At 38.8% G+C, this 135,911-nt stretch overlaps 2 protein-coding genes and 2 pseudogenes across 4 annotated transcripts; 3 read left to right on the forward strand and 1 right to left on the reverse strand.

Annotated features, from left to right (window-relative positions):
* Positions 1-6,797: 6,797 nt before the first annotated feature.
* HSP90B1 (heat shock protein 90 beta family member 1) lies at positions 6,798-22,907 on the reverse strand. Its single transcript, XM_003772592.3, has 18 exons — positions 22,624-22,907; positions 20,359-20,461; positions 19,516-19,657; positions 18,938-19,054; positions 18,048-18,379; positions 16,378-16,489; positions 15,889-16,002; positions 15,318-15,434; positions 14,215-14,352; positions 14,019-14,096; positions 13,855-13,920; positions 12,643-12,912; positions 11,782-12,027; positions 10,785-10,921; positions 10,348-10,426; positions 10,106-10,261; positions 7,953-8,075; positions 6,798-7,165 (listed from the first exon to the last, which is right to left on the reverse strand). The coding sequence occupies exons 1-18, from the start codon at positions 22,673-22,675 to the stop codon at positions 7,136-7,138; spliced, it is 2,412 nt and encodes an 803-aa protein (XP_003772640.1). The 5' UTR covers positions 22,676-22,907; the 3' UTR covers positions 6,798-7,135.
* A 563-nt stretch (positions 22,908-23,470) lies between these two features.
* LOC100920137 (putative tetratricopeptide repeat protein 41) lies at positions 23,471-104,959 on the forward strand. Of its 3 annotated transcripts, none has more exons than XM_031940419.1 (17): positions 23,471-24,333; positions 38,575-38,645; positions 46,006-46,982; positions 49,600-49,780; positions 59,815-60,029; positions 71,729-71,889; positions 74,415-74,859; positions 77,359-77,598; positions 80,947-81,145; positions 85,273-85,451; positions 89,408-89,547; positions 94,231-94,399; positions 100,366-100,513; positions 101,768-101,917; positions 102,744-102,877; positions 103,558-103,687; positions 103,773-104,959. In XM_031940419.1, the coding sequence occupies exons 3-17, from the start codon at positions 46,196-46,198 to the stop codon at positions 104,437-104,439; spliced, it is 3,945 nt and encodes a 1,314-aa protein (XP_031796279.1). In that variant the 5' UTR covers positions 23,471-24,333; positions 38,575-38,645; positions 46,006-46,195; the 3' UTR covers positions 104,440-104,959. The 3 variants fall into 3 exon arrangements, with proteins under 3 accessions (XP_031796279.1, XP_031796278.1, XP_031796280.1); XM_031940418.1 differs by lacking the exon at positions 23,471-24,333 and adding an exon at positions 36,950-36,976; XM_031940420.1 differs by lacking the exon at positions 23,471-24,333 and adding an exon at positions 36,950-36,976 and having other exon boundaries at positions 85,273-85,388.
* Positions 30,998-31,892, forward strand: LOC111721246 (annotated as a pseudogene).
* On the forward strand, positions 51,455-52,447 carry LOC111721057 (annotated as a pseudogene).
* Positions 104,960-135,911: the final 30,952 nt, after the last annotated feature.

The following is a 135,911-nucleotide window of genomic DNA, read 5'->3' on the forward strand; positions in this document are numbered from 1 at the left end:
CAAAATTGGAGTGATAATGGCTTCTACCTTTGTGAAAAATTAATATGGAGGAGTGCTTTGAAAACTTTCAAGTACTAAATAAGTGTTGGCTATTTGTCAGTCAATAAATATTACTATATGACTACTCTGTGTGAAGCATTGGGGATACAAAAAAAAACAAAACAACAACCTTGCAAAAGGCAGTCCTTACTCCCAAGAAGCTTAAGTGTAATAATGGAGAAGCTAAGTAACCTATTATGTACCAAAAAACTATAGACCAGTGGTTCTCAAACTTTTGTTTTCAGTATCTTTATCCTATTAAAAATTATTGAGGATCTCTCCAAAGTGTTTTTGTTTATCTGGATTATATTTATAGACATTTACCATATTGAAAATAAAAACTATTTTTGAATTTGTAGACCCTCTAAAAGGGTTTCAGAGATCCCCAGGATTCTCTAGACCATACTTTGAGAACCACTGCTATAGACAATGAATTGGAGATAATCAAGAGAAACATTCACTCTTAGTCAATCAAGACCCAAACAATGGCCAACTGGAGCTTGGCCTGGCATTTATGGTTGGCCAATTGAGGAGAGCTAGAGTGATTTGAGTGTTAAGGTATGATCCTTAAGAAAGAAATCTAGCCAGTAAACCTCGAGGAGGCAGGACTTTAGCTGGGAGTTGAAGGAAGGCAGAGATGAAGAGGGAGAGGGGGACTACCAGAGAAAATGCCTGGAACCTAAAGGTGCGGTGTCTTGTTTGAGGAAGCCATCAAGAGAATGTGTAGAGGATTCAGCTGTGAGAAGGCTGGAAAGGGAGGAGGAGGCTACAGTATGAAAGGTTTTGAATGCCCCAAAGAGAATTTTGCATTTGATCCTAGAGGCAACAGGAAGTCACTGGGGAGGTAAGGGGTGATAGACATCATTGGAAAATCACTTTAGTGGTCTGATGGATGATAAGAGTGCTGGACTTTAAATTCAGGTGAGCTCAGATCAGCGCTGGGTAAGTAGGGATCTCCAGAAGGTCTTTTTTCTCAGAACTATCTCAGGGCTACACTCTACCAAGAAGAAATTCTCTTGGGTTAAATAGCTGCTATTTTAAAATTCCCCTTGGGTGAATTATTTTAATCAGAAAATTATAACAATACCAAGGTCACAGGGGAAGTGGTTAGATAGCAGGTTCCTGTGAGAGCCTTTAGTGAGATGTGGGTTCATTCAGTCTACTCTTGTGGTGGGGACACCTTAAAAACTTCTTCATTGTCCTATAAATAGCAGCAGAACATTCTGATTAATTCACCCATTTCCCTGGTCAGAGAATGTCACTAGGTTCTGTGTTTTAAGGGAAGCACTGCCATGTCTTGAGGGGGAATGAGCGATGGAAATGGAGGCAGAATATCTACGGTAGGTTCAAACCTTAACTCCAACAATAACCAGGGAACTTTGTGATTTTCTGGGTCTCAGTTTCCCTATTTGTAAAATGAAAGGATTGATCTGGTTGACCTTGAAAGAGTTTTCTGGCTCTAGAACGATATTTCGGGAACTTGGGATATTTATTAGGGAATTCCTAGGGGGAGGTAGGAAAGTTATCTTCAGATATTTGAAGGATTATACAGAGGGCTGAACAAAGCTGCCATTAAATAGGGAAGAACATTTTGGCTCAAGCTTGGAGTTCACTTAATAGAGAGTTGTCCCCAAATGGAATTAAACAAGCTGAAGCTAGATGGTCATTGGAGATCTTGTACAGGTTAATGATGCTTTGGGTAGAGAAAGAGAAGATGGATCACAAGTCTGGACCAGAAGCAGAGACCATATAGACTAACCCCTTTAATTTACAGATAAAGAAATTGAAGGTCAGAAAGCAGAACTTCCCCAACATCACTTAGGTAGAAAGTATCAGAAGAAGGTTTTGAACTCAGAACCTTGGACTCACCCCAAGGTTTTTTCCCACTCTATTAGAACCTAGTAACTAGGCTTGTCTTCCCATGACTTCTATGGAAGATTCCTTACAATTCTTATTAATGATTTAATTAGTTAGCTATGCAACTGAGAGGTGTTGATATTTATGATATTAGGGCTAATTTTAAAGAAAATGAAATTCAGTTTTGGTTATTTTTTTCCTATTTATTTAACCCATAATTGTTATGATGAATAATTATATTTATATATAAAATGTGTAAGAGAGCTTTTTTCCACCAGTGTTCTACTTGGAGTCTCCTGAAGCTTTCCCCATGAAGGGAAAGTTCCAGGAAGTCCCCCTTATGTGACTGGAGATTGTTAGAGTACAGATGAACCATATCTTGGTCCTCTGAGACTCAGTCTGACTAAAAGGGAAAGGGTTTATTGTAGAGTTGGCCACAGTGGGAGGATTTATTTTTCCGGGACAGCAGTATTTAAGGAACATCTTTCCTAAGTTATAGAAGGGCTGCTGGGTCAGTTTGGAGGGGTGAAGGGGTAGGGGAAGTGGGAGGGAGGTCTTAGCCCCTCTGTCTTGAAAATAGTAAAAGCCCTTGGAGGTTTTTATGGTGCAAGGGATATAGTGATGTCTCTAGGATCATCTGTCTGTTACCTCAGTTTCCCTTTTAGGGAAAGGAAGGAATTGGACTAGCCAGCCTTTTAGCTTTTAAACCTAGGAACTTATAAGTCACTTTATGTCCAAGGGTCTCATCTGTAAAGTGGGGGTAACAGTACCCACATCACAGGGTTCTTGTGAGGATCAAATTAGATATTTGTAAAGAGGTTAGCACAGGACCTGATGCATAATAGTCCTCTATAAATAGTGTTGCTGCAGTTATTATTATTATATATGTATTCTTTTCATTTGGGATGAAAATAAGATTCATCCCAATTGGGCCAGTTGTTACTGTTGACATAATATAAGTATGGGGTCTTATAACTCAATATCATTCAATAAGTGCTTATTAAGTGCCTATTAATATGCTGGCTAGTGTACTAAATGGTGGGGATACAGAAAAGAAACAAAAACCATTCCCTCAAGCAACTCCCATTTATTTTAAATTTATTTATTTATTTATTTATTTATTTTATTATTATTATTATATTTATTTATTATTATATTATTATATATTATAATAATATAATTTTATATTATTATAAATTATTAATTTATTTATTTATTTAATATTTTCCTCTGTTACATTTAAAACCATTTTTTTACATTTGTTTTTAAAACTTTTAAATTCTAGGTTATCTCCCTTATCCCCACCCCAGCCTTCAGTTGAGAAATCACTTGTGAAGCCATACAAAACATTTCCATAAAATTCATGTTGTGAAAGAAAACATAGATCTTCCACTTTTAAAAAAACAAGCAAAAAAACTAAAAACAAAACCCTGAAGAAAAATAAAGTTGAGAGAGAGACAGAGAGAGAGAGAGAGTGTGAGTGTGAGTGTGAGTGTGTGCTTCAATATGTATTTGGACACTTTCAGTTTCTTCTCTGGGTATGGATAACATTTTTCATCATAAATCCTTTAGAGTAGTAGTCATAGATCATTGTCCTCCTGAGAATAACAAATTCATTTCCAGCTGGTTACCCAGGAACATTGCTATTACTTTGTATTTGCTTGAGTTTATGGAGGACTTTCCAGATTTTTTCTGAGAACATCCTGTTCATTATTTCCCATAGAACAATAATATTCCATGACAATCACAATGTATTCAGTCATTCTCCAATTGATGGAAATCCTCTCAATTTCTAATTTTTTTGCCCTGAGGAGCTTCCATTTTAATGTGCATAAATAAGTATGTGTCTGCATCAGATACATAAAGTCAATCTAAGCCAGATGGGATATTAGCCGTCATTTAGCTCAATCCTTTCATTTTACAAATGGGGAAACTGAGGGTTAAGGAGATTAAGTGATTTGTCCAGTGTCACACATCAAGAGGAATTCAAATTATTATTATTTTTTTTTTTCCTGATTCCAGATACAGTGCTCTATCCAGGACATGGGGCAGCTAGGGGATGCTATTAGTCCACAAAAGGCTGCAAAACCAGCGTCAGACACCTTCTACCTGTGTGACCTTGGGCAAATCACTTCACCCTGCCTGCCTCAGTTTCCTCATCTGTAAAATGAATTGGAGAAGGAAACGGCCAAACCAGTGCAGTATTTCTGCCAAAAACCACCCAGATAGGGTTATGAAGTGTCAGAGACAGCTGAAATGACAGAACAACAAAAAAAATATGGCACATACAAAAGAACCCTGGAAGGGAAAGCACCAGCAACTGGTGAGACAGGTGCTTTATAATGGCACTAAGCAGCAGACCAGACTATTAAATTTAATCAATATTAATAAGCACCTACTACAGCCCATACCGAGTACATTGTTAATTAGTTGTCAAAAAGTAGACTTGAGTGCCTGGGGAAAGACTGGGTGTCCTTCACTCTCTCGGGGCTCAAAGTATAGATCATTACTTGTATGTATTTATTGGACTAACAGTCTCTTCCATTTTCCCCCAGCTTTATTGAGGTACTTTGCTTTTATATTAAGAACATTTAGAATTTATTCCCAAGAGGTCTCTTATAACAAAATAAAACAATACTAATAATATGGTGACTTTATCTGAAAATACATACAACACTCCTCTTATATTGATATTAAAAAAATTAACAGAAATCTATTTAAGTTTCTCCTGTCTCCTATCCTTACTGGGGAAAAAGTTCCTTTTACTAAATATTCGTAGTTAAGCCAAGCAAATTCCTTCTATAGTTGTATACAACTTAAATCCATCACGTGGACTCCATAGTTTATCATCAGCCCTCTGGAATCGTGGTTTCATGGTGGCCATTCTTGTTATAGCTTTTAGCGTTTTATGTCTTTTGTCAATTGCTTTCCTGGTCTGGTTCATTGCAATTCTCATCAGGTTATAAAGGTTCTGAAAATTGTTCATTTTTATATTGTAATATGTCTTGATTCTGCTGTGTTATTCTGCATTAATTTGTCTTCCTAGGTCTTTATAAAATCAGAAATTAATTTTTTTTTTATAACACAATGGTATGTTATCACATTCTTCTGGCCACAAACCATTTTTAGTCATTGCTTAATAAATGGGTTCCCAATTTTTTAGACCACAACAGACTGCTATATTTTTGTACATCTAGGGCCTTTTCTTCTTTCTTAGGAAATAGGCTTAGTAGAGTGGTCTGTTATTTCAACATCTTTTTGCAAATGATTTAAAAATGCTTTCCAGAATGGTCATACATATTCACAGATCCATTAGGTTTTATCATTGTGCTTGCTTTCCTAAAGCCCTTCCAATATATATCATCTTCTTTATCTTTTGCCACTTTGGTGGGTTTGAGATAGAATCTTAAGATTTAATTTGCATTTCTCTGACATATAGTGATTTAGAACATCTTTTCAATATGGCTTTGGTTAGCATGTTTTCTTCCGCTGAGAATTCCCCAATATTATTAGATCATTCATCAATTGAGGAAAAAGCTCATTCTTTTCCTATCAAGAGAAATTAGCTGCAAAGTTTTCTCCCAGTTGCTTCCCCTTTAAACTTTCTGCAAATAGTCTTTTCCATGTTTCTCGACTTTTAACATTTAGGTCATATACTCAGTTTATCTTTTTTTAATGCATTGGTTCTAAATCTGATTTTTTTTTTTTTTTTACACATACTACCATCCAAGTTTTGGGGCTATTTTCCCCAAACCTATGTTTTTATGTTTATCAAATACTAAAAGTCCTTGATATATTAAGAAAGCTAAGGCTAAGGTTAACACTACTTTACCTAACACATTTGCCCATTTCCGATTTTTTGTTCCCCTAGAAATCACCAAGCCAAACTTAACATGTCTCCCAGCCAATGGAATACCATTTTTACCGTTTTTAACCTTGTTTTAAAGGGCATCTCACCTGTCAACTAGAGAATGGCTGAATAGACTACAGTATGTGAAAATAATCAATTATTGTTCTATAAAAAATGAACAGGCTCATTTTAGAAGGGCTTGTAAAGATTTAAGCGAATTAACACTGATCAAAACAAGAACCAGGAAAACATTGTATACCAAAGCTAAGATTTGTGTGATGATCTACTATGGTGGACTTGCTTCATCTCAGCAGTTCAGTGATCCAAAGCAATCCCAAAATACTTTGGATGGAAAATGTCACCCAAACAGAACTGGGGAGACAAAATAAATCAACACATGCTATGTATTTTTTTCTTCTGGTTTGTTTTTCCCTTTTGTTCTGATTTTTTCTAATGATTCATAAGGAAATATGTAAAAAAAAATGAATGTACACATACAACAAAAATGTTTCTGTATGTAGCTGGAGAAAATAATGTACACAATTTTAAAAAGAGGACATCTTTTTTTAAAAGCAAAACTTTTTAAAAGGTAGGTTGCGCAAGTGTGTGGGGGCTGAAAAATTATGATTTGTCAGTGTTTTATTTGTATACCTATTTTATAAATCTGGGGTCACATAAAATTCTTTAGCAGAAAAGGGTCTCAAGGGGAAAAAGTTGAAGAAGCTCTGTTTTAAAGGACCCCTGAAGTCTTTGTCACAACTCAATTTGTTTCTTCCCTATTTCTACTCCAAATCAAAATGTGTTGGCCTTTGGATTTTCTTTTTTTTTTTTTTTACAGTATAATCCTTTTCCATCTTATTTAATTTTTTATTTTATTTTAATTTTTTGAGCTCCCAGTACTAATAAGTGCCTAATATATACAGATATTAATTGAACTAAATATACTACCTTGGTTAATATGAACTTGCATCAAGATTTTTTAAAATGACAAGAATTTTCAAAAATTCAGCTGTCTTTATAAAGCGAGTTGATAAGTAAAAAAAACACATGATATTTGGGAATTTTTTTATTTTTGTACACATGACAAGATTTTACACCAAATAGTTAAATAGTACAAATTTACATTCATGAGGAATGTTAAAAAAAAATTTCAACTAAAAAAACCCCAAAAACAAAAACAAACAAAAACCGGCTTCTCGTGACCCACAATCCTGACATTTTTACAGTGGGGGGGCGGGGGGGGAAAAAAAAAAAAAAAAAAAAGGCAAAAAAAAAAAAAAAAAAAAAAACAAAAAAACCCACAAAAAATATCCCAAGCCTCCCCAAACAGAACAATTTAAATTCACATTTTCTCTCTACACTGGACACAGTGGATTCCAATGGTGAGAGTTACAATTCATCTTTTCCACTTGGAGATTTCTGTAAAGACAAAACACACAAAATAGTAAATGTCATACCCAGATCAGGTAGCTACATAAATAATAGCTTTCCAATATTTTAAAACACGACTCATTTTTGTTTTTCTAGACATGGTTTCAGCACATTGGCTAGAATCATATAGAATCATATAGGTGTTTTTTTCTCCTTGGGGTAAAAATACTGAGAGTTTATCAGTGTTATATATATTTAAGAGAAAGTTGGCAGCTGTGAAATGATAGCCCCAAGAAAATTCTCCCCCCTCACCCTCACTGTCCACATTATCGTTGCTCCAACTCTCTATTACCTTTAGGACAAAACAAACTCAAGTGAGGACTTCTCACAGTCCCTTCCGGCTGGTCTAGTCTCCTCTGCCCAGCATCTAGCCCTTCACCTGATAATTTGGCCTAAGTGACCTTCTGTCGCCTGCCCCCAGTATCTTCCATTGCAGGTCCAGTCTTGGGCCACACATCCCTCTCAATGAAGCCTTTCCCTGACAGTGCAGACCTGAGCGAGCACAGCCCTGCCGGTCCCCCTTCCTGGGTTCACTTCCCCCTTCTGCTTCCTCCATCTGGAGGGCATTCCTTCTTAGCATCCCTGGTAGTCCTTTAGCCTCAGACCAAGGGTCCCCTTTCTTTATGAGGCTTCTCCCCAGCTGAACACTCCTGGCATAGGCCTCTCAGTCTGAGGCCCACCTACAGAAAGGCCCTGCCATCAGGTCTCAGTCAGGACTGATGGTGCCCCCCCCCCCCCCCCCCCCCCCCCCCTCAACTCCGCCCCCCCCACCTACTTTCTTTGCTTCTTCCTCTTCCTCAGCATCCATATCAACTTCTTCTTCATCTTCTGGTTTTGAATCTTCTGACGTGTCTTCTGTTGTATCATCTTCCAGGTCTTCTTCAGGCTCTTCTTCCACCTTGGGGACAAATTTAGAGTAACATCAGCAGGTATCAATAACTCAAACCCTTCTTCACTTGCTCTGCTACCCAGTGCCCTTTTGGCTTCCATGTGCTGGGCCTGGAGCCAGGGAGTCCTGAATTCAAATCCAGCTCGAAGCATTTAGTACAAGGACTAGCATGTAAGGCACTACTAGGTATAAACAGTATATTTGGATGACCAACTTTAGAAGTGGAACAGCAGCAAGAAGAGCTAGAACTGCTCCACTATTCCTGACTAAATTCCACTTTGTCCACATGCTCCCTAAAGGACAGAACCAGAGCCCAACCTGAGTACAGTGGAGACACCACAACTTGGGGTCTGTGAAAAAGGTTTTGCTTTTTGTTTTTTAAGAAAATATTTTGATGAGTACATCCCTTTGTAATACTATGTGTTTTATGCACATAAAATCCCGATTCTGATAGATTTTCACCAGACTAACCACCAAAGGTGTGTCTGACTCCAGAAAGGCAAGCAGAGTATACAATACTCCTACCCACGAGCTTTACTCCTAGAAAGCCCAAACCGGCATGAGCACAAAATACCAAAGTCTTAAGTGTAAAACAATAAAACAAACCCTAGAAACTAAAAAAAAAAAAATTAAGTCCTTGGAAATAGCTTTTTTGTTTTTAAACCTCATCTCCTCTTGAGTTTTCATTTCTGATTCTAGAAAAATGGAAGTCCACTTTATTAAGTGGAGCATTGAGCAGCAGTAAAGTTCCTTCTTAAGAGATGTTTACAGTAGAGGGGAGGAAGCACGAAGCCCTGAGCATTTCCAAGAGTGTATTGGCAAGTTCTCCTGAAATCGTGTGGCCTGTATCACTCTGGCTTGGAATAAAAGCCGAGGCGAGGCAGAATCTTCAGATGTTAAATTGTACTCGGCAAAATGGCTTTCTACAGGTTGAGAAACCGAGGAGTTACAGAAATTCTACCAAAGAAAAGGAGGTAAAGTGGATGGAGAATCTCCCTTACTGATCTCCATTAAAAAAGAATATGCAACGATTGCAATTCCCTTTCTGACCAGAATGACTACCATATACACACACAAAATATCTGTACCAGACAATTTTTGGATAATGAAATTAAAGCCATTTATAGTTATATGAAAAAATGCTCTCAATCACTATTGATTAGAGAAATGCAAATTAAAATAACTCTGAGGTACCACCCTCATACTTGTCAGATTGGTTAAGATGACAGGAAAAGAGAATGATAAATGGTGGAAGGGAATATGGGAATTGGGACACATGCATTGTTGGTAGAGTTGTGAACTATTCCAACCATTCTGGAGAACAATTTGGAACTATGCCCAAAGGGCTATCAAACTGTGCATACCCTTTGACCCACCAGTGTCTCTACTAGGTTGGCATGCCAAAGAAATCATAAAGGAGGGAAAAGGACCCACATGTACAAAAATGTTTATGGCAGCCCTTTTCGTAGTAGCAAGAAACTGGAAACTGAGTGGATGCTGATCAGGTGGGGAATGGCTGAATAAGTTATAGAATATGAATGTTATGAAATATTATTTTTCTATAAGAAATGAGGAACAAGCTGATTATAAAAAGGCTGGAGAGATTTATATGAACTGATGCTGAGTGAAACAAGGCGAATAAGAAATACACAGTATGCAATAAAAGCAAGAATGTGCTATCATCAACTATGAAAGATTTGATTCTTCTCAGTGGTTCAGTGATTTAAAGCAATCTCAATAGACTTTGGACAGAAAATGCCATCTGTATCCAGAAAAAGAACTATGGAGATTGAATGTAAATCAAAATATGCTAGATTCACTTCATTTCTTTGTTTCTGTTTTTTTTTTTTTTTTTTTAAATCTCTCCCATGATTTTTGCTTTTGCTGATTTTTCTCTCAACATTATTCATAAAGCAATGTGTATTAAAAATAAACATACTACAAAAACTCAAACTACCTGTCAAAAATCTCAGTGTACTAAGGAAGGAGAGTTGAAATTCAGCTAACTTAAGAGAGAAGGAAGGAAGAAAAAGACAAACCTTTGCATCAGGATCGATGTTCAAACTTAAACGAAGCATCCTTTCGATTCTGTCGCCATATTCTTTAGTGTTGGGTAGAAGGTATCCTGATCTCAGTGTTGCTGTTTCAAACAGGACTACAGCAAGGTCTAAAACTGTTTTGTCCTCTTCATCTTCCTGATGTAGAAAGAAACAATTTTCATTACCATTAATAAGAAAACACTAATGAACACTGAGGAAGACAAAGTCTTAACAATACTTACTTTAACTCGTCGAAGCATGTCCTTGATAAGTGGATGTCTAGGATTTATTTCAAGAGTTTTCTTCTGACTGGCATAGTAACTGTCAAAGATAAAGGAAATGATTATATAAACCCCCTTCTTACTTCATTCAGGGCCCATTAAATTATGAATTTTTCTTTTACTACTCTCCAGTGTTATCTCTAGAAAAGGGAAATCACACCTTATTATCTTGGTGGGGGCAAACAAAGGCAGGAAGAAAAACCAAATCTGCCTTTATTTCTAACATTAGGGAATCAAAAGAGGCAGGTGGCTGTTCCCAAACTTCCAAAAGTCTCACTAGGTGCCCAGTACAGCAGCAATAAACTTATTGGCTCCCCCCCAGCACAAATGTGCCCTGCCCACCTAACCTAACTTTAACAGCCTGAGAAACCCCAGAAATCTCTGTGGAGGATACTTACTTTGCAGAAATATCCATTCCTGTCTGGTAAGCCTGAGCTTTCATGATTCTTTCCATGTTGCCAGACCAGCCATACTGGCTGGCCACAAGAGCACATGGAGACTCTGTCAAGCGCTGGGAAATCACAGCCTTCTCAATCTTAAGGGAAAAAAAGTTGCCAAATGTGAGAATCTCAAAGGTGACAATTTACTTTTTTTTTTTTTTAAATTTTATTATTATTTTTTTATTATAATAACTTTTTATTGATAGAACCCATGCCAAGGTAATTTTTTACAACATTATCCCTTGCACTCATTTTTGTTCCGATTTTTTCCTTCTTTCCCTCCCCCCCTCCCCCCCCAGATGGAAAGCAGTCCTATATATGTTAAATATGAGGTGACAATTTACTAAACAGTATGTCTAATCAGTTTGAAACAAAATGGGATTCCATCATGAACCAAATACCAATTAGTGGAACTTTGTGGACGGCAAGCTAGAGTAATTCAATACCAGGCATTAAGATGTGAGTACATACAATTGCCTGTACTGGGAGTTCCCTATATCAATACAATCACAGATCCAGACAATGGACAAGGTGCCAAAACTGACAATCCCTGTGTGAAGGGACCAGGTGACTGGGAGATGCTCTCCCCCCATCCCCCACCCTCAAGAGGGATGAGGCAAAGGGGCAGTTCTAGATAAAAAAGTTCTGGAATCATTTTGGGAAGGATAAAATTTTTATAAGTAATTTTTTTTCCCCCTGAGGCAATTGGGGTTAAGTGACTTGCCCAGAGTCACACAGCCACGCCAGATTTGAACTCATGTTCTCCTGACTTCAGGGATGGTACTCTATCCATTGTACCACCTAGCTGCCCCCAAAATTAATTTTAGAATTAAATCTGGGTGGGTGATGAGAGAAGGGAGCTTAGGAAAGGCACATGGCAGAGCGTAACCTTGAAGGGACACCTGGCAGACACACAACCATCACACCACCACAGCCCTTATTTTCAAGAGATTACCTTGTCCTTAAGAGCTTTGTCCTTCATCCACTCAAGCAGGGGCTCATACTCCTTCTCCACAGCAGCTCGGTTTTCCTTGGTTTTCTCACTTTCGTCAAATTTCACTCCTTCCTTGGCAACATTCTGGAATCTCTTTCCATCAAACTCTGGAAGAGCCTGGATGCAGTACTCATCAACGGGCTCTGTCAGATAAATCACTTCATAACCCTTCTTCAGAAGCCTCTCAACAAATGGGGATGATTCTGCCTGTAAAGCCAATGGACTTCAGATGAAAGCAGCAGTTCCCCCAAAATTTTGGTCTCCAGACCCATTTATACAAATTACTGAGAACATCAAAGAATTTTGGTTATATAGATTTTATTTGTTAATGCTTACTGTAGGAGATCTAAAAATTAATCAATTTTGAAATGCTAATTCACTAAAAATAATAATTATTACATGTTAACATATTTTGACAGGAAAATCCACACTCTATTTTCCAACGTGAAACAAAAATTTTTAAAAATGGCATTGCTTTTATGTATTTTTTTGTCCATCTCTAATGTTTGGTTTAATAGAAAACAGATGGATTCTCATCTAACCTTGGGCATTCAATCAACAGTGATTTTTTTGGGATTTAAATAAATGAAGAAAATCTGACCTCACACAGATAAATAGTTGTTTAAGGGAGAGACACTTTAGCAGGCAAAGGACATCTTAGGTATTATGATAATAGCCTTTTGACTTCGGGACCTCTAAGAATCCACAGAACTGTTGCTTTAGAGTGTATACTGTACTGTTTTCTCCCCCCCTCTCCCCCAATAAATCTACAGCTATGTTAACTATCATGAACCTGAATTCTCCATCTCCACACATGCTTACCTCCTTTCTGTTGGCACCGGCCATGAAATAGATTTTATCCTGTTTCTCTTTCATCCTTTCCACATATTGGTCCAGACTGGTCAGGTCACTTTCATGAAAAGAGGATTGGAATCTAAGCAGTTTAGCAAGCCGAGTACGGTTGGAATGGTCTTCAATCACCCCAAGTTTGATGTTTGTGCCAAATTCTTTCCAAAAAGTTTTGTTATATTTCTCTTCAGCAATCTTCTTAATCATATCAAGGGTTTTCCGGACCAGTTTCTTTCTAATAACCTAGAATATCCAAGGCACAAGAGACAGGTTGGTAGAGATGATAGAGATTCCTTCACTTTAATGAGATTCCAGGTAGGACACAGGATTTAAACTCTGAGTTTACAAGGCAGTTTTCATCTTGAGCTACTTATAGTCTTGGTATCCTAGAACCCCTTCCTTAGAAAGTTTCATCCTTAGGGTGAAAACTATGAATGCTTTTCTTTCCTCAGAATTATTTAAATTTAAATGCATGGAATAAAATACAAGGGACCAAAAAGAAAAACAAATTCCATTGAAACTATTAGAAAATGTGCCTTATCCTACTCCCAAATTCACAGATCTCTAGTTGAGAACCCTCTGTTAAAAGAGGGTCCCAGTTGTAGACTATAGGAAGATGGCCACCTTAAACTGAGGAGTGTGTTCCAGATGGAACAAGAACTTCTTCCTTCTCTGCTGCCAGTTTAGGGTTTACTTCTTTCTGCTCCCCTCCCACCTACCCCAAAAGAAATTATAATCTCACTTTATAATTTGTATTATAAATGTAGTAAGATCCTTTAATATTTAGTAAGACCCCAGTTATTAACTTTCCCTGCAAAATTTAGGTTTAAAAAACCCATCCTGCTCTTTATAAATTCTCCAATTATGGTCTTTATGGGCAGCCCAACATTTCAGGATTCCTATTATTACAGATAGTTAAAAAAATCCAAATGAAAATTGTCTAATTAGTAAAAATGAATTTAAAAATACACTTAAAACTTTTCCTTATTCAAACTTATTTGGGAAATCATGAAGAAAAGGTTATCATGGGATTGTACAGTGCCCTAAGACATAATGGGCATACAAGAAGGAATAAAAGCCTCAGATTAAAAAACTCAAGGCCTCACTGGTGGTCATGAGACCAGTCACCGAGATTCATAAGATGCATGGTTGTATAGATGATTCAGTGAAGCTTCAAATGCTCACCTTAAGCAATTTATGTTGTTGAAGAGTTTCACGGGATACATTCAGAGGAAGGTCATCAGAATCCACCTAAGTAAGAAAGTTAATCAGTGATCAAGCTACTCAACATAAATAACTAGCTAAAAGCTTCATGAGGACAAGAAATAAAAACATCTTAATATACTTACAACACCCTTAATAAAATTAAGGTACTTGGGCATCATATCATGGAAATCATCTGTGATGAATACTCTGCGTACATACAGCTACAAGGGAGCCAAAACAAAATTATAATCAGAAAATTGCAATTCATATACAATTTTCAACTTGAAGACATCCTAAAATAAAACAAAAAACCAACAATCCCACCCCCTCCACACATACCTTAATGTAGTCACTCTTCTTTGATCCATATTCATCAAACAAGCCACGGGGAGCAGAAGTGGGAACAAACAGTATTGACTTGAATGTCACTTCTCCTTCAGCAGTGAAGTGGATAAAAGTCATGGGGTCATCACTTTCCTGTGGAAAGAGATTTTACTGTATCAGCATACCCAAGGTAACAATCTGAAAGCTAAATCTTTTCCCCTGCGTAATAAGGGAAAGAGGCTAAGTGTTATTTCTAAATTCAGAACAACAAATGATAAATAGTAAATGCTTCTGTGAACAGTTTCCAAAGGTTTTGCTATATACTATTAAAATGATTCCCTTTCTCTTGTAAACATGAGGAAGCATATAGATAAATTCTAGCTATGTAGAAGAGATAAGAAAAATGTAAATAGATAACCAAAGCCTTTTCTAAAAGTAAAAAAGGAAGGAGAGATTTTTGTGAAGGTATGAAGAAATAAAAAGATGAAGATCATCAAAATGGGGAAGGATCTCATAAAAAATGAGATCAAGGAAAGAATTTTAAAAAACCTTCATTTTTTTTTTTTTGGTGGAGGGGGGGGGAGTTAAAGCAATTGGGATTAAGTGACTTACCCAGGGTCACACAGCTAGGAAGTGTTAAATGTCTGAGGTCAGATTTGAATTCAGGTCCTCCTGACTTCAGGGCTAGTGCTCTATCTACTATGCCACCTAGCTGCCCCAAAACCTTCATTTTAAAAAATTATCATGAAGATCTTTTCCTTTATTTTGTTAAATGCCAACCAATAAGACCTATATTATTTAGGATTACTATGACAGGAACAGAAAGATGAGCTATAAAATTATATGGACAGTATTATTTTAAGGACAAATTCTATGAGAACAATTGAAGTGATACAAAATATGTAAGTCAAGTTAGAGAAAGAATAATGAGAAATTCATTACAATTTTTTAGAATATAACTCATTATACAGCATGAATAGATGGTCCAGAAAAATACTTCTTAAGAGTCAATTACCCTTAGTAACAAAAATTTCAGTGTCATAATGCTGTATCAAATAATCCTTTCTTCTTTCAAATCTGCTTTACAATCCAAATCGTATACTTTTAGACTCACTTACCTTTGAAAATGATTTGTAGAATGCTTTGTATTCATCTTCTTCTACTTCTTTTGATGGTCTCTGCCATATTGGTTTGATGTCATTCATTAGCTCCCAATCCCAAACAGTTTTCTCAACCTAAATTTGTAGACATGATAGAAATACCTTCCACATTAATGAGCTAGGTAAACCTGGGCTAATTCATTTAAGTTCTTCAAACATGTTTTTTTTGCCTTTAAAATGAAGAAAATGTGCTCCACCTCCACCTCCCCCTCCCAGGGTTGTTATAAAAGCTCTCTTCTCATCATAACTTACATAGAAGTGACTGAACTAATGATTTTAACTACAGTCATTTGTAACTTCCTTTAAACTCTCATTTGATAGAACTATGCCATTGAATGACCTGACAAAGTCAAGTGGAGAAGCATCAACTAGGCCTCAAGTGTCTAGAGCCACATAGCACAGAAAGTATCCCTCCCTCCATCCAGAGCAGGTTGTTGATGTTATACCTGGAAGACTTCTGAAACCTAAGCCTTAAAGCCTATGGAGTCTTATTTCTCTGCTACCAGAGTTCCTAGAAGGTCAGACTTGCCTTTTTAGTCTTGGGTTTCTTCTCCTCCTCATCTTCCACTGCGGCTTCATCATCTACTTCATCTTTTTCCTTAGCTGGTTCTTCCTCTTCAATGGGCTCTTCTACCGTCTCTGTCTGTAGAGAATCAAAGGCAGAGCTCAAGCAGTGTTTTCTAAACTATATCCTTGTGGGACCTAAAGATTAGTTTCTGTCAGTTTTCTGACAATGTTCATTTCCCAGCCAAGTTCAGTCCAGATTACTCCTTAACACTAAAATAACGCTGCTCTAACCCCTTCCCCTTTTTTCAAGCAGAAGCAGTTCACAGGTTAATTTAAAACATATTTGTATTCAGAAATAGTTATCAAGACTAGGTTTGTGAGGACTTTGTCTGTGAGGACTAGATTAGGAGGGAACAATGGTGAATCCCTGCCCACAGAGCAGATCACAGTACATTGGGTGTTGGGAGAGGAAATTTGATGCATGAGTTCTTACAGCAAAAATTGTATTTACCTTGCTGCTCCACAGGTATATGGGAAAGTTTATAAATTGTGAATATTTCTTGACAAGGTTTTTAATGGTATCCAGTTCAAGATAATCGGATGCCTCTTCCTTTAAAGCCAGACTTCAAAGGAGAAAGAAAAAAAAAAGTTCATTCAAACAAAAGATAAAATCAGTAGAATCAGTTAATTTAGTTGTGCTTTTCAGTTTTTTCAAGTTGTGTGGCAATGCAAATGCCTTCCCAAACCTTTGACTTCTGGTACAAAGACAAAGTGTTCCCTAGGTTAGAGATAGAGGGAGGTAAGGGAAAACCCAAACTCTGACTAGATGCTAAATTTCATAATAAGTACACTGATTCCTTGGGAGTTTTAGTAAGGAAGCCTTATCTACTATGATCAAGGATTCCAAATGTTTTCTGAAGATAGGATAGTTGTCAGCTGTTATTAATGAAATCACTGGCCTTCAGCTTTTAGTAGTAAGAGTCACCATTTAATAGTAGTAGTAGTGCCTTCCCTACCACTCAAACACAGGCCAAGGAGTGTTACAATTATTACAAGACTAGAGATGAAGTCATTTCCTCTCAAAAAAGGCAAAAAGAGATCTAGTATTTATAATGTCTACAGATTAATCCACGTTGTTATTTTCTTTCTGCCAAGGATTGCCACATGTTAGGAGAAATAAAAGCTAGAAACTAACTACCCTCAAATTACCCAAGTTTTTTTTAAAGCAGCATTCGTTGTGAGTCTAGACAAAAAAATGAAAACATTTCCTGCTTTCAAGAAGCTTACATTCTTTGAAGGTTAACATGTACTGATGTACAAAACAAATGTAAGGTGAGGTATCTTGGGAATGGAGCTTTGAGAATTCACTAACAGCTCACAGATAAGCTGAACTTCTTCAAATAGTTTCTCTTGTACTAGTCTTTAATCGAAAACTCTACCAACTGTCAACATGTGATAAGCTGGAGGAGCCAGATTTTTGTTGCAGTAAAGGACCATACCAAAACCCAAAACAACAAAATACCATTGCATGTTTATTTAAATTTTTCAAATACTGTTTTCGTAGAGGTTTATGCCATATTTATCCTTCCCCTTCTGGCTCTCTTCTGTCTCTAGAAAGTCTAACAAAAATCTACTGTACCGTGACCACTCACTATTTCACTTCCCTGTCCCACCAACCTAGGATGCCCTTAGACACAGTTCAAGAATCATCCTTTGCACAAAGCTGTTCTTGATTTCCCCTGAGATTTTCTTTTCAATTACCTTGCACTTAATGACTCTGTGAACATTTATGTGTACATGTGCTTGTCTCCTCCATTAGACAGTAAGCTAATGTGAGCAGGGATTGAAACATTCCTTATACTTGGATCTCCAACACCCAGCACAGTGTACCTAACACGGTTATCACTTAACAAATGCTTGTTAGCAAACAAAGGACCGAGGCTATTAAAATTAAATCTAGTGACTTGTGATTGAGGATTATTATCAAATCTGGCAGATGAAGACATAAACCTCAATCTTTTAAGAGCATAATAAAGTAGCCCACATCAATTCCACATTTTAATTTATAAAGCATTATTTCCAGAACCCATGAGGTAGGAACTGCAAGTTTTTAATGCCCAAATACCATAAGTACAGACTATTATGAGCAGATATAACAAAAGAGGAATCATGATAACTTACGTTATGGTGGTACCTCTTCCCAAGGTGTCTCCTCTTGGGTCAGCGATGACAGAAAATTCATTGGAGTCAGATTCCCAAATGTGTTGGGAATCATTATTATGTTTCGATGTGACAATAACCCTATCTGCTACAAGGAAGGCAGAATAGAAACCTACACCAAACTGGCCAATCAACTCTGAAGTTGACTGGCCATCCCTCTGTGCCTCAGTCATTTTGTTTAAGAATTCACTTGTACCAGACTTCGCTATGGTACCAAGGTTTTTAACTAATTCTTCCCTGGTCATGCCAACACCAGTGTCTGTAACATGCAGCAGGTTCTTCTCCTTATCACACTACAATCAAAAGAAGGACAACATATTGAAAACTTTAAGACTATGAACACTCAAAGCAAAGTGTACAACCTAACCCTGGGCTAGTACTCTCTACCATAGTCAGCTGAAATGAAAATCTGAATCTAAGGATAAAAATTTTTTGTACTTTAGAAAATGGTTAGTAAAAAATACTTTGAGGTGGGCAAATGCTTTCCTTCAAAAACAGAACAAAACAGCCTCCTCAAGTCCCCACAACCAAATATGCTAGTATTTGATATACTAAGTATATTACTAATGTATTTAGTTTAATCTGATGATTCAGGTTTTTATTATACTTGAAAGGCACCATCCATTAATTATCACAGTATGTACATAAAAATGCCACATGTACACCCCCATTATACTATCCCTTCCTAAGTGATGGCACAAACTCCAAGAGTCAAGATGGGAGAAAACAAAGTATATTGGGATGGAAGGAAAGATTCTGCAACATTAATGATTCTCTAAATACTGACTGTCATTTTCTAATTTCTAGCAATTCTTTTGGTTTTCAGTGTCTGGTTTTCATTTCAAGCTTACCTTAATTTTGACAGTAAGTTCTTCATTTCCAGAAAGAGCATTTTCATCAGTCAGTGAAATAAGCCTTATTTTATCCAAAGCATCAGAAGCATTTGAAATCAGTTCTCTCAGGAAAATCTACAATCATATGAAAGAGAGGGCCCAGATAAAATACACATTTAACATCAGACTTAAGACTCATTTTATTTTTGTCTGAAGATCCTAAAAAGCTATTACCTTCTAACTACTTTTATTGAAATCTCATTATCAAGTAAACTGGATCACTTCATTTTCTCAATACCTGATTTGACAAATCAGTCCACTTATCTGTTGCCTATTTTTTTTTTTTCTGTGACAGGCTGAGTTTAAACATGATTGATTCTAACCAGACTTAAAATTACTAGTTCAAGGTAAGAAAATGAGCTATTGTTGGAAAAGGGTAGGAAAGTTACCACGGTTTTAAAATTATTTTACTACATTTGTGTACTGTGGAGATAGGGAAAGAAACCCTTAAAATCCTAGGAGATATCTTGGCAGAATTAAAAGTTTTAATCTTGCACCATGTACTTCATACAAAGGGCAATGTATACAGTTCTTACCTCCTTATTTTTGTACAAAGAATTGATAATAAGCTTCATCATTCTATTTACTTCAGCTTGGAAAGCAAATTTCTCAGACTTTTCTCTAAGTTCTTTTATTTGGGATGCATTTAATCCATCTAATTGAATAGCTTCTTCTTCTCTATGGACAGAGGAAAAAAAAATGTTATGCTACAACAAATGTTAACAAGTAAGTACAAGGATCATAGTGTTCAATATAACGGGAACACAGCCAGTGTTTGTAATCTGCTGACCCCTTTTCTTCACCCATAAATAAGGCTAACGTTGCAGCCTTTCAACAAACATTTCTTTCATCTATTATTATTTTATCTATAGAACCTAAATATACTCTTAGGTTCTACATATTTCCAACCTGTGCTTTCTACAAATACAAATATAAAATATTATTTAACATTATATACCCACATCCAACTAATAAGCAAGGACTAATAAGGCACTTAGCGTCTGATTTAATTTATCCCTGATACTTCTTTCCTTGCCCCATAGTCATCAAATTTCTACATTTGATATTTACTTCTGATATCCAGGGGTCAATTATACTTGGGATGAATTCTGTTCTGAGATCTTGCAAACTTGTTGCTCATCCTGGTCTTCAGTTCTATCAGACCAGTTAAAAGGGACCCAAGAGATAAATTCTTAACAATGAAAATAAAAATAAAACCTAACTTGCTTCCGTCTAGATAGAGAACAAAATAACTTGAATTTTATTCAGACATCTGACAACCAATTTCAGATGCCTTTTCTTTTTTGAGATCAGATTAACACAAACAATATCAGGTCTCATGTGGTAATTTAACCTGACAGTTTCAAATCAGCACCAACCTCTGGACCACTTCATCATCAGTCCGAGAACCTTCTCTGCTTTTACCCAGATCTTCTTCCACTGTAGCTTCTACATCCAGTTGGTCATCTGCTTTAACTGATCCTAAGGGAAAAGGACATTCCTGTGTGAGACAGACGCCTTCCCAGTCACATGGAGCAGATGAACAGGGGATCCAGGGCAGTACAGGAAGGGAAGGGGTGGAGCCCCAAAGCCTCATGAGCAGAGTCAGCTTTCGATTCAAGGCTTGGGGTAGAATAAAAGGCTGACTAGTTCCTCAGCCCCAGTCCACTTCCACAGAAACAGATTTATTAGCTTTCTACTTGGAAAGCTCTGGGTTCAAATGCCAGGCAGAATCCTTAGTATCATCTCTGACCTCCTCCGAGTCTTCCCCCAATCTCTAAATGAGACAATCCTTTGGGAGCACACATCAGAGCTGGTGAGACCCAAAGGGCCAATGCTGATGCAAGCCCCTTGACAAGACTTCCAAGGGGGGGGTAGTTTGACTTGTCACTACAGAAGAATGGCTCTTCTTCAGTTGGGGTCTTCAGAGAGTTGCCAGAGAGGCTAAGCAGAGAAACCTTATAAAAGGTCCTCAGGGGCCAGATGGTCCAGGGAGGGTAAGGGGGAGCGCTTGCTTGTAGGCCAACTAGCCCAACACCCTTGTTTTAAGGAGAAGCAAACTGAGACCCAGGGAGATTGGAGCAATGTGATTAAGGGATATGTCAAAAAAGGATCCCAATCCTATTCCTTTGACTCCAAAGCTAGTGCCATTTCCTCTGTACCTGGCCTAAACACAAACCCAGGTCAGTCTTCAATACATAATGCTATGTGTGCTGCCCTAGTCCCAATTTAGCGGGAAACTGAAGGCAAAGACGCTGACTTAAAAGCTGGCCCTTCACTCATCACTCTGTGAGCCCTCAGCATCATTAAGCACAAGACTTTGCATCTCCCCTTCTCGATCCTGGGCAATCTCTCTTGCTGTCGGTACCCCACACCTGGAATTCTCCCCCTTCTTCAAATCCCATCTTCTACAATTAATCTTTCTCTACCTCCCCTTGATTCCAGAGTCTTCATTTAGTGAATAACATTCTGACACTATCATATAATATTAGAATGTTAACATAAATTAGAAGAGCATCCTAATAGTATTAAGAGAATAAAACATCCTATTATTGTCCTATATGATTCCCCTTGGAACACAGCTATTTGCATGTTGACTCCCCGTTATGTTTTTTTTCTCTCTCCCTTTCTTAGGATCCTCATTACTTAGCCCAGGGCATGGTACACAGTAGGTGCTCAACAAATGCTAGTTGACCAAATAGAGACTGAAGACAGGGTTTCTGCTTGGGATGATTTTTTTTTTTTGGGGGGGGGGGGGAGGCACCGGTGAACGAAGGCAGGGTTAGGGGGCTTTAATTAAAAAACAAAAAAAACACACATTCCCAACCGGCGTCTGGCACATAGTAAGTACTTAATAAAGATCGGATATCCCTCTGCAGGAGGCAGTGTTCGCAATTTGGATAATCTGGTCTCTCTTTTTTTTTTTTTTTTGGGGGGGGGGCAGTTTTAAATCCTGGCCTATCCCAGTGTCTTTCACACAGCAGGTGCTTAATAAATGCACGTAACTGACTACTTAGTATTTCCATGTTAACAAATAAGTAAGCTGAGACTGGGGATTGGGAGGAGGGAGAGAAGGCCGGCGGGGTTAGCCTAACTCCAGACTCCAACGTCTGCCCTCTGGCCACCACCTGATGCTGCCTCTTTAAACACCACGGCGAGGCAACGCCCTCTCGAGGATGCCTCTCTCCACGTGGTTATTCTCGTTTTACAGATGAGGAAACTGAGGCCCCCCCTTTGCTGCCCCCCTTCTCCGAGTGGGCATCCTGATTTTACGGATGAGGAGCCTGAGCCCCCCCTTTTCTGATGGTCATTCCCGTTTTACGGATAGGGAAACGAGGGCTCCCTTTGCTCCCCCACCCTCTGCTTTCTCTCTCAGCCCCCCCTCCCCCCATATTACACATCAGGAGACTGAGGCCCTTTTAGCTGCCGGCGCTCTCGGTCACTCCCATTTTATGGATGGGGAGACTGAGGCCGCCCTGGCGGCCGCCTGCTCTCTCCGTGGTCAGCCCCCACCTTACGGGGAGTCTGGGATGAGGGAGGCCTATCGAGGCGGGCCGCGCCCCGGGCGCGGTCCCGGGGGATGAGCGGGGGGCGGCGTCGGGGACCGTTCCCAAAGGCCGGGCCGCCGCCTGGCCCTCACTCACCGCAGGCCAGCAGCAGGACGCAGCAGAGGCCCAGCAGCCACAAGGCCTTCATCGCGGCGGCGGCGGCGGCGGCGCGCGGTCAACTCCGGCACGGGGCTTCGGGCTCCGTTCACGGCCTCGTCCTCCGTCCGCCTCCCGGCGGGGCTCGGCTCCTCACACCCCGGGCTGCGGCAGCGGCGTCGGTACAGAGGGCAGCGACAGCAGCGCGATCCGCCCACCACCCCCCAAGCCGGGCCGCTCGCTTTTCACCCCCACTCCCTGAGGGCGGGGGACGGGAAACACGAACCGGCCAATGGCGCCGCACCACGCACCCCGCGCGGCCAATGGGAAACAGTCGTGGGGGGGAGGCGGCGATCCGCCAATGTCAGCCCTCCAGGTGAGGGGCCCGAGGACCGAAGCGTGGCTCCGGCTGATTGGCCTACGCGAGCTACGTGGAGCTCGGCCAATCACCAGCCTCCGCGGGACCCTTGCTCGGGCGGTGCCGACGTCGGAGGAAGGTCTACCAATGGGCGCGAGCTCAGACGGTCCCCTCCCCCCGTTCCTTGGGGTGAAGTTGCGCTCCGGAAGCACTTCTCATCCTTCCTCCGTAGCGTTCACTCTGTTACTAGGGGGAACTGTTTCCATGGCAACACGTTCTTCATTTTTCTTCCCCCGAAGAATACGTTGAGAGTCGTATTAGACTCCCAGTTCGGCAAGTCCCGAGTAAGCCTTCCCCCAGTTGCCGCAGGCTACTCCGGCGGGTGGCTTCACGGGAAATAGGAATTTCTGAAGTTTGAAAAGCTAGTGCCCTCAAGAGAGGAGCGGGGCTGGGTGTCGGGGAGTGGCGCGGGGCGGGGCGGGGCGAGGCCAGGCATCCCGCGAGAAACTACATATCCCAGCATGCAATGTCCCCAGAACTACCCCTCCCTACGTGCATGCCGGAAAAAGCCCTGGACTTGCTTCCTGGGTTCGCCATGTGCGTACTGTAACTTCTCGTGGCCTTGACTTCAGCTCCTCCAAGCCTGACCCCCTCCAAGAAGTGACTTTGCCCTCAGAAGCACAGCTTGGAGGGGGGCGGGGAAAGATGACGCTGGCTTCCCCTCCCCCTCGTTTGCATCCTTCCCCGCCCCAAGCCTGATTTTCGATGTAAAGGTGGGCGGGGCCTCGCACTCCGTTTGTCGTTTGACAGATGAGGAAACTGAGCCTTACAGAGGGCAAGTTACGGGGCTGGAAGGGTCTCATATTCAGCACTCCTCATCTGACGTATAAGGGAAACTGAGGCTCAGCGGCGTAGCTCTACCTCGGAGGTCTTAATCCAGCGCCCCTCATTTGACCGGGAAAACGGAGGCTCCCTGTTAGCAGCGTAGGGGTCATTAACCCAACCCCCTCATTTGATTGACAAAGAAAAGTGAGCGTCCCAATTCGCAGCCCAGACCTGAGGGCTGGAAGAGACCGCCCCCCGCTTGACAGATAGGGGAAACTGAGGCTCCCCGCAGTGACGGGCAGGTGCCGAGGTCACGGAGCGCCTCTTAGGGGGCAGCCCGGTAACCCCCATCTCATTTCCTCCCACAGCACGTAGAGAGCCTCTGCTGTCAAAGCTGCTTCATGCTCCCCTGGCCGGAAGTCTGTGACACCGTCCCTAAATTGGTTTTGAAGGAGAGGGCTTGCGGCCTTCCCTCCCATCTCAGGGAAATCCTGTGCTTGTGAACGGTCTCAGGCTCACCACCTGAGGTACAAAGACCTTTCCGGGAAGGGAACCGTGCCTTAAGTAAATAGGCTGTGACTGGGCCCTGGGATGTTCCGTGCCCCTCCTCTGCTGTCCAGTTAGGGGGAGGGGAGTGCCCCGGGGGGGCGGGGCTTCCAGCGGCGCCTGGTAGCTGCCCCGTTATGGTTACGGCCTTGTGGCGCACACACACCCAGGGACAGTGCGAATTAGATGCCACAGAGCGAGAAAGGATGCACCTGCGGAACATTTGAAAGCAAAACCTGGGACCAGGCAAATGAGGTAGTGTTAACTGCTCTGTAACGGGTAACTGAAACGCTGCACATTTTCAGTGAAGCGCAAAAAAAAAAAAAGAGCAGTGCTGCTAATTGCAATTTTCAGTCATCTTTTCTGGATAAATTAGGGGAAAACATCTTCGGTCTCTCTTTGGAAGCATTTTATAAATTCCCAATCTTCAGTAGCAAATCAATTGATTAGTCGATGTTTATAAACACCCTCTATATTCAGGCGCAATAAGAGGCAAAAGAATCCCTGCCCTCAAAGAATTTACAATCTAACGGGAGAGACAGTATGCAAATGATCAAAACAAACTATAAAACAGGATAAATAGATAAATAGAACTTTAACATACATTTATTCTTACACACTCCTATTTCTAGTACTGCCTCCCTCCCTCTCTGTCTTCTTCTCTCCCCTTTTTATTAATTGAAATAATTGAAAGAACTTTAACATACATTTATTCTTACACACTCCTATTTCTAGTACTGCCTCCCTCCCTCTCTGTCTTCTTCTCTCCCCTTTTTATTAATGCCTTCGTTTGATTTTTGCAAGCTAAAGTGGGGGGAAATATGCTTTTTTAGCGTTTGTCTTTCGATCTTTGTCACTTCCCTTATTAGAATGCCGGTGTCTCACCTGCTTGTACAACTTCCTGTTTGTTGGCTTATTGTGGTAAACTGTTTACATCTGCTTGAGAATAGCTTTGTTGTTATTAGAGAGCAAATTGAGTTTTAAAAAGTCACAATCTCTTTAAAGCCTCTGTGCTTTTTCCTTTGCTGGTTACATTTTTTTCAGCCTTTTAAAAGAATTAGTTTTATTCATGTTTTAAAAATCTTCCATTCATTTCTGAACAACTAGACTTCTTTCTCTTATAATAAGATTTTTTTTTAAAAAGAAAGAATAAGCAACAAGAATACAGCTCAGCAGAATCAACATATGAACTATGAGTGAATATGCAAAATGAGGATTAAATTTTAATAATTTTGATATGGTTCATCTGGAATGCAAACAATGACATTTTTGTAGCTTTGGTGGGAGAGGACTGTTAAATAAGCAAATGGATTTTAGGGATTAGTTCAAAAAAGCAACTAGCAGAGCAGAAGTTCATATTCTAGGGCATATCCACTGAAGATTTTGAAGATTTCAAGTTACTTTCCTGTGCTAGTCCAGTTAAAGGCTGATCAATCTGCATAAAAATGCACATGTACAGGAGTTGATAAGAAGAACCAAATTTCTTCATGAATGGAGCTCAGAAGGAGAGATCCATGTGTTTTTTGAAATTTCTAACCCTTAAGTTAGGATTCTTGTTTGCCATATAAGGGGATGAAGGAAGAAGAGAATTTTCTTTATTCCAATGTTCGGACCTTGTGATGGTTAAATTTCACAATCTTTTCTCCTTTTCAAAAGCCTTCTTGGAAAGGCTCCCTTCTCTCCCTCTCCCAGTTTTTTTTTTTTTTTTTCCTCTCATATTTTTTCCTCTCTGCCCAGCCACTAGCCTCACAGAGCTAAGTGGGGTGGAAGATGGAAAATAGAGATAAGGTCAGTATTTCCTTGGTCATTTTTTCTGGACAACAGTTGGTCTGTCTACACATCAATGTAGCATTATTTCTCCATTCCAGATTTACACTGAGATGACTTTTGGTGGGGGTTAGAAGATTAACTGGCTAAGGGGAAGCAGAAATTGAAATTAAACAAATCCTTGGCTCTCTTGACTTCTGAAAGGGTGAGGTATTTTTTTGAAGATGTAGAAATAAGATCCATATGGTTTCTTTTTAAAAACATATATTTATTTAGTTGAGGCATTTGGAGTTAAGTGATTTGCTGAGAGTCACACAGATAGGAAATGTTAAGTGTCTAAAGTGGAATTTGAATTGGGGTCCTCCTGACTTTAGGGCTGGTGCTCTATCCACTGGGCCACATAACTGCTCCTGGGTCCATATGATTTCAACTCCCTTTCCTACCACTTCCTACATTTATTGTTATATAATCATATATATAAAATACAAATATAAATTATTATATATAAATATATATTATATATATAATGTTATATAATGATGATCCATAATTCAGTGTCTGGTGCAAGCACTAAGGACCAGTAAATAGCCAATACAGTTAAGTGCCTAGATTGCCACTTGTGCCCCCATGTTGGCACCCAGGTTCCCAACAAGTTTAGAGGAAGTCAGAAAATAAGACTTAATATTTGGCTAAAGTCTGCATATGTAACATATGCCAGATACTCTGCTGAGCTACAGAGAAAGACAAAAGTAGTTTCTGCTATCCAGGAGCTCACTTTCCAATGGGTACAATGGTGTTTAAATAACATCTACAAATCTGACAGAAGGAAGTCTAGAGGGGGATGCTATTGGCATCTGGGGGGACTATTGCAGGGGAAATTTGAGCAGAGACTTGAGGGGATCCAAGGGAATGAAGGGAAGGGAAAGGGCCAGAGCATGCCAGACATCAGGGGCAGCAGAAGTGGGCAGAGCCCTTGGCTTTGTGACCACCCTGTGTGCTCTTGCTGGCTTAGATCCAGTCTTGTAGATTTTTCCCAACTGTCTCTGTTCTCTGGGGAGGATGCCTTGTGCTTTCCACTGCTTTACTGGAGGCTTCCTTTCCTGTATCTCCCCTTGCTGTCATTTTCATTGAAGTTCTTGATCATTTTTCAGTTTGATGCAAAGTTCAGGGTTTTGCTGGAATAGGGGTGTAGGGGTGTGGGCTTTGGTCAGGTAGACATCTTCATCAGCTCTCATAAGAGTAGAGCTGGAAAAGGCACCTGAGCTATTCTGAAACAGACCGTTCTCTTCAGTACTTGTAGTTGTAGTCAGATAGAAAAGGCAGAGTTATCTTGTGAACAATCAACTAATCCCCAAGCAGAGAGGGCCAGAAGTCTCAAAAGGTTAGTCTGTGAAGAAGCCTGAAAATCTGCCACCTCCGTGACCCAGGTTACCTCCAAAGAGAGGTGGCCAGCTTTCTGGTTCTGGGTCCTAGTGACCTGGCTTCAAATGGCAAGGGTTTGTCAACCCTGTGATAGTATCTTTTATTGAAACCAACAGAAAGACTCCACAAACCACAAAAATCACTCCTCACCTCTCTGTATTTATTCTTACTGGGTATTATATTCATGTTCCTCTTTGCACAAAAATCAGATAACCTGCTGTGGCGTTATAAGGATATCCTGTGGTGTTATCAATTCAATAAGAATTGATGATGACATCATTTTAATATATTCTTTGGCCACTAAACGATTCCATGCTTCGGACTGTTGTGGAAAGCAGTGCTGTAAGTGTTGTAATGAGAGCATTTACCAGTTAAGCACTTCACAGATGTGATCTCGTTTTATTCTCCCCTCTGCCCTGGGAGGGAGGTGCTGCTGTCCTCCTGATCTTACATGAAGAAACTGAGGTAGACAGAAGCCCAAGATTTATACAGCTGGGAAGTGTCTGGAACAGGATTTGAAGTCGACTCTTCCTGCTTCCAGGCCCAGTCTTTTACCCACTGCCCCACTTAGCTGCCTGTATACACAAGTGTTGTAACTCATCTCCACACACAAATGCATAGATCTGTGTCTCTATATATTTACATTTATATTTGTGTTTAAACTTAAAGGTGTCAGGAGCATTTAGGTGGCAGAGTAGATGGAACATTGGTCTGGATGGTCTGGAATCAGGAAGACTTGAGGTACAAATTCAGCCTTGGATATTTTTATTAGCTGTGGGACCCTGGGCAAATCACTTCACCCATCTGTAAAATGAGCTGGAGAAGGCAATGGCAAACCATTCCAATATCTTTTCTGAAAAAACCCCAAGTGGGGAAAAAAACTGAACAAAAAGTGCCTAGGGTATGGTTTTGGTTTTTTCCTTCAAGCCTTGTGGACCTTCTAGAAAAGAAACTTATTGTATCATATCTATATTGCATGAGGTTTAAATCTCTTGGGCAGCATAGCATGGCTCTTCGGTCCTTTCAGTGCTTTGGAAAGTTTGTGATTATTTCCCATTGCAAAGCCAGAACTTGACTCAGAAACTTTCAACCTTTCAGACTCATGTAGATGCAGATAGTGATGGAAATATCCATTTTTAGAAGCTCTCAGGGCTGGCAGAAGAGACAAGAGGGCAGGGGCACAGACTCATCTTGGCAAGCACATGTCTTTAGTGCCAGTTGGCTGCTATTGCCATTGGGGGTGGAGGGTGGGGGAGAAGGTAAGAAGAAGGGGAGAGTAATCTCCCTCATCCCTTTGCTGGAAATCCCAGAGAAAGAGAGTGCTAAGTGTATCTTTTTTTTTTTTTTTTCCTGAGGCAATTGGGGCTAAGTGACTTAACCCAGGGTTACTCAGCCAGGAAGTGTCTGAGATCAGATTTGAACTCAGGTCCTCCTGACTTCAGGGCCGGTGCTCTATCCACTGCACCATCTAGCTGCCCTAGTGATAAATGTATCTTAAAAGAAGCAGAGTTTGGCTGCCTAGGCAGGTACTTACTAAAAGGCTATCATAAGGGAAGAATTCTGTAAAACCTTTGACATGCTGTAGAAGTGGGGCAGCTAGATGGTCTGGTGGATAGAGCACTGGCCCTGGAGTCAGGAGGACATGCTATATATAGCCCATTGTCTTGAGATGCATCTCTCAGCTTTTGAGAAGCTTTTTCTAGCTGGACCATTTAACTGTAGCCCAGGTCCCATTGTTATCTGGAAGCAATTACCTGAATTGCAGATATCAATGCTTGCCATACACTGTGAACAGGTGGGGACCTGTTTCAATTAATGACCCACCCCCTGAAAGTTAATGACAGAATTCTAGCCTGATACCTTTGTCTGGTGAGATCAATCATTGTAGTTCAAGGTATGAGCCAAGTGTGAATAAGTCCTACACATTCACTTCAGTCATTTAGAGACTTTAGTCTAGTTTATAGGGGAGAGTTCGTGATTAATTTAGATCTCCATGAAAGCCATTGAACTAAACACACAGAACTAAAACACACTAAAAACTAAACTAAACTACTAAACTAAAAACTACACAGAACTAAAACTAAACTAAACTAAAGCTACTAACTAAAAACTAAACTAAACTAAAAACATACACAGAATGTTTGTATTATTTGAGGAAACTTGGTCATGTCCTTGTGGCATGAGGATAAACTGGCAAGCCAGTTCAAAAGCCTTCTATTTAGGATTTGGTAGTTATTTGACTGGTAACCAAGCCCCAGAGGAGGAACTGCTTGGGGAAGAGGAAGGAGAAGAGCTTCCTTCCCTTGGAGGTGAAGGGCCAGACGATTCGGATCTTTGATGTCAGGGTCCTGGCAGCATTTCTGGAATCAAAGCGTTGCCATTAGGAGTCAAGAACTAATTAGACCCATAAGACAAAAGCAGCTTTAACATTCTAGAAAGAACCTAACAGAAAAACTACATGATGCCTAAGGGGAAATTTCTGAGTGCCCCAAAAGGGAAGAAAGGGCTTCTAGCAGCCAGGAGCTGGGAGGTCCCTGACGTCCCATGTGTCCTCAGTGCTTGAGTCCACTTTTCTCTGAACTGTATGATACACTTTTGAGGAGATAGTTTTGTATTATGTATATCACCTGTTTCTAAGACTTAGATGAACTAGTGCTGAGTGAATTGAGCAGAAGCAGGAGAGTTCTGTACACAGTAACAGGATTATGAGATAATCAACCGTGATTGATTTAGCCTTTCTCAGTAATGTGATTCAAGACAGTTCCAATAGATTTGAATGCAAAATGCCATTCACATCCACAGAGAGAACTATGGAGACTGAATGCAGATGAAAACATAACTATTTTCACCTTGTTTTGTGTTTGTCTTTTCTTTCTCCTGATTTTCCCCTTTTATTCTCATTTTTCTTTTCCAACGTGAGTAATAGGGAGATATGCTTAAATCATTGTTCATGAATAACCTATATCAGATTGTTTGCTATCTTGGGTAAGGGAAGGAAGGAAAAAAATTGGGAACTCAAAATCTTATAAAGGTAAATGTTGAAAACTATCTTTACATGGAATCACAAAATTAAATACTATTGAGAACAAAAAAAAATACTTGTTTCTAAATGCCAGTTAATTCTGTCTAGCTAATTACTATCTATTAATATTCATGTGGGCAAGCACAGAGGTAAGGGCTCTGAGCCCAGAGTTCTGAGGAGAGGGAGGCATAGGATCACACTCTGGGCACCTAGCATGCCGGTATTCACAGAGGTGATGATTGGATTTCATCTTCACTCATAATAGGATCTGTGGCTGCTACATGCAGATTCTCAAGGTGTGTGGTATGCTGGGAGCCTGGTACCAGTGAGAAACAGCACCAGTGGCTAACTCATTCACCCTGGCCATGCTGTTTCCTGTCAGCATTGACTTAAATAGTCACTAGACGCCAAGATGAAACATTTCATACCATGGGATATTGCTCCATCACACTGGCACAATAAATTACATGAAATTCTTTGGTAATGAGCGGGAGAAGATGGACTAATTTGTGTTTGGGATGCAAAGAAATGGGAATTCCCAAAGTCTGTTAACATACAAGGACCATAGGACTTTCTTTCCATTCATCCTTGTGGCAAATTAGCTCCATCAGTGGGAATGGACAAAATATTACAGACATGGAAGATTGTATTGAAGGAAGATCTACATTCATAAAAAATAGAAAATAAAATACTCACACAGTGAAGAGAAGCATATAGGCATCATAAACAAGATAGACATCTACCAACTTGAAATTGCATCCATTAATGATACTATCACCACTGGGAAGAGAATTTTGTTAGGTTTATTTCAGATTCCACATTTGCTGTGGCTAGAGATGAAATGAAGTAAGTTGTTTGACTATGAATCACTAAAATGTGAATGAATTTCAAGCTTCTGTAAGCCAAGTAAATGACATATGCCAGTTTTGAAATACCGAGCTGTCCTATTATTGTTATAGTAGTCAGGAATGGTTTCATCACAATGTGAAGGTATAGTCCAAAGAAAACTCTTCCATTTTTACTACAGGAAGTAAATCCTAAAGTCAGACCTGCCTTGGAGTGTGATTAGACAGAGTTACGGGTGCCAAAGTTCAACCTCCCCAAACTACAGCACCTTTTTCTATAAATAGAAAAGATAAAAAGGTCAAAACTATCCCTCTCAAATCTGATGATTCAGTAGGAAAATAGTAACTATCCAAGAAATTTGGTTGGATTGATGATAGTGATAAACCAACAAAAGCAGAAAGCATAGTGTCAGTTAAGAAAATAAAATTGGATGGTATGTGAGAAAAGGTGTACAAATCATTGAATAAATCTTTTTTTATATAAAGCTTTTTTAGTTTTCCACATTCACCTTGCTCATATTCCAAATTTTTTCATCCCCTACATGGCAAATAGTCCAACATATGTTAAACATGTGCAATTCTATACAAATTTTCACATTCAGTCTGCTGCACAAGAAAAGCCAGGTCAAAAAGGGAAAAAAATGAGAAAAAAATGCAGACAAACAACAGCCAAAAAATAAAAATACAATGCTGTGATCCACACTCAGTTCCCACAGTTTTCTCTCTGGGTGCAGGTGACTCTCTCTATCACAAGACCATTGAAACTGGCCTGAATCGCCTCTGTCAGAATTGATCATCATATAATCTTGCTGTTGCAGTGTATAATGTTTTCTTGGTTTTACTTACTTCACTTAGCATTAGTTCATATAAGTCTCTCCAGGCTTCTCTGAAATCATCCTGCTAATCATTTCTTATAGAACAATAATATTCCATAACATTCATATACCATAACTTATTCAGCCACTCTCCAGCTAATGGGCACCCACTCAGTTTCCAGTTTCTTGCCACTATCAAGAGGGCTGCTACAAACATTTTTGCTTAAGTGTGTCCTTTTCCCTTTTTTATGATCTCTTTGGGACAGGTCTAGTAGAGACACTGCTGGATTAAAGAGTATACACAGTTTGATAACCCTTTGAGCATAGTTCCAAATTACTCTCCACAATGGATCAGTTTATAACTCCACCAACAACGTATTAGTGTCCCACTTTTCCCACATCCCTTCCAACATTTATCATTACTTTTTCGTGTTATCTTAGCCAATCTGAGAGGTGGCACCCAAGAATTGTCTTTTTTTTTAAATTAAAGTGTTTTAATTTTCAAGAGATATACATGGATAATTTTTCAGTGCTAACCCTTGCAAAACCTTGTGTTCCAGTTTCTTCCCCTTCTCTCACCCTCTCCCCTAGATAGCAAGTAATCCAATATATGTTAAACACGGTAGAAATATATGTTAATCCACTATATGCATACATATTTATACATTTATCTTGCTGCACAAGAAAAATTTAAAAGGAAAAAAATGAAAAAGAAACAGCAAACAGCAACAAGAATGAAAATATTTGTTGTAATCCATACTCATTCCCATAGTCTCTCTCTAGGTGCAGATAGCTCTCTTCGTCACAAGATCATTGGAACTGGTCTGAATCATCTCATTGTTGAAAACGGCCACATTCATCAGAATTGATTATCATATAATCTTTTTGTTGCTGTGTACAGTGATCTCCTGCTTCTCACTTCATTCAGCTTCAGTTCATGTAAGTCTCTCCAGGCCTCTCTGAAATCATCCTACTGATCGTTCAAAGAATTGCCTTAATTTGTGTTTCTCTGATCAATGGAGATTTTAGAGCATTTTTTTCATATGACTAGAAATGGCTTTAATTTTTTCATCTGAAAATTGTCTATTCATATCCTTTGACCATTTATCAACTGGAAAATGGCTTGTCATTGAATAAATCTTTATTCCAATATAATTGTAAGATGACTGGAAAGATCTAGGGACTTGGACAAAGTCCAAAAGGAAGTAGATTTCCCTCAACATAGAGGGGATTCTGATTTCAAGTATAAGTTGGATTGGAAACCTTCTAAGGTCTGATCTAAATCTGATGGTCAATGAAATCTAAATGCGATGCCACAGCTCTTTGTTACCTTGTGACCCTGACTTTCCTTCCAATAATAAGCCTCAGGATGAGTCCCATCTGGGCTCCTTGTTGTACCATCTTTCCCATTAATCTGGCTTTCAGACACATCAATTTTGCTTAGGAAGGAGACTGAAGCTTTTCTTTCCTGTGTTTCCATATAACAGATTGAGAGTTGGAAGAAACCTTTAAAAGTCATCTAGTTTATTACATGAACTAATGCTGAATGAACTGAGCAGAACTAGATCATTGTACACAGTAACAGCAAGATTATATGATGATCAGCCATGAGAGACTTGGTTCTTTTCAGCAATGCAGCGATCCATGGCACTTTCAATAGACTTGGGATGGAAAAAGCCACTTGCATCCAGAGAATTGTGGTGACTGAATGCAGATCAAAGCAGCCTATTTTCACCTTTTTGGTGTGTTTTTTATTTTCTTGTGGTTTTTCCTTTTTGTTCGGATTTTCTTTCCCAACATGAACATGACTAACATGGAAATATGCTAAAATGATTATATATGCATAACCTGTATCATATTACTTGCTGACTTGGGAATGAGGAGTTAGGGAGAAAAAAAATTTGGAACTCAAAATCTTATGAAAATAAATGTTGAAAACTATCTTTACAAGTATTTAGAAAAAGAAAATACTTTTAAAAGAAAAAAGTCAACTAGTCATTTTTTATACACTTGCTGTATGTCACACTAGTAAATAAGTAGCTGAATTAGGATTTGAACTCATTTCCTTTGACCCCAATTACATCAGTTGTTTTCATTGTTCCATGTTACCTTTCTTCCTCCCTGAAAATCACACAAATCCTTTCAAAGTTATTTGAAGGAATTTACAACTAAAGCTGTGGGGAAAAATAGAGGGAAATAAAATAACAAATAGGGAAAATGAACACTTGCCAAATCTTAACAGTCTTAAAGGCATAGCAATCTATGAATAACTTCATCTTAGCTGATTTTATTACATAAAACAACCTTAATTCTTTTCCACATTAAAAATGTAATATCCCCTTGTTGAAGTGACCTCAGATGGCCCGTGTATGTAATATAGTGATGTCCAGTCTGGTATTCAAATTAGGAGAATCAGTGATTTCTGGATGGATCCTGATTATGCCTCATTCTCTCATTGTCCAGAGATCAAACCTTTACTTTCTTTTCTCTTTCTCCTTCTTTCAAGTCTTACACTCTTGAGTCTTTCACATTCAAGGCCCAATTTTCATTTCTAGGCACAGTGCCTAGAATTCAGGCACTGAATTCGTCCTGCCTCTTTCAGAAGGAAGTCCAAAATCCTTTCCTTTTTCTCTTCTCACCAAACAGACCTTAGGTTGAGACAATGAGGTATAACTTGAATTCATAATTCATGTATGTGCCTGATAGGAATTCTAGTACTCTATCATTTTGTAAAGCACAAAGGCCATCTTGGATAATTTCTCTAAGGGGAGATTGAATTTTTAATACGACGGAACTAGGGTTATCTTAGGTAATAAAATCAGCAAAGTTTTTAAGTTATTTGTATCACAAAATCACAGCATTTTTATCAAGTCCAACCTTATTGAACAGAAATGAATTCAGAGAGGTCAAGGCTGAGTTAGTGGTAAGTTAGTACTAATATTCAGGAGTCCTGATTTTTAGCTCACTTCCTTTTTTCAGTATAGCATGTCACCCCTTTTGAAATCATTACACCACCTTGGGATTACATTTTAGAAATATACAGTGCCTGGCACATAGTCAGTCCTTAATAAAAGTTAATTGATTGATTGAATTAATATCTGTAGCATTTTAAGTTATGCAAATAACTTTATTTGATCATGTTTGAATCTCAACAGCCCTGTGAGGCAAGTGTTATAAGTGTGATTAACCAGTTTTTCGTCCTTTATCTTTTCAGCTTAAATACAGTACCAGGCACATCATAAGTGCTCAATAAATGTGACAATCTTAAGCTGAAGAAAATGAGACAGTGAATTTAGTGACTTGCCCAGGATTCCACAGCTAATAACTTTGTTTTGTGCTTCTGCATTTCATGAAAATCTTCTGATTCTTTACATTTCTCATGTCTGTCATTCCTTACTACACAATCCCATTCTCAAGTCCTTGTATCCTTGTCCTCCCAGCTTGGGTTTTGAAAAAACCACAAATCTCTGATTATTCCCCTCATTGACTTCTCCTCTGATGTTAGAGAAGCCAGGCAGATGAGCTCATTATGTCCACTGCAGATTGATGTTGTCCAATTCAAGCATCTTAATATCAAGGCTTATTGTATTCCCCCAATGCAACTATTCCAAAACTTCTCTCCTCAAACTTCCCACCTCATCCAGCTTCCTTTCCTTCTCAATAGAGAGTCTTTTCTCCTAAACTTTACTTTACTTTCCCACAAGTTTTTGTCAGATAGTAATTTCTTGTCCCAAAAGGTGGAGTCTTTGGGATTCTACAATCAATACAAATCAATTATCAAACAATAGATTATTGTGGTCCTTTACTGGCTCTTGTGTACCTAATCTATGCCATGATCTATCGCTCTGCTTCTTAGCCAGAACCAGATTATTTTGATGATTATTGATTTATGATACAGTTTGAGATCTGGTATGGCTAGGTTACCGTCCTTCATATTTCCTTTTCATTAATTCCTTTGATATTTTGACTTTTAAATTTTTTAAAATAATAGCTTATTTTCAAAATACATGCAAAGATAGTTTTTAACATTCACCCTTGCAAAACCTTGTGTTCCAGATTTTTCTCCCTCCTTTCTCCCCACCCCCCTCCCTGTTAAGCACCAATATAAGTTAAGCATGTGCTATTCTTCAAAATATATCTCCACATTTATCATGCCATACAAGAAAAATCATATCTGTGAAGTTCTGGGCTAGCTCCCTGGAGGCTTCAGGAACAGTCAGAGTCAGGATAAGTAAAAGTCCTTGGTCTTTAGGGGGAGAAGTGAAGGGCACAAACTGCCACAAGCTCAAAACCCGAAGTTTTCTCTCTTTCACCCCACCCCCTACTCCTTACCTACAATTCTCTTAATCCCAAACATTGAGTCAGCATTAACTCTGAGAAGAGCAATTCCAAACATATGCTAATAGAGTCATTGTCCAATAGTGCTTTTAACCTTAAGTGCTTTGTTGTTTGATTCAAGGACACCTTTTAAGAGTTTCAGCCTTTTACACATATCAAGAAAGAAAAAATGAGAGAAAAGCAAGGAAATGAAAACAAAAAAAGTGAAAATACTATGTTGAAATCCACACTCAGTTCCCACTGTCCTCTCTCTGGATGCAGATGGTTCTCTCCATCACAAGTCTATTGGAACTGGCCTGAATCATCTCATTGTTGAAAAGAACCCTGTCCATCACAATTGATCATCACATAATCTTCTTGCTGTTGTGCCCAATGTTCCCTTGGTTCTATTCACTTCACTCAGCATAAGTTCACAGTAAGTCTCTCCAAGCCTCTCTGAAATCATCCTGCTGATTGTTTCTTATAGAACAATAATATTCCATAACATTCACTATAATTTATATATATTATAGTATTATAATATAGTATAGTATATAATTTATACTATACTATATTATAGCATATACTTATTCTATATAACTATATAGACTATACTTATACTATAACTTATTCAGCCATTCTCCATCTGAAGGGCATCCACTCAGTTTCTAGTTCCTTGCCACTACAAAAAGAACTGCTACAAACATTTTTGCGCGGGTAGGATCTTTTCCTTTTTTATGATCTCTTTGGGATACAGCCCCAGTAGAAACACTGCTGGATCAAAGGTATACACCGTTTGATAGCCCTTTGGGTATAGTTCCATATTGTTCTCCAGAATAGTTGGATAAGTTCACAAGTCTACCAGCAGTGTATTAGTGTCCCAGTTTTCCCACATCCCCTTCAACATTTATCATTTTCTTTTCCTGTCCAGATAATTTTTTTTTTAACTGAGAAAATAGAAACCTTTTGATTTGAACTCCTTTTCTCCCCTGCTCTACATTGCAAAACCCTCTGAGATCATCCTCCATTCTCTTCTTATTTACTTAGATCTCTTTGATAAACCCATACTTTTCCTTGCTCAATCTTATACTTCTGCTGGTCTTCTTGAATCTCCCTTCCTGTGTATTCATTTCCATCTCTAGGGCAGTGATACCTAGGTCTATACCTCTTGCTCCAGACTCCTACCTGAGTGCCAGTCCTACATCTAGAGGTTCTGTAAACATCTCAACAAGTTGAAAACATTTATTTTTTCATGTCTTTCTTCCCAAACCCACCTCTCTTCCCAAGTTTCCTATTTCTCTTTTCCAATCACTGAGTCAGATTCACCCTTTCCAAGTCTTTTTGGATGCTTCACTCCTTCACTCCTTCCTCTTCTGCATGCAATCAGTTACCAAGGCCCCTTCCTCACTTCAGTCCAAATCACTTGCATGTCATGGCATCATCTCCCTGATATCGTGATCCCCTTAGAGAATGGACAAACAATCATAATTGCCTACTTTCTTTGCATATAGTCACAACCTCCCTTATGGACTCTTCTACAATAACTTCCTAACTGGACTCCGTGTCTCAGTTCTGTCTTAGCAGCTGATAAAATGATATTCCTAAAGCACAGGCTTGACTGTGTCACTCCCCTACTCAGAAAGCCTTAGTGTTTCCCTACTTCCTTTCAGAGAAAATCCAAACTCCTCAGCTTTTAAAACCCTTCATAGTTGGGTCTTGTAGGAGCTTTTCAGCTTAGTACAAACATATTGTTCCCCTTTCCACATCCTGGGGTCCAGCTATTCTGCTGCCTTGCTTTTCTTTAGGTGCAACATTTCATCGGGCTCATCTGTGCTTTTTTCCCATGGGTCTGTCTCCTTTTTATGGAGAACTCCATTGTATTTACTTTGTATTTTATTTTAGTAAATGTTGCACCTCCATGAGGGTACCTCCTGTTTTGTTTGTATCCTCATTGTGTAGCCACAGTACTTGGCACTTAATGTTTGTGAAACTGATATTTTTCCATTACATAATTTTTTTTGGTTTTTGTTTTAGTTGTGTACCCTTGGGCTGGAATAGGCATGCCCAGTTTGTCTGAGGTAGAGTGGACTGCATCTCCTACTACGGTGAGTGGGATAGTCTTTAGAACTGGTAAGATCTTCAGTCTTTTTCCTGCCATTGCTTCTGCTCTTTTTGGGCAATGTGAACTGAATCGGTGAGTGGGGAAGGGAAATCTTTCCTTGATCCTTGTCTCTTACTCTCCTGAGAAATAAGCCTGGGGGGTTGTTTCTGTGCCATGTTGTTTGCTCTCCCTAGTTTTATGTGATGGAGGGCATCCTCATGGTACTGGGAGTCTGACCCATGACGGCATTGTAGGCAGGATGGTGCAGCCAGTCAGGCCAGTGTGGGAACCCTGAGAAGCCAGAGTGCCAGGGACTTCTATCCAAGAGGGATTTTGGACTTGGAGCTGGGACTGGGATCTATAAAGATCTAGCTAAATTATGAACTTATATAAACTTCCTTCTAGGGATACTAAAGTGATGCAAGGGAGGGGGGGATTATGCTTCTATATCTTCCGAGAAGTCAGTTTGTATATTTGTAAATATATGGTCAAAGGAAATAAATATTTCCTTGCAGAAGGTCCAGTGTTAACACTTGTCATTTCACTGCTATTGAAAGTTGCTAGTTACAATTCTGTAGACAGCTTCAATTGGGATAGTCTCTACCAATAAATCTTTTTAAAAAAAATATTTGTTTTTAACATTTGTTTCTTTTGAAAACTTGTTCAACCATTCTCTGATTGATGAGCATTCCCTTGATTTCCATTTTGTTGCCACCTCAAAAAAAAATTGATATAATTATTTTTGTTCCCTTTGTATTCAATCTCTTTAGGATACTGATCTGGTAGTGGTATTGCTGGACCAAAGGGGACACACAGTTTTATAGTTCTTTGAGCATGGTTCCAAATTGTTCTCCAGAATGGTTAGATCAATTGATTATTCCACCAACAGTTCTTTAGTGTACCTATTTCCCCTCATCCTTTTCAACATTTGCCATTTCTGATAGGTGTGAGGACGTGCCTCAGAGTTGTTTTAATTTGCATTTCTCTAATCAGTAGTTATTTAAAGAATTTTTTCTTATGACTATAGATAACTTTAATTTCTTCTTCTGAAAACTTTTGACCATTTAGCAAGCTAGTTTTTGATTTCTAATGCATTCTATTATCTGCTTCATTTTTATGGGTGAACTCATCCCATTCACATTCATTGTTATGAATACTATGTATTTCCCTCAATCCCATTTTTTTCTGTTTATTCTTCTCTTTTTATCCTGTTCCTTCTCAAAAATCTATGTTGCTCCCAAGACCTCCTTTAATCTGCTCTCCCTTTTATCACTCCTCTCTCTCCCTTACCCTCCTTTAATCTGCTCTCCCTTTTATCACTCCTCTCTCTCCCTTCCCCATAATCTTTTTCTAATCTTTTCCTCCTATTTCCCTATGGGATAAGATACATTTTTATATACTACTCTGTGTGTGTGTGTGAATGTGTACATATGTATGTGTCTACTGTATGTATATGTATGTATGTATGTATGTATGTTTTCTTTCATCTTTGAACCATTGTGATGTGAGATTCAAGCATTGTCTTCCATTCGAGAGCAGTTTCCTCTCTGCTGTAAACGCGCCCTTGTGCATCTCTTTTATGTGAGAAAAATTTCCTTCTTCTAACTCTCCTTTTCCCCTTTCCCATCTTTCTCACCTCTTCACTTTAAACAAATTCATTCTATACTTATTGTGTATCTAATTTATATTTTAATATATTTAACATCTACTAGTCATCCTGCCATCTGGGGGAGGGGGTGGGGGTTAAGAGGGGAAAAATTGGAACAAGAGGTTTGGCAATTGTCAATGCTGTAAAGTTACCCATACATATAACCTGTAAATAAAAGGCTATTAAAAAAAAATTCATTCTTACAAAATCATCTCCATATTCTTGCCCTCTCTCTGTGTAAATTCCTTTTAACTGTCCTACTTACGATAAAGTTCTTAGGAGTTATATGAATTATTATCCCATATAGAAATGTGAACAATTTAACCTTATTGAGTCCCTTATGATTTTTGTTTTTATTTTTCTTTTGAGGCTTGTGTCTGAATGTCAGATTTTCTTTTCAGCTTGGGTCTTTTAATTAGGAATATTTGAAAGTCCTCTATTTTATTATATGTCTTATTTTTTTTCTTTTGAAGTGTTCTTGTTTGTAATCCTCACTTCTTTGTCTTCTGGAATATAATATTTCAAACCCTCATTCCTTTAACATGGAAGCCACTAAGTTTTGTGTGATACGTATTGTAGTTTTACAATATTTGAGTTGCTTGTTTCTGGCTGCTTCCAATAATTTCTTATTGACTTTGATGCCCTGAAATTTGGCTATAACATTTCTGAGAGTTTTCATTGGGGGATCATTTTCAGGAGGTGGCAAAGGGATTCTTTTCATTTCTATTTTACCCTCTAAATCTAAGATACTGGAGCATTTTTTTTTCTTGATAATTTCTTGAAACATGATAATTTTTGGATCATGACTTTCAGGTAGTCCAATAATTCTTAAATTATCTTTTTAAAATCTATTTTCCAGGTCAGTTGTTTTTCCTGTAAGATATTTCATATTTTCTTCTATGTTTTTCATTCTTTTGACTTTGTTTTATTGTTTATTGATGTCCCATTAAATCATTAGCCTCCATTTGGCCAATTGTAATTTTTAAGGAATTATTTTCTTTAGTGAGATTTTTTCTTACTCTTTTTCCATTTGGTCAATTCTGTTTTTTAAGGAGTTCTTTTCTTCAGTGAATTTTTGTGCCTTTTTTTTTTTTTTTACTATTAGACCATTTGTGTTTTTAAAGGTGTTATTTTCTTTGGCAATTTTTTGTGCTTCTTTTACTAAACCATTAATTCACTTCTAATAATTTTCTCACATCACTAATTTCTTTTCCCAGATTTTCCTCTATTGTTTTTTATCTTTCTCTTTAATTCTTCCAGAAATTCTTATTGGGCTTGTCTCCAATTAGTACTTTTCTTTGAGGTTTGCTTGTAGCTGTTTTTGCATTCTTATCTTCTGAGTTTGTGTCTTGGTTTTCCCTGCCACTATGGTTAAGTTTTTTTTTTGTTGTTGTTGTTGTTGCTGTTGCTGTTTATTCATTTTCCAGCCTATTTCTTGACTTTGAATTTCATGTTAAAGTTGGGCTCTTTTTACCTGGAATAGTATTCCAAGCTTTGGGCTTTTGTGTTTCTGTTTTCAGAGCTAGTTCTAGGAGGGTCTGTAGATTTTTGATGTTTTCAAGATGGTGTGATCCTGGAAGAGAGTATAGTCATTGTCCCTCCTTCTTTGTGTAGAGAAGTACCTAGAAGTAGGTATAGACTGTGGGACTGCCAGTCAGCACCAGCTGCACCCAGTGATGGCAGAAGGTCCTCTGTAATCTTTCTGACCTGTTGCCCACCCCACTTACCGTCTGTGGGCCAAGAGCTTCTGAAGCTCCTGCTGCCTCCAAGGCCCTCTGCTGGTGCTTCTGCCGTGTTCTGGTCCTATGCCTGCTCCAGGCTTACAAATCCCTCCTGTGGAACCCCTAAAGTATTTTAGACTGGAAAAATGTCTCACCTTGACCTTTTGTGGACTCTGCTGCTCCAAAATTTAATGTGAGGTATTATTTTAAAGTTGTTTGGAGGGGAATGTTTTCAGAGTTCAGCTTGGTTCCTCTCATCCACCATCTTGGTCTTATCTCCAAATAGAGTTTTGTTGGGCAGCTTCTTACCATTTTAGCAAGCAGCTTGGGGCCCTGAGACCTTAAAGGACTTACTTGTTTGTGGTCCCACAGCTCATATATGCCATGAGTCTTTAACTAAGTCTCTACCCACGCTGTGATACTGCTTTACATACCTGTATTACACATTTATATATTTTAGTTTTTTAGCCATTCCCTAGTCAATATGTCCCCACTTGGTTTCTAGTTCTTTGCTAGTAGAAGGAGTACTGCTGTGAATATTTTGGTATATTTTGGGCCTTCCTTTTTACCTTTGACTTCTTTGGTGGTATTTGTCCATTTTGGGGATGACTGGGTCAAACAAAGGATGTGGACACTTTTCTTTCCAAATTGCTGCCCAGAAAGTCTGGGCATCGGCAACATGCTGACTATTTTTAATATAACCACCTGAGGTATCAAAGAGTGGACCCAAAAGAACTGGAGCAGAACTCATGCCTAGCTTTTAAATACAGAAATTTGGAAGCACCAAATTGTTCCTATATATTAAGAGGGTAAGAGAAGTCAGAGATGGGTTTTGATCAGGTAGGAGAGCAAGTTTCTCCCAGCCTTTGGTTACATAATGATGATAAGTGTTGAAGCTGCTGTGTTCTGCTGAGATCTAAATAAAACATTATGGATTTTCATTCTGTGTATTAAAATACTTATGACACAGGAAGAAATTCCTGCTTTAAAGACTCCCTTTAGTTAGCTCAGATGCTTAAAAAAAGAAAAAAAAAGAAATCTCCATTCCAGGCAGAGCTTGCTGTTTGCATGTGCAGCTTGCTCCAGCTCTTTGTGGGAGACTTCTCTTTGTCTAGCCCAATTGCCCAGTAGTGCATTTGAGGATGGTTCCCTGTGCTTTCCTAATGAATAACATTCTTGGACTTTGCAGCAGCATGCTGGCATATATGTTTTAACAACTGGCTCTCTTATTTAAAAAAAAAAAGCATTCCACAATGCACTTTTAAGTCAACATGAATAATAAGTAATAATAAATAAGTCATCATGAATCTTTCCTCCATCACTGTGTTAAGTCTAGACAATCAACAAGAGTCTGTTGATCCCAATCGGTAGTGTGTACCATTTCTGAGATACACATTTTCTTACAAAATTTAAAAATTGACTTTTGGAAGCCAGTCTTAGCTCTAACATATCCTTGGATTGTTGGGTTGGTTTGTTTTTTGTTTTTTCCAAATTTGCTTCTAAGTTCATAGCTTAGTTCCAGATGATTGTATTTGGCTTCTGGATACATGGAACATGGCTGTCAAGTTTCATTGGGTAATTAAGTTACCTAAATAAATAGAATATGCATGATACATAGATTAATATAGACATTCTATCTTTCTCTAACGATTATTAACTCATTTCATACAATATCCAGAAACTCTCCCTATTACATCCAGTGTTGAACATAAGCCTTCTTCTTGGCATTTGAAGTCCTCCCAATGTGGTCCCTTCTTACTATAACCTGGTTGGCTCATGCCTATAGGCAATTCTCTAGGTGGAAGAGGCAGGTAACCCTGATCTGAGAGAATCATGATGTGTCGGGGGGGTGCTCAGAAGCTCTGAATCTTTCTTTGACCTTCTATAAATGGGTCTGGCCTACTAACCATGGTGAATACTAGCAGCTTTGATAGGGCACAGTTACAGGAGTGGAGCTGGGGGTGCCTTCAGAAAGGTGTGAGTCAGCCCGGCCTTATTCTCTCTGGATCTGGTTTCTTTGCCTGACTTATACCTGCGAGGCAGTGTCCAGTGAAGGTCAGAGTAGAAGGGGAGAAGCCTCAGGTCTGAAAATGGGCCTTGGTACTTTGCAATGAAATTTGTTCTCTTTTCCCCTTCTTAATATAAAGGAGATTAATCTACAGATTTGTGAATCTTCGACTTTGCGAATTTTGAAAGGTCAGGAGAATGGGCCATATGGGAATCCGGGGGTTTAGGAATCTGGCAGTCAAGTCCATGATCAGCTCCACAAACAGCTCTGCTTAGAGGAGTGACCTTTCCAGGCTAGGCTTGCAGGAGCTGAGGGAAGAATTCATCTAGTAGGGAGGCCCCATTTGGATGAGAACCTGGTGGTACTAATGTTATGGAGAAGCTGTGTCTCCAGACACTGGGATGGTAGAGTAGACAGACAGTGTGCCCCTGCCATGCTGGGAGTGAAATGTTCATATTTCTATCCCTGCTAACAGATCTCTTAAATAAATATCCTTTTTAAAAAGTTAATTAATGCAAATTGGTTGAATGGAACTAGGGGATTAATTAAGACTTCCTAGCTATTACATAATGATATGTGTGTGTGTATGTTAACACATTCCAGAATGGGGATTCAAATCATAATAGTAGAGAAAAGACACCCTAGACTCTCAGAGGTTCTCCTGCGATGCTGATGGGGAGATGTGGCTGCCTGGCTCTGAGACAGGAAGGCCAGAGAGAATCCTTGCTTTCCTGTTGCCTTCTGTCTCCTCCCTTCCTCTGTGACCCACTGTGCTGGCCTCCTTCCTCACAACAAGCCCTAATGCTTGGAATGTTCTGCCTCTGTTTCCTGATTTCCTTTAAGACTCATCTCAATGCCCACCTTCTGTAGGACTTTCTCAGATACCCCAGCTTCTAGTACTTTACTCTCTCAAATCTACTCCGATTAGATCTTATGCATCCATAGGGTGTCCCCCACTAGATGGCAGGGACCATATTTTTGCTCTTCTGTGTATCCCTAAGCCCAGTTTCTAGCACAAACAAAACACTTAATAAATGCTTGTGGACTGACTGACTTGTAGTAATGGGGAACAGAAAGGAAAATACCACAAACCAGTCCCCTAGTCTTAGAACAGTGTAGACTTGCATGTCCTTTGTCTATGGATGTTACACACTCTCTAGGAGCTCATATGGGGAGAATTTTCAATAAACTAGAGAAGACATAGAGTAGTCATAGACACACGACTTTACAATGGTCTAACTCCTCTCAAATACTAGATGTGTTCTCAGCCTCAACTTTTATTTCAGTCTGTGATTTTCCCCTCTTTCCTCCCAGATCTCTTCCCTAACCATGATTTTTTAAATTTATTTTTTTTATCCCCATTGAGAGACTTCATCCCACAGTTGTTCTCCTTGTCTTAGGTGTTAAAAGCTGTGATATTCAGCTTTGTCTTCTCTGGTTATAGCCAACAAATTCCCATTTGGCCTGTTCTCTGAGCAGTTTTAAGTTTTACATGTTTTTCCTGTGGGCAGAAGGAGTTGATGTAAGGTGTAATGGATGGTATGAATAAAACAGGTTACTTGATAGAGGGGATGAATACCTATATATTCATTATTTCCTTACTGCAGCTAAATCTTCCCTCCCTCCCTCCCTCCCTCCTTCCCTCTCTCCCTTCTTTCCTCCCTTCCTTCCTCCCTTCCTTCCTCCATTCCTTCCTCCATTCCTTCTTCCCTTTCCCTTTCCCTTTCCCTTTCCCTTTCCATTTCCCTTTCCCTTTCCCTTTCCCTTCCCTTCCCTAGGTAATTGGGGTTAAGTCTGTTGCCTAGGGTCACATAGTTAGGAAGTCTTAAGTATCAGAGGTCAAATTTGAACTCAGATCCTCCTGACTAAAGGATTGGTACTCTATCCATTGTGCCACCTAGCTGCCCCAAATTTTTTTCTAAGAACAGAAAAAAAGACATACATTCCTGATAATTTTTAAAATGAACATTTTTTTTCCTTCCATTAGATTTTTTCAACTCTGACCTCTCTATTAATTACAAGTTGCTAAGAAAGAAATGAATTTTATTGGGGAAGAAGCTTAAGTTTGCTGGCTCTAAATGTTAATAAGTGGACATTTCAGAAGCATTGACAGCTGAGATCCAAGTCACCTTGTAATCGATCTGAGTACAACTTTGTGAATTCTTGAGCCACATGAAATGTTTCAGAAGTCAATTGAACTCATGGAGAAGACTCCGCAGCCTGTCTTAAAGCCTCAGCTCCCTATCCGGCCTTATGTGTGTTCCACTATAAAGGATTTTCAAGAAGAAAGAGATTTCTTGGCAAATAACATCTTCCCCCAGCTTAATGAAATGTGCAATTCCCGGGGGACATATTTCAAGGCTATTGACCTGAGGTGGCCAGCCTCTGAGGCTCATGACCCTCTCTGCCCTAACTTTCGTAGACAGTACTGCGGCATGCAATCCCAGCAGCTGAAGCTTTGCCTCGATTACATCAATAGCTCGTTCCCTTTTTTCCTTTGCATGCTGGGCCAGACCTATGGAGAATTCCTCAGGGAGGATGCAAATTTTATAACTACTGGAACCCCTGATCTGCCAGGGCTCTCCAAGGTAGAAAAGAATCTCTACGTTGCAGCCCACAATGGCTACCCTTGGGTCTTGGAGAATTTCACCTGCAGCTTCACAGAGCTGGAAGTGATCCAAGCAGCCTTTATAAACGATTCCCAGTTTCAGTATTACTATTTTCGGACTGGTGCCATGCTACTGAAAGCGTTAGAACAGGAAAAGGGAAAGGTTACCTGTCCACAATCCCGGCAGAAGGAGTATGAGAAACGGCGGATTGGCGAGCTCAAAGCCAAGATCATTAGCAAAGGGCTGCCAGTCAGGTTTTACAGAGATCTCCATGAGCTAGGCGAGTTGGTTTTCAAAGACTGGTCAACTGTGATAGAAAAACTTTACCCTGCTGCAGTTCTGCCAGACAATGTAGGTTAGTAAAAAAAAAAAAATCAGGGCTTGGAGCTGAACATCCACAGTCAGTTTTTCAGTAGGCTTTTAACATTCATGTGTCACATAGCGTTCGAAGGTAAGTAGTTGTTATAGTATTCTGATGACAAGTGGATCTTAGTCTTATCAAAATGAGCTCCTGCCAAAAGTATAAATTAATTGGTTCTGGGAAAACAGAAGGGAGAAAGATGACATGATAGTTTGCAGGAGTGATCCAAGTCAACAATCAATAAACACTTATTAAGCACCTACTCTGTAGCAGACCCCGTGTAAATTAGTACAAGAACCATGAACAAACCTCTTTCCTTTTGAGAGGCTAACCTGCTTCATACATAGAAAGATTGCATATACAAATTTGATTGTAGCAGGTGATAGTCTCAACAAAGAAAGGATTATCCTGTTTCTAATCAGTGGATTCTTTAAAAGCATACAAGTAAAAGACCTCAATATCAGTAATTTATAAGTCAATTATGTTTTAATCTCAGAATATACTTTCCCAGAGAAACAATTTTGTCAGTGAGGAAAACAGTGAGGTGAGATAGCACAGTCAAGCCCACATTAATCAGTTTAAAACAGAATATACCAACAGCATCGTGCTATTTCTATTATTCTTTAGATCCTGACCACCATTTTAACAGTAAATGGAGTCTTGAATCCCATGAGCTACTGGCAGTGGTTCCCAAGGCCTGAGGTGTGCATAGGCAGGGGCTCAGAAGTGAGGAGGAGCAGGGATTAGAATCTTAAGGAATTATGGTTTAGTGGTCCTGATTTTAGGATTTCCTGAATTTAGAATGAGGACTTGGGTGTGACCCCCGGCAAATGGTCTCTCAGAGCCTCAGCTCTTTGAGGCAAAGTGTCAAAAGGGATGGAGAATGAGACAGGAAAATGTGGGTTTGAGTCCTACCTTTAACATATACTGTCTGTTACCTCAGGCAGTCTCATATAAGGGAAATACTTAACAAAATGAATAAAAATACAATAGGATATAAATAATGCGATTTTCTGGGTCAATGTACTCTGAATTTAACCCCACTACTTGAGGTGACTTTCTGAGGTTGGAAATGACAGAGAAGAGACAGTCTATATTGGGAGAGGAATTCTCCTTATCCTGAACTAAAGAAATCCTTGTTTCCTAAAGCCTACATGACCTATTTTTTAGAGTTGTCATGTAGGAATGTGAAGCTATAGAAGGGCTACACTTCCTATGGGTGTGTGCCATGTTGTGTGACTTGGGACACTCCCTAGGATCCTGATCCTAAATCATAAGCAGGTTGCAGTCCGTGCTATATTGGGACAGCGCCTGAGTGTTTGGTCCTCACTCCAAGACACCTCTCTGTCCCCCTGCCACTGATGTGAATTCTCTTCCAGTCAGGAAGGAACGCATCTGGCTGTTACCAGATACAACCAATGACCAGATTACCTTGGTTGTATAGAGGGTTTGTGAGGAAGGAACTCTTTTGTCTCTCCCTCAAACCTCAGGACATCTTTAAACAACCTTGGTGCATTCCATCTGGCTCCTTAATCTCTCCCAGTTCCCTGCCTTCCCTGGTTGTCCTGAGAAACCCCAAGGCTACCTTTAGCTGTATTTCCCCTATAATAGATCCATTTAAGATGAATGATGAAGATGTTTGCTAAATTCTCTTCAGGATTAAGCCCACTATGAGCTATTCTCTCTCTTCCTCCTAGTGCCTTCCCTCTAATGGCACCTTCTCTTCACTCTAGGTAACTCTAGTTAGCCTAATTATATGCTTTCCCAACTCTTATTTCATATATGACCATTTATTTTTGTCTGTAATTTCTTCCCCTAAACAAATCTGCCTTTTGACAAAGAGAATGGCCATTGGGAATGTCACGTGTTTATTTTATTTTGAATTAGGTATTATCTCCTTGATTTCATCACCATAATATCCATTATTTTGTAGTATGGACAAAAGACAGTTAACTGAAAGCCAGAGGATGACTCCTAAAGATAGATAGATGACTCCTAAGTGAATGCATGTTGAGTCTTTTTTAAACTGAATTGAGCATGACAGATTTTTAGAGCTAAGAGCTACCTTAAAAACTACTTTGTCCAGTTTTTTAATTTCACACCTGAAGAAATAGACATCCAGAAAGGGAAAAGGCATAGAATGACTTGCCTGTACAGCCTCACTAGTGCAAATGCTCCTTTTCTTGGGAAGTAATATTTTGTCCTTTTGTTTTCCAAACTATTTTTTTTATTTTTATTTAAATCTCATTTCATTTAGGCTTTATGCATTGCTTGTATTTCTCCTAGAAATTCATTTTGGATTCTTCAAAATATTTTATTTGAAATGGTGAAAGGACACACCAAGGTCAGCTGTCAGCTTTTTGTCCTTTCCAATTTGAGGTCATGGAAAAATTTAGATATCCAAGTAAGCACACACTGAGGGAATAAAAAAAGCTTATTTGTTCAATCTCCATTGAGGTTGGCACAATAGGCACTGTAGAGTTGCCAAAATATAAGTTTGACTCAGAGGGGCAAGCGACTGTATGGGGAAGCTGATAATGAACTATACACAGCTGACGACTGAATCTTTCCAATGTCAGGTATTAACAGATATCTTTTTTTGTCTCTCAAGACTCTGAGCATAATTTTGAACGTTCTTATCATGAAGCTTTTGCTGCAAAGTGCCGGAAGATATTTGTGTTGTCTAAAGAATCGAAACAAGTATTTGATGCTTTGGAAAAATTCGTGATGAAGGATCCTCAAACTGAGACAGGCAAAGAGGAATCTGGCGGATCTCTGGAATCTATCCTCAGGTAACAGAGTGAAATGTTACAGGTGTGGCTTTTGGTTGGGTTTGGGCAATGTAGCAAATTTTGGCAAATGGGATTTCCTTGCAATAGAAATACCATCTTTTTAGTTCCTTCTTGCAGAAGCTGGCTCAGGGCTCACCACCTCCAACAAGCCTTTTCATTTCCATGGTCCTTCAGGGTCCTAATCCTTCATTTGTACACATTTCCCAATTTCTCCCCATTTGTCAACTTCCGTCTCTCTAAGATTGGAAGCTCCTTTTGAGCAGGGACCTGCCTCTTAGCTTTATCTGTCCATTTGTTTGTTTATGTTTAGATTTATATCTTTCAAAGCACCTCTTACAATGGTATACATGAAAGAGATCTTTAATAAATTCCCAGTGAATGAATATTTGGGTTTCAATTTCCAAATCTGTAAGATGAAAGAGTTGGACAAAATGACCTTGAGGTCCATTCCAGCTCTAGATTTCTTGATTCTGTGTGATCCTCAGATTCAGAAAGTAGAAGAAATAAATTTGGGCATTATAATTTCCACATCAGACGCATCTGGTTAAATGACTGCTGGCAAACCCAGATCATTCTCCAAGACTCTGAGATGAACTGGCAGCTAAGAGGTGGCACCATGGTGGATAGAGCCCCAGACTTGGACTCAGGAGCACTTGGATTCAAATCTTGCCTCTGACACACACTAATTGGGCAAGTCCTTGCCCTGTCTGCCTCAATTCTCTCAACGGTAAAATGGGAATAATAATAGTACTGATTTCCCAGGATCCAGTGAGATAAAATACTTCTCTCTATGACTTGGTAGAGGGAGTTTTCACATGAGGATGTTTTCTATCACAGAGAGAGTCACAGGGATAGGGATGGAACTTGCTCAGTGAGTTCCCTGTTATAGGGAATTCCCAGGTGAGTGAACTTTTGCTACTGATACTAGTTACTACCTTCTCTACCACTTGGAGTCTTAGGTCATTTTGTGGAGCCTATTTATGTAATCTGATTGAGTTACAGAGCCAGCAATTGTCAGACACAGGACTTGAACCAAGATCTTTGTGGCTTCAAGGTCAGCTCCCTGTCCAGTCAGTAAGCATTTTTTAAATACCTATTGTATGCAGGTATTGTGCTAAGTGCTGGGGATAAAAAGAGAGGCAAAAGACCCAATAATACCTCTACTAGATCTGTATTCCCAAAGTGATAACAAACAAAAAGGAAAAGGACCTTTATGCACAAAAATATTTATAGTAGCTCTTTTCCTAGTGGTAATGAATTGGAAATTGAGGGAATGCCCATTAATTGGGGAATGGCTAAACAAGTTGTACTATATGATTGTCAGACAATACTGTTGTGTTGTAAAAAATGATGAAGGGATTGGTTGCAGAAAAACCTGGGAAGTCTCCTATGAACTGATGTAAAGTTAAGTGAACAGAACTAGGAGAACATTGTGCACATAACAGCATGCTGTAAGCATGATTAACTCTGAAAGACTTACTCTGTTCCAGACAGTGAACTAAGACAATTCCAAATGAAGCATGATGAAAAATGTCCACTTCCAAATAGAGAACTGATTGCAGATTCAACTATATGTGTGTGTGTGTGTGTGTGTGTGTGTGTATAAAACTTTATTATTCTTGTTTTTTTTGCAACATGGATAATAAGAAAATCTGTTTTGCATAATTTCATATAGATACTTGCTATCACATTTCTTGCCTTCACAATGAGTTGGGGATGGCTGGGAGGGAAGGAAAAAATTCAGGACTCAAAATTTAAAAAAATAATGAATGTTTAGACACTAGTCCAGAAACAGCAATCTAAGCTCTAACTCAGAAGTCCTTGAAGCTGACCAGTAATGTTCCAGCTCTCAGATTTTCCTCCAAATGGGAACTACTGTTAAGGATCACCTAACTGTGAATGTCCAAAAGGAAGACTAGGTTCCCCGTAACAAAGCATTGTTGTTAGGATTGGTACCATTGGTATGACTTATGTCATTTATATCTTAATGAAGGATTTGGTTGGTGAATTTGCTCTAAGTGATGTTATAAAATACAAACTAAAGGGAGAGATAATGGATCTCCAACATGGCAGCCTTTTCTTCAGCACACTAAAAACGTCTCTGTTGAAGACTACACAGAATCAAAGCTGGTTATTGTTGTGGCTGAGGACATGTTAGCAGGAGGGAGGAAGTCATCTTAATATGGTACAGTGTAATGTGAATATCTTTAAATTCATAATTCCCTATTGTTAAGTACAGCTCTAGTTGTAGGCTGCTTATTGTTTCTAATCCAGTGGATATTTTGATATGTGTCCTGGAAGCTAAGTGGCTTTCCTTAAAACTATGTTATTGGACATTGTTGCAGCCTGGATTCTGCCCCTAATGGAGGAGAGACTCACTCAGTGTCCATTCTTCAAGTTGGCATGATGCAGACTCTGGTGTTCCTGCGTGGAGCGGTGTGAATGTTGCCTGTGTCTCGACTGCTTTAGGAACTGGTACTGATTAAAGGGTTGGAAAGATGCTCATAAACAGGTTGTTGAAAGTACTTATGAGGGGATCAAGCTGAAGGGCCATTGGCTTGGCTGGGGCAGATCTGGCAGAGTCTTTGGAGAGCAAATCCAATTTTCACCATGATTAAGGGTCTATATGGTATTGATGATGATAGCGTCCAAAATATTTGTAGCAGCTCTTTTTGTAGTGGCTAAGAATTAGAAATCAAAGAGATGTTCATCAGTTGGAGAATGGCTGAATTTATATGAGACTGATGCAAAGTGAAGTGAACAAAATTAGGAGAATGCTGTACTCAGTAATAGCAATATTGTTCAGTGAAAAACTCTGAAGACTTAGCTTTTCTTAGCAATACAATGATCTAAGACAATCCCAAAGGACTTAATGATGAAGCATCCTATTTACCTCCAGAGGAAAAAAAATTGATATTGTTTGAATACAGACTGAAGCATGCTATTTCTCACTTTCTTTCATTTTTTTCTTTTATTCGAGTCTTTTTATACAAAATGACCAGTACCATATAATTTATATTTGATTGCTTGCCATCTTGAGGAGGAGGAGGAGGAGGGGAGGGACAGAGGAAGGGATAGAATGTGGAATTCAAAATTTAAAAAATTCATAAATATTAAAAATTGTTTTAACATGTAAAGGGGGAAATTATATGTATGTACATATACACCCATATATGTAAATGGTGTCTTCCTCAGTATCTTATGTACCTTGAGGCAGCATGACGTTTCAAACGAAAACAAAACTGAATCCACAGGAGAAGGTTTGTTTAAAGAAGAGTACCAACACTCTGGGGAATCCAGAAGAAGGTCCATTTTAAAGCCTTTTAATGCACTACTACTTTACTGTCTAAAGAACATGACAGTGGTTAAGAGATTTTATATAATATGCATTTCAATTAGGTCAAAGCCTTCCTTTGATTAGTGATTCAACACCAGAAATATAAAAGCTATAAAACACACTCTAGTCTCTTCCCAAAATTAGAAATGGGGAACAGTACAGTGTAACTACTACTTGTTATACCTGTTGCAAAGTGATGCTGGATGTGACTTGTACAGTCTTGAAGCAGTTGCTATAAAACAGAACCTTCCCCCCCCCCAAGTATATGCCCTGTAGGTGTTCCCATAGATTCTGAAGACAACTTTTGGTCCCTGGTCATAAGATACCATACAGTAATGTTTTGTTGATGCACTGATTACCTTTGGGCTCCCCTTCATTAGGGTTCCACAGCATGGACCTTTGTATCACCTTTCCAGAAGACATAATTTTATGTATGTGCATGTGTACATACACCTCAATAGTTATAAATTTCCACTTTGTATCAAAAGATCAATATATGGACAATGATGCAACCAATTCCTCATATCATACTAACCCCCAAACTGAATCAACAACAAATAACTGGTTAAAAAATCATGACTAAATAAATTATGTATTAAACAAAAAAATCACCATTCTCTCTCTCTCTCTCTCTCTCTCTCTCTCTCTCTCTCTCTCTCTCTCTCTCTTTCTCTCTCTCTCTCTTCCTAAAAAATCCCAGAACAATATTCTTTAGCCTATTTGACTAGATTGAGTGACTGTTTCATCTTTTGCCCTCATCTGCTTTGGGCTTGTTGAAAAAGTAGATTATTATTTCTTATTTAACACAACTATCCAGTATTCTGACCACTGCAATTCACTCAACTTCTCCTGCCTCTGACGTGTCCTGCTGTCATTCTCATTGCTCAGAAATGATCTTGGTTCCAGAGAGAGAGAACAGGAAATGTTCTTTACTCATTCTTACTAACAAAGATACATAAAATCATAGACTTAGAGTTGGAGGGACCTTGGAGGTGATCTAGTCTAATGTCCTCATTTTGCTGATGGGAAAACTGAGACTCAGAAGATCAGAAGCTGTTGTGTTATCATCTCAAATGGAGACTTTTCATAGCAGGGTCCCTTCCATCGATATAGAAGTGCCCTACCATTGCTTTGGCCCTCAGTTTTTTATGAAGTCCACTTAAATTTCAAATAGATCCTTTTTTGGTGGTGATGGTCCAGTCCTATATCCCACCTCTTGTCCTAAGTAATCACTCAAATTGTTTAGGTACCTTTGTGGATTATGAGACCATCAAAAGATGGTCCATAGCTAGGTCCCCTGATTATTGTGTTTAAGGAACCCAATAAATTGGTCACATATATGCAAATTAGAACTACTTGAAGTTATATTAAATATGGGCTTTAATAATGACTCTAATTGGGAATTAGCTGTCCTTCTTTCCATGAGCATGGCATAACAGTATAACATGGAAGCTTTCTTTGAATGCCCCATTTCATGTATTTAAAAACCTAGACTTTCTCTCTCTCTCTCTTTTTTTTTTTTTTTTTTTGCTGAGGCAATTGAGGTTAGGTAACTTGTCCAGTGTCACACAGTCAGGAAGTGCTATGTATCTGAGGTCAAATTTGAACTCGGGTCCATCCTGACTTCAGGGCTAGTGCACTATCCACTGCGCCACCTAGCTGCCCCTAGATTTTTTTTTTTTTTTAAGGCAGTTATTAACGATGGTGAGAAGTTTACATAATCCCAGGAACCACTCATTGAATTCTTACTGTGAACCCAACACTATTATATAAAGTGAAGTAGTCAAACAGACCCTGCCATGACACATCTTTCTTAAAATACTAACCTAAATGTCCATGGCTTAATTGTTTGCTTTATAATTTTTAAACAATGCTTGGCACAGAGTCACATCCCACGTTAATTGTGTCAGGAGAAAAGGAACATTCTTCTGGAACCTAAAAGCTCTGGCTTAATATTATCCCACTTTTCTAAAGCAACACAATTCACTTTTAACCTTGAAGAAGGAGACCACAGAGGGTTTGATAATTTTTCCACTTTCCTACTGATATTCCAAGTTATTTTGGGGAGATGATAAAAATTTTTAATTTTACTACTATATTAGTTGTTGTCCTAACTATTATATAAAATATGATCCTATGATTGGCATTTAAGATAGTAAAAACTGTGGTTCCAAATTTATGTTTATAGAGAAAGAGTTGTCATGAATTGAAACTACTTCGTTTTAACTCTAATGGCTTTAGACATGTGTTTGGTTTTTAGGTTCATAGCAGTCAGAAATGAATCAGAAAGGTACAAGACTCTCCACAATCTTAGATGCAAATTTCAGCCTTAATAAAACTTGGAATTCTGTTTTGGAACATTGGCTATTTATGAAGATTTAGAGGCTGGAAGACCCCCCTTCAAATTCTGTCTTTTATATATATAAATTTAAAAAAATATGCACACATTACATATGTATTATATATATTTCATTCATATACTATATTCATATCCTAAGAATGGGGGGGAGGAGAGGGAACAAGCATTTCTTTTTTTTTCTTTCTACTTAATAGTATTTTATTTTATTTTTGCCAGTTACATGTAAAGATGGTTTTCAACGTTCACTTTTATAAGATTTTGAGTTCCAATTTTTTTCTCTCTCCCTTTCCTCCCTTTCCTCAAGATGTTAAGCAATCCAATATGTAACACAGGTACAATTCTAATATTTCCATATCAATCATTATCTGAAAGAAGAATCAGAACAAAAGGAAAAAAATCACAAGACAAAACAAACAACAAAGAAGCGAAACTAGTTAGCTTTGTTCTGCATTTAGATTCCATAGTTCTTTCTCCGAATGCAGATAACATTTTCTGTCATGAGACCCTTGGAATTGTCTTGAATCATTGCATTGCTGAAAAGAGCTAAGTCTATCAAAGTTAATCATTGCACAATGTTGTTTTTACTGTTTATAATGTTTTCCTGGTTCTGCTCATTCACTCAGCATCAGGAGCAAGCATTTCTTTCTTTTTTTGGGGGGGGGATGGTAAACAAAGTTTATTTTCTATGAACCCTTTCTCCCCATACCGTCACTCCCTTCATCACAATGTGATTTTAATGCTACTCACCTCTCATTAATTTTTGCAAGATCACAGATAAACACTCAGGCACATATCAATAGAGCATAGCTGAATAACTTCAATGAAAAAGCTCCAATTCCCTTAGTCCAGGATTCAAATGATAAGTTATTTATAAGTTAGCTGATTATCTGAATTTCCTTCCTTCCTTCCTTCCTTCCTTCCTTCCTTCCTTCCTTCCTTCCTTCCTTCCTTCCTTCCTTCCTTCCTTCTCTTCTTTCTTTTTTTCCTTTCCTATCTTCCTTCCTGTTTTCACCATCCATTTTTGTAAGATTTTGAATTCCAAATTTTTTCTCCCCATCTCCACCCCCCCACTTCAAGACTGCAAGCAATCAGATACAGGTTGTACTTGTACAGTTGTTTTAAACATATTTCCATATTTGTCATATTGTGGAAGAAAAGGGGAAAAAACCAAGAGAAAGAAAACAGAAACAAAAATAGGTGAAACAGTATGCTTTACTCTTCATTCATAGTCCTCTCTTTGGATGCAGATGCCCCATCTCATGTCTATTAGAATTGTCTTGGATCATTGCATTGCTGAGAAGAGTTAGGTCTATCATCATATAATCTTGCTGTTACCATGTATAATGTTCTTTCTCTTGGTTCTGTTCACTTCATTCAGATCAGTTCATGGGAGTCTCTCCAGGCCCCTCTGAAGTCATCCTGCTGGTCGTTTTTTATAGAACATAATATTCCTTAGCGTTCATATCCCACAATTTATTCAGCCATTCTCCATCTGATGGTGGACTCAGTGACTCAGTTTCCAGTTTCTAGCTACTACAAAAAGGGCTGACACAAACATTTTTGCATGCATGGGTCCCTTTCCCTTCTTTTATGATCTCCTTGGGATAAAGACCCAGTAGCCACAAAGTTGGGTCAAAGGGTACACACTTTTATAGGCCTTTGGGCATAGGCAGCATCTCTTAAGCTCCTAGTATGTGCTGGGCACTGTGCCAAGTGCTTTATAGCTGTTATCTCATCTTATTGTCATATGATCCACGCACACAAGACACTTTACCTTCTAATGTATCAGGTATTTTTTTTAAAGAGACTTTAAGGATAAAGTAGAATCTCCTCTGTTATTGGTAGAGGGAGTTTTCTCTCGTGGAATTTTCTATGTCAATTTTCACTGGTTGTGTCCAAAACAAATTAACAAAAAACGCGTAAAGCATGGGGCTATGACTTATATGAATGTCTGTTGATTGTGCCTATTAAAGAAAATAAAGTAACTAGTTTTTGAGTGGGAAGAATTAACAGAAAGTAAGCTTCTTGAGGGCAGAAATTGTTTCATATTTTGTGTTTGTATAACTAACATCTGGCACACTGCTTGTACATGGTTGGCTCTTAATTAGTGCATATTAAAAAAATAGTGAAATTAAAAGTATAAACCTCATCAAAGAAGAGACAAAATTGTCCCTCCTTGCTGATGATAGGATTAAAAACTACCAAAGAATCTTTGAATTGAATTGAATTGAACTCAGAGGTCTTTAGGAACAGGAATCCTTCCCTTCGCATCCCTGACACCTGGTTATCTCACTACCTGTGTGAAGCCCCCAATTGGGCCTAGCTTCATAAGTGAGTGAGCCCGGTGATGCATTGAGCTGTTCGAGATGGTAACGATAAAGGCATTCTAAAAGGAAGAAAGAATTCTATAGTGAGTACCTTGCTACCTGCCTTTCTCCACACCCATGCTTTGATAGACATTCAGGACTGAATTTTTGCTCACTTCTAGACATATGCTTTTCTGGGCTTAGCTAGGCTGGTACACAGAGCATAGAAGGTTGGTTTAATAAACCTGTACTTAAAACTAATGTAGTTTTAGCAGGGTCAGTTAAGGCTTGTGCCCTAATAGCATAACTTGGAAAATGTAGGAGTCACTACTGTGCTGCCTTGGAGCATTAGAACCAGGCTTTAGAGGAGGAAGTTAGAAACTGTGGAGTGATCATAGGTCAGTGCTCTTGAACAGTAGTAATAACAGCTAGCATTTACATAGTGCTTTCTATGCATGATCTCACTTAATACTTACAATACTCACTTACCCTGTGGTGTAGGTTCTATTATTATTCTCCTTTTACAGTGGAGGGAAGCAAGGATGAAAGGGATTAATAGAATTGTTGAGGGCCACTAGCATTTTTTAACTGAAGTCTTCTTGACCTTAAGTCCAGTACTTTTTCCACGGAGTCACCTGGCTGCCCTGGGTTCTGTGCAGTCACTGAGAAGAACTTATATTTCTTCAGTCCTTTGAGTGTGAGGATATGAAGAGGAACATACCTTTATTTGGACTAAGATCAATTGAAGAGTGTCTGTCATGTGGTAGAGAGATTGCTTTAAACTTTTTTATATACTTGGGTCCTTTTCTTTCTCTGACCTCTCTAAGCCTATAGTGATATGACTGGACCAAAGAGTATACATAGTTTGATGACTTTTGGGGGAAGAGTTCCAAATCAATTTCCAGAAAGAATGAACCAATTTATAGGTCTATCAACAATTTATCAGTATGTCTGTTTTTCATAACCCTTCCAACTATCATTTTCTCTTTTTTTGTTTATCTTTACCAATTTATTGATATATGGTGGAACTTCAAAGTAGTTTTAGTTCCAATTTCTCGAGTTATTAGTGGTTTGAAGCATTTTTTTCCCACATAGCCAATGATAACTTGTATTTCTTTCTTTGAGAATTTCCTCCTCATACCTTTTGATGATTTATCTAATGGAGAATGGCTTTTGTTTTTATATATCTTACATATCAGATCTTTATCAGAGAAGATTGCTGATGATGCAAAGGTTTCAACACCTAATAATAATAATTATAGCTAGCTTTTACATAGAACTTAAGGATTACAAAGTACTTATATATCATTTGAGCCTTCATTTTATTTTTTCTAAACCTTTCATTTTTTTAAAATTTATTTTTATTATTTTAAAAAAATTAACAAGTATTTATTTTTTTCTTCTTTCTCAACTGAACAAGAATAAAGGAATTTGTTATGATGAATAAGTATAGTCACACAAAACAAATCTCCACATTTGGACACATTCGAAAAATCTGCCTCATTCTCTGTTTCAAGTGTGTTACTTGTCTGCCAGTAGGCAGCACCTTCAGATGTGGATACTTTGGTTAAGAGAAAGTATGACTCGATCAAGCTCATACTAGTTAGTGGCAAAACCAGGACTAGAATTCAGGTCTCCTGATATCATCCCAGGGGTCTTTGCATGAAATACTGTATATTTATTTTTACCTCCCAAGGAGGTGGGTGGGGGTTGGGATAATACATAGTAAATGATATGTAATCTATACACAATACTATTTTGGTCATGGTGTGGGCAGACTTAATGAATATGTCTCTAAGATTGTTAATTTTTTGAAGCCATTTTTAAGGTTGAATTAAAAAGTACAGAAAAATGTGTGAGTATATGTATATAGATATGTGTATATGTAGATACACATATACCCACATGCAGATATACATATATACAATAATATATAGACAGACAGACTCACACATCCATATATATTTTAGACGGATAAATCTTTTTAAATAGAAGCATTCACAATTTACTTGTTTGTTTGTTTTCCTCCCAGAATCAGGCCTATTCTACCAACCAAGTCTATTTTGCTTCTATCTGGAGAACGTGGCTGTGGGAAATCAACACTGATCGCAAGTTGGGTGAATTCTTATAGAGAGAGAAATCCCGACACATTAGTAGTCCCTTATTATATAGGAAGCAGCTGTGACCGTAGCGACATCATGTCTGTGATGCATTACTTCGTTACTGAATTACAGTACAAGCAATTTGGTAATTATAGAGTTTGGGAAATTGCTTCATAAAAGCATATTGGGTGGTATTCTGCTATCAGCATTTTTTTTTTTTACCTGTGTCTCCTCATGCCATCCAACTTTTTCCTAATCCAAACTATTTACCTTATTCACTCTTTTACTTCTTCACTCACCAGGCTAATCCTCTCCTACCCTATGTATTTTTCTACTAATATTTACATAGTTTGTGAAGTTTTGCAAAGTGCTTTCCAAATATTATCTCATTTATCCTCATAACAGCCCTGTAAACTAGTTGTTTTGTTCTCCTATTTTACAGATGAGGAAACTAAGGCACAAAGAGATTAAGGGACTTGCTGGGTATCATACAGCTAGGAAGTATTAAAGGCAGAATTTACACTCTGTTCTTCCTTACTCCAAGTCTGGGGCTTTATCTGTTAAGCCATCAGGTGTCTCAGATGGGATTAGTTATTTTACAAAAATGATCTTTTCCAAATATACCAAAATAGGATTGGTTGAGTCTGGAAAATTGATAGATTGGAATATGTTTACTCTTTTGTTCCAAAGGTTGTCAGTTTTTCAAAAGCATCCTTTCATGTGTTAAGATTTCCCTCATTAAGAAAAGCTGGTGATTAAATTATATAAATCATTGGTCTGAGTGCAGAAGTGTTAACACATAGGTGAATCCATGAATACTTTTGTTCATTCAACTACTCTTTGTTTTTAAATTCTAAATTTAATTCTAAAAATGTTGCAAAAAGTCTATTTTTTCTCCCTCCTATTTGCCCTAATTGGAAAAAAAGGAAATCTTTCCAACAAATATACAAAACAAATTTCCAAATAAGAGCGCCTTATTAAATTCCTACTCTGGTGAAAAATACTATTTTAGAACTTAACAAGTTGAGTAGCTTTATCTTTGAGTCAGAAAAGTTTTCCTTTGGGTACCAGGAGCCATCCTGTTATCAATGGAAACTGGTATTCTAGAGATGAGGTTTATAGGGATCTGAGAAGGATAAGAAGTGTGCCTGCTGCAGAGGGAATAGAACTCTTCTCCATTTTCCTAGATTGCAGAGTGTGGGCAGTTCAGTGGGACAAAGTTTGCAGACCAGCCAGGAAGAAGAAGACAGGTCGTCGGGTTTGGCTGAGAAAGCCCTATTTGGTCACTGGGACCAAGTCTGAGCCACAGAACCAGGCAGTCTTGGAGAATGACCCTTCTTGGAAAGAGAGTGCCTATCTCCTGGGAGGCCTTCTGATGCGAGTTCATGGGCTTGGGGAATGGACATCTTGGGTGCAGAGAACACTGTAGTTTTTGCCCCTTACTGCCCATGACTGGTTTAGCCTGAACAGCATCTGGTCCCAAGCATCCCTCAGCCAGGAAAGTTCAGGATGTGAGACACAGGAGCCTATGGAATCCAACCTCTGCCCCTCTCACCTTAGAAAGAAGACACTGAAATCTGGAGATGCTGGCTGACCGGCCCAAGCGTGGGTGACCAAGGACCAGAGCTGGACTGGGATGTGGGATTACTTCTCCAGCTGCTGTTTTCTTCCACTCCGCCCATGGGCCTCCTTCCCAGCCCCAGGCTCTTAGAACTGAACAGTCTTCGGTGGTCTCTTCCACCTGCCCTTGTATGGAGCCCCTCATCCTACCAGAGAAGCAAACCAAGAGTGATGTTCCCTCTGGCTATTCCCTCTTCTTGGCAGATTTCCTTGCTGTGGGATCAAGTCTGTTTCCATGAACCAGCTTAGTGTGTAATTCACAGGAGAATGTGCTAAGCTTCTAAGACATCGGTAGCAATAATTCACATTTTGTTTACAAAGCACTTTCTTTCCATGAGTAGTACAAGTATTCCTGTCATTCCTACTTGCCTGATGAGGAAGCTGAGGCACAGAGTGGGGAAGGCCACACAGATACCAAGTGTCAGAGATAGGATTCAAACTTGGTCTTCTGTGCTTTCTTCCATCTGCCTGTGGTGTCTGATAGGGGACCAGAACCAGCCAGTTAAAAGGCGAACCATTTCATCCAGTTGGGCATTTAATGCCATAGAACAAGTTGGGCTGATTTTTCCCTGAGTGACTGTATCCTTTGGTGTCGTGAAGGGATGTTCTCCATTGGGAAGCTGGGTCATTTGCTTTTAGGTGAATCCAGCTGACTTTGTCCAGAGAGTTGTTTAGGGCCCTCTTCAAAGCCTTTAATGTTTTTTAAAAGACTGTTAAAAACAAAAGCCTCCATAAAGTCCTACCCTGATGCCTTAGCATAATAGGGAGATTCCCTTAAGTTTTCAGAAGCTGTTTCCAAGCTCTACCAAGTTCTGACAAGTTTTGCCAAGCTGGAAAGACTTCAAATACAGCCTAGCCAGTTACCTGAAGACCATTTTAGTCAAGTGCAGAGAGGCTCAGAGCATTAGTGATATATTATTGATAAAATAAAACAAAAATCACATTGGGTGAAAATATTTGACTGTGTCAATCTGTGAACATCATCCTATTTTAAACAAGTTAAATTTACAGATGTCCAGTGGTAATTGAAGATGTAAGACTGGAGGTCAGCAAAGAGGCTAGAACAAGAAAGGTAGACCTGAGAATCATCAGCATAGGATTGGTAATTCAATCCATGGGAGTTTATGAGATCACCAAGAATAAGAGGAGAGGATCCAGAACAGAACCCTGAGGGACATCTCTGGCTACAGACTCAACAAGGGAGACAGAGAAGGAGCAGCCATATAGGTAGGAGGAGAACCAGGATTGAGAGGGGGTAAAACATTCAGAATGGCCTTATGGGCCCTTCTGTCAGTCCCTTCAAGTAGTGGTGATGGAGTGGTATAAATAGCTTCAGAGAAAAGCAGACATCATCGGCTTTTAGATTGTCTATAAATTGAAACTTAATTGGTAATATTTCAAGTGTAACATCTCTCACTATCTATTGGTTCATTTCCACTACCTACTAACCCACCCATGTTTCTTCCAACTTGAAAAAGTCATTATTTGATCTTTCTGTCCTTCCTAACTCTATTCTTTTATCTATTGTGCTTTCTGTAGGGATACTCTTCAAGAAGGCCATCTACACTGGGTACCTCCACTTTCTCTCTACTCTTTTTCTCAGACTTTTACAATCTGGTTCTCTCTACCAGAATGACTTTCTGCAAAATTATCAATGATTTCTTGCTAAATCTGGCAGTTTTTTTCTCTTTTTTATTAAAGCTTTTTATTTTCAAAACATATGCATGGATAATTTTTCAACATTGACCCCTGCAAAATCTTGTGTTCCAAATTTTCCCCTCCTCCCCCCCACCCTTTCCCCTAGATGGCAAGTAATCCAATGTATGTTAAACATGTTAAAATATATGTTAAATCCAATATATGCATACATATTTATACAATTATCTTGCTACACAAGAAAAATCAGATCAGAAAAGAAAAAAATGAGAAAGAAAACAAAATGCAAGCAAATAACAATAAAAAGAATGAAAATGTTATGCTGTAATCCACACTCAGTTCCCATAGACCTCTCTCTGTGTATAGATGTCTCTTCCTCACAAAATCATTGGAAGTGGCCTCAATCACCTCATTGTTGGAAAGAGCCATGTCCATCAGAATTGATCATCATATAATATTGATGTTGTGTACAATGATCTCCTGGTTTGGCTCATTTCACTTAGCATCAATTCATGTAAGTCTCTCCAGATCTTTCTGAAATCATCCTGCTGGTCATTTCTTACAGAACAATAATATTCCATAATATTCATATACCATAATTTATTCAGCCATTTTCCAATTGATGGGCATCATCAGTTTCTAGTTTCTTGCAGTGGTAAGAAACAAAAGGTCTGCCACAAACATTTTTGCACATGTGGGTCCCTTTGCCTCCTTTAAGATCTCTCTGGGATATAAGCCCAGTAGGAACATTGGCAGTCTTTTTTTAATCCTCATTCTCCTTAATCTTGGACACTTGATTACTCTTAATCCCCTCTTTAATTCTCTTTTCTCTTCAGGTTTTCAAGATACCCCTCTTAATCCTGGTTCTCCTCCTACCTATATGGTTGCCCCTTCTCTGTTTCCTTTGTTGGATCTATAGCCATAGGTGTCTCTCAGGGTTCTGTTCTGGAGCCTCTTCTCTTATTTTTGGTGCTCTCATAAGCTCCCATGGATTGGTTTATCAATCCTCTGCTGATGATTCACAAGTCTGCCTTTCTTGTTTTAGCCTCTTTGCTGATCTCCAGTCTTGCATCTCCAATTACTACTGGACATCTGTAAATTTAACTTGTTTAAAACAGAATTCATTATCTTTCCTCCAAATCCTTCCCCCTCCTGTCTTTCCTTACTGTTGAGGACACCATCCTCCCAGTTCCTCAGGCTCACAACTTAGGAGTCATCCTAGACTCACTATCTTTGACCCACTCATATCTAAACCATTGCCAGTGCCTATGATTTCCCCTTTGCAATATCTCCCTTCTCTCCTCTGACCTCCCCCTCCCCCAGCCCTGGTGATAAGCCCTCCCTTATCACCTCATGCCTGGACTATTGCAATAGTTGCTTATGGCTCTGCCTGCCTCTAGTCTCTCTTTCTTTTAATGCATTCTACATTCAGCCACTAAAGTGATTTTTCTAAAGTGCAGGTCTGATGTTATCATCCCCCCTACTCAATAAACTCTAGTAGCTCCCTATTGCCTTCAAGATCAAATTAAAAAATCCTCTATTCAGCGTATAGAGACCTTCCCTTCTCTTCCCATCACCTTTTTAGTCTTCTTCTACCTTGCTCCCCACAATATCCATCTAGTGGCATTGGTTGCCTTCTTGTTCCAAAAACAAGACATTCCATCTCTTGGCTAATTAATGGACCTTTTTTTTTCTTGGGTATTCCACATACCTGGAATGATCTTCCTCCACATCACTACTTCCTGGCTTTCCTGACTTCTTCAAGTTCCAGCTAGTATCCCATCTTTTTTTTTTTTTATTATAACTTTTTATTGACAGTACATATACATGTAGTTGTTTACATTATCCCTTACACTCATTTCTATTCTGATTTTTCCCTTCCCTTCCTCCACCCCCTCTTCAGATGGCAAGCAGTCTTATACATGTTAAATATGTTATAGTATATCCTAGATACAACATGTGTGTGCAGAACCAAACAGTTCTCTTGTTGCCCAGGAAGAATTGGATTCAGAAGGTAAAAATAACCCGGGAAGAAAAACAAAAATGCAAACAGTTTACACTCATTTCCCAGTGTTCCTTCTCTGGGTGTAGCTGATTCTGTCCATCATTGATCAATTGGAACTGAATTAGATCTTCTCTTTGTCGAAGATATCCACTTACCTCAGGATATATCCTCATACAGTATTGTTGTTGAAGTATATAATGATCTCCTGGTTCTGCTCATTTCACTTGGCGTCAGTTCATGTAAGTCTTTCCAAGCCTCTCTGTAGTCATCCTTCTGGTCATTTCTTACAGAACAATAATATTCCATAACATTCATATACCACAATTTACCCAACCATTCTCCAATTGATGGGCATCCATTCATTTTTCCAGTTTCTAGCCACTACAAAAAGGGCTGCCACGAACATTTTGACACATACAGGTCCCTTTCCCTTCTTTAGTATCTCTTTGGGGTATAAGTCCAGTAGTAACACTGCTGGATCAAAGGGTATGCACAGTTTGATAACTTTTGGGGCATAATTCCGAATTCCTCTCCAGAATAGTTGATTCATAGAATCCCATCTTCTACAGGAAGCCTTTAGTCACTCCTTTTAATCCTAGTGCCTTCTCTCTATTATTTTTTGTTTTCCCTGTATGTAGCTTGTCTGTATATATTTCTCTACTTGCCCTCCCTCGCCCCCATTAAAATTGTAAGCTACGTGAAGCAGAGAATGTTTTTTGCTTTCTTTTTGTATCCCCAGCACTGAGCACAGTACCTGGCACAAGATAGCACTTGATAACTGATTATTGATTAATAAATGATTCCTGTAAGATAATGTGAGACATATCAAAATTGATATCCTCAAAGCAAATTAATTTACAAGATACAGGTAGTTGCAGATGCCCTGAAGGATGGCACTACTTAAAGGAATAAATAAGAGACTTGGAAGAATTAGTTTCATTGTGAACTCAAAGGAACAAATACATAGAAAATAGTACATATTTGTCAGAGTTTCTTTAAAGTAATAGCCTTTTATCACTAGAGGCAACAGAAATAGCACATTTGGACTCAACACGTCAGTGTACCATTTAAGAAAGCAGGAATGGTACTTAAGAAGATTAATTGAATAAAGCATTTAAACCAGACCAAGAACTTACAGAAGTTGTGTATACTAGAGGTGACAAAGCTTGAAAAAACTTATTGAAATGCTTAAAGGGAGGCTATCAAAAGAATGGAAAAAAATAGCATAAAATACTCTATTCCGAAAAGTAGAGAAGACATCATTAACTTCTGACTTATATACATACTTTCTCATCTTTATGAAATTTTTATGAGAATGTTATGCCCACATATTTAACTTGGCTTTTGGAAACAGTTTTCTATAGCAGTTCCAATTTTTCTATGTATATAATTGACTAATAAAGGAAGAAACTGTAAGACTCTCTGATTTATATTGTTGGTTGACTATATTAAAGTATGGAATTGCAAAAAGGCTGCCTTAAAAATATTGTCCAACAATGTCTCCTATACATATGTTAAAATCATACAATACTTGAAATATATAATGGCAGATATAATTTTATTTCATCCATTTATGTTAGTGTAGCATGAACCATAAAACAGAGAGACTTTAAAAAAAAAGTATTTCTACTCTCATAGAAATCTGGAGAATGCAAGTGGAAGAAGGATTTTCTGTAGTAATGGTGGCTTCTATTTTTTTTTTTCCTATTTGTTAGTAACACTGTACAGATTGCATCAAACTTTAAAATAAGCTGGGGTGCATGAACCAATTTCATCATAAAACCAACTGTTAATTTTCTTTATTAGTTCAATAGTGTTTTTACTTTCATTTTATTGATCTCCCCTTTTATAGAATTTCAAATTTGGTATTTAATTGGGGATTTTTAATTTGTTCTTTTTCTAACATTTTTAGTTGCATGTCCCGTTCATTGATTCTCTTTGTTTTATTCAAGTAAGCATCTAAGTTCCCCTAAGAACTGCTTTTGCTAGACCCCATAAATTTTGGTATGTCATCTCATTATTGTCATTCTCTTGGATAAATTATCAATTGTTTCTATGATTTGTTGTCTCATACACTCATTCTTTATGATTAGATTATTTAGTTTCCAATTAATTTTTGGTCTATTTCTCCCTGGCTCTTTATTACATGTAATTTTTATTGCATCAAAATACATTTACTATTTCGGCATTCCTGCACTTGATTTTGAGGTTTTTTTGCCCTAATTCATGGTCAGTTTTTGTATAAGTTCCAGAGAAAAAAGTATATTCCTTTCTGTCCCCATTTAGTTTTCTCCAAATCTACCATACCTAACTTTTCTAAAATTATATTTACCTCTTTAACTTCTTTCTTGATTATTTTATGGTTTGATTTATCTAGTTCTGATAGAGCAAGGTTGAGATCCTCCACTAGTATAGTTTTGCTATCTATTTCTTCTTACAGCTCTCTTAATTTTTCCTCTAGGAATTTGGATGCTATACCACTTGGTGCGTATGTTTAGTGTTGCTATTACTTATCTATAGTACCTTTTAGCAAGATGTAATTTTCTTCCTTATCTTTCTTAATTAGATTTATTTTTGCTTTTGCTTGATCTGAGATCAGGATTGCTACCCCTACATTTTTTTTTAAATATCAGCTGAAGCATAATAGATTCTGCTCTAGCTTTTTACTCTTACTCTGTACATGTCTCTCTGCTTCAAATGTGTTTATTTTGCAAACAAGATATTGTTGGATTCTGGATTTTAATCCAGTCTGCTATCTGCTTCCATTTTTTGGAAAAGTTCATCTCATTACCATTCACATTAATTCTTTATTTCCCACCATCCTATTTTTTTCCAAGTTATACTTTTCTCTTTCCTTTCCCTCCTATCAGTATTTTGATTTTGACCACACCTCTCTCAATCTGACTTCTCCTTTTTTCAGCCCCTCCCCCTTAATTATCCCTTTCCCCTTCAACTTCTGTTCTCCCTTCTATTAGCACCCCCTTTTCCTTTCCCCTTTCCCTTCCTACCTCTCTACAGAATAAGACAAGTTTCAATATCAAACTAAATATGACTGATATTTCCTATTTGAGCTAAATCCGATGAGATTAAGATTCAAGCAATGCTTATCCTCCTCCTTTTTTTCCCTCAACTGTGATAGGTCTTTTTTGCGTCTTCATGTGATGTAATTTACTCCATTTTATCTCCCTTTTCACTCTAAAATCTGTTCAGAGGTTTGATTTGGTATTGATTTTAAGGGAAGTCAGGAAGAACTCAGAGTGAGTCCTGTCTATTTGCTGTCATCTTGGCTCCATCCTCTTCCCACGAACCAATTTCATTTATTTTTATTTTTTTCAGCATTGTGTGAGTTTATTTTTATTTGGAAATGAAATTAGAACTTTTAACTATTAAATCAAATATAAGATACTACACAAAACATCGACAGGGCCTTTTTTAAAATTATTTTTTGAATTGTTCACAAACATTTGCTACATAATCCAATATACAATAGAGAAATGGTACATCTTTCAAATCTGCATATAATAGAAAAACAAGTATATATATTATATATAACATTATATATGTGTGTATATTTACATATATATATATATTTACAAAGCTTAACTAATGGATATCAGGCAAGTTGACAGTGTGAACCAATTTTGAAAACAATCTTGATAACTGCATTTCAATATAGTAGATTTCCTTTGCAATTTTTCTGTCTTTTGTTTAATACATTTGAAAATTCTTAGAAGTTCATTTTTGGCTTCAATGTGGCCAACATCTTGCCCTTTGACTCATGCATGTTATAAATGAAGTAGGGTGTATTCTGAGATTCTGAGAAGGGTCCATAGACTTCATCAGACTGCCAAAGAGAATGGATGGATGACACAAAAATGACTCAGAACTTTTTGCACTAAGACATTGCAAACATCCTTCAGAAGAGTTTTGCTGAAATATCCATACAGGAAAAACCAAATGGATGAAAAGATTCCTATTGATGAGTCTATTGTATGCATTAAACTGGGTAGCCCATAGACTCACTCCTTTAATGTATATATTTTTGACAGACCTTGTTGAATGGACAATCAGCTGGATCCAGAATGGATAAAAAGAAAAAGTGTTGGCTTGTCTTTGGGAAATTTTGTAATCCTTTTAACAACTTCAAGCTTCTCTTTAATACAAAGATCCATCCTCTTAATATTAATACTCTTTTGTGAAATACTGCAGTCTCTGAAGAAGGGATACTGGAGGGCTATTAGAAAAGCTATTGAGCATTTCATATTGAACATAAAAAGGCTGCCACATACCACCAATGGAGAGTTATACAGGCGGAAAGGTGCAGACTCTAATCAGAGAATTGTGTGTCTGGAAAAGAAGGTGGGTAACTGAGGGACATCCTCTGTATGTCTCTGAGGACCACATAATTTCAGAAGATTTAGTAGGAGGCCCTTACTCACAGTGGGCCCAGTCACCTGTGGAAGACTTATGAACAACAACCTCACGGGAGGAGGTATAGATCAGTTATGACTTAATACTACTGGAAAAAGTGTGCATATCAATCAGATTACAGACCCATGGAAGTATCAGTGGAAGATGCTCTCCTATGCTAAAATTCTTTACCCGAAGAGTTAAAGTACCATCCATTTGTCTTAAAAATTTTAATATTATATCTTTCTTTCCTATAAAAGACCCACCAGAAGCAAAACTTCACCTCGTTATTATTAACGTTTTTTCATTCTCCCTTTTTAAAATACTTCCTTGTTCTTCTGGACAGCAGAATATTGATATTTTTAAAAATGGTCATAGAAGTTTGATGATATCAATTTGCATGCTTACTGGAATGTGCCATCGTATTTGAGGTTTCCAGAAATTTAGAATAGTACTTGTTCTGATTCTCTTCCTTTGTATTCTTCTTTTGAAAGACATGTGCATGACATTTAATGACTTAATGTGCAAAAGGTACCTAAAAACTATGATTCCTGAGCTTCCTGTTGGTAACTTTATTTGCTTAGACTTCAATCTCTCTCAACTGTTATGGAATAGATTTGCTTTTTGGGGAAGAGAAACAATTTGAAATTTGCATCAAGATGAATAGCACTAGAATTTTTGATGAGTTTGTCACTTGGTCTTCCCATTGTGATTGGTTGTTTGGTTACATAAATCAAGTGCTTTGGGTTCCCTCATGATGACACTTTTTCTGGCCATTCCTAGTATCTAAAAGATTTTTGCTATGTGGGTGTGGGATCTTAGGAATTTGAGAGCAGGGCTCAGTAAAAGTAATGTTATAATCAATAGGATCTTTCCAATCTAAAGTAGAGAATCTCAGAGAATGGTTGAAGAGGTCTTGTTTTGGGGGATGTGCTCAAAGCTGTCCTTGACACCTAGGCAGGTATATCCCATTACCAAATTAGAGAATGTCAAACAAAGGACCTCTCAGGTCATGTAATCCAATCCATATGCAAGAAGGAATCTCCTTTTTTTTTTTTTTTTTTTTTTTTTTTTTTTTTATTTTTCCTTTTATTTACAGGATATATACATGGGTAACTTTACAGCATTAACAATTGCCAAACCTCTTGTTCCAATTTTTCACCTCTTACCCCACCCCCCACCCCCTCCCCTAGATGGCAGGATGACCAGTAGATGTTAAATATATTAAAATATAAATTAGATACACAATAAGTATACCTGACCAAAACGTTATTTTGCTGTAGAAAAAGAATCAGACTCTGAAATATTGTATAATAAGCTTGTGAAGGAAATCAAAAATGCAGGTGTGCATAAATATAGGGATTGGGAATTCAATGTAATGGTTTTTAGTCATCTCCCAGAGTTCTTTTTCTGGGCATAGCTAGTTCAGTTCATTACTGCTCCATTAGAAATGATTTGGTTGATCTCGTTGCTGAGAAGGGCCTGATCCATCAGAACTGGTCATCATATAGTATTGTTGTTGAAGGAATCTACTTTTATGATATCCCTAAGAAATGAGACTTTTTAGGAATCACATCCAGTCTCTGTTGAAAAACTCCAGTGAGGGGCAACTCTTGGGATGAAAGATTCCTTCTGAGCTGAGGGGTGGCATGTTATTTGTATGACTTGTAACTCTTTTAGCTTAACTTTTTAATTTAATTAAAACCATCTTAGACAATGTATGGGCCAGTCATTTAGCTTATCAAAGTGTTAGTTTTCCCACTTCTAAAATGAGGGTTAATACTACATTTACTATCTTCCTCAGAGAGTTGTTCTGAGGAACTTGTTTTTAAAACATTAAGAGCCATGTAAATATGAGTTATAAATGAGAGAGAAATAGATCTTTGTATTCTATAGCCTCTTTTATTTAAGATTTTCAGTCTGCCTTACAGCTATCTGGTAATGGATCTCCATTTGTAAAAAAAGGAGACTTGAGATTGGAAATTGATCTTTTTCAGCAGCAAGGCAGGAAATAGAGATCATTCTAGGTCATAAGTCATTATACCACCTGACATATTTTAACAATCTTTATAGTATGTATTTTTGTTTTGATATGTTTTTGAAATATTCTTGTGAAAAGGAACATATTTTTTACCTAATTTTTGTGCCCTTAGGTACTCGAATTGAAACTGATCTAATTAATGAAGACTCCAAAGTATGGGTTTTTTCACTTCTTGTAGAAATATTTTTAGCCTCCATCAGTTTAAAGCCATGTATATTAGTGTTAGATGGAATTGAAGAATTGATTGGTGTTTATGGAATTTCAGGACAGAAGGTACGGTTTTCTAAAAAATTACATTTATCAATGTTTTGTTACTTGAAAATTATTGAAATAATTAAAAATAATATTACACATGATCTTTCTACCCAAATATTTCAAATTTCATCCTTCATGTTAAATGTAATATTGTTGGTAGTTATTGCATGGAATAACATCATGGCTAAAAAATGTTCTAGGATTTGGATATTTCTATTCCATGCTATCTACCTACACCCCCCTCCCTCCACATGAATGGGTCAAGTTCAACTTGTTCTACCTTTATGGTCCCTATCTTTATATCAGAAAGAATTTTAAGCAGGAGAATAAAATTTTCCCTTAAGATATTTAAATGCTGCATAGCATTCTCTCCGAAATAAGTTTAATTATTCTACTTGCTTATGAGAAAACATAACTCTTTAACATAATAGTAATGATAGTTACCATTTTTATAGCACTTTTAAGTTTTGTCAAGTACTTTATGTAAATTATCTCATTTGATCATATGCATTTTTTCTTCCTGTGATTTAGAATGACAATGTTGAATAATTTGTAGCTTGAGAAAGCCCCTCATAGCTGGTACATACATATTTGCTAAATTTAGATAGCTAAAGACAACAAAGACATCCTCCATAAGAATACTTTTATTTAGTTAATTGTTTTAAAATTTTTTAATGAATTTTTTTTTGTTTTTTCATCACCTTTATTTCTAAGTAGTAATTTCTTTACCCAGAGAGCCTTTCATTATGACAAATCATTTTTAAAACAGGGGCAAAAGCAGTTTATTTAGCAAAAGTAACCATTGTGTTAGTTTAGTTTGACATGATAGCTAATGTTTCCTGAAAACTGTTATTGTCCTCCCCTCTCCCACTTCTAGAAAGAAAGAAAGGAGATATATTTAAAATTTTTTTTTCTTCAGGCCAAGTTTGATCATTCCCTTTCCTTTCTTTCCCCTCCCTTCCCTTCCCTTCCTATCTTTTCCTTTCCTTTCTTCCCCCATCTCTCTCCTTTTTCCTCTCCTCTTCTCTCCTGTCCTTTTTTTTTTTTGCTAGTGTACTTTTTCTTTATAGTGATGTCATTATAATTGTTTCCTTTTTTCTACTTACTTTACTTACCAATAATTCACATAATAATAATAAAACACCAACAACTAGCAATTATAGTGGATTAAGGTCTGTAAAGCCTTTGTAAAAGATGATTTTTTTTTTCACAACCACCCTAGGAAGTAGGTGCTATTAGTATCATACTTTTTACACATGAGGAAACTGAGGCAGAGAGTGGTAAGGTGACTTACCTGACCCTGAAATCATGCAAACAGGAAGGATTTGAACTCAACTTTTGTAACTCCAAGTCCAATGATTTCTCTTTTTTTTTTTTATTTAATAGCCTTTTATTTACAGGATATATACATGGGTAACTTTTCCAATGATTTCTCTACTGTGCCATCTTATTTTCAAATTTATGATTTCTTCAGTACAATAATATTCAATTACACTAATGCACTAATTTGTTTATACATCCCCAGGTGATGTTAATAGTTCTTTAAGATTTTAAAATTATGTTTTTCATTTTTACATTCACTTCATTTCCAAATATATTTTTCCCTCCTTCCCTCCCCAGAAGTATCTTTTGTAACAAAGATGAAAAGATGAAAAGAGAAAAAGCAAATCATAGCTCAACAAAATTAAGCAGCCTGTCTACTCCATCTTTCAAAGCCATAGTCCCTTACCTTTGCAAAGAAGGGAGGAAAGTGTAAATAATTCTTCTTTTTAATTGGCTAGAAAACTTGGTCAGTATATAATGATAAAATGTTCAGGGGTTTTGTTTGTTTGTTTTGTTTCCATCTCCACTGTAGTTATTGTCTTTGTTGTTTTCTCTAACTCTGTTCACTGTGCTTTAGTTCATGTAAGTCCTCCTATATTTCTCTTTATCATTCACAACTACTGTTCTTTAGAGGACAGTAATATTCTATCACATATATCACACTTTTTTAAAAGCATGCCTAAATAAATGTTAAGTGTCTTTTAAAAATATAGACACTTTTCCATGTCTATATTTAGCCAGAAATAAAAAATGTTATTTGTTACCATTAACTTTTGATACCACATTCACTTCCCAAAGTTCTTTGTGCTGTCTCCACCAAAACTTCTCCTTGGAACAAAAATGAGATCAAAGCAAAGCAAAACTTCTGAACAATCTTTCCCTGTTCCATATCCATAACCATTCATTTCTCTGTTGAAAATGAGTACGTATTGTGCTCTGCAGTCAAGTTGAGTGATTGCAGTCGATTATAACACTGCTTTTCTTCATTGCTGGGTTGTTTTTTTAATCTTATTATGGTTGTTGTGTTCATTCACCTACATTCTTAACTAAGATGCTAGAACAGCATGTGAAATCAGATAGAGTAATACCGTGTTTGAACTATTTTTCTCTCCCTCTTTGTTTGCTATGAGACTATATCAAATTATTCTAACTTTGAAAAACATTGACAGAATTCTTTTGAAAATATCTTAAAAGTGTAAATTTGTTTTTGACTTTATCAGGCAAAAGATTTTTCGTGGCTACCCCCCTCTATTTCCTCTAATTGTAAATTAATCATGAGTACGGTATCCTCCAGTATCTCTTACAAATCACTGTCTGCCCGATCAGATGTAAAAACAGTGGAGCTCGCCATTTCCTCCGATGAAAACACAGTTATCAGAATTTTCGAACAATATCTCACAGTACCTCACAAAAACATTTTTTCTTATCGAGAGAAACATAACTCAAGGAAAAAACCATGCCTAAGTCCTTTGAAAGTTGCAATCTTGGCCAATGAGTTTCAAGAATGTCGACTCTACCGAAACGAATCAGAATGTATTCAGGAATACCTGGAAGTGCTTTCAATTCAGGAGCTGTGGGAATTGATTCTCAAGCGATGGGTTGAGGACTATAGTTGGATTATCAAACCCAAAAAAGTAATGTCAACTTTGCCGGATACTAAAGGCCGTAAGTATATTTCCTAATGAAAGTTATGAAAGTTTGCTTCTTGAGTATCCTAAAGCAGTGGTTTGGACAGAGGGAAGTAGAGACACTCCAGAGTCTCAGGCCAGAAACAGTCATGGAAAGGAATGAAGCTGCTCAATTCAATTTGGCAGATCCATTTATTAAATGCTTACTGTGTACAGAGTACTGTGGTTGGAGGTGTGCCATTTGTCTAAACTTCATTAGACAAATCATACAGTCCTCCTGGAGGTCACTGGGTTAGGGAAACGTGCCCTACAAAACAAAGGCAAGCATGACGTATAAAATAATACCTGAGAAGTACAAAAGACATGTGGAAACAAATGGAAGTGTTATGGAAAGAAGGACCACGGAGAGAGCGGCTATTCCTAGAGGTGGTAGGAATGGTGGGGGGGGGGCAAGGAGAGAGCTCAAAAATTATTTAGGCCAACCCCCTTATTTTATAAATAAGGAAACTGAATCATAGGGAAGTGAAGTGACTTGTCCAAAATAACTCAGATAATCATCAAAAGTGGTATTTGAACCCAAATCATTTGACTCTGAGCTGAAGCCTTTTCTGCTATGCTAGGGAAAACTTTCTGGAAGAGATGCTATTTGAGTGGGCTTTAAAGGAGGATGGGATTTTTAATAGGCTATGAATAGGAGAGGAAAAGAAGGCAGGAAGGAAGAAGGTTGGGAGGATATTTCAGGTCCAAGGGACCTGGGGAAGTAGAGGAAATGTTTGGAAGATGACCAGGGAGACAGTCTGGCTGGAACGAAGATCTGCAGAAAATGAGATCTCTGGCACAGGCTGATGCCAGGCCCAGAGGCCCCTCAGACCCAGACACAGGAGCTTGGTCTTTGGAGTAAGTGAGGAACCTCGATAGGGTCCTGAGGGGGGGAGTTCCTGGCTACATCAGGAAGGCTCATCCCACAGTGTGTGAGGGTGGTAGGGGAGGAGGGATGGGAGGCAGGGCTCTTCTAGGAGGCCGGACTGGCTGGGGAACAGGCCTTCTTTTGGAGCCATGGCAGGGGTACCAAAGGAGACTCTTCTTGGATGAAACAAGGGTCCAAGAAGATGCCAAGTGTTACCTGAGGCACTGGGAGAAGATGAAGCTGGAAGGAGGTGCTTAACTGATTCAGAAGGACAAGCTTAGTTTTTAACTACTGAAACTGGAGGTGCAGCAGCTGGAGGTCGTGGGATCACTTAGGGGAGAGCTGGATCTTATCAAAGTCAATTAGTCCAAGCCTCTCATTGTATAGGGGGGAAGCTGAGACAAAGCAATTTGCTCAGGGTCTCACAACTTGTGTCTGAGGCAAGATGTCTTCCCTTGTCACAGGTTCAGAGCTTGGGGGAGAGGCTGGGCTGCAGACTGAGTTTTGGGGAACAGTCTCTACAGAAGTAATAAAATGGGGCAATGGGAGTGAATTAGACGGTCCAGGGAGACATTGTAGAGAAAAAAAAACCCAGGTCTGAACTTTGGGGAGCAGCCACATTCCTGAATAGGGGTACATTAGGTTTGGAAGCTGCTGCCGGGTCAGAGAGAGGGCAGTATGGACGTTGTGGTGTTGTGGAGATGTTGGGTGGTCGAGTGCGAAGACAGTGGCCCTGGCCATCAATTCCAAGGAACATGCACCAGGCAGCCAGAGCAAATCATTTTTATTTCCCACCAGATTCCTGGGTGCTCTCAGACTTAGAACCTTTTGAGGTACAGGAGCAGGATTGGACTGGCCATTCACAAGGACATATTGGCAGACAGTTCATGTAACTGGCCGCCCTCTAGTGGACCCCATAAAAATAGGAAACAGAACCAAAAGGCTTCACGGCTTTGGTGAAGACAAAGAACCCTCTTTGTCCCATCACTCAAGGGCTAAGTAATGGTTGAGGGCCTTCCATATGTTTTTACCACACGAGGCTTACTAATACAATGAATGAAATGGTCCCTGCTTACAAGGGGGGTGGTTTTCTAATATTTCTAATTATTTCTCACATGAGCCATAGCAGCCAGGCCGCTGTCTGGGCCCTCTTTTCTCTCCACGTCTTTAGTAGAACAAAAAGCCAATGAGAATTCCACATGGGGCCAGTCAGTCAAGAAGTGCCATTTGTGCTGAGCTCTGGGAGGCAGAAGGCAGCTCTTGGTCTCAAGGAGTACCACAAAGTAACAGAAGGAAAGAGGAGAAACTGTGCAAACCCAATAGATGCAGATTAGAGCTGGAGAACGTATGGTGAAGAGACCAATAGAATCTAGCTTAATGTAGTACAATTCCTGTTTGGGGATTTGTTTTGGGAGGTGGCTATTTTACCCTTCAGATCATTCATTCATTCATAGAAATATGGGGTTAGGAAATCTTATGTAAAAATGCTAAGTAGGGGTTCCCCTTTTGTTAAAAAAAAAAAAGCATGCACCTTTTGGCAAGTGCTGCTAATTTCTAATCATATTTTGGGTGGTTTTTTTTTAATGGAGGTGATTCATTTCTGAAAATATTGTCATCCTCTTACTCCAGGACTAAATGGCTGGGTGGTAGACATACTATGTTTATTAAGTGTCTCTCATTGTGGATTGACTGATCATGAGATACTCCAGCTCTTGGACATCCTGGGCTATAAGAATCATTACAAAGTCACCACCTCCCACTGGGCAGCCTTTCGCTTGGCTACAAAGCAGTGGATCCAAGAGAAACCAAATGGCCGATTGCATTTCTGTCATCAGTCTCTGCGGCAAGCAGTGGAGCACAAACTACTTGGTAAGGCATGGATTTAGGAAGATGGTTGGTGGCTAAAGAGAGGGCAAGAGAGTAGAGGAAGGAAAAGCTTTTAATTGTAGTTTCTCTAGCATGATTGAGCGTTCCAAGTGATGATAAATTGAAACTTTTTTTCTCCTAGGTGTCATCAGTGGTGGCTCAGTGGCCATTAGTTATATTTAAGAAAACACAGTGTTAAAGAGAAATAATTCAGGGGGCACTTAGTTCCCCAGAAACCACATAATTACTTTATCTCTCTCTGATGAGCAATTCCAACTTTAAAAGTTTAAATAAGACCTTTACTGAGAACTGAGACTATATAATATTTATGATGATAGTAGTGATTTCTTTCTTTTTTTAATGCTAGTTTTCCTTTTCCTCATCCTACATCCTACCTTACTTTTGAGGTGGGATATTGAAAAAGAAATGGACAGTGCTTGAATATGATGGCTTGAGGTGTCACTGGGACCCTGTAGGCCATGTTTATCTCCAAATGCAACTTAGTACTTTTTGATTCTCCACAAATCAGAAGGTAATAAAAGCTGGGATTAGCTCTCTTTATAGCAAGGTTTCAGTGACATTGTCTAGGTTGTTTTTTGTGATAAGGCCTTGATCAGGATAATCTTATTATGACTTTGGTTGATATCAAAACAATGCAAGTCTGGGAAGGGGAAAAATACCGACCAATTTAAAACTAGTCTTTATTGTTGCCAAGACTCACTCACTTTTGGTCTATGGTATTAAAAGTCTTCTAAGCCTTAGCTATTCTGTGGTTTCTTTCCCTGATGAACTTAAAAAAGGTTTAAACTTTAGTTTTTATTATAAACTTAACCATCATCAACAAACATCAACACTTAGTAAGCAAAAGACAAAAAAATTGTATATAAAAAATCATGAAATTCTATTCTATTACCTGTTTTTAAAAATTGAATACTAAATTAGGTGTACAATAAGAAAAGAGCTCTATTTGTATCCCACATACTTTTTCTATTAAATATATTGTGTTCTTTTTTGAAAGAAAGGATTTGGGGAGTATGATTTAACAAAAACCTTAATTTTTGCCTCTGGATTGTAGGTTGATCCCAGGAATGCCCATACTTTCCTTTTCCCTCTCTTTCTTTGAGTGAAACTGAAAATCTCGAGTGAAACTGAAAATCACTCTGTCTGGTGTGTGTGTGTGTGTGTGTGTGTGTGTGGTAATAGTAGTGGTGGAAACATGTAATAAGAAAGATGTTGAATTTATTCCCCTCCTATGAGGGAAGTAATGTATTTTAGAATGGTTACTGTTCATTACCTTAAATTATAAAGAAGGTTGGTAAGATAGGGAGGGGAGTGAGCAGAGAGAAACCAACAGAGAGGAACTTGAGCTGCTGTAGAAAGGTGGAACCTTCCAATTATGCTCCCTGCTGAAAATAAAGACATGAATAGGGAGGTTGCTATTCTAAGCTCTTAGACTCCCTAGAAAGATTTTTACCTGCTTGGTACCAACCAAGATTCAGCTAAAGAGTAACTATAGATTAAACCAAAATGTTATAACCTCAGATCTTAGAATTAGAAAGCCTGAAGAAAAATTAGGCGTTCTCTAATCCCCAGCTTCTTAAACTCATATAGGGTCTTGTAACTGAATGTGGGAGTCACAAAATTATGATTTATTAAAAGTAAATGTTTGATTTGTACATCTATTTCAGGCATATAGTTTATATATGTAAAAAGTTCTCAGGCCAAGAGGGGTTGTGATTGTAAAAAAGTTTAAGAAGCCCTGGTTAGTTCAATCTTACTTTGCAAAGGAAGAAGTTAAGGCCCAGGGAAGAACAATGACTTGTCCAAGCTCACCTACTAAAAGTGGGTACCAGGCCTTGGGTCTGCAGACTCCTAATGCAGGGTTCTATCCATGGTGCTGGCTGCCTCATGGGAGCTCTGGGGCAGGGATCACTTGTGCTAACCTCTCTTCAGTGCTATTGGAGGTTCTAGTGGGGCTTGCCTTTCTCCCATCCTAATCTCTATTGTCTTAAGGGCTAGAGGCAGTCCTCAGCCTTGACTGGAGGGACAGAGAAGTTGAAGCAATAGGCACTGCCAAGTTGACTACATCTTGGGAAAGAAAGAACTGGAAACCTTAATTTTTCTTCCCTCTCCTTATATGTCTTTAAACCTGGTTACTAGACCAAGAATATAAAGAGAATATAGTCATGATTCATTCGGGTCACTTAGGTTGTGCATTGTTGGAAAATTTGAACCTACTCATATCCTTCATGCCATTTGTTCTACCTAATAGATCATGGCTTAAGTTTATATCCTAGGAGCCAAATCAAAATTTGCGTTCTTCTGTATCCTATCCAAGTCTGTTACTGTCAGAAATAATCTTGTTAAGCAATTGGCAAGTAAAGAACTGGCTTTCAATTCACTGGCTACCAAGGACTGTATTTCCCTCAAATAGGTATGAACTTTGGATAATATTTTAGTAACAAATCTGAATTATTGCTGGAACAAGTTCTCCTATAAATAAATTCCTTTTTAGAAGCTAGGATTATAATATCATTTATAAGTGATTCCTGCTCGTAGTCTCCAGAAGGGATGCTCATATTTTAGATTTCCGTAAAACCTGTGAAACATCTACATTGCTTTTTTTGTGACTATTTCTGGCCATTATTATCCACAATTGCCTTTTCAAGGGAATGCTACATATAAATATTGTGACTTGTCTTTATTTAGCCTTGATCTTAACATTAAAGTTGCCACATGATGGTAACTTGGCCTTTGTAAGGCTTAGAGAATGTAAGATTTCTACTCCTGAAGTGGTAGACTTTCATGGCAGCTAGAAGCCATATGCTTCCAGTAGAGACTCAATTTTATACATGTGATTGGTAGAGCTTCTTTAAAAAAGAGAGAATCACTTCAAATAGACTCATTAACCTTTGTTTGGTGTCCTGGATACTTCTGGCTCTCTGTCTGGTGAAGTCTATTGAGCTCTTCTCAGAATCATGTTTTTAAATGCATCAAATAAAATATTTTAGGATTAAAAGGAAAACAAATTATATTGAAGTACATTGATCAAAATAGTTGAAAAAATGTTTGTGGAACCCAAGTTACAAACTGTTGACATAGATGAAAAAGAGTTGGAGAGAATTTTTATATTTTACTCCATTGATAATAGTCCCAGTGATAATGAATGGGGATCCTTCTTCTCTGATCCAGACTGACTTATGTGGACCTTTCAGTCTGGTTCCCATCTACCTTGGCTTTTCCAGTAAAATTAATTTGCAGGTCCTATAGTTCATGTGATAGGCTTTAGGTAGTTTGGACATAATTGAGAAGAACAGGAAATTGGTTAACCTGTAACTGATTTTGAACTAGGTGTAATCACTCCTGTCAGAGAAAGCAGTCCATATTCCTTTCAGAACCCTATGAATTGCAAGAAGACAAATTTACATCGGATCCTGACTCAGTTCTTTCAGAGACAAAGCAGCTTTTGGAGAGCATATGCAGAATTGCCTTGGCATCTGAAAATGAGTGGCAACTGGGAGGAACTTTGTAATTTTCTCACAAATACCAAGTAAGTTTCACCATTTTTATGTGGTTATATTTTGTGGAAGAGAGCACCAATGGGTTTGTTTATACTAGAACTGGAGGGTGGAGATGCCGAGCACCTTTACTATATAAAGGCAGCAAGGGGATTCTTTTCATTGGTTTGTGTCATTTGGCACATTTCATCCCATTCTCTGTCATCTGCAAGACTAAGATATCACTAGTCATCACCACTCCTCTCTCTGCCTACGAGAGTTGGGAAACCAATCTGGAAAGACCAAAAGGAAAGACAGAGATGGCTTGGAGAAGAAAGGTGTACTTCTTTTTGCCTAGTGCTTAAATTTGGCAAGTGGACCTAATTCAATATGTTGGGAGAATTATATAAATCAGAAATCTAATTTTCCAGGAATTTATCTAGGAATTTTTCTCCCTTCCATTGTAGTCTCTGAATCCTGAAATTTTGCCCAATTTTAGTATAAATTTAATTAAGCATTTTTTCAGTTTTATATCCTTTAATTTTGAACTTAACTCTTTAAAAATTAAAAAACACCCTGACATTTGTTTAGGGCATAGGAAGAAGTACTCTTAACTAATTTCTAGAAAACTTTTGACTACCTCAGCATAGAGAAGCATTAGTTGCTTTTTATAAAGGCCTTTCAGTGTAGTGTCTGCTAGCAAACTATCTTATAGTGCAGATTACTTAAAAATACATTTTTTCCCATAGGAAAAACAATAGAATTGGAGAGGTTGTGTTTTTTTAAAGTTATAACTTTAACCAATAATACATCATAAAAGCAAAGATTGAATAGTGACAAACTTCTTTATAATATTGATATTTATCATCACTTTTGGTTTGAAAAGCACTTTATACTCATTTTATCTTCACAACAACTTTGGGAAGTATTATTATTCCCATTTTACAAATAAGGAAACTCGGGCTGAAGACAGGTAAATGGCTTGTCCAGGTCCACACAATTACAAAGTATCTAAAGCTGAATTTGAACTAACTCTAAGTCCAGGATTCTATCTGTTGTACTATCTAGGGACCATCCTTGGAGGTAGAAATACCTATGTTCAAATATTACCTTTGACCTACTTTCTGGGTGATCCTGGGAAAGCCACTTATCCTTTCAAAAACAATTTTCTTAAGAAAAGGTTCTGACCTGCGTTGGTAGACAGAGTTCTTTGTGACAATTGAAACTGAAATCATAGTTTCCATCTCCATCTTTATTACTAAGGTAACAACAGCATAACAAAAATACAATTCTATCCTGTTAGAAATCTGGCCAAAAACCAATGCAGTAGCTTTAGTAAGCATTAATTTGCTTTCTTAGATTTTTAGAAGGGTTTTGGGAGATAAATTTAGTTGGCATAAAACTCTCTTAAAAAAAGGCACTCAAGAAAATTTGGATCCAAGATGTCTTTTTTTTCTCTACAATCATCCCTATGGTCAGCAAGGCTTTTCAAAATATTATTTCTTTCATCTTGTAGTTCTGTTGTAGTTGAGGGTTAAATGCATCCTGGGTGGTTGATGGGGCTGTTCCCATTGAAAGCCATGTTAAAAAGTTAGTGCTCTTTCTGATTCCCCTTTGCTTTCTCCTATCTTCTCAGTTTATTCAAAGTTCTAACTTCAGTATATGAGTATTGGGCATTTGTTAGCACCTATTATGTGACAGGCATAGTCATAAATAATTGAATTACAAGGAAAGGGTTATGAAGTCTTGATTTAAGAGGCATTTGGTACACTTCATATTTAATTAGGATGTTGGGGGCCAAGGGAACCCAGCCATCAGACCTAATATTAGCAGGGACTTTTTGAAGTGGATCTCCCAAACATTTCACTCAGAACTGACAAGACTGACATAAGACAGCTAACATTTGACAATATGGTACACATATTTGTTAACCCCAATTGAGATCACAAAGAGTTGGATATGACTGACTAAATAACAAAAAAATCAGCTCAGGTTGAAGAGATAAAAGATTCAGGAGAGGAGGTCCAAGTGCTCAAAAACAGTCATTGGTGATAGGACTTAGAGAAAGGTTGGGGACTGACTTATTCTTGCAAAATTTTAAAAAAAGTATGAAAAAATAAGGTATGGGCCATTTAAAAGAGTTCCCCTTTACAAAAAGGGAGAGAGTTTAAGTTCATTCCTTTGGACGGAGGACTAGCTACTGCTCATGTCCAGGAGTTTAGAAGATTCATTAATTCTGGTCAGACGCCTTATATTTAAGGTTTGCTATTAATTATTTAGAGGGATTAATATAAAAAAGCTTGAGCTTTGGTTGTTTACTTTGGGTAAAAGATAAAACATGAAATTAAAGATAAAAACAAGACTAACTCTATGATTTTTTTGGATTAGAGAACTCCCAAGTGAGAAAGTCCTTTTACCAATACAAGTTAGCATCTTCTCTGCAGCTTAGAGAGTTACTTAAGAGAACACTGATTCTTTTTTTTTTTTTTTGCTAATAATCCCTATAGTCTATAATCAAAAAATATATAAATATACTTTAAATAAATGACTCATCTTTGTTTTTTTATTTATTTTTTTTATTTTAACTTTTTTTTATTTCCTTATCTTTATTTTTTATTTTTTATTTTTTTTTATTTAATAGCCTTTTATTTACAGGATATATACATAGGTAACTTTACAGCATTAACAATTGCCAAACCTCTTGTTCCAATTTTTCACCTCTTACCCCCCCACCCCCTCCCCTAGATGGCAGGATGACCAGTAGATGTTAAATATATTAAAATATAAATTAGATACACAATAAGTATACATGACCAAAACGTTATTTTGCTGTACAAAAAGAATCAGACTCTGAAATATTGTACAATTAGCTTGTGAAGGAAATCAAAAATGCAGGTGTGCATAAATATAGGGATTGGGAATTCAATGTAATGGTTTTTAGTCATCTCCCAGAGTTCTTTTTCTGGGCATAGCTAGTTCAGTTCATTACTGCTCCATTAGAAATGATTTGGTTGATCTCGTTGCTGAGGATGGCCTGGTCCATCAGAACTGGTCATCATATAGTATTGTTGTTGAAGTATATAATGATCTCCTGGTCCTGCTCATTTCACTCAGCATCAGTTCGTGTAAGTCTCTCCAGGCCTTTCTGAAATCATCCTGTTGGTCATTTCTTACAGAACAGTAATATTCCATAATTTTCATATACCACAATTTATTCAGCCATTCTCCAACTGATGGACATCCATTCAGTTTCCAGTTTTTAGCCACTACGAAAAGGGCTGCCACAAACATTCGTGCACATACAGGTCCCTTTCCCTTCTTTATAATCTCTTTGGGATATAATCCCAGTAGTAGCACTGCTGGATCAAAGGGTATGCACAGTTTGATAACTTTTTGAGCATAGTTCCAAACTACTCTCCAAAATGGTTGGATTCGTTCACAACTCCACCAACAATGCATCAATGTCTCAGTTTTCCCGCATCCCCTCCAACAATCATCATTATTTTTTCCTGTCATCTTAGCCAATCTGACAGGTGTGTAGTGGTATCTTAGAGTTGAATGACTCATCTTTGGAGAAAGAAAGATGTAAATTGAAACATAAAACTAATGAATTTGTAAAGTTTACTTCCTTATTATATAAATTTAGTCAGCAACAAGCATTTATTACCACCTACTATGTGACAGGCATAGTCATAAATAATTGAACTACAAGGAAAGGCAAAAATAGTCTTGTCCCTCAAGAAGCTTACGGTTTAAAGAGGGGAAAACATGTAAACAAATTTTCTTTTCAGACTATAGCTGTGACATTAAAAAAAATACATTGATTTTATACCTTTTGTCCATGGATAGTCCTCTGTGTTTAAATCAGTAGCAAAGTTTTATTTTCCATCTTAGGGTAAAAAGAAAAAAGAAAAAAAAGATCTGAATCCTTATCAGTTTTTCCCATTCCTCCATTCTTCAAGGCAAATTCACATTCAGGCATGGCTAAATATAAATCATTACTTAAATGGGTTTTGATGGGTACCATGTCCAACTTGCTGACCTAAGCCATGTTGATTCAGAAAAATATAAATTGGAAAATGACTTTATAAGTAACTTAAGAATAGCTTTTCTTTCAAGTGTCAGATTATATATTATTTTCTTAATTTTCTAATGTACTAATACTTTATTTTCTTAACAGAACCCTGGCCATCATATCGCAAACCACAAGGCCAACCTTCTGGATAAAGCTCCATCTTATCCATTATTGGAATGTGTTAGCAGAAGCTGGATGCGATACAACAGGGGCCTACCTAAGTATGGTGAAAAAGATGATAACTTATAAGACATACAAAATAAAAGAAAGGCATACATGGACAGGTATAGCATGACTGACAGCTTAGAAATATACCAATAAGAAAGTGTTAACTGTCAATAGCCTTTTTTCTTTTTTTCTTTTTCTTTTTTTGGTCTGGCTGCACATTGACTAAATGTCACAATATGAGGCAGGATAGGAAAGCCAATCTTCCCTGACTTACAAATTATCCACTCCATTCACTGAACCCCCTGAAATCCTAGATGACAAATGCTTCTCTCTCCTCTATAAGTTAAATTCTCATGGGTAAGAAGAGGAAGATCAGACATGACGGACGTCTGACCTTTTTTTTTGCTGCTGCTGTTGTTATGTGGCAGGTACTCTATTGCCTGGAATTTCTCCCAAACCAAAGTATTTGCCAAAACCTCTGAACTACCCCTTTAGACAATGGATACATGGATGGAGCCATGAACTGTGCTTTATCATAGGTCATCATCTTTTGTGATTATCATCCCTATGCTCCCATGGAAGATCTACCCAGAGGATCTCCCTTTAGGTCTTTCTTGGAGTAGTCTTCAGGCTGTCTCTTATCCCTTCCGTGCTTCCTTGCTATGTGACTGGGCCAGATACTTTCCTTTTTTTAATATAAGGTTTTGTGAAAGCTTCCTTTCTTGGGTAGGAGTATTAAGACCTTGTCAATGTAGCTGGAGGGTGCAGTAGGTTACACTGGCTGGCAGTGATGGTGAAGCTGAAGTGATGGGCACCTGATGGTCGGTGATGAAGATGTAATGAGGATAGGGTTGGAGACAGGTAGGGGATAGGCAAGGGGTGATGCTGGGGTGGAGAGGCGCCCCAGACGAGGTGATCTATACGGCCTTCAGGATCCAAGCGGGGGTCAGCCCAGTGGTCACTTACTCTCCAAGGCCAGAAGTAATGTAGGGAGACGAGGACTGTGAGGGCCGGGGCATGAAGGGCCATGGCCGGCCAGCTCTGAGGAGGCAGATGAGCACCGTTGGGTCTTGGGCTCAGGAGGAGGCTGTTACCACAGCAGTAGCATCTGTCAGTGAGAGCCAGGTAATGCTGCTGAAGCTCTGCCCAGTTTTGTAGAGCTCCTGTATTCAGGTTACCGTGTTGAGTGGCTGCAGGGTGCTGATGCCCACCACCAGGGGCAGAAGGAGAGATTAGGAGCCACAGGCAAGTGTCTTAGGACAAGGGCATTGGCAGCTGCCGGCAGGGGAGAGACCATAGGAGAGAACTGTATACAGTCATTGTAACAGTCAAGGCAAAAAGCAGCTGTGGCCTGGCCTGTGGGGTGCTTGTGAGCGTGTGGAAAAGGGCAGAGAAGGACTCAGAGCCATGCTCTTCCCTCTTCAACTTGGTCTTCAGTGTTAAAAAATGGTCTTTATTCTCAACTTGAAACTCGAGCAGGCCATCTTCATTAGCATCCACTGAACCTGAAAGTCCAAATGAAACTGTATCTTAAAGCCTTGAACTACAGCTTTTAGATTTACCTAATGTTATATTGGTTTAACCTCATGGCAAGATTGCACCATTAAATTCTGCCCTTACATTAACCCCAAAGAGCCATTCAGCAGTTAGCTTCTTTCACCATGAGATGGCAGACCTGGGTCACTAAAGAATGCCCTCTCAGCCCCTGATCAGTCTAGAAATCTGAAGATGACCAATATATTGCACGTTTAATCCCTGGGGGGGGGGGGGGGGGGGGGGGGAGAGGGGGAAGTCACTTATTTCTTTTGCATAAACAGAGTGCTTCCAAAGTGAATCGTAATGAGAATTCTAAGTCAGTGTAATCCACTATTCTTTATCTACTGGGGCAAGGATCTACCCTGATGAACTCAGATTTTCCTGACTTGAAGCCCAGTGCTCCATCCCTTGACCTACCCCTTCTTCTAGTCCACATGATCATTGAGCCTGAATGTTAGCTCTATTAATTCAGCCGGATTTGCCAGGACCAAAGTCTTGTTAACAAATCCTTTTGTTCCTCATTTAAACCCTAACTCTAAATATTTCTGTTAACATACCCTACTCCCAATTCTGAAAGCTGGGAGAAGTCCAGATTCACTCATGGAAGCTGTTACTGTCTTCTCTCATTTCTAATATGAAATTAAAGTTAAATTAAAACAAGCTTCATCACACTTCTGATGCAGAGATTTAAATGCTGCTAAGTATTTGACTGGAATTGTTGGTATTCTTTTTTCCTATAATAAATGGCCTTGTATCATATTCCATGCACAAGACTATTTAAACAACTGAGCTCATGCTGGCCAGAAAGGCTGCTTGGTTTCCACTGACCTTTAAAGGTAGATGAAGAAATCCTGGTGGGTTTAGGCTGAGTCACTGGGAAGGGATGAGGCCAGAGCCTGGACTTGTGTCAACCCCTGCACAACACAGGATAGGGAAATGGTATCAATAGCACTAGGGTGCTGGGGGTTCTGGGAACTTATTATCTCAATTAGTTTGTTAAGATCACTGTTAATAAAGAGGAGGAGAGAAATGGGATTTAGCCAGAGAAGATGGAAAAGGGAGGGTGTCTTCTTCCTTCCTTCCTTCCTTCCTTCCTTCCTTCCTTCCTTCCTTCCTTCCTTTCCTTTCCTTTCCTTTCCTTTCCTTTCCTTTCCTTTCCTTTCCTTTCCTTTCCTTTCCTTTCCTTTCCTTTCCTTCCCTTTCCTTTCCTTTCCTTTCCTTCCCTTTCCTTTCCTTTCCTTTTTCCTTCCTTCCTTTTCTTCTTTCCTTCCTTTTCTTCCTTTCTTTCTCAGGCTCAGCATGGATTTTCAGATAAGTAGCCTATGGCTGAACCTGACTTATAGTGTCATTATAGGCCTGTCCTTTGGGCAAGTTGGGTTCCTACCTTTAGTTGGGAGCCAGGAGAGGGGTATGTGTGTGTGTGTGTGGTGAGAGGGACAGAGAGAGACAGAGACAGACAGCGACAGAGACAGAGATAGAGACAGAGACAAGAGACAGAGACGTGGTTATGGGACAGACACTCTGCTTACCTAGGTATCTTCTCTGCTAATCTCTGCATGTATATTGGTGATATAATTATCTTCTCTCCCCTAAATACCTTAGCTAAATTCTCATTGTACATTGGGACTGGAGGTGTCATCACCTAAGAAGCTTGACCTGCTTCCTTCCCCTCCATTGCCAGCAAGGTTAACTTAGCTTGGGTGCTTCTTTGGTACTTCTAAAGCTGGAACTTTAATTATTGAGAGTGCATACCTTCTGCCTCTAATTTAGTAGACTATTTTCATGATTGGCTTTGGTCAAAAAAATAAAAAATAAATCCTTATGCAGTGGCCCTTTTTCTGGTGATGATGGATTAGTCACTTTAACTTTCCTGGGGTTGCTTCTTCATTTGTAAAATTAGTAGGCTGGACTAGATGACTCCTGAGAACTCTTCTCATTTTTCATCTATGATCTGCTTCTGGCATGTCCTACCTATATAACTGGGCAAACCAGTCATCTCTCTGTGGCTCAGTTTCTTCATCTGTAAAATAGGTGGGCTGGACTAGATTGCTACTGAGGTCCCTTCCAGCTCAAGGTCTTTGTTCTAACCTATAAATCTTTCTGAATTTGGCCAGGTGATTGACAAATAAATAATATGTCATTATGTTTATACTTGGAAACTTTCAAACTTAATAGGACCAGCCAGACCTTTGGTGTTGGAGAACTTTGAATCACTCCCATGCTAAGAAATATTGGGGGCATGGGATTTCAGTGGAGAAAAATGCCAGTCATGAGGATATTTAAATATTCAGAAAAGATCAATTATAACATCATAGATTTTGGAGACGGAAAAGAATTTAATACAACCTTTTTATTTTACAGTTGAGGGAATTGAGTCAGAGAGGAAAAAGGATGAGCCCAAGGTCATAGGAGTAGTAAGCAGCAGAACTGGTTTTTAAACACCAATCCAGTTCTTTCTCTGCAATGTCACACTGTCTGTGGGTACTCTTGATTTTCAGATGCACTGATAAAGTATTTGCATTTCTTGTTATTTTAGAATTGAATTGCAAAATTTCTGACTTTGCAACCAATGAAAAATGCCAGCTAATCTGCTTTGTTGCAAGATTTTTGAATTATTTAGGCAGGACCAATGATGCTGAAGAACTGTTCATAACAGCTGAGGATTTGTTGATAAAGGTAAGTTTCAGAAATAATTCAAAATAAAAAATTAATCTGTTCTTTAGAAAAATTTCAATCATGGTTTCATTTTTGTTCATTGGTTCTACAAATACTTGGTGAGATAAATTGTTTGAGGCTGTGACAAAACCAAATTTATACCCATTCCCTAAACCATGTAATTGAGTAATTCCATGCCATTGCTGTAAATAATAGGAAAAGTTAAAAACCAGCAGATGTCCCTCTAGTTTAAAAAAAAGTGCAGAAGCTAAATGAAAAATATAATAGTGGATTGAAATAAATTGAATTTTTAAGTTTTATTTCGGATGGATGACTTTAATCCAATTTTTGGAAATATATACATACATATACATATATATATATGTGTATATATATATATATTTGATTTTCTTTGGTATAGGAAAGCATAATAGTGGATTTTACATCTGGATCCTAGGTTCAAGGACAGCTAACCACCTCTATTTATTATCTCAATCAGACAATAAGCATTTATTAAGTGCCAGGCATGAAGCTAAGCACTTTGGGAACAACAAAAATCCTACCCTCAAGGAGCTCAATTAGGGGGATTATCAACTGGCACCCAGTAAGCACTTAATAAATGCTTGTTGACTGTGGATTGTTGTTGGGATTTCTATATTATTTAACATTCTTGGACCTGTTTCTACATCTGTAAATAGGGAATTAAAAACACAATATTGAATTATTTCACAGGACTGTTGTAGGAGATGAAACATAGAAAGAGTATTTATAAGCCATAACCAGAATGGTCAGTAGACCTTGGGATATGCTGGTGTGTCCCAGAACACCATAATGACTTCACGATTCATTTCCTCTCCATGGCATTTTCTCCTGGGGAATCATTTTCTAAGTTTAAGGAACTTCACTGAACCATGGAGGCCTCTCTCATTTTTCTTTTGTTCATGGATCCTGGTGGAACCATTGGGATACTCATGGGCTATTTCATGTTTAGAAATGACTGGTCCATCTCCTTTGTCAGTCATCAATGTCCCTGACAGTATTTTTTATTTACCACCTCACACACCAATCGTTTTTGGTAATATGATGCCATCCATTTAGAATGATAGGAACATTGAATCAGAATAATAATTAATATTTCTGTGGCAGGTTAGGGTTTGTAAAGGGCTTTTACATATATTATTTCATTTGATCTTTACAATAACCCTGGGAGTTAGGGGCTTTTGGGGTCATGGCATTCTATCATCTGCAGCCATGTGAAATATGGGGGCAGACTCAAGAATCAAAATGATGAAATTTTGTGACAATGAATTCTGGGGATCATCAAAAGCTTTTCATAGTTTTGCAAGTCTGATTCAGTGTAATCTCTTCCTAGTGTCCATCTGTAGCCCTGTCCAAGATATAACATGCTGATGTCCAGATAGTGGACATATTGTATGCTATCATAAAGCTTTCTCCAGCTTGGATGTCAGACTGGTTTCTTTTGAATGACTGTTGAGGTTTTGTATGTTCCAAAAAATGATGCAATGAGTCCCATGCCATCTGCTGATGGGGCACAGGAATGACTGTATCATTGACTGGGAATATTTCACTTGTCCTCTGTGACCTTTGAAGATCACTTTGATTGGAGTATGCCTCCTTGTTTCGGGTTTCCTTGGCACTAATAACCAGTGGTTACTGCACAAAGTGATCTTTTTTTTGCCTCATCGTGGAACCTGGAATGGTTTTTGCTTGCATGAAAGACATGTTGTTTCTTCCCTATTTATTGCCTAAAGTTGTGTCTCTGAAGATCATGTTGCATTTGGGGGATGGTTCTTCTGCGACCATTGAGAACAGCTCCCAAAATTCTGTCATCCTCCTCAGAAATATTTTGCAAATGATCTTTTCCTCTATGCTTTCCACTGGCAAAGAGACTGTTTGTTGAATGGAGCAGATTTTTAAATACTTAAAGAGTATCAATTTTGCATAAATCTAACTTCTCTGAAAAATGAGTATGATCCAAATCAGTCACTTGGAACCTCATTTTTTTCAGAGGGGAACCACTAGTTGTTAGAATTCCTTTAATTGCATGCTGTCTCTCTTGTTTTTTAACCAACCAATCAGTAAGTATTAAGTACCTACTGTGTATATACTGGGGACTATGCTATTATGTACAGGGATTTTAAGTACAAAAAATGAAAATTCTCTTATGAAAGTAATCTAATAATTGAGATAAAGGCACATAGATAAATGTAACATAAATACAAAATTAATAAATAAAATTTACTTAAATATAAGACAATTTGGGAGAAAGACTATTAGTGGTTAGCCTTTATGAAGCTGGAATTTCTTTAACTTCTTTTCAAATTTATTTTTATTTTCCCCATTTAAATGTAATGTAACATTATTTTGATTATACACAAACTTTTAAATATATTTCCTTAGGAATTATGTTGGGAGAGAAAAATCACAACAAAAGAGAAAACCACAAGAGAAAAATGAAACAGGAGAAAAAGGAGAAAAGGGAACATAGCATGTGTTGATTTACATTCGGTCTCCATAGTTCTCTCTCTGGATATGGATGGCATTTTCCATCCAAGGTTTCTTGGGATTGCCTTGGATCACTGAACCATGCGGTTTCTTTTCAGCTTTGTTTTCTCTTGATATAGGAGAAAGCTTTGTTTGGCTTTGTTCTCACTAGTTACAGGTAGCTGATGGTGACCCCTATTATCAGGGACCAATTGTTGATCCTCTGTGAAGACAGTCATTTTCATTTTTTATAAGGTTTTGGCACCCACCTTTCAACAGCTTTTAACTCTTTTTGAGAGGAGAATATCATGGAATGTAGGCATGAAGTTGCAAGAACTGTAGCATCAGTAGCAAGAGGGAAAAGGGAAGGTCAGTGAGCTGCACCTTTCTTCAGCAGCAGCAAGAAGCCTGTGGTGAGACTTTGTGCCCAAGGGACAGTGGTTTTCCCTTTGACAGAAAAGTCAAGAGGATGGTGCCCCCTTTATGGGTAAGTGCAGGAGATATGATGGCAAGGCCCCTAGAGAGGAAAAAAGATAAGAGTATTTGGGGAGAAATGGAAAGATCTGCATTTGGGTGCAAGAAATAAATTGTACAAGTACAAGAGAAAAGAAGCATGATTAGACAGCAATACTTTTGAAAAACATTTCTATTTGAATGGAAATATTTTTATTTTTAAAGGCAATTGTACACACTTTTTTCTGATGGGATCTTTAAATATGAAGATTACAAAAAGCTCTGTAAAGGCAAGAAGGTCTGACCTTCCAGAATAGGGGTCCTCAACCTTTGCTGGGTCCTGGATATTATGTCTATGTAGTCTGTGGACCCCTTCTCAGAATCATGTTTTTAAATATATAAATAAAATACCTAAGATTGCAAAGGAAACCAAGTGTAATGAAATACAGGTATCAAAATAAGGGAATATACTGGGATCTGTCCTTGGGCTGCTCAGCACATGCTGAGCTAAGCACTTAGCATGCTAAGCATTCAGCACTTATTCACAATTTGGATGGAAAGCATCTCTTTGGATGCTTATCAAACCTAATAATAGATGACACAGGGCTTGGAGCAGCACCTAAAGTGCTGGATGGGTGAGCCTATGTCTAAAAAATCGCAACAGGTTAGGATGAAAAATCTGATGAAATACTTTGCGATTTAGCAAGGACAAATGGCAAGTTGTACACTTGAGTTTAAAGAATCACTTTCAAAACTACAGACTCAATTAATAATAATTTATTAAGTGTCTGCTATGGGCTCAGAAGCTCTCCTCGGTACTGAAAATATAAAGACTTTGTTATCAAATAGGAGTGAGCTTGAGAGGAACAGAGAGGAAGGGAGACAAAGAAAGAGAAAGAGAGAGAGAAAGGGTGGGAGGGAGGGAGAAGAGAGACAGAGAGAGACAGAGACAGAAAGATAGATTGAAACAGAGAGAGACAGGGAGACAAAGAGGGAAGAGAGACAGAGACAAAAAGAAAAGAGACAGACAGAGGAGAGGGAGACAGAGACAGAAAGACAGGGACACAGAAACTTACAGAGAGAGGGGGAGAGAAAGAGACAAAAAAAAAAAAAAAAAAAGAGATAAGAGAGAGAAAGAAACACAGAGACAGAGACCGAAGGGCAGAGACAAAGACGGGATGGAGTGATGGGGAGGAAAGACACACACAGAAAGAGACAGAGACATACTGGGGGGAGACAGAGACAAATGGGGGGGAGAGACAGAGACATACGGGGAGAGAGACAGAGACAGGCAGCAGCACATAAAGACAGAAACAGAGACAGAGAAAAAGAGACAGAGAGACAGAGACAGAAAAGAGAGAGAGAGAGAGAGAGACAGAGACAGAAAGAGAGAGAGAGAGAGAGAGAGAAGAGACAAAAGAGACAGAGAGAGAGAGAGACAGAGACAGAGACAGAGACAGAGACAGAGACAGAGAGAGAGAGAAAGAGAGAGAGAGAGAACACTAAGAGATAGAGACAGAGACTTGCTGATTTCCTTCAAGTCACAACCAGTCTCTTACCTGTGGTCTTAGCATATTGCTTGAGGAAAATTGTGCTGATCCCCCCAGGGAGTGAGTGTGGCCAAGACAGGTGAGCTTCATCTCAGTGGACTTCTGGCCTCTTCAAGGTCCCGGTTATGACACTTTGTAGAAATGTATGTTCAATTTGGACACTTACAGGCTCTGTTCTCTTCGGTTCTTTTTGCAGCATGACTTGGAATCCGAAACACTCTTAAAAGTACAGCTCAGCTTGGGAGAGCTCTATTTAGAAATAGGATCCTTACAGAAGGCCTTTTTTTTTTCCCAAAGAGCATGGGTCACATGGAGACAATTGACAGCGAGTGGCTCATACAATCTGGAAAGACTGAAGCAGAAAGGTAGGTAGGGGGATGTTTACAAGGAATTTCGCAGGTGTTTCCTGTCTGCACCTGAGCAAAATCAACACTGGAAACTGAACTGATCTGGGAGAAAAGGGAAGCTTTGTGAAAATCACACTCAGGCTGCTTTCTAAAGATCACCTGAAACTGCTGAGAACAAGAGAATTAGGTTCAGATTGTCTGGGTTCCTTGCAGGACCCAGGGAGCCAGCTCAAGATTGACTGATGAGTATTATGAAACTGATGATAATTAAGAAAACATTTTACTGTGAGAAGTTACACCTAAATCCTCAAAAATAGGGTTTAGTTATTGTTTTGTTGCTTGTCTAGATTTAAGAAAGTAAGGGAGAAAATGTTAAAAATAATACAGATTAAATTTAAAAGTGTACACACATACCCCTCCCTCCCTCCTTCTCTCTCTCTCTCTCTCTCTTTCTCTCTCTTTCTCGTTGTTAAACATTTAACTTTATACCACTGATTTCATTCTTTACTAACATGATGCTGCTGAGTAAGTTGCTCAGCCTTTATGTATTACAGTTTATTCTTCTTTGAAATGGGATAATGATGCTGTACCTGCACTAGCAATCACATAAACTTGATGTAAGCTAAATGTCTTACGAACTCTGAAGTCTCCAAACTCGACAGAATGGGATAGTACATGGGACCTGAAATCAGGAAGTCTTGGGCTTGCAGCCGTTGGCAAGTGCTTTAGCCATGGTGTGCCTCAATTTCCTCATCTGTAAAATGAGATGGCTGGGATTGGTGACCTCTAAAATCCCTTTTATTCTCAATCTGTGATCCTACTCACTAAATAGACACGAGCTGTTATTATGGTGATTATTTTTGTAGAGTACAGGAAGATACAGCAGCTGTGGAAATGGGTTAGGGCCTTCCTTTGCCCAGTGACCTCTGGGTGCAGTTTCCAGATCTCTGCCCAAGGTTATTTACATTATTAAAGAGAATTGATTTCTAGCCCCTAAAAACTCTTCTCTTTGACTGCCTTGGGGAACTCAGTGATGAGGGGAAGCCTCAGAGCAAGGCTTTGAAGGCTAGCTGAGGGCTCTTGGTGACAAGGACCCAGGCAAGGCAGGGCAATGGGAACAGACGCTCAGAACTGACCGTTGTACTCAGTATTATCTGTAGACTCAGAGCTGGAAGCAACCTCAGAGGCCAGCTAGTCTAACCCTTTCCATTTATAGAGGAGGCAACACAAGCCCTTCGAGGTGTATTTGATGTAATATTGGCACTGTAGCCCGCTGACTCCAAGGCCAAGATTATTTCTGTTCTACCAGTGATGAGGCTACATTGTGCACATATATATATATATATATTCATCTTTTTTAAATAGTATTTCCTTTTCTTATTTTTTAAAATGATTTTGTTTTTGTTTCTGCTTATATATGTATATTAACTTTTTAAATACACATTTCTTTACGAATCATATTGGGACATATAATCTTCTTACTAAGATATTGCAAAAATCTTGAGTTTTATCTCTGTGTAATGTTTAATATATTTATTATACTTAAGAAAAGTAGGTTTCTATTTCTCTCCTCTGCCCACTGACTTTCCTTTAGATTTCAACTAAAATCCCATCTCCTCCAGGAAGCCTTTCCCAACGCCTCTAAATTCCTTTGCGTTCCCTTTTAATTATTGCCTATTTCTCCTGAATATAGCTTGTCTTTATCTGTTTGTTTGCATGTTGTCTTCCCCATTAGATTGTAAGCTCCTTGAGGGCAGGGACTGTCTTTTGGCTCCTTTAAATCCCTAGGGCCTGATGCAATGCCTGGCACATAGTAGATGCAAAGTAAATGTTTATTGATTGATTTTTAAAAAATGCTTATCTTTCATTTATATCTTTAAAATATCACCACCATTCAGTTCCCCAAATTATTCCACCAAAGCATAAAGATTTCACTCATTGGGAGAAAGTTTTTAATAAGTTCCTTTCTGGCTCTGGAAATGCTGAGATTCCATAATTCCTCCTTGCCAGGATGGCACTGTTACCAAAATGCTTGGCTTTGAAATATTGGAGTGTTCTATAACAATATTTCTTTTAGTGAAGCTGCTTCTCTCTCCACCCCAATTTCTGTCCTGCTTTTCACTCATCAGTGGGGGCTAATAAATCTCATCAGGTGTATATGTCTGTGGGGAAGGGAAGGGGAGAGAATCCTACTCTTTCCTCTCATACAGGTAGGTCCCTCCTCTCCCCTCCTCCTCTTAGTAAATTTGTAAGCAGCCTGTGTGTTGTCAAGGGCCTGCTAGATCGACCCTCTCCCCCTCCCTGAGCCCTCTGTCCCACCTCCTCCCTCCTACCTACCCAACTATCTCTATCTGACTTCAGTGCCTAATGTAATGACTTTGTCCAAGTATTGTTCCTCTTCTAATCTTATTTCCTTATTTGTTCAATGAAGGGATTGACACAGTATCTTAAGGTCCCATGTGTCTGAATCCATGTGTCTGTGAACAAACTGGCTGTGTGAGTTTGGGCAAATTGCCTTTCTGGATCTGTTTCCAAGGATTTGAAATGGGAATAATATGAGAGTTGGCATTTATTAACTACCCATTATGTGCCAGGTAGTATTTTAAATATTATCTCATTTGATCCTGCTATTATATTAGATGCTATTACATTCAAACCTCAACATTCACAGTTTTAGCTTTCAGGGATTCATGTGATTTTATTAGAAATCCTGTTTTCACCATTACATTGGCAACATCTATGGTTATATGCAGTAGAGAAGGAAAAAATAGAGAGGTGTCATCCCTTGTAGAGTGGCTGGTATCCGGCACTTCACTCGGCTTGTTCACCGTACTGTTGTAAAGAGAGCTCCCTGAGCATTTGGAGTATCAGAGGTGACATTGAGACCTTACCAGTCTCAGGGGCATCTTCTTTCAGCTGCAGTGACTAAGTCCCAACAACCTCTCCCTTGGTTTTGGGTAGAAAGGGTTGGAAAACAGTGTATCAGTATTGTTTGTTGTTCTGTTTGGTTTTTTAATTGAGATATTGCTACAAAAGGTCACAGAATTCTACGTAAGTAGTAGTAAGAAAAAATGTTTTGCATATTATCAATTTTATTTTGTGTACAGAATTTTATGGATTATTTCACGGCTACTGGATTAGGAAAAGCACTATTACCAGAATTAAAGTTTTTTTTTTTTTTTTAAAATAAATAATTGTTTGCTGGAAAGTATATTTTCAGCAATCTCTAGCAAAAGATTACAGTTTTGGGTGTTTGTGGGAACCTAACCCCATTCCTATAGGTCCAGTGGATTAATGTTAGTGTTTTTTACTTTTGCGCCGTTTTCTAGAATATTACCTCTGCAAAGGCTGAGGATTGACTGTATGATCTTCATTTTACAATTGAAAAAAATGAGACAGACAGAGATCAAATTGCAAGTTACTTGGCCAAAGTCAAACAGTAAGTGTCTTAGGCTGCATTTGAACTCCAGGGACTCCAGGGACAGCGCTTCTTCTCTCCAATGCCGCCTGGTCCTTCCATGACGGATTAGACTAGATGGATGATCTCTGAACTCTCTCCTTTGACGCCAGTAACATCCTGGCTCTTTAGAAGTTGGAAGTGAAGAATGCTGCATATAAATAACAAGAAATGAATTTAGTAAAAAATGACAAGTAATATCTGAGGGGCACATCTTCCAAATAGTCCCATCATTTCCATTCTAAGCTGCATTTGGGAGGGCATTGACTAAGTCATAGCGACTTCTAGCATCTGAAGGGTCTTTCAGATCTGAAGGAAACAGTGCTGAGTGTCATGTAACTTTATTTGCCAAATGTTCTGACATTTGCAGGGATTCATCTGTGAGTTAAGCACGATGGCATCAGAGAGTCATCTGAATGATTAACGTGGAAAAGACACTGGGATTGTTTCACCTGATGCTCTTAAATAGTTCCCCATGCACCATCTATCTAATCACTTACATGGCTACTGTGTGTCTATAGGGTCGATGTGACATATTGTTTGTTGGATTTTCTTATACAGGCGTTCTTAATCTTTTTGGTATCACTGACCCCTTTGGCAGTCAATCTGCTGAAGCATACATACCCCTTTCTCAGATGAATGTTTTTAAATGCATAAAGAAGATGCATAGAATTACAAAATAAGTCAATTACATAGGAACAGTGATCAAAATATTAAAAACAGCAAACAGTAAATACATGCTCTTCAGGGTGAGAATTCCTTGGATAATATATGCAAAAGATACATGTCAGAGTGGGCCTAGAGAAGAATAATCTGGGTCTGGTCCACCTTTGTGGAGAATAGGAGGGCCACTCCAGTGCTGTCAGCAGGCCAGCTTGGGGGTGAAGGGAGCAAAGTCCATTGCAGCCATGTGGGATCTCTCTTGTCTCTGAGAAGGTTTCCTATAGGCTAGATGTATCCATCTCCCCCCTTCAGAAGCCTCCCATCTAGGGGCATACATCTGAGTTCAGAATAAAGTCTTTTCCCTGATAGCTATCAGGGGTAAAAGAGTAGACCTTGACTTGCACTTATCCCTTTTTTTCCAAATGTTGCTCATACAAGGTACCATCACATACAGAAGGCAAATCTGTCGAAGAAACAGCACATAATTAGAGAAATTATATAAGTTAGGGCAGGCCAAAGAATTCACAAGAATCAGCTCTTCATCAGGAAGCTCATATGGGGAAAGAGAGGGAAGAATCTCATGGAGGGGAATCTTAACCTGAAAGTGTTAAGATTCAGGGGACATGATAAAGGCTGATTTTCCCTCCATGTCTATGGCCTAGACTCAGACTCCAGACAGCCCTTCAAAAGTCTGGCCTTCCAACTCTCATCTCTCTCAAGATTCTCTGAATGTCTTCAACCAACTGAAGTAAGCCCCTTTCCCCTCTCTTAGCCAATTGGGAGGTAGATCCTTTTTGGTCCACAAATATTACAAGTCACGAGAATCTCCCTCAGGAAAACCACCCTACATCAATATACTGAAGCATCAACAATCCACAAGAAAATTGAGACAACCATTGAATGAAAAGCTGCTGTTGAATGAAGTCATAAATTTGACTCAAAAAATTCTACTCAAGCCAATTCAAAAAATATCTCAAGTGTCTTATTTATGGAGAGAGATGGCGCTAGGTACCAGGGACCTAGATACCAAAACCAAAGAGCCTCACCTTCAGGGAATTTTCATTCAACACAATAGCAAATCCAATTATCTGCACAAAGTAAAAAAAGAGAAAAGGAGAGGGGGAGGAGGGAGAAGAAAAAAGTTAAGAGAACAAGAGAGAAATGAGAGAAAGGAGAGGAGAGAGCGAGAGAGTGAGAGAGAAAGAGAAGGTGCTGTGAAGGAGAAGGTGCTGTGAAGTATGGTGGTGATGAAAGACCTTGTGTTAAAGGTGAAATGACACTGGTGTGCTTTGAAAAATGTTAGCGGTTTCTCTAATGTGGATGAGTGCCTTCCAGATGTGAGATGCATGTGTGCAAAGATGTGGAGATGGGAGATGGACTATCACGTATGGAGAAGAGTTAGGAGGTCAGGTTACCTGGAACAGGAGGGAAGGGAGAAATAGAAAATAAGGCTATCACAGTGGTCCAAACAAGTGATGAGGTTTATAAAGTATGATAGATTGTATGAGTGGAGAAAAGGGGGTGGATATGAAAGACATTGCAAAGGTAGGACTGATTAGACTTGGCAACAGACGATATAGAAACCATTTAGGTAAATTGCCCAATTTTACAGATGAGGAAACTGAAGTACAGGGTTGGGGGAAGACTTGACTTGTCCAAAATCACAAAGATGATAATTTGAACCCAGTACATTTGTTCCCATAGTCAAGTGTTTTTGCCACAAATCACATTCCCTTTAGATATTCTTAGTTATAGAAGATAAAGCAGAGATTATCAGAAATCCTTTGTATCTTGACATCTTTAGTAATCCATTGCCAAATGCATTTCAAGCACATATTCCTTTTTTGACACCTTTTCCCTGCAGGCAGGGTGTTACATAATCTGGCAAAGACAATAAGTCAAGGAGCTGTAAAGGAAAATCACTTGCTAGAAAATACTGTTGACCTCTCAAAACAACTTGCTTGTAGCCCATATGATTTTGCTATGCTGAGATGCACAGAAGGGATTCTGAAGTAAGTAGGTCTATTTAACATTTTTTAAAGCAGTTTTTAGTAATTAGTATATTTCATGTAAAGTCTAGTCCCACGTGCCATTTAATGTAAGTCTAATTAAGGTCCTAATACTACTGACAAACCATGACCTTAAAAAGTAATTTGGCTGAAAGTGGGGCTTAATTTTACTTGACTGTACATGTTTGTAGCAGAAGTTTTATTTTTCTTTCTCAGTGGGTAGATGGAAGATTTGGGAGGGAAAGAATTTTAAAAAGATTTGTGGGAAGGATTCTTGGAAGATAATGGGATAGATAGAAAAATTTTGGGCTCTACAAATTTTCTTGATGGAAAAGACCATTGCCTCAAAGAGAACATAAAAGCAGCAGAAATAAAACTGGGGAAAAAACTTTCATAGACAATCTCTCAGATAGCATATGAATGGGTTGGAATATTGCTATGAGGTTGATTTAAGAAAAACACATAAAGACTTGGACATATGAAGGAAGATATCTACTCAGAGAAACAAATGATAGGATTTAAGCATAATACAATCTTACATATATGAGTATAAATGTATATATGTATATACATATACACATATATATGTGTGTGTATGTATGTATATATATATACATACATACACACACATATACATATATTTTCATGTTTAATTGTAGCCTTTAGGGGAGGGAAGAAAAAGAAAAAAACAAAAAGTATACAGCAGAGAACAACAACAACAAAAAAACCCTATAAGGAAGGAAAGAAAAGCTGGGCAGCTTTGATAAATAACATGTAATATTTATGAAATAAATTTTCTTGAAGTGGAAATTTATTGTTTTATATTAAATCCTCTCATGTTTTGCTGTGTAAACCACAATTTTTTCCCTTATTTTTTATTTAAGTTTAAAATAAATTTAAAAAATTACACAAAAAGTAATTTGGCCATATTTTCTCCATACAATTTCTTGTCACCTTGCTATATTTGATTAACTAAATGTCTTTTGCTTTCAATTAGTGCATCCTTCGGTTAGCTAGTAAATACATATGAGAACTCTCTGTGGCTTTGAGTGGTTGCTGACCCATCCTTACAGAGTGATTTGAACCTAGGGTACCCTTTGGGAGGAACCTTAGGTGCTATAGACCAATGATTTTGCTTCTCTAGATAGAGTTTCATATGAAATAGAAGATTAATTTGAAGATAACTCCTAGTAACTCACAAAATGTTACCCAGTTTTATCATGCTAATAAATAACACATAATGTATTTCACTTTCAGATCTCTTCTTGGGAATTTTTCTATTGCAAAAATGAAATTTCAAGAATGCTTAAGTATTCGAAAAAGTTTATTTGGAGAGAATCATTTCTTAGTTGGAGAAATTAAGGAATATTTGGCAGATTTAATAAGTGGCCATAAAAAGACTGAAAAGTAAGCCTGAATAAAGAGTTCCAAGTGATGGAGTTTGTGTTCTGTGATCCTTTTCTACAAGATACCAGTGGCTAGAAGGGCTGGGATTCCCACCAAGGGGGATAATTTTCCTCCTGGATCCTTTGGCTACCTCTCTGCTTATAAACACTAACCATAATATCTTCATTTCCAACTCAGTGAACAAGAGTTGAGAACAGCTGTTAGGCTGCAGTGACATGAGAATGAGACTGAGTAGCCAGGAAACCTAATGGGAAGGCCAGTTAAACTTAGTAAGGGGGGCCCCGCCTTAGGAGAAATATGAAGGAAATAAGTAGTCTTTTAGTGACTCTCACTTCCCTTTCTATAGCCAGGCCCAGATTTTTCTCCCCTGCCTCCATTGCCTAATCTCAAGGACTGCTTGAGGAGTCAAGTACAGGAGTCAAGTACAGGAGGCAAAGTAGCTGGAAGTCACTGACACATAAAACCCTTTTACCCAGATTTTCATCTGGATTGGCCTGGAGAACCTAGAAGTACAGGAAGTATGGGAGGGGGGCAAGACTGGATCAGTGAGGCTGTATAATGGGTAAATGAAGAGGTTAAAGGAGAGAAAAATTCCCAAGATAGCCCCAGAGGGATGGAGGGCATGGCACAGTAAATACCAATAACTTGTAACTTAAACCAAATTCCTTCCTTCCTTCCTTCCTTCCCTTTCTCCCTCCCTCTTTTTCTTCCTTCCTTCCTTCCTTCCTTCCTTCCTTCCTTCCTTCCTTCCTTCCTTCCTTCCTTCCTTCCTTCCTTCCTTCCTTCCTTCCTTCCTTCTCTCTCTCTGTCTCTCTCTCTCTTTCAGATTACAAAGAAAACATGCAATTGAGTATTACAGAGGAGTGATAAGCATAAAAGAAAACATGGAACTCTTGACTAACTCCTTCCAAATAAAAAAGCAGCTTAATATCAGCCTCAGCAATGTCATGTGTAAATTAGGTAATTAGTTTATATTATTGGTAGCTGGTGACTGTTGGGAGGTAGCACAGTAGAGGGAAATGAGTTTTCTCAGTTTTGTTCCTGACCCTTTGGAGCCATGAGATCACAGGTGAACACTGATCCTTGATGTTATTCTTATAAGGTTATTTTTGAATAACAAAGGAGATATGATCCATCAAGCACTCCCTCTTTAAAGGGCTGTGGTCAGCCATAATTGTTTTTCTAGTCGATCCAAACTTCCCATCTTCATTTTTAAGCAAATCAGTTGAAAAACATTTCTTATACACCTACCATGTGCTGGGCATCATGCTGGGGATCTATACAAAGAATGAAATAATTTTTACTTGACCAGATTTACAATTTAATGAGAGAGACAAGAAGAGTATATATATAGTGTCCAGCACATAATAGGCACTCACTGAATGCTTATCAAGTGACCGTTGTTCATTTGTTCAGTCATGTCCAACTCATAACCCCATGGACCATGGCATGTCACACCCTTCTGCCACCATCATCTCCCGAAGTCTGTCCAAGTTCATGTTTGTTGTTTCCATGACACTATCTGTCCATCTCCTCCTCTGCTTTCCCCTTTTCCTTTTTGGCCTTCAGTCTTGGAACTTTCTGAAGGTGCAAATTGAAATGTATATGGATTAAGATCTGTTTCTTTTCTTCCTACCTAGCTGGTCAATTGATGAAAATTGATGTGTCCGGTCAGTCTGAGCAAGAGGCAACTGGATTTTTGCACAGGGCACTTGATTTAAGAGTTACCTACCTGGGGCCTTCTCACTCATCCACAGCTGAGCTCCTCCGGTAAGTCTCCGTTCAGTCTTTAAGACATATATTTCCTGGAATTCATGCAACATCAAGACTACCCGGTCCCTTTTGCTTTCTATAGCCTTCTGAGGGAGATTGAGAGAAAAAGCCAAAACAAAGGGAGTCTTCAGATACGGAGCTCGAGCCACGAAAGTTTCAAGGGGATCTTAGTGCAGGAGAAACTCTCCAAGAGGAGGCTGGAGTACCATCGGCCTCAGAATATCAGCACTCTGAAATCTCCGCTCAGTAGCACGGCTGCTAAGCTCCAGCGGGCCATGAGCCTGGACTCTTACAAAGTCTCAGAGGACAGTAACACAGTAAGTGTTTTAGGAAAAGGGCAGAAGGGCACGAGATTCATCACCTGTAGCCCGACAAAGGAGATCATGAAGCAGCAGTCACAGAACAGTGTGGAATTATGGAATTGTAGAGAGGAGAGCACCTTGCCAAAGAAAGAGAAAGATGCTCCTGGGAAGAACCCAACTTTTGGCAGCCCAGAAAACATATTAAAATCTCCAAGAGAAAGAGCATCTTCAGTGGCCTCTTATAACTGGTCCCCACAAACATCCATAACAGGGTCTCTTAGTGCTATCAGTTCCCTAGAAATTCCTTGCAGGCCACAAACTTCACCAGAAAATCAGCTCTTTCAGAAATCAGGAAGAAATACAGCTTTTCATAAACCCTTTCCACCCAAAAGACAGCAGCCTGATTTGAGAATGTTGAAAAAACTGAGTGAAAGCAATAAGCAATAAAGACTGTTGTAGGCAACATCTATCAAATACACTCATGTTCTTTCAAGTGTGATTTTATTTCTAAGCAGTCATTTGCCTATTTTTTTTAAGACCCTTGGAGAAAATAAAGAGTAATCTTAATGCCTTGATAAAATTCATAACTGGTGGATTACTTATGTGGTCATTAAAACTCTCCAGAATGTTAGTGTCACAGATTTTAACCAAAAAGATCTAGAAGGAACCTTTTATAATGCCTGATAACGTTGATGTAGGTAGAATTATAGGACTTTCTGGGAGCTTTTACCCTAGAAGAAAATTTACATTTACGCCATTTACATTTACATTTACTCCAAATTTACATTTTGGAGTAAAATATTTAAAGAAATATTATCAGGTGTTCATTATAGAAGGTTATGTTTGCTGTAGCCTCTATAACAGTTTGGAAATTATGAATGAATTTTCAAAACAATGTCATGATTATCAAACATTTTCATGAAATAGGGGAAAAAATACTAGATTTAAATAAAAAACTACATTTGGGCAGCCAGGTGGCTCAGTAGATAGAGACCGGGCCTGGAGTTAGGAAGATCTGAGTTCAGATACTTACTAATTGTGTGACCCTGGGCAGATCAGTTAACTATTTGCCTCAGTTTCTCCCTCTGTAAAATGAACTGGAGAAGGAAATGATAAACTACTCCAATATCTTTGCTAAGAAAACCCCAAATAGGGTCATGAAGAGTCAGACAGGAGTGAAAGAAATGAAATACAACAAAAACTATAATTCTCCTAGAACTGAAGAATAATGATAATGATTGTATCCTCTATGTGTAACACTTTACTATTATTGTTTACTCTTTCATATGTGAGGCAGCTAGGTAAAACAGTAAGAGAGTGGGGCTTTAAATCCAGATTCAGACACTTACTAACTATATGATCTTGGGCAAGTCACTTAACCTTGTCTGCCTTAGTTTCCTGAACTATAAAGCGGGAGTAATAAAAGGACCTTTCTCCCAGGATTATTGTGTGATATCCAAGGAGATATGTATAATGCTCTCAAAATTTAAAGCTTTGTTATTAATATTCTCATATCTTCTTATTATTGCCATCATAATATAACAACGATTATATTATATACAATAGTATATAACATTATTATATGTAATAATATGTAATATTATATAATATATAATAACTATTATTTATAATATAATATTGTATTTACTTATTATATATAATATATAATAACTATTATATATCATATAGTATCTGATAACTATTATATATAATATTACATAATATAAAGTATAGGTGCTCCCTCCAACAGAGCAGATTTCCATCCATCCACAAATTTCTAATCTTGTGTGATCTTGTCTGCATCATCTTCCAGAGGGAATCAACTGTTCAGGCTAGGAGACCTTCCTCTGAACTGTCAGATTGTAGCTGTCAGGGGCTCTTGGAAGCCTTCTAGTTCCATTTTATAGATGAGGTTAGTGAGACTCAGAGAGATTAAGTCACTTGTCAAAAGATATATAGGTAGTAAACCCTAATGGTAAGATTTGAATCCAAGCCTTTGGTCCCCAAAGCCATTGCTCTTTCCCCCCTGCCACACTGTGTCCCTTGTCACATTTGGGGGATGCTCCGGGTCTTGGATTGTCTGTCTGTGTCCTCATTGTAACTCAACAACTGGCCCAGCTTGCCCTCTGGCCAAATAGGCCTTGATTTCTCTTATGAGACCTTCTCTGCATAAAGTATTATTGACAATGTGTTATTTAGGCCTGGTCTGTTGTGTCTTTCCATTAATCTTATCAACTGTAACATATTCTTTTCATATTGTAATGTTTTAATGTTTTAATTGTAATGTATCTGTGTAACTATATGGTATCAGTATTTACATAAATAAAAATGTGGCTACATATATTCATACTTTTTAGTCAATAATCAATAAACATTTAAGGGTCTGCCTTGTTTCGGGTGCTGCGCTGAAGGCTGTGGATACAAATAAGAAAAATAAAAATACCCAGTCAGGGAGCTTATAATCTAACTTTTTATAAAAGGGTATGGGGCAGCGAGGTGGCCCAGTGATTAGTGCACCAGCCCTGAAGTCAGGAAGACCTGAGTTCAAATGTGATCTGAGATACTTAATACTTCCTGGCTGTGGGACTCTGGGTAGGTCACTTACCCCAATTGCCTCAGCAAAAAAAAAAAAGAAAAAAAAATTAGGAACCACTTGCCATCATTGAAAACATTATGTAAGTTTCTGTTAATCACTCAGTAAGCATTTGTCACACTCATTGTGTCCCATTAGGAGCCTTGTTTCCTGTCTATCTGCACCTGTTCAATGTGAAGTTATGTGTGGGAAGTTCAAGGAGGTTACCTCAGTCTGTGGGAGGGTTGCTCATCCACTTGTGGTGTCCTCCTACCTCTGGCCCCAAGAAGCCTAGTGGTCACACCCCGTGAAATTGTTGTGGTAGATGGGCTAGACCGGGTGAGGGTTACCCGTGGGCTTTAGGCTTATTGGTGAGTTAGGGGGATATCTGCTCCAAACGGGGGAAGACTTCCTTTGGTGGAATGGGGGGATGAGAACCTCTTGTTCCAGCAGCCGTGGCTGAAGCAGGAGCTGTCGGGCACTTGGGGACATCAAAGACCCTTAGGTCATCCACTGCTTCCTGGGCCATCCTTGACTGTCCTGACTTCCATCTTGCCACTGGATGATTCAGGAGGACAGAGGGAGGCTGACTTTGGGCAACTCTGATTCACTTAAATCTAATTCATGCAGAAATAAAGAACGTCCCCTGTGATGTCATTAGTCCTTTTCAAAAATGAAGGATGAACAGCAATAATATATGTATATGCAGACACACATATACACAGATACACGCAAGGAAGCAAGCATGTATCAGTGGGCTAACTTACTGGATGCTCTGTCCAACTATCTTAACCTGGCCCGTATATATCCTAATATCCCATTGCTTTTTCCTTTGTGAGTTACTGAATCAATTTCCTATATGCTCCTAAATAATCTCAAAGAGGAGGTTCTATAAGGACTCTAAGTCAATCAGTTGTTCAATTCAACGAACATGTATTAAGCGCCTACCAGACGCAAGGCATCATGCTAGGAACTGGGGATACAAAGGCAAAAAAATAACATAGCCCTGGCCCTTACATCCAGCAATAGCAATCCATTCCATAAAAAAGAGTCCTGGAGAACCTCATATTTATAGAAAATTCCCCTCTTTGTTTAGAAGATCACACAGGCAAAAAGTTTTAGTTTATCTCTTTGTTTAATACTTCATTTAACGGTCATAAGCAGAGCATTTATAGAACAAAGTTATCATTGTTGATCTTGTATGTGGTAGAAAGTCTTTGTTCCTATGGAGACTGTTCCCCCCCCCCCCTTTTTTTTGTAATCATACTCTGCAACAGAATCTGATTCTCCATCCTTCTCAGTCAGTTGTGTGGCTGTAAGAATATGGTCTTCTGTGCGATTATTATAAGTCATTTGTGAAAACTTGCTTATCTCCTAGTTTCATTAAGGAGACCCTCAACATAGATTTTTTTTAAAAATGAGAAAAAAAAATAGGAATATGGATCAAAAGATACTGATGTTTTCCCAGTTACCTTTTTTTGCTTGGGAATTACCATCCATAACTTTTTTCATCCATTCAATATTTTCAGAATCTTGAAAAATGAAGCCCTCAATACTTTTAATATTGGGCTACTTCCAGAATGGATTTTCCCCCTGTATATACTTGCCTGGGTCTGACTATTCTCAATTCTGTTTTTTAAAAATGCCATTTATGGGGCAGCTAGATGGCAGTGGCACAGTGGATAGAGCACTGGTCCTTGAGTCAGAAGGACCGGAGTTCAAAAGGGGCCTCAGACACTTCCCACCTCCTAGCTGTAGGACCCTGTAAAAGATATTTAGCCTCAGTTGCCTCACATACAAAAGGGCCATTTTCTTCATATTTCCTCACTGTGTAGTATATTTGGGCTTGAAGTATCACAATCCAAATGTGGGTTTGATGGACATGGTTTATTTGATAATGCTAGCTTATTCAATTTTTTTTTTGTCTGTTGTCCTTATAGGAATATATAATGCTTGAGATATAAATGATGTGTTTCCAAATTTATATAAATAAAACATTTATCATATAAATATGTTTGTAAATTTTATATATGTGATACATATTGTATTTATATATAAATAAAATTTATTATAAAATGATATATTTATATAATACATATTTAAATGCTTGAGGCATGATTTTGCTTGATTGGAGATTTGGTTTCACTATCATCATTTTATAAAATACAGTGTATAAATATCTGCTGTCTCCCTCACTTAAATGCATCACTCCCTGATGTCACGGTCCTCTTCCAGAATGAAGGACAACAACCACCTCTGTGGGTAAAGCTGACCTGGAATTGGTCAGTTGGAAGATTTCTTCCCTCCCTCCTTCGATTTCTTCCTTCCTTCCTCCCTCCCTTCTCCTTCCTCCCCCCTTCCCTCCCTCTCTTCCTTCCTTCCTCCTTCCCTCCCTTCCTTCCTTCCTTCTTTCCTCCCTCTTTCTTTTCCTTCCTCCCTTCCTTCCTTTCTTCTTCCCTCCCTCCATTCTATCTCTCTCTCTCTCCCTTCCTTCCTTCCTTCTCTCCTTTCCTTCCCTCCCTCTGTCCATACAGGGTATCATACTCTTATCTACAGATGCTCTTAAAAGCATTTTTTTCTTTTGCCCCTCTGAACCCTGCTAAGATATCTTGGGATTTATTGGCTAGATTTCTTTCTTAAGGACCAAACCTCAAACCAAAATCAATCTGATTCTCATTGGCCACCAATAGGTTCCGGGCCAAGCCCCATTTGGTCATTTTGAGGTCCTGATTGATTCAGATTGAATGTATACAGCAATTATTTCTGCCTTTTGCCAGAAATCCTCAAGGTTTCCCCCTCCCAGTTTCATTCATTTATCTGTTTAGAATTTTTTGAACTAGGTGAAAAGAGATTTTTTTTTTTTTTTGCCTCTGTTGCTCCCTAGCCTTAATCACGGACTGGATACTGCCTCAGTCAAACTGAGACCTGTTGAAGACTTAACTTAAAAGGGCCAAGGTCTCCCATTGCATCCAGGACCATCTCTACTCATCTTGATCTATATCTTGCCACTTGTGGGAATGGATGGGCATTTATTGGTTTCCACCATTATGAAAATTTAATTGGAGAAATGAAACTTAAATTAGAAAATTGAAACCCACAAGAATATCAAAAAATAATCAAGAGAAGTTATCTTCCCCCAAAAGAATATAAGCTCTTTGGGGACAGGGACTGACTTTCATAATCAGGGGTGATGGTCTGAGATTAGAATCTTTTATTCTTTGCCCTTTGCCCTCTTCTGTTACCTTCCCCCTTTTAGAATGTAAGTTCCTTGGGAGCAGGGATTGGCTATGTAATGGAGATGGAGATTCATGTTGTGTAACTTCTGGGGAATCGGGGGAGGAACTTGTGCTTCACCATAGGAAATAAAATGCTGCCTTTGGAGTTTCACCTAGGACCCATTCTTGCAAGAATGTAAAATAAATCTTTCCTGCATTCATCAGTGAGTCCGTGGAGTTCTTGGTAAGATAATTTGTTTCTTACACACTGGGCCCAGAGGAGTCTGGAGGGGAAAGTGGGACAGATGAAAAATCACCTCCCTAGGCCACAATTTTGAGGGGGTTTAAGAGGTTTGGATCTAATACTGCTAGGGAATTTAGAGATCATCCAGTCCAAGGATCTCATTTTTGATCTGAGGAAACAGACCTGAAGAGGTGGTTTTTCCCAAGATCAAAAGCCGAGGCTGGGATTTAAAACCAGCTTCTCTGATTCCAAATCCATAACTCTTTCCCACTAAATCGTAAATTATTATAATGACCCAGGATTGGTTAAACAAGCTGAGGATGTTTATTTAGCTTGGATAATAGAAAAGTCGGGGGAAGAGGAGTATTAGTTATTGGATGGATTGTCAAATAAGAAATTATCTTTGTTCAACTTGACCCAAGAGGAGGAGGAACAGTGGGTGGAAGCTTCTGAGGCAGAGGTTACTCGTTATGTGGTAAGACTTCCCAATCAGAGATACCTTGAGATAAGCCGCCCCTTGAGGGAGTGAGTAGGCTGAACACCCATTTGATGGGGATGTCAAATTCAAACAAGAATTCCCTGTCTTTTCCAACTCAGAATTTCTGAGTCTTAAGTGCATAGTATAGTACTAATCAGTGTTGCGAGACACTGTGAAAAGCACATTTAATAGAGAATGAAAAATGCTTTTGAAATCCATATGGAGACTCCTTTTCTTCTGAGCCAGTTCTCTAATGACCATATATCAGCATTATCCAGAAATTTGTGGAGTTGCCCATCAAAACCAAAAAGGAGTCAATCAGTCCTGGCCACCTTAGGAAGGTAATGAATCAAGGTAGCCCTTGCATCTCTTTGAGGATAATGACTAGAAAGCATCAGGAAGACAGTACATTGTCCTTTTCATTTTTGGGGGTGGTGGTGATGAGGCGACTATGGTTAAGTGACTTGTCTGGATCACACAGCCAATAAATGTCAAATGTCTGAAATCACGTTTGGACTCTGGTCCTCCTGACTCCAGGGCCAGTGCCCCATCCTTTGCATTTTGAGAGTGAGTGCTTGGGGTCGGCAAGGACCTAACCAAGAAAAATGAAGAGTTGGTTTGGTTACCATTTTGCTATTGCTCTTTTGTGTCATCCATTCGTATACTCTGTTGCAACTAACATGAATTAGTAGCTCTTTTGTAGCTGGTAAAAAGGCACAAAAAATTGAAGGAAAAATCACACTTTAGAAAACAGAATTGGTTTAATGTTGTGAGAGACAACCTAAAGTTACCACAGATTTTAAGTTTTGATTTCTCCAAAACCTTGAACAGATGAAGTTTCCATTGAATGTTATAAGCCTCTAAGTAAGGTGAGATAAGTTATCTCTGACCAGTGAGCTTTCAGAAGAAGAGATTCATTTGGTTCCAAACTTTTGATAAAGATGTCTAGGCTAGAAAATGGTTTAAACTGACCAGAGCCAAGGACCTGGAAAAGGCTTTTCTTTATTGTGCTTGCTTAATAAGCTTCATGCATGTAAGCTGACACACCCCAAATAGAATTAGAACCTTATTAACATAATAAGGGGTTTATGATGCAGGACGGAATATGTTTAGGAGTAGCCTATAAGAAATGATGTAACCCTAAGGGGAATTAACCAATCCATTCTTGGGGGTAGGGAAGGAACTGATTTAACTGCATAACATTAACAACATAAAGCTTGTCTGTTTCTGTACCTACCTCTTCCCATTAGAAGGATGGAGCCAATCCAATTCCTCTGGACTTTCTCTTTCAACAAGATTTCCTTTGTTACCTGACAATATTAAAAGAAGCACAAAAATGTGCTAAAGAAAATAACTCCTTAACAAGCAGAATACGCCAAATGGAAAAGGATATCCAAAAGCTTACTGAAGAAAATAATCCCTTAAAAATTAAAAATGAGAATTTTGAAATAAAACAAGGTCAAAAGAATGAAAAAAAAGTGAAATGTCTTACCGGAAAAACACCTGGAATATGGATCAAGGGGAAATAATTTAAGAACTATTGGATACCCAGAAAGCTATGATCAAATAAAGATCCTAGACAATTAAAGAAATTATTTCAAGAAATTATAAAAGGATTGCCCTGGTATATTAGCTCCACAGGGTAAAATAGAAATGGAAAGACTCCATTGATCACTGCCTGAAAGCCATCCCCAAATGGAAACTCTCAGGAATATTATAGCCCAAATCCAGAGCTTCCATGTCACAGAGAAAATATTGCAAGCAACTAGGGAAAAAACAAACAAACACACCAAACAACAAAACAGTTCAGTTATTGTGGAACCATAGTCAGGATCACACGAGATTTAGCAGCTTTCATATTAAAGAAGTAGAAAACTTGAAACATGATATTCCAGAAGGCAAAGAAGCTAGGGTTACAACCACCAAAAACCTACATAGCAAAACAAGATAATCCTTCAGGTGAAAAAGTGATATTTAATCAAAAGAGGACTTTTAAGCAATCTGGATGAAAAGACGTGGGATAAAAAGAAACACAAGGAGCAATAAGGTCAAATTGTATACACTCCCTATATGAGAGGATGATTCTTGTAACTCATGAGAACTTTATCATAATTGGGGCAGTTAAAAGGAGTTTACATAGAGGGCATGGATATAACTTGAGTTTTTAAAAATAATCTCTAAAAAAATGAAGACATGAGAAGAAGGATGCATTGGAAGAAGGGGAAAGGAAGAAATAGAAGGGAGGGGGAAATTTTTCTCAGATAAAAGAAACATGCAAGGAATTCCTTTTACAGTGGAAGGCAAAATGGAGGATGGGTAGTGGGCAATGACTGAACCTTATTCTCATTGGAATTGATTCAAAGAGAGAAGAATGCACATGGATACACAAACATGCAGGTATATACACTCAGTTATTTATAGAAATCTATTGGGAAATAGGGAAAGGGGATAAAAAAGAGGTGTTATAATAAAAGGGAGGGTAAGTTAAGAGGCACAGTGGTTAGAAGCAAAATAGAACAAAATAGATGTATGAGTAAAGACAGGATAAAAAAGAGAGAAGAAACAAAGTGGGATGGAGAGAAATACGTGACAATCATTACAGTGAATGTGAACCTGATGAGCTCACCCATAAAAGAGAAGTAAATAGCAGAATGAATTAGAAACCAGAATCTCGCAATCATTTCTGGTTTGAACCCAAGTTTGCTTAACTTTTCCTGGTTGCTTTTGAGGAATATTGAAATTGGAATGGTGGAATGGAGCAATAGCTCATTTAGATCAACATTCTTGCCTGCAAGAGGAGTCCCAGAAGATGACCACAAGAGTACCTGACTACTCCCTGACATCTTCAGAGGTATCTTCACAGATTGAGTATTTTGGGAATTATATTAATATCAAACATAGCTTTAAGGTTTGCAAATTGCTTTACGTATGTTACATCTTTTGATCCTTATAACCACCCAGAGAAGCAGGTACTCTTATCTTCATTTTACAGATGAGGAAACTGAGGCATACAGAGGTGACTTGACTTGATCAGTGACACACCTTAAGAGGCAGAATTCAAATTCAGGTTTTTCTGATTCCAGGTCTAGCATTTTTTCTACTGTACCACATCTTTCTCTACTTGGGACCATCCTAGGAAAGCTGTTAACTAGGGCACAGCTTCTTAAACTTTTTTCCAGTGGTGACCCCTTTTCAGCTGAGAATTTTGTATACAACATCGGGTATATATTAAACATTTACTGATAATAAATCATCATTTTGTGACCCCCTACCCTTAGTTACAAGGCTCCATGTGGGATCGAGAACCACAGTTTAAGAAGCTGGAAGGGCAGACTCTTACAGTATGCCTCCGGCACTTTAATATAGGCAAAATTTGGCTAAAATTAACATTAAAGACAGCTTTAAAAAGGGAGAGAAGTTTAAAAAGGGGAGCAATGTACATTTTGAAGAGCTATTTCCCCTGCTTAGCCTTGATGATTTACTGAAAGGCAGTTCCAGTGTTAGAACGAACATTGTTTTTGATATCTATCAGGAGAACAGTGGTTGAAACTGTGGCTTTGTTCTTTCCTATATAGTAGATTGCTCACTTCATCTCTTGTAGTCTCCCTTATCTGTAAAATGAGAGACCTCCCAAAAGACTCCTTCATCTATAAAATTCTGTGATGGTGGTAGTGGTAAGAGTGAGGGTGGGGATTATATTTAAAGTGAATAATTTTATGTTTGTTTATATGATCATTTACAGCATCATCTGAATCTGCCTCCTACTGCCTTCCTTTGCTTTTTTTTTTTTTAAACAGCAGCATCTTGGAAGCTCCAAGCAATCATACTCTGGGGATATCTAACTCAGTTCACATAATAGCCATATAGTGAATGAAAAAGGTAATTGGAAGCTGCTCAGACCAGAAGTCCCTCTGTGGGCTAAATTTTGCTTTCCATTCCTCTCAGTTCTGCATTTATTTACTCACTATCTCATTTTCTAAATTTCTTTGTGTTTATGCTCTTCCTGCAGAAAGGTTCCCCTGCAATGCTTCAAATTAGTGCTTAATATATTGATTTTAAGATTTCAAAGTAAAATGTATGATTCTGAAATCTGAATATCTTCAATTATCTCAGTGGGTCTTGTACACATCCAGCAAATTCAGTTTGCATTTATTAAGTGCCTATTTTGTACAAAAGACTAGTTCAAACATTTCAGCTTGGGGATAGTATATTCTATAAGTGGTGTTGTGGCAAACTAAGTCTAACCCGTAAAGGGAAAAAGCACATAAAGAATAAATACAAAGTAATATGTACAACCAATGGAAAACAATATGACTTGGGGAAAGAGTAGGGTGAATTCTGTCAGAGGTTAGCTTTGAAGGGAGGTCAGGATTCTTGGAGGAGAAGAGGAAGCTGAACATTTTATTTTATGGTAGATAGCCTGAAATAAAGGTATGGAAGAATGAGAAAGAATTTTAATAATGTATTTAATTGAAATTCACATTCAATTTTAGCAATACATATTTTTCCTAGAAAGGGTTGGGAAATTGAAAAAAAAAGCCTTTAGATTATTATATATATTATATGTTATATAATATATGATATAATATATTGTATTATATAATATGTAATATAATATATTACATATTATTTAATCATCAGTACTGGTCATTTTTATGTCTTAGTTACTAAAATTACTCTGAAAAGAGGTATCATGGTGTCATGATGGAGAACTGGTGTCAGAATCAGGAGAATCTGGATTCAAATACTGTTTTTGTCTGTCAAATACTGATTGTGTGACTCTGGGCAAGTCAGCTAAGCCCCTGGGGATCCATAGAACACTCCTCTTCCCCAGTTCAAATCTGGCCTCAGAAAGTAGCTGCATAATTCTGGGCAGGTCATAGCTCTGTTTGTCTCAGGTCCTCATCTGTAAAATGAGCTGGAGAAGGAAATGGCAACCCCCTTCATTATCTTTGCCAAGAAAATTCCATCTGGGGTCGTGGAGAGTTGGACACATTTATAAAACTAAACAAAAAATTGCATTGATAGAGGGAAATTTTTATTTCTGTGAAACAATCACAGTTCTGATCTAAAAGAAATTATCTGGAAACAGTCATCAGTTCTTGGTCGTTTTATCACCCTGCTAATATGAGTTAAGGAAGACTTAGTCAATAGCCATTATCCCAAATTAGCCGGGGCAAGGCTAATAACAGCTAGAGGTAAGTAACAACACTACTGTCAGAATTTCCTTTACTGGGCTATAACCAGCACAAAGGAAAACTGTTCCAGAGGCTCTGAGGTATCTTTTTTGCTGTTAGAGACAATTCCTTCCACTAGAGGATGTACTTCAAACATCAAATAACTGACTGTCGAATTGGTTTCTTTTGCCACTGGAGGATGGAAGAAGGGGTGATTGAATGGGTTGAATGGAGGTCATGTATGACTGCTGTATTCTTGCATGTATATATGGGAGCAATTACCAGCAAGTTGCTACAAGTCCTTTAGCCCCCTACTTAGTCACTGTTTGTCTTGCTTTGGATTTAAGGGCACTGTTCTCTCAAGATCTCCTTTTGTACTTTTTTTGCAAGGCAATTGGAGTTAAGTGACTTGCTCAGGGTCACCCAGCTAATAGGTGTTAAGTGTCTGAATCCAGGCTCTCCTGACTTCCAGGGCCTGTGCCCTAAACACTGTGCCATCTAGCTGTCTCCTTTTCTTGTACTCTTGATCAGACTTTTTTTTTTTAAATAATACTGTTCCAGGAAGGGATCTGGGGTACAGAACTCTTCCTTTCCCTGACCAGAATGATTAGAATTTTGAAGCCCTGGAAGAAAAATGTTAGATAAATAAATGACTTTTCTCCAAGAAGAGGGAGATTGATAGTTAATGGCAATAATAATTAAGTTAATAGCAAGCATGTGGATTCTCAGAGAAATTTCTGGCTCACTATAAATATTTATGAAGTCCTAGATGTAGAGCTTTTGCTGTTTTCAGCCATATCTAACTCTGTGACTTCAGTTGGGGTTTCTTGGCAAAGATACTGCATTGATTTGCCATTTCCTTCTCTAGCACATTGTTTTTACAGATGAGGAAACTGAGGCAAGCAGGGTTAAATGACCTGTCCAGGATCACACAGCTAGTGTGAGAGACCACATCTAAACTTGGAGAGATGAATCTTCTTGACTCCAGGCCTGGCACTCTGTGTATTATGGCCCCATCTAGCTGCCCCAGATTTAGAACTAGAAGAAACTAGAGTCAATCTCTTTCATTTTATAGATGAGGAAACTGAGGATTAGAAGTTAGTGATTTGCTTATCAACAGAGCTGGCAAGTATGTGTGTGTGTGTGTGTGAGTGAGTGAATGAGAGAGAGAGAGAGAAAGGAAGAAGGAAAAAGAAGGAAAGGGAAGAAGGACGAGGGGAAAAGATAGAGGGGAGAGGTGGGAGAAGGAGAAGGAGAAGAGGAGGGAAGGAGAGACATACAGAGATACACAGAGACAGATACACACAGAAGAAAAAAAAAAAGAAACAAAAAGATAGAGAGAGCTAGAAAATGGATGGGTGGGTGGGGTGAGAAGTTCTGCCTAATTGTTCTGGTTTGGATAACCTGCCTTCCCCTTTGCTTGAGAGAATCTCTGTGACTTGGTCCTGAGAAACCCTCAGGGTTGAGGGCATGGCAACACTACCCTTTCCCCATACATTTCAGGCTCTACATCAAATACGAGAGCCATTGGTCTAAGTGTGGAACATCTTTCCTTTCCTAAAGAAAAGGTTAACTCTGAAAGAGAAACTCCAACCCACTTAACAATAGAAAGTCTTGTTTTCAGATCCAGTCTGACTCAATGCTATTCCCTTAATCCCAGATTTTGAAAGAAGCCAAGTGGGGGAAAGAGCAAATTATCTTTCCCCTGCTTTAGTACAAGGAACCAGAAGATGGAGTCAGCTGTTAGTGATATTGTTTATTGGACAAGCTAATGAGACTGGGAAGTTAACAGGACCAGATGACCCCATCATCTCCTTTCAAGATAAGGTTACAGTTTTAGCCACTTGATGGGTAAATGGAAGCACGAGTGAGAGGCTGGCTACTGCCCAGGTTTTCTGTACTCGGGAGGACTATGTCATTGATTGAACTTTCCTTGAGGGCTCTCAGTCGGACAGCGGGATGATGAGTGATTAGCTGGGTCCATGAACACTCTTCCTAAAGGGAGGGTCAAGATAACTCTACGTTGTAGACAAGCCTCCTAGGACTGACCAAATCAGAAGCCCTCAGTGCTTTGCAAGTTGCCATGACTAATAATACACTTACAGCCTCTTCAAAGGGACCTGAAAATTCCAGCCTCTTCAAACTGATGGAGGCTGATGTTTGGATGGATAGACTCACAGTTCAGCACTAGGCTTCTACTAGAAGCGTTTCTATTCGATAGGCAGGACCAGGGGGAAGCATAAAGCTATTGAGATTTTCCACCCCAGGGATTCTTAACTTGGGGTCATGGATAGATTTCAGAGGGCTCATGAACTTGGGACAGGATTTTTTTTTTAAACTAACCTGTCACTGAAATGTGGTACTTTCCCTTCACTTATGAGTTTGGGCCACAAAACCTGATTCTGAAGAGTCCTTAAATCCCGCAGGTTGAAGACACAGAAAAAGATGCTATACGATGATGGAAATCTTTCCTAGATGAGGCCTTTAGCGGAAGGCTCTTGGGAGGCAGCCAGGGGAGCCTCTGGGCTCCCTGGGTCAAGGGCTCGAGTTCAAAATTAATCCGCTAGAATGCTGGGCTAAATTCCCTCACTCTCCTGGCTAAGACCATTTAGCTACTGAAAACTACGGGAAGAAAATAAGAGACTCGGGTTTCTTTTAGGCTTCGTTTAAATGTAGCTGAGAAAAGTGAAGTTTGGGAAGGGTGGCGCCGGCCGGCACAAGACTTCCCCTCAGCAACCCCCGTCCCCCTTAGTATGAGTGGAAGATGCTGCGAGGTTTGGGACCCGGCCTAGGGACTGGGACAGCGCGAGGGGCGCCGCGCCCTTCTGGGGGCCCCCGCTCGCCCCCCTCGGGCGGAAGGCCCCGCGGCGCCCGTGGGGGAATTCCCCGGCGTCTCCAGGCCGCTCTCCCCGGGCCCGTGGCCAGGGCCGGCCCGGCGGGAGGGCCCTCGCGCCCGCCCGCCCCATTGGCTCCGGCGCGGGCCACTCCCCGCCCGCCCCAGGGCCCCCTGCGCCAGACCCCTGCGCCGGGCCCGGGCTCCCCCACCGCCTCCTTCCGCGCCCGGGCGGGAACGGGGGCCGCCGCCACCGCCGCGGTGACTTCGCGGGCCGGGGCCCCAGCGGCCGAGGCCCGCCACGTCCCCCAGACGCCGCGGTGCCCGGCTCTCGGGGCCGGACGCGCCGCCGGCCCGCGCCCCTTCCCGGGCGGGCGGGACCCCCGGCCCGGCGCCGGGCCGGAGCCCGCTGGGGCGGCCGCGCGGCGGCGCGGGCTCTGCGGGCCCCGCCTGCAGGGGGCCCCGCCGCTCCCCCCGCAGGGGCCCCTGCCGGGCCCGCCCTCTGCACGGCGCCGGCGCCCCGACGGAGTTACCTGTGGGACGCCCGGGAGGCCAAAGAGGGGCACGGAGGGGGTGGGTGAGCCGGCTCCGGCCAGGGGGCTCCCCGGGGCCAGGGGCCCCCTCCCCGGGCCAGAGACTCCCGGGGCCAGGGGCCCCGGATCCCCACCCGGGCCGAGGGCCCCCCTCCCCCGGGGCCAGAGGGCCCCCTCACCCGGGCCGGGGCCACCCCCGGGCCGGGGCCCCTCCCCGGGCCAGGGGCCCCCGGCCCCGGGGGAGGGCCCCCTCCCCCGGGCCGGGCTCCCCGGGGCCCCGAACACCCGGGGCCGAGACCCCACCCGGGCCAGGGCCCCTCCCCGGGCCGGGGACCCCTCCCCGGGCCGGGCCCCCCGGGCCGGGGCCCCTCCCGGGCCGGACTCCCCCGGGGCCAGGACTCCCGGGGCCGGGCCCCCCAGCCGGGCCAGGACCCCACCCGGGCCAAAGAGATCCCGGGGCCAAGATCCCCAGCCCGGGCCGGAGGGCCCCTCCCCGGGCCGGAGACCCTCAGCCCGGGCCACAGACTCCCGGGGGGCACCCCAATCCGGGCCAGGCCCCCAGGGGCCAGAGAGCGCGCGGTGAGGGCGGGGCTGCTGTCAAGCTCGCCTTCTGTTCCCTTGGGCAGAGCTCTGTGGGGAACGTCTCCTCGGGACCGGAGCTTGTCTGCGCCGCCTTGGTGCAAACTGTTTTGCCGGGCTGAGGCTTCCCCCGGGAGGCGGCTCTCCCCCCGGGCCGTTAGCAGGGCCGGCTGGGCTCCTGGACCGGAGCTGGTGGATGCCGGGAGCTGGGCTGCTGCCGGCAGGATTGGATCTTTTAGGGAAAGGGGAGCATCTCTTACCAACTCCTTTAATGTCCCCACAATGATTAGCATTGAACTTGACTTTCCTGGCAGTCATCTCTCAGCATTGCCCCAGGGAAAGGTTGCAAATGAATGTCTGAGAAACTTTTAAACTTGTCTTCTGGGCAAAGAGCTTTCCTCGCACTTCTCTTCCCCATCCTTCTGCCCCAGTCTCCTCTCTCCCTCCCTCCTTTTTCTCTCTCTCCTCCTCCTTTTCTCTCTCCCTCCCTCCTTTTCTCTCTCCCTCCCTCCTTTTTTCTCTCTCTCCCTCCCTCCTTTTTCTCTCTCTCTCCCTCCTCCTTTTTCTCTCTCTCCCTCCCTCCTTTTTCTCTCCCCTTCCCTCCTTTTCTCTCTCCCTCCTTTTTCTCTCTCCTCCCCCTTTTTTCTCTCTCTCTCCCCTCTCCTTTTTCTCTCTCTCCCCTTCCTCCTTTTCTCTCTCTCCCTCCCTCCTTTTTCTCTCTCTCTCCCGCCCTCCTTTTTCTCTCTCTCTCCCTCCCTCCTTTTTCTCTCTCTCTCCCTCCCTCCTTTTCTCTCCCTCTTCCCTTCTCTCCTCTCCTCCCTCTCTCCCTTCTCCTTCCCTCCCTTCTCCCCTCCCCTCCCTCTCCCCCCTTTCTCCCTCCTCCCTCTCCCCCTTTCCCTTTCCCCTTCTCCCTTTCTCCTCCCCCTTTCCCTCCTTCCCTCCCTTCCCCATCCCTCCCCCAGTCGGTGTTCTAAACAAACTATAGTTCCCTGCTATTGAGAGGTCCTGAGGTATTTTGATCCAGCAGAGAAGATTTATTCCCAGCTGCTCTTCAGAAAGGGAGGGCAATGTCAGCCAAGCCTGGCCTTGCCTCCTACATGTCTGAAAAAGCCTTTGATTTTTCAAGCATCTGCCGTCCGCATGGTTGGCAATAAGGATGGTGGGCCTTATATTTTGGTTATGTATTCACCTCCATGAAGAGACTGTAGGAAAATTCAAAGTCAGCGTGGCCCTGTTGCTAAGCAGTTGGTGACCGTTTCTTGAATGCACCTGGTGTCCAAGTGGGTTGTGAGCTCTCTATTAACTTGGAATTGAAAAAGCCAAAGGCATTTGTTTTGGTCTTTTTATATTTGTTGGAAAGTATCACCTTCAAGTGGCTCCAGATCCAGGATAGAGAAAAATTCCAAATATACTTTTCCATATTAGGGTCACCCTGAGGGCAAAAATATAGAATCAGGAGCCTTCCCATTAACCCAGAGTGTGACTTTGCACTTGCTCTCTTTGGGCCTTGATTGTCTCACTTGTAACAAAAATCTGGGCTGGCTACATCATGGAGGACAATGGACAAGGGCACTGGGCTTCGAGTCATAGAATCTTAAATATTTAGAACAAGAAAGGACCTTTGAGTATTTAATAGAAATACTTCATTTTATGAGAAAATTGAGACCCAGTGAAAGGGAATGGCTAAGTCTCTCAGGCAGTAAATGCCAGAATCAGCATTAAACTCATGGCACTTTTTTTTCTGCCTTTATATATTGTGGCTTAAAAGGGAGCTCATCCATTCCTTTTAGGCAGAAAAGATATTATATACTTTGTCACAGATGAGGCAGTTGAGATTGGTCCAGGATCACATGGTGGTGGGACAAGAATCTATTTTTTCTGTTTTTTTTTAAACTTCCCTCTATCCCAGGGGTCCTCAAACTTTTTAAATAGGGGGCCAGTTCACTGTCCCTCAGACTGTTGGAGGGCCGGACTATAATAAAAACAAAAACTTTGTTTTGTGGGGTTTTAAATAAAGAAACTTCACAGCCCTGGGTGAGGGGGATAATCGTCCTCCCCTGCTGCATCTGGCCCTCAGGCCGTAGTTTGAGGACCCCCTGCTGATCCTATTGAGGGGATAAGTTAAGGAACATGAAGGCAGTGTGGGAAATTGTGTTTGAAGAAGTACATTCTGCTGCTTGCTCTGTCCTTCTGGCTGTCACTCAGTGTGTACCTTCAATTTCATCTCTGTAAAATGAAGTGGTTGGACTAAATTGGAGTTTTTAAGCTGGAGTTTGTGAATTTGCTTTTTAAAATTTTATCAGATATTTTGGTAAATGTATTCCAGCATAATTGGTTTGTTTTTATGAACTTAAAAGCATGATTTTGGAGAATTAGAGTGCTGGACTTGATGGGGGGAGTGTAGAAAAGGCAAAGGACCCCCCCTTCCTATCCCCCATTCTCTCCACCTCCATCCTCCCCCATTCCAAACTCCATGACCTAAATTCTACCTCTGCTGTGGAGTAGAGCTGTGATCTTAGGGGAATCACTTCAATTTTTTCATCTGTGGAAAAACAAGGACAAGATGAACCTTTAAATTTCTTTCAGCTCTAAAATTCTGTAATTTAAGTCATGAACAGTTCATCCCATTTCTTACCATTAAAACATTATACTAATGGTCAGGATGACAAGAGCTGGCAGTTTAGTAACAGTTGGGGGTGTGCTAAGGGCTTTTGGCAAACATATTCCGTCATTCCAGCTCAAACTTGACTTTAGCAGTTGATTTCCCCCCCCTCCCCCCATTGGCTTGTCCTGCACTTATATTGCTTCTCCTCAAAAGGAATCTTGTTTAGAACCCCTCCTCTCCCCTTCCCTCCCTCTCTCTTCTCCTCTGTTTTTCTCTCTTCCTTCTTTCCCCACACTTCCCTTCCTCCTCCCTCCCCTTTTCTCCCCCTCTTCCCTCCCCTTTTCTCCCCCTCCTCCCTCCCTGCTATCCCCCCTCTCCCGTCTTTCTCTGCCCCCTCTCTCCTTCACCCTTTCTTTCTATAACATTTTTCCCAGAGCTCAGTGATTCACAGTGCACTTGAGAACCAGGAAAAAAGCAAGGTTTTCATGATCCGAAACGTCTTTCTCTGACATTGGCCACGTTTGTCTAGGACATTGGCCACATTAGCTTGCTTTCCTGGAGGAGGTCCTCGGGCCTTTTCTTGGAACCAACACTTGCAGTGTTTTTTTTTGGTTCTGGGGAAGCCAAATTCTTCCCGGGGGAGTGACAGCTGGGAAAATTAAGGGAAGACACAAGGTCTTGGGTCGCGTGGGAGCAGATGGTCATCACACACTTTCAGGTGAACTGAAATAGAATAATTAAGAGGAAGGGGGAGCCCATTATCAGAAGTAGGAGGGATGTAAAGGAGCGTCTTGCCCAACTTTGGCCCCACAGATGGAGAGAACAAAGGCAGGAGTGAGTCCTTCAAGAACACACGGCTAGTAATTTTCAGACATAGGGCTGATCCAACTCGCTGCCTCCAGAACCAGTGACCTTTTTGTGTGGGGTTGGGTACTGCTCTGAGAATCAATTTGGTAAAATGTCAGCTTCTTGAAGGCTAGGACTGTTTTTTCCTAGCATAGAGGCTGGCAGATCTTAAGTAGGTGTTTAATAAAGGCCCCTTGAATGACAAGTAGAAGTCTGGAATTTCTTTTCTTCTTTTTTAAAGCTATTTATTTTCAAAACATAAGCATAGTTTTCAACACTCACCCTTGTAAAACCTTGTGTTACAATTTTTTCTCCCTCCCTTCCACCCTCTCTCCTGGATGGCAAGTAACATATGTTAATATATTATCTTGTATGTTATGTTATATGTTAAACGTGCAATTCTTCTATATATATTTCCACAATTATGCTGCGCAAGAAAAATCAGATCAAAAGGGGAAAAAAGGAGAGAGAAAACAAAATGCAAGCAAACAACACAAAAAGATTGAAAATACTATATATATATGATCCACACTAATTTCCTATAGTCAACTCTCTGGGTGTAGATGGCTCTCTTCATCACAAGATCATTGGAACTGGCCTGAATCGTCTTATTGTAGAAGAGAGTCACGTCCATCAGAATTGATCATCATATAATTTTGTTGTTGCCCTGTACAATGATCTCCTGGTTCTCTTCATTTCATTTAACATCAGTCCATGTAAGTCTCTCCAGGCCTCTCTGAAATCATCCTGCTGATCATTTCTTATAGAACAATAATATTCCATAACATTCATATACCATAACTTATTCAGTCATTCTCCAACTGGGCATCGACTCAGTTGAAATTTATTTTCTATACATCTTGTTTGCAGTTGTATATTGTATAGACTGAGAATTTCTTAAGGTCGGGGATTGTCTTTTGCCTTTTGTTGTTATCTCCAGCATTCAGTACAGCCCTTGGCATGAATAGGGGCATAATAATTGCATGTTGACTTGTTGGTTGCTATTAGTTAATTCATCTCAGCAAATACAAATCAATTCATTTCAATAAATCATTTATCGATGCTGGTAGAAGCTACTATTTTTCAAGTCTTGTGGTAAGTGTTGGGGATATAGAGACAAACGGGAAATAGTCTAGAGTCAGAAGACATCTTCCTGAGTTCAAATCCTGCATGAGATACTTCCTAGCTTGCGTAAGTTACTGAACTCTGCCTCATTTTCCTCATCTGTAAAAATGACCTGGAGAAGGAAATGACAAAACACTTTGGTATCTCTGCCAAAAACCCCCCAAAATGGGGTTGTGGAGAATTGGACAGAATTGAAATAACTGAACAAAATACAAAATGTTTCAAGAGAGATGATGCTAAATGGGGAAAGGGTGAAATCAGAAAAGGCCTCCTGGAGGAAGTGGAACCTGATTTGTGTTTTGGAAGAAGCTCTATGTGAGGAAAGGAGTGTATGAGGAGCATGGGAGACCTCAAGTACAAATTATCAGTCCAAAGAATTAGCTTTCTCACCTCATGATTCTATTCTTCTGACCATTAATTCTCTGAATAAGTCTTTTTGTTGAATTGAGACTTGTGTTAGATTCCCATACCTCAGGTGTATAGGCAAAGCTAAACTCGGTTTCCCCTATTTTTTCCTTTACTTTGAATTTTGGAAATGCTGTACTTCTTTGATTATATTATATCATATATAATCAAATATTATTATGTGATATATAAGAGATTATATTATGTTATATAAGATTATATTATGTATGAGATATAAGATTATATTATATATGAGATATAAGATTATATGTAAAAATCAATATCATATTTTTGATTATATTAGATTAACCCCCAGGAAGCTTTGTGTCCTTAAGAAAGTTCTAGTTTATAATCAACCTTTAGCCAACCATATAGATAACACTTTCTTTTCTCCTACAACAGTGAATTAATTCAAGGATTTCTGATGCGCAGAGACAGTTGATATATGACCAAAAATCCTCCTTTTAGAATTAGAAATCCTGAATTGGAATCCTGGCCCTGCCACTTATTAGCTGAGTGACTTTAAGGAAATTGCAGACTGATCTTTGTTTCAGTTTTCACATCTAGAAAATGGCTATCTTGCTAGCTTGCTTCATAGAGCTATCAGTTTGATTTTTAATAGTAGCTAACGTTTATGTAGTACTGTTAGTATGGCAAAACATTTTGCATATTGGATCTTCACAACATCCTTGTGAAGGGGGTACCGCTTCTGCATCCTATTTCACGGATGGGAAACTGAGACTGAGAGAGGTGGCTGGCTTGCCAGACTGACATGCTTGGGCAATGTCTAATAAATACTGTATAAAAGAACCTCTGAGGCAAGATTCTAACTCGGGTCTTCCTGACTGAAGGCCGGGTACTCTTATCTAGTAAAGGACCCAGCTGTTTACCTTCCTCTTGGTTTCCTTTCTGCTGGTTAAAAATGTACCCAAGTTTCCTCTAACTTTTAAAAACCTTTTGCTAGATTCTGCCCTCCTTGAGAGTTATAATCCTATATCCTGTCTCCCCCATGTGCCTCAGTTTCCACATCTCTAAAATAAACTGGAGAAGGAAATGATAAACCTTTCCAAGAAAATCCCAAATGGGGTCCCAAAGAGTTGGACACATATGAAAAATAGCTGAGCAAAAAGAAGAAAAATTATTCACCTTTTAGGAGAATTCCTAATCCTTAGGAGGATTCCAGCGAAATATCAATGAAAGTGGAGTCAGAAGATGGAGTATACTGTAAGGAGACCAGTATCATTCATTGGATTATGGTGAATGTGGGAAGAAAGCAGTAAAATGTATAAAAAAAAAAGTCTGAAAGCTAAGAAGAGGTCAGATTATAAATGGCATTAAAAGCTAGCTAGAAGATTCCACACTTGGTCTTAGATGTAATAAAGAGTCATAGAAGTTGATTGATTTGAGGGAATTGTGGCTTGGTCAGAATTGTGACTTGGTCAGATTCTTCTTTAGAAAGATAATTTTAATTTTAATTGCTAAGTACAAGAAAGACTGAAATAGGGAAAAGCTTGAGGTCAAATGAGATTATTTGAAAATGCCAAATCCTTTGCCAAATTGCAGAAATACATTGTGGAAATTAGCAGTTATTATAGTGGAAATGATCACTTTGCTGTTGTGTATTGTATAGACCGAGAATTTCTTAAGGTGGGGGATTGTCTTTTGCCTTTTGTTGTATCTCCAGCATTCAATACAGGCCTTGGCATGCATATTGCTAAGCAGGCTCAAATAACAACCCTTAGCTGCCTTCTCACCATATAATGATGATATTATATTGCATACAAAAGGGCATCTGAAGATTAATGCTCAAGTGGTCTAGGAGATTTGTTTCCTCTCTTGCAATGCAGATACCAGCTCTAGTCAAAGGTATAGTTCCTGGGCTGGGTTGCCACAGGCCGGGAAAGTAGTAGAGTTTAGCCCGAAAAAAAAATTGGAAATTTAAACTTGGATTTATTCTGAGCCCTCAGTTGAGAAACATTTAAAATATATGCATTCATTTTTAAAAAATTAGCCATCCATTTGTTTTGATCTCACCTTCATGTCCACATTTTTCCTTTCCCTTCCTAGAGAGCTCTTTCTTATCACAAAGAATAAAAAAAGAAAGTGTGTGTGTGTGTATGTATAAGAACTAACCATACATCTCCCAAGTTTGATAATACCACATTTATAATCCCCACCATCTCCTAAAGAAGATATGGAAGGTATATTTTATCTAATCTCTGGGATCAAGTTTAGTCAATGAAATTGTACCATAAATATAGTATTTATGAATTGTCATGCTGGGACCACCAGAGGACTGATTGCATATACATATATATTTAGATATCATGTATATGTATACATATGTGTGTATATGTAAATATAAATACATATACACATATATGATCTTATCACTCTACATTATTTTGCTTGATCTAATTGTACATATATGGATATATATATAGATACATACATGCGTATATCTAAGTATCTAAGATAGATACTATCTATAAAATCTTATCACTCTATGTACATTATTTTCCTTGATCTAATTATGCAAATATACATATGCATATAAATACAAGTATATGTGTATACATATATATGTACACATACAATCTCCCCACTCTACATTATTTTGCTTGATCCAATCATACATACATATACATGTAAGTACGTACATACATATGTACATACGCCTTTTTACTAATCTGTGTACATGATTTTGCTTGATCTAATTGTTGGCCCAGTTTTACAGTTAAGGAAACAGATTCAGACTGATGGGGTAACTTGCTCAGCATCACAGATACCCAGTTTTATTTGTTTGCATGTTGTCTCCCACTCAGTGGTATTTCTCAGTGATCCCTTTTCACAAGGACCTTGTAAGTTGAGGAGATGAGATCCATAAAGTAGTTAATGTATAATACAACATCACCCATATAACAGCCATGTATATATATATATATATATATATATATATATATATATAAAATCAAGTTACTAAATTGTATGATCTGCTAGATGTGGATAGTGGAGTGGATAGTGGAGAATAAGAAAGTAGAATTGTTACGATGGGACGGTTTTTAGAGATTCTGTGACTCATGATCCCATTTGGGATTTTCTTGGCAAAGGTATTGGAGTGGTTTGCAATTTCTCTTTCCAGATCATTTTACAGATGAGAAAACTGAGGCAATCAGGATGAAATGACTTGCCCAGACACTGTGTCTAAGGTAAAATTTGAACTGAGGTCCCCTTGGCTCCCCAGATGGTGTCAAGGAAAGTCAGACCTGATTGAATATGACCAAAACACAATAAAAACTCCTGATTCCATGGCTGACACTTTATCCTCTGTGTTGCTCAGCTATCCCAGTCAGAGGCAGTAGAGTAGAAAGAATACTGGATCTGGAGGTGTAGAACCGAGTTTAAATCCTGACTTTGCTATTTTCTACCTATGTCATTATAAGGAGGGGTTTAAATTAGATGATTTCTAGAATTATTTCCATCTCAACATGTGCCATCAATCTGTCCTGACTTATCAGGAAGAATCCTGGTCAATAAATCTGAACATGAATAGAAAAAGGTGTTAAATAAATTGTAGATTGCTCTAAACTTACAGTTTTACAACTTTATAGTGCCATTTTAAACCCATCAGATTCACTAGATTATGGGAAAAGAAAATGATAAATTTTGGAGAGGATGTGGGAAAATTGTTGATGTAGTTGTGAACTGTTCCATCTATTCGGGAGAACAATTTGGAACTATGCCCAAGGGGCTGTCAAACTGTGCATACGCTTTGATCCAGCAGTGTCTCTACTAGGCCTGTATCCCAAAGAGCTCATAAAAAGAGGAAAAGGACCCAGATATGCAAAAAATGTTTATAACAGCTTTTTGTGGTGGCAAGGAATTGGAAATTAAGAGGATACCCAAAAGTTGGGGAATGACTGAATAAGTTATGATAAGTGAATTATGATAGTGGATTGCTATTATAGTATGAGAAATGATGAGCAGGCTGATTTCAGAAAAATCTGGAAAAACTTACATGAACTGATGCTAAGTGAAGTGAGCAGCACAGGAGGCCATTGTACCCAGTAACAACAACAGTGTGCGATGATCAACTTTGAAAGACTTGGTTCTTCTCATCAATATAGTGATCCAAGACAATTCCCGTAGACTTGGGATGGAAAATGCCATAACACATCCAAAGAAAGAATTGTGGAGACTGACGCCAGATCAGAGCATATGATTTTTCACTTTTTTTCTTTCTCATAGCTTTCCTTTTTTGTTTTTTTCTTTCACAACATGACCAATATGGAATTTTTTTTTTAAAACTTAGTTTTAAAGGTAAAAGAGAACTTGACAGTCACTTAATCCAACTCACTTATTTTATGGACAAAGAAGCAGACCCAGGACCTGTACAGTTACCAAGTGACTATATGCATTTCTTAAGCACTTACTATATGCCAGGCACTGGGCTAAACACAACTGGTGATTGACCTTGGGTCTTCCTTTCTTGTATAGAAACTTTTTGTTTGATTTTTTTTTTTTACCCTGCTCCTTGGTATAGCCAAGGGCCACATGATCAGTTTTATTGTATTTTAAGAGGGTGTGATAATTCTAAAGGGAGGAACCAGCTGGGACTAAAATGAGCCAGTCCCCAGAATCAGTCTTGGATATAGGCCAGCCATATTGGTGACTCAACCTGGTTTCTGTTACTGAGTTCCAGAAATGTCTTGTTTTAAGCACACAAGAACACAAGTGATACCTATGGGCCCTTATAGTTGCAGAGTATATTTAGGAACTGTGAATTGATTCATGTATTGCTTTTTCCTAAAAGGTCAAATGGATGCATTAAAGTGGGAGGAGATGCCCTAAAGAGAGAATGAGGAAATAAATATGACCTGGTACTGGGTAGAAGAAACAGCTTTCTCACTTTCAAAAGCTTCCTTATTCTTTAGGTCTGTTGTGTTTATAAATATGTGCTGCCAGGTGTGTTGTCATTGAATGTGAAAGAATGAATAAAAGAATGACAAGGAGAGATCTACTAACAAAGTTTCTTTGGTACCTTTTAAACTGAGTCAGCCCATCAGTTAATCAACAAACGTTTATTAAGTACTTACTACATTGAAAACACTATGTTAAATCTCTAAAGCAATTAAGCCTCCCTGGGTTTTAGTTTTCTCATATAAATAATAAAGGTGTTCTGGGCTGGCCCTGACCCAGTCTAGTCTGGTAGCATATGTTTGATATTGGAATGAAATGAGATGCTCAGAGGTCATCCAAAAGTTACTAAAAGGAGATTTATTTAGCCATAGGTGGGGGGAAATTGTTTGACTCTATTGCTGTTGAGAACATGGCCATCCTGGATCTTGGTCCATAGTTTGCAATCCCCAGTGATGTTTTCAATTTCCCCCTTGGACTTATTACCCTTATCTAATCTGTCACCAAGTCTTGTTGCTTAGTCTTGTTGCTTCTTCCTTTATGGTATTTCTCGCTTCATTCCCTTTTTCTCCATTTTACACAACTTGCCACCCTGGTGTAGGCTTTCCCTATCTTATACCAGGACTATTGAAATAATGAGATGAAATTGGGGAATTTGTCTCCCTACTTTGTGTCTCTACTCCAGGCCATTCTCCCACTTAGTAGTCAAAGTGATCTTCCTAAAATATAGATCTGACCGTGTCACAGACCTTCCTTTGCCCCATTCTGTATTCAGTAAACCAGTATATATAATTTATATCAAATATAAAGTTATCTATTTTGCTTTTAAAAGCCCTTCTTGGGCTTGTTGGTGATGTGTGACTCTAGTTCCTGCTACTGGGGAGGTTGAGGCTGGTGGATTCATTGAATTTAGGAGTTTTGAGTGAATCTAGAGTGACTGGGTATCCTCATTCAGTTTTTGTACCAAATGGGTGAGTGGTGCCTAGGAGCTGGATGGGGGATGGAAGGGAGAAACTAGCACGTATTATAAGGAGGTAGCTAAATTCGGAAACAGAGGTCAAAGTTTCCATGGTGGGCAGCATTGGGAATGTGCCTAGCCTTGTTGAGGTAGGGAGAGCCATTCTTAATAAATGAATGACTAACTACATTAAATCTTTTATAATGTGGCCTCTGCTGCCTTTTCAGTCTTTTTTACTAAACTCTCCTTGCCTTTTCACCAGCTGCTCCCCCATGCCATGTCTACCTCCTATTTCTACCTTCTGACTTGCTTGCCTTCCTTCAAGTTTTAGTTAAAATCCCACCCTTAGGAAGGTCTTTCCAGGTTCCTTCCCACCTCCTAGTTCCCTCTCATTTACATTGTGAATATATGTTATGTATATAATTATTTACATTTTATCTTTTGCATGAGTATGAGATGCTTCAGAATACAGTCCATATTATTTATTTTCTAGGTGTCCCCAAAACTTACTTAGCAGAGTACATGGTACATAGTAAGCACTTAATAAATGTTTACTGATGATGTTGATGCTGCACATTGATTCAGCCGAGTGAAGTTCCTCTGCCTATGAATTGCCCATCATAATCTGCCACCATGAATCAGAGAGCCCCTAGAATGCCTATTTCTACTTGAATGAAAATGTGAATTCTATTACAAAGAGCTTGCTGTTATTTTAGTCATATGTGTACATAATACATATTAATAATTTAAAGATAGTAATAAATTAAAATTTATACACAGTACAATAAATTCAACACTTAACTTTATTTTTTTTCTTGTTTCTTGCAAAATTTTCTCTTTGATCTGGGGGTTTTGAAATTTGGCAATAATCCTTTGTTTTCCACAAAGGATCTCATTTAAGTGGTGATTAATTAATTCCAGAACAATTTTCTTGGATTACTTCTTGCATTATTTTGCCAAGTTTTTTTTTTGGTCATAATTTTCAGCCAGTCTAATTTATTCTTACATTTTTCTCTTCTTCATCTGTTCTCCAGATCTGTCATTTTTCTTCTAAGATGTTTCATATTGTTTTATTTTTTCATTCTTTATAATCTGTTTTATTTTATTACATGGTTGCTTATAGTTTCACTGGCTCCCCTTTGTCCAATTCTAATTTTCAAAGAGTTATTTTCATCTTTTCTACTTGGTTAACTCCTTTTCTACTTGGTTAACTTTTTTTCCCATAATCTTTTAGTTTTTCTTGAATGACTTTTATTTTTTCTTAGTTTTCCCTCCATGTCTCTCATGTAATTTTTAAATTTTTTTGAGCTCTTCTATAAATTCTCTCTGGACAGGTAGTCATTTCACATTACTCTTTGGGGTAGAAGATTTTTTTTTTTTTATAACTTCACTGATCTCCTCTGAAGAGGAACCTTGGTCTTCTTGTTCCCATAGTATGTATCTATGGTAGTTCTTTGTTCTTTGCCAGTTCATTTAAAAAATTATTATTTTAAATAAGAGGTATTAATGTACACTTTTAATCATGGGGGGGGGGGAGAGATGGTGCCTCAAGCTTCTCTTTAGCTCTCTACTCTGACCAGGAACTGAAACCAAGAGCTGGGTTCCCTCAGTCTTCCTGGAGTCGGACCTCACTGGACAAGGTGTGCAAGAGGTGAAAGTCTCTTTGGTTCCTGCTGAGACTTCAGCCATACCCCAGATCTCCCCACTTGGTGTTTGTCTGGAACTAGCCTAGAGGTGTTTGCACTTCACAGGGGTTAATCTGCAGCCTTGGGACTTTCTTCAGATCTTCTTGTATCATACCTGATGGAACCCAGTTCTGTCCCTAGTCATCTTGGTTTTTCACCAGTCTATGTTTGCTCTGAGGTATAAATTTATTCTATTTGTGGGGGAAATCGGGAGAGTTTGAGATTTACATCATCTTCCCAGAATCCTCTCTCTAATCTCTCTCCTATTAACTCTAGTTGAAAAAACAAAACTCTTGTAACAAATATGCAGAATTAAGCAAAACAAATTTACATATAGCTTTGTCTTAAAAATCTCATTCTGTGTCTTGAGTCCTTTACTTAGTGAACCCAGCAGGAAATGGGTAGGATGCTTCATTATCATTTCTTTTAAATCATTGTTGTTCATGGCATTGGTAAAAATCTTTTAAAGTCTTCAGAGTGTTGGTATTATTCTATAAATTTCTTTGCATCAGTTCATAATGGTCTTCCCAGCTTTTTCTGAATTCATCATAGTGTTACAATTAGCATTACTTTACATTCATATGTAATAATTTTTTTCAGATACTCTTCAATTGGTAGGTATCCCCTTATTTTTCATTTTTTTTGCTACACCAAAAAGATGCTATTAATATTTTTGTGCATATGGGTCCTTTTCTTCCTTCTTTAATCTTTAATTTATAAACCTAATGGTCATATCACTAAGGAGTGGTATACATAATCAGACCCTTCATTCTAGGCACAGTGGATTTACCCAGAGGAAAATCACACATTTAGAATCGAGAATGACCTTAGAGATTTTTCTGGGTCTACCTTTGACCAGTCCTTTAGTAGTTTAGGTTTGATATTGGAACAAAATGGGGCACACGTATGTCATTCAGTGGTTAACCAAAAGATTTACTTAGCTTTAGAAGAAGGATATTCAAAGCAATCTTAGCTTAAATGTAATTTGTTTTGGCCTTTATTTGGTTCTCTTTTTTTTTTTTTTGAAGGAGGTTTGATCTTTCTCTAGAAAGCTTCAGGATACACATTGAAGACACCTTGAGTTTATTCAGTTGAGTAAAGTTTCCTCATTTTCATTGCTTATTGTGACCCAGGAGCTCAACTTGTCCTGGCCTCTTCAGGTCATTATATATTTACCTGAAGAAATTTATGTTAATAACACTGACATATTATTATTATTATTAATAATAATTGTTAATTATTATTATTAATAATATTATTAACATTTGGTCCTCTGAACCAACCAAGTTTCAAGGAATGTCTTAATACTTTTAATTTACTTAAATTCATTCCTTTATTTATTTACTTTTATTCATTCCTTGATATATTTGTTCATGCATTCATTTATATTTTTTCCAATAAGTTTTTTTTTTATTATCAAAATACATGCAGAGATAGTTTTCAACATTTACCCTTGCAAAATATTGTGGTTTCGGATTTTTCTTTCTTTCTCCCCACCTCCTTCCCTATACATCAAATAATCAAATATAGGTTAAACATGTGCAGTTCTTCTAAACATATTTCCACATTTATCATCCTGCATAAAAAAAAAATCAGATCAAAAAGAAAAAAAAATGAGAAAGGAAAAAAGGAAGCAAACAATAATGAAAAAGGTGAAAATACTATCTTGTGATCCACATTTAGTTCCTATAATTTTCTCTCTGGATGCAGATGGATTGGAATTGCCTTGAATCACTTCATTGTTGAAAAGAGCCAAGTCCATCACAGTTGATCATCACATAATTTTGTTGTTACTGTGTACAATGTAGTCTTGGATCTATTCATTTCACTCAGCATCAGTTCCTGTAAGTCTCACCAGGCCTTTCTGAAATCATCCTGCTGATTGTTTCTTATAGAACAATAATATTCCTTTACATTCATATACCATAATTTATTTAGCCATTCTCCAGCTGATGGGTATCCACTCGATTTCCAGTTCCTTGCTACCACAAAAAGAGCTGCTACAAATATTTTTGCACATATGGGTCCTTTCCCCTTTTTTATGATCTTTTTGGGATAAAGACCCAGCAGAGACACTGCTGGATATAAGAGTACATACAGTTTGATAACCCTTTGGGCATAGTTCCAAATTGTTCTCCAGAATGGTTGCATTTATTTATATTTTAGAATTTTTATTCATGCTTTTTGTTATTAATCACATTGTTAGATTTTGAAGAGCACTGGGGAAGATTAAAATCGGTACCTTTAAAGAAAAACTAACCTAACCTGTATTAGATCCCAAAAATCATCTTGCAAAGTGGTACCAAGTCAGTTAGACAGTAATGGGCAGACCAGGGATTTGAGCTTTGGTCCTTTAAAGCCAAATCTAGGGCTTTTCCCCTTATACCACACTGACATTTATCTATACTCAGTGCTTTCCTTCTAGCCATCTTAGATTGCATTCTGTAGTGAGTGATGAGCTTTGGTAAATGTCTAAGTGATGTAATAAATACCTTAGGCAAAGGTCAACACAATCTCAGTCTGTCATTGCATTGGTTTGTATATACTTCCATTTCTCAAGTGTGAAATTGGTTGTGTTTTCACCATTACATTTTAGAGGTGAGGAATTTTAGCCTAGAGAAGTTAAGTAACTTCTCAAATAGCTATGAATCATAACTATTTATTTCTGTAGGATTTTAAATTGGACAGCCACTTGACCTATCCTGGCTCTGTGGGATAGGTAGTGCAAATATTAGGATTCCCATTTGACAGATGGAGAAACTGAGCTCAGTAAGAATAAGGAATTTAGCCAAGATCATGTAACTGGTCTTAGAGCCAAGAATGGAACTCGGATCTGATTTTTTGACTTGTCACTTCTACTATAGTATGCTATAGTTTAGTTAGAAATGATGGTCTTTTAATTTTTAGATTTAATTTCAAATTTGGTTAGCTTTCAACTTTTATTTAAAATACTTTACTAGAAAGATTATTTTCATATGGAGAGTGTGTTGTATTGGTCTCCACAAAACATTTTAAGAGTTTTGAATGTAATTCATCCTGCTTTGGCTATGATAAAAATGACTAGGATAAAAGAATTTCCAGACTGGTATCTGTTGTGTGTGTGGATACACAGAGTCCCAGAATTTGAATAGTAAAAAGGATCTTGTTGGCTATGTAGTCCCACTCAAGCCTAAAAGAAATCCCTGCTATAGAATATAAGACAAATGGACTTCTAGGCCCTTCTGGAATACCTCCAAGAATCTGTAACCTCTTGAGGGTAGCCCATTCCATTTTCTGACTATTTTGGTTGTTTTGTTGTTGTTCATTCAGTCGTGTCCATCTCTTCATGATCTCATTTGGGATTTTCTTGACAAAGATCTTGGAGCAGTTTGCCATTTTTTTAATATAGCTCATTTTACAGATGAGGAAACTGAGGCACTTGCCCAGGCTCACACAACTAATAAGTGTATTATAATAATTATATCTATATAATAATAATAAAGCTGGATTTAAACTTCCAAAGATGAATTTTCCTGACTCCAGTATTGGAATTGCGGATACTATGGCACCATTTAGATTCATTTTGGTTGTTATAAGAATTTAAATTTGAACAGTTCCACCCATTGTTTCAAGTTTTCCCTTCTGGAATCATACAAAAGACTTCTTATCCCTTTTCTAAGTAAAATGAAAACGGTTTTCATTTCTCCTCAAAATCTTCTCTTCAACCTAGGATTGCTTCAAATAATACTCATATTGCATAGCTGTTCT

Source organism: Sarcophilus harrisii, chromosome 5 (assembly GCF_902635505.1).
Source record: "Sarcophilus harrisii chromosome 5, mSarHar1.11, whole genome shotgun sequence".
NCBI classification, from domain to species: Eukaryota; Metazoa; Chordata; class Mammalia; order Dasyuromorphia; family Dasyuridae; genus Sarcophilus; species Sarcophilus harrisii.

What these genes read in the sequence shown, in the direction of transcription:
- LOC100920137 (XM_031940419.1), top strand. Translation starts at nt 46,196, where the DNA reads ATGTTTCAGAAGTCAATTGAACTCATGGAGAAGACTCCGCAGCCTGTC. An exon ending in ATGGAATTTCAGGACAGAAG is followed by an intron (nt 71,890 to 74,414) that starts GTACGGTTTTCT and finishes TGACTTTATCAG; the next exon opens with GCAAAAGATTTTTCGTGGCT. An exon ending in TCCACAGCTGAGCTCCTCCG is followed by an intron (nt 103,688 to 103,772) that starts GTAAGTCTCCGT and finishes TGCTTTCTATAG; the next exon opens with CCTTCTGAGGGAGATTGAGA.
- HSP90B1 (XM_003772592.3), bottom strand. Translation starts at nt 22,675, where the DNA reads ATGAAGGCCTTGTGGCTGCTGGGCCTCTGCTGCGTCCTGCTGCTGGCC. An exon ending in AGAAGAGTGACTACATTAAG is followed by an intron (nt 14,097 to 14,214) that starts GTATGTGTGGAG and finishes GCTCCCTTGTAG; the next exon opens with CTGTATGTACGCAGAGTATT. An exon ending in CCGGTGCCAACAGAAAGGAG is followed by an intron (nt 12,028 to 12,642) that starts GTAAGCATGTGT and finishes TTGGCTTTACAG; the next exon opens with GCAGAATCATCCCCATTTGT.